At 38.9% G+C, this 144,179-nt stretch overlaps 2 protein-coding genes across 2 annotated transcripts; one reads left to right on the forward strand and one right to left on the reverse strand.

Moving 5' to 3' along the window:
• The first annotated feature begins 27,500 nt into the window (after positions 1-27,500).
• mrps30 (mitochondrial ribosomal protein S30) lies at positions 27,501-38,597 on the forward strand. The gene is made up of 5 exons (XM_028802489.2): positions 27,501-28,224; positions 32,889-33,034; positions 34,740-34,845; positions 36,078-36,254; positions 38,100-38,597. Exons 1-5 carry the CDS (start codon positions 27,516-27,518, stop codon positions 38,366-38,368), a joined length of 1,407 nt encoding a protein of 468 aa, XP_028658322.2. The 5' UTR covers positions 27,501-27,515; the 3' UTR covers positions 38,369-38,597.
• Positions 38,598-50,406: 11,809 nt separating this feature from the next.
• Positions 50,407-103,639, reverse strand: LOC114652877 (meckelin-like). Its single transcript, XM_051928275.1, has 15 exons — positions 103,504-103,639; positions 100,308-100,364; positions 92,095-92,193; positions 91,827-91,925; positions 89,929-90,015; positions 89,740-89,839; positions 89,135-89,274; positions 88,110-88,241; positions 86,421-86,501; positions 84,795-84,911; positions 67,180-67,296; positions 66,998-67,102; positions 64,734-64,836; positions 59,114-59,256; positions 50,407-50,657 (listed from the first exon to the last, which is right to left on the reverse strand). The coding sequence occupies exons 2-15, from the start codon at positions 100,338-100,340 to the stop codon at positions 50,577-50,579; spliced, it is 1,437 nt and encodes a 478-aa protein (XP_051784235.1). The 5' UTR covers positions 100,341-100,364; positions 103,504-103,639; the 3' UTR covers positions 50,407-50,576.
• Positions 103,640-144,179: the final 40,540 nt, after the last annotated feature.

Raw genomic sequence — 144,179 nt, forward strand, 5'->3', positions numbered from 1 at the left:
CTGACACCACAAATCTTTTGAAATTCTGTTAGTTCTGTTAGGACTGCATGCACAGTATTTTGTAGATCTGATTTATACAGTACCATATCATCTGTATATAGTGATATGTTCTGTTCAAGTCCCTCTCTGATAATCCCCTTTATCTCAGAAGCATTTCGAAAGTGAACAGCCAATGCCTCAATAGTGATTGCAAGTAGCAGTGATGAAAGAGGGCATCCTTGTCTAGTACCGCATTCTAGTTTGAAGTAGTCTGAAATAATGTTGTTAAAACAAACTGAATCTTCTGGACTGGTATACAGTAGTTTGATCCATGCACATATGTTCGGGCCAAACCCAAATTTGTCCAAAGTAGTGAAAAGGTAGTCCCATTCAACCAAGTCAAATGCATTTTTTTTTTATTTTGGATAGTACAGAGTTATCATTCAGGCTTTGTTCACAAAATGGAGAAAGCTCAAAAAGGGACAGTGTGGCAGACGGCCAGCATCTTATCCCAGCTGGGACACCCCTGAAGTGGAAGGATGGGGGAAGGCAGCTTTTTCAGGACACTGCTTCCCCCAAAACACTAGATGGCAGCTCCCCTGGAGTGCTGTGGTGCCCTGGATTCCGGCAGGGCATCCTGGGACTTGGGGTCCGGTTTCTCAGCCCTGTTGGGTACCGTGGGTGTCGCCAGGGGGAGCTATGAAAGGACCTGGGGAGTCATGCTTCCCTTGCAGCCCGGAAGTGCTTGGAAGTCATGAGGACGGAAGCCCCACAGTACTTCCAGGCTGATTAAAGACTTGAGATTCTCCATCTGACCCTGAAGTGCTGGCAAGTCACGTGGAAAGAAGAGCAGGAGCACTTCCGGGTCAAGAACTATATAAAGGACTAGTGGAGACCCAGCAAGCGAGCCGGAGTTGGGAGGTAGTTGGACAGAGCTTGCTGGGAGGAGTAGAGGAGTGATTTATGTGATTTATAGTATTGTTATATTTGTTACTTGCCTGTTTATGGTGGCGGAGGTGCTTTTGGGCACTATTACAAGAAGAAAAAATAATTAAAGACCTTCTTTTTGATTTTACCCTGTGTCTGCGTATTTGTCTTTTGGGTTTAATGGGGCAACAGTGAACCCAGGTGTTCATATCTGGCATAGTTGGCAGGATTCTGGCCATTAGTTTGGTCAGAAAACCTTTAAAATGAACATGAATGCCAACCCAACAGACAGCACTGTGACTCATCATCCGGGAGGGACAGAAGGACAAGTCGGCCATTTTGTCTCTCCGGTACTGACGTTTACTTCTCGTCTTTGTTTCTGCAGGAAAAGAGAGAGAGGTTAATACCCTTTTGTAGCTCTTCATCTCGCGATCTTTTACTCGCCCGAGAGTTTGTTGACTACCTCCGAAGCACGTGTGCGTAACAACAGAAATAGGTTAAAGCTAGAAGACACCACAAGATGGAGTGTGCACTTACAGTTTTAGGATGAAGTTGTAAATACTGCAGCCTAAACAAAAATAAAACAAAGTCAAAAAACCTGTTTGATCTCTATGCCTACGTGAACAAGCAAGCTTGTGTCCACCTAATAAAAGTTGGATTGCAGGTATTAGTGACTCCATTCCTGCCCTTCACTTTTATACTGAATCAAGAGACAGGTTCTGTATTATGTTACATTCATTCACCATCCATCACCTACCACTTAGTCCATATTAGGGTTGCAGAGGATGGAGCCCATCTTAGGAGCATCAGTACAATATTAGAACATTAGAAACATTTTGACAAGAATATGCCAATTAGCCCAACAAAGCTTGTTAATCCTAGCAAAATAATTTTACCAAAATTTTATCTAGTCAAGTTTTCAAGGTCCATAAAGTCCCGCCCCCTGCTTGCTACTGGGAAGAAATCCTCAGAGACAGTGTCAGACTTTATGCTGGTGCAATAGGCCCTAGGTTCTTCCTTATACAGGACAATGCCTGGCCTCATGCGGCCAGAGTGTGTATGCAGTTCCTGGATGATGAAGTCCCTGATGCCATTGATTGGTCCATACATTCCCCAAACTGAATCTGACTGAGAATCTCTGGGACGTTATGTATTGGTGCATCCAAGTCAACTAAGAAGTGCCTCAGGCTGTCCTGGAGCTCACTGAATCCCTGATCAACGGGCCTCATGTGTAAACTGTGCATACGCACAAAAATGTTGCATATGCCCGTCTCCATGCTCATATCGAGATTTAAAAAACTAAACTTGGCATAAAGACATGTACATTCTCATGGCAGCACAAGACATTGTATACGCATGTTTTGTACTCGGTTTTGCAAACTGGCGGCACCCAGCGTCAAAGCAGTGCTACTGTTCCACTGTGGTTTCCCTTTCTTTTTTAGATTCACATCCCTGAAGCAACTGTATCAAATACGCTGAAATTAACTGCATATCGTTTATACATTTAAGGCATCTGATTCTAATCAACCTGTAAGAATATAATGGTCCATGGAATGGCCAAACTATTCCAAATACCATAGCTGCTTTAGCATTGTTACTCTCAGTGCATCACTCAGAGTATTTTAACCCACTGTATCTGAGTGTGGAATCCCAGCTGTACAGCAGCTGATCGGAAAGCTCTGTGGCAAATTGTGTCGAGAGCATAGAGGATTGTCAGGATGCAACCTCTAACCCTGGAGAACATTTATTGCACATGTTGCCTCAGCCATGTACACAGTCTATTGGAACTCATCCCATTTGGAAAATGCTTCAGACCCTTTCCTGTAGAGAACTCTTAAGTTCAGAAATAGTTCCCAAGTGCTTTAAACACACTCAATCAGTACATCAAGTGCTCATGGTAGAACTGTTTGTACTTATAAGTACAATTACCTCACTGTAAACTTGCGCTACAGTTGTAATAATGCACAACCTGAGCCACTGAATGAACCATTTGGAGTATCTGTACTATATGTACATGTATATTGAACTTATGCTTTCATATTGCTTATTCTTCATTGTTTTTTCTCATATTATTATTATTATTATTATTATTTTATCATTTTATAGGAAAATAAGATTATGGAGGATTAGCATATTGAATCTTATTGTACCATACAATAACAGTAAAGGAATTTGATTCAATTCAATAGAAGAGAGCTCATATTTACAGATGATGACGACTGGCTTCTAAGTTGATTTAGATTTCCAAGAACTATCTTTTTGGAGCTCCTAATATCATTTTTAAGATGAAATGCATTAAAGTATATGTATTACATTATACAGATAAATTTTAACTTCATTTAATGTATACTGTTAATAATTAAACATTGGGCCCTGTCCAGGGATTGTTCCTGCCTCCTGCTGTATGCTTAATGGGACTGGCATGACCCTGGATGAATAGATGGATGGAATAATTAAACATGTACTATGAAGATATTTCACTGCTTCTTAAAAGTTTTGAAGAATTGGAGTTCTAAGCTTACAGGTTGTTTGACATTTATTACAGAGCTTATTGTGTGGTGATTGGTTATGTGGAGAAAGAAAAGGAAGGACAGGAATTGTGAATTGGTACATTTGAAACAGATAGTACTGCTGCAATAAATTATTTCATCGAGGGTCACGCACGTCCATGCAAGCATCTAGCAGGAGGCAAGAACAATCTCTGGATGGGGCGTCAGCTCATCGCTGCCACTGCAGAACTGTGCCCCCATGTTTAATACATGCTTTAATTAATTTCATTATGAAAATTAAATCAAGTATACATCTTAATATTTAAATTGTTCAGAGAGCTGAAATATCATGAATGTAATGTATTCTGTGTCCTGTTGCGTAAGAGAATGAATGCCCTTTTAAGAAGCATGTAGTGATTCACACACATAGCGCACATAGAAGAACACATAGAATATAAAGCATTTAATGTGCTACTTTAATTATGATGAGATCTGAGAAACTATAGTAAATTAAATACTGTTTTTAAGATCAAGTTTAAGACGTTCTACTTTAATGACAAAATAAACTACAAGATTAAACTGGACTTCAACCTTTTTTTTCACTGTGCCCTATTTTTTTTTTCTTTTCCCTGTACCCTAATACGCTTCTGTATGACACTCAGATGGTGGGCTTTGACTCACCTTTTCACTGTAACTTTGATAACTTTTTTATTTCAGGCACTGTGCGACTTTCTGAATTTGAACTTTCAAGTTTCTCCGCCACTCTGTATAACTTGATCAACTTCCTTTTGTTGTTTATACCACTGCTTAAACCAATAAATAGTATGTTTTTCCTTGCCTTCACTTTGCATTCGCTAAAGTTTTTTTTTTCACTTTTTTTCAATTTTGCTAAATTATGGGAGGACTCAGGGCGGGGCAGAATTTAGTTTTCATGCTGACCAGGATTTATGGAGTGGATAGGTGTGGAATTTAGCTTATGCACAGTTATGCATCTGAGTTTTTTTGTGTGTACGCACATTTCCACTTTTGTCTATACTGCATGTTTTAGTGTGAATTCTACACACACATTATGCATGAGGTCCCATGTCTGGGAGGAGAATGACCAGGGGCCTCATGCATAACGGCAGTGCGTAGAATTCACACTAAAACATGTGTAAGGACAAAAGTGTAAATGTGGATACGCACAAAAAAATCCAGATGCATAAATCTGTGCGTTCGCCAACTTCCACGTTCTTCCACTCCATAAATCCCGGTCAGCTTGAAAAGTAATGCATGTGCACGTGCCTGTGCCCCACCCAAACTCCTCCCAGAATTACACCTCTTTGAATATGCAAATCAATATAAATAGCCCTTAAGCTCAGTGTACTGTGAAATGGCAAAAGCATGGAGGAAAATAGAAGAATTTCAGCGAATACCAAGTGGAGGCAAGGAAAAACTTTCTATTTTTTGGTTTAAACAGTGGTATAAACAACAAAAGGAAGTTGATTAAGTGGCATAGAGTGTCGGAGAAACTTGAAAGCTCAAGTTCACAAAGTCGCACAGTGCCCAAAATAAAAAAGAAGTTGTCAGATATCAAAGTTGCCGTGAAAAGGTGAGCTGTAGCCCACCATCTGAGTGTCATATAAAAGCTTATTAGGGTACAGAGAAAAGAAAAAAAAAATAGGGACACAGTGAGAAAAAAACTTGAAATGTCAACTTTAATCTCGAAATTTCCACTTTAATCACGTACTTTATTTTGTCATTAAAGTAGAACATCATATACTGCATCTTTAAGTCGTTTAATTTACTAGTTTCTCAAATACCATCGTAACTATAGTAGCACATTAAATGCTTTGTTTTGTATGTGTTCTTCTATGTGGTCTATATGTGTGAATCACTAGATGCTTCTTAAATGGGCTTTCTCTTCCTCCGACTGGACACAGAATCCATTACATAATAATAATTAAAATACTGACATGTATACTTGATATCATTTTCATGATGATAGGAGTTAAAGCATGTTATTAAACATGGGAACACAGTGGGGCAGTGATAGTGACGAGCTGGCTTCCTGTTAACAGACTGCCTCACACAAGGTGCTTGCTGCGCGACCTTCAATGAAATAATTCATTGCAGCAGTACTGTCTCTTTCAAACGTATAAACTCCTAATTCCTGTCCTTCCTTTCCTTTCTCCAAGTAACCAAACCAATCGCCATACAATCAGCTTTGTAATAGATGTTAAGCCATCTGTAAGCTTAGAACGCCGATTCTTCAAAACTTTTAAGGAACATTGAAATATCTTTGTAGTACATGTTTAATTATTCTATCCATCTACCCTTCCAGTGTTTTGCCAGCCCCAGCAAGAATACAGCGTGAAGCAGGAACAATCCCTGAACAAGGCACCAGATCGTCGCTAGCGCTGCGCCACCATGTCCTCACATGTTTAATTATTAACAATATAGATTATTTAAATGATGTTAACATTTTATCTATATAATGTAATAAACATATTTTGCTGCATTTCATCTTAAAAATGATATCATCATCATATGTAAATACGTGCTTTATAAAGTGTCTCAGGTTGTGCAATATTATAACTGTATCACAAGTTTACAGTGAGGTAATTGTACTAATAAGTACAAACATTTCTACAAGGAGCACTTGATGGACTGATTGAGTGCGTTTATAGTTCTTTGAATGAAACTGTTTCTGAACCGCAATATCCCTACCGGAAAGGCTCTGAAGTGTTTGCCATTTGAGAGCAGTTCAATAGACAGCATGGCTGAGGCAGCATGTGCTTGATGCTGTATACGGATAATTCTCTTTCCAATCAGATTGCACACTCAGATACAGTGGGATAAATAGTCTGAGTGGTGCATTGAGAAGAACAATGCTAAAGCAGCTATGGTATTTGGAATAGTTTGGCCAATCCATAGACCATTATATTATTACAGGATAATTACAATCAGATGCCTTAAACTAATAAACAGTATGCGGTGTGAGACTTGCCCGGACACCACCAGTCGGAAACCACATCTTTATAAAAGTCACACATTTATTAAACATAAATAAACACAGTCCCAAACACACACAGTGTACTCAGCACTAATCATTCCTGTTTCGGGCTTCTCTCAATGTCCTTGGCCGCCTTTCTTGTCCTCCTGGGAGCTTTGTCCTACTCCCGCTCCTGACTCAAGCTCCCCGACTGTAGAAAGGCAGGCCCTTTTATTCCCGCCCAGATGTGCTCCAGGTGGCTGCTGACGTCCTTCCGGCAGCACTTCCTGGTGTGGCAGAAGTAAAGGTCTCCCAGGTTCTAGGAGGTTTAAGGCGCCCCCTGGTGGTAGCCACGGGTCCCAACGAGTTGGAAAGTCTCTCCTCCTTTCCCATGGTCCTCTCCTGCTCCAGGGTGGTTGCCCTCTCATGACCCGGAAGACATAACAGTCACCTTCCGGTCCTTCTAGGCGTCCCGGCTGGGTCAAAACCCCAGCCATCTGTGACAGTGGTTAATTTCAGTGTACAGTAATCCCTCGCTATATCGCGCTTCGCCTTTTGCAGCTTCACTCCATCGCGGATTTTATATGTAAGCATATTTAAATATATATCGCGGATTTTTTTGCTGGTTCGCGGATTTCTGCGCCAATGGGTCTTTTAATTTCTGGTACATGCTTCCTCAGTTGGTTTGCCCAGTTGATTTCATACAAGGGACGCTATTGGCAGATGGCTGAGAAGCTACCCGGCTTACTTTTCTGTCTCTCTTGCGCTGACTTTCTCTGATCCTGACGTAGGGGGATTGAGCAGGGGGGCTGTTCGCACACCTAGACGATAAGGACGCTCGTCTAAAAATGCTGAAAGATTATCTTCACGTTGTTATCTTTTGTGCAGCTGCTTCCTGAAACGACATGCTGCACGGTGCTTTGCATACTTAAAAGCTCGAAGGGCACGTATTGATTTTTGATTGAAAAACAAACTCTGTCTCTCTCTCTCTCTCTCTCTCTCTCTGCTCCTGACGGAGGGGGTGTGAGCTGCCGCCTTCAACAGCTTTGTGCCGCGGTGCTTCGCATACTTAAAAGCAAACAGCCCTATTGATTTGTTTGCTTTCCTCTGTCTTTCTGACAGACTCTGCTCCTGACACGCACTCCTTTGAAGAGGAAGATATGTTTGCATTCTTTTAATTGTGAGACAGAACTGTCATCTCTGTCTTGTCATGGAGCACAGTTTAAACTTTTGAAAAAGAGACAAATGTTTGTTTGCAGTGTTTGAATAACGTTCCTGTCTCTCTACAACCTCCTGTGTTTCTGCGCAAATCTGTGACCCAAGCATGACAATATAAAAATAACCATATAAACATATGGTTTCTACTTCGCGGATTTTCTTATTTCGCGGGTGGCTCTGGAACGCAACCCCCGCGATGGAGGAGGGATTACTGTATTTGATAAAGCTGCATCAGGGATGTGGATCTAAAAAAAAAAGGGAAACCACAGTGGAACAAAAGCACTGCTTTGACGCTGGGTGCTGCCAGTTTGCAAAACCGAGCGGAGAACTTGCGTATGTCAAGCATTTAGCTAGCGTGAAAATGTGTGTGGCTTTACGCCAAATTTAGGTTTTATACATTGTGATTTTAGCATGGAAATGGGAGTACGCAGCATTTTTGTGCATATGCACCATTTATACATGAGGCCCCAGGAACCATCTTGGTGGCGACACCATCTCATCATGAGCATGCCCTGACATTGTCTGGAGTGCACACAGGCCCATGGTAGCCATACACAATACTGAGTCACATATTGAGTTGCCGTGCTGAAATTCACACAAGTTGGATCAGCCTGTGAATTTTTGAATCCAGCCCTCAAGGGGTTGGTGATTTTGGTTTCCATTGCCCAATTGTTGATTGTTATATCATTTTATTCTCAAAAAATTACACAGTATTACTCAGTAAAGATTTTTCACTTGAATATTTTGTTCATCGAGATCCAGTGTGTGATTTAAGTGTTCCCTTAATTTTTTTGAACAGTAGTATATTAAAAATAGCAATGGCCCTAACACTGATTCTTGAGGAACAACACTTTTAACATTAAACATTATAGGGCATACACCTGCTGTCCCACACATGGGGTCAATTTGTCACCAATTAACCCTGGCAGTATTGAAATGAATGCTCATGCACGGCATGAGGTGAACACACAGACTCAGCATAGACAGTGATGAGGCAAATTTTCAAGTCAAGACTTTGGAGCCATGAGGCAGTGAGGGCCTTAGACCATTGAAGAGCTAATTACTATGTATTATATCTAGAAATAAATTATATCTAAAATAACTGCAAAGACTTAGAAGCAAAAGCTGCTTAGAAATGTCTGGAACTGTTCAGGTTATTGTATATCTCATATTTGCAAACTCCATTTTAGTAACTCAACCTTTGTTGCTTCAGCCTTATAGCTGGGTGACATAAAATAATATGCAGAACTGAAAAAGAAATCAGCTGCACAGATGTTTTATTTTATGCATATGCGTCTCTCTTTACGAATATAATGTGTGGGGCAATACTTTTACAACCAGATGATTGCTAATAATTGTTAGTATAGCTTGGAACATGAGAGTGCAAGCAAAATAGCCAGAGGCACAATATGTGCTGAACATATTAGAGTAGACAACTTTCCAAGCAAGGGCGCTTCTTTTCAATATGAGAAGAATATTGCAGAAATCTGAGACTTGTTAAAAAACTAAAATTTGATTGGAAAACATTAATCTAGAAACCTAAAATATTCCATATATTATTTAAGGCAATATTTAAGAAATGTAAGACAAAATGTAAAAACAAAGTGCATAAAGTGTAACTGCTTGTTGTGTATCCATCATTTTTGGCATAACATGTTCAAAAAGAAATTTTTAACATAAAAAATAAATACGTAGCAAAATAAAGAATCATGGGGCCCTAAAACGAAATTATAATCTTAATAATAAGGCCAATATTTCACAGTAGTTTATTTTGTTATACTAAAATGAGGGTGGCACAGTAGAACATGGATTTAAATTGCTGTTTCTATTGTTTAAATTTTTGGCCCAACACTATCTTTGTCAAAATTCCATTTTCTTCATATGTTTGTTTGGACTTTTTTAATGTGCAGATCTTTGAGATGAGCACATATAAGTTGAATCGAAACAGTGGGCCCATATATGTAGTAAATAGTTGTGCTGTCATGTGCACAGATTACAGTGAAATTCTTACTTGTATGTTCAACATACAACATGTCATCAGTAGAAGATAGAGTTTTGCTTGCTGTTTAGAAAGGAAAAACAAGTGTTTGGCATCTGCTGCCCAAAGGTCATGAACACACACATATTGGTTTAATAGAATATTCTCTCTTTTCAAGAAAGATTGCATCACTTTTGAATTGTTCCCATGTCCTTCAAACCTAATCACAAAAGGCTTTTGTAAGACACTTGAAATATATTTGTTGCAAGCAGTGTAAATTAATGCTGCCTCTTCTTTTAATTTTAGATATTCAAACAAACATTTATGTCTTGATTTAGATTAGTTGAATGAAGCAATATCCATCAATTCCCACAATCTCAGGCTTTTTAATAAATGTTACATTATCTTAAACCATTCTGCTCTTGGTGGAGAGCCTCATGCTGTGACCATGCAGAAATGCAGACCACATTTCCCACAACTGCTAGTTTGGAAACTACATGTAACATCATTTTTTTAATATTGTGGTTTTGGACAATGATAGTGGTCTCCTGAAGAAGAAGTGACATCATTATTAAAAGGGCGCAAAAATAAATATAAGATGAAAATGTTGCTTACTTGTAAATGTGCACTTACACCAAAAAGCCTGTGTAATTAGACAGGAATTTTCTTCAGAAATCACAACATGCTCAAGGAAGTCAGTTATTGAACAGAGGTGTATTCCACATTAAGAATAATAATAATAGATTTAATTTATACAGCACCTTTCCCATGCTCAAGACGCTAAAAGAAAAGCCTATCAAATAACATGTGATATAACACACACAAAAATGAGATGAAGGCTGAAAGAGGGGCAGAATGTCAGGTTAAGTTAAAAGCCTTCCAGAACAGATGAGTTTTAAGTTGGTTTTTTAAAAGAATGAATGGAGTAAGATGATCTAATTAATTTAGGGTGGTCATTCCAAAGTCTGGGTGGTATACAGCTAAATGCTCTGTCGCCCATAGAGTGCAGATTAGTATGGGGCACAAGATTACCAGAATCAGAGGACCTTAGTGGGCGAACAGAAGCATAGCGATGGAGAAGGTCACTGATGTAGTCCAGTGCAAGGCCATTTAAAGCTTTGTAGGTTAATAATATAATTTTATATTCAATCCTGTAAGACACAGGGAGCCAGTGAAGGTGAAGCAGGGTGGCTGTTAAGACTCTTGCAGCAGAGTTTTGGATCAACTAGAGCTGTGATATAAGATTAGAAGCGGCACCTGCCAGTAGGGAATTATAATAATCTATGCAGGATGTGATAAAAGCATGGACAAGTTTCTCAGCATTAGAAAAGGAGAGGAATGAGTGAACACAGGATATGTTATAGAAGTGAAAGTAGGAAAGTTTCTTAATGTGGTTTATGTAGGCAGAACAACAAAGAGAAGAATCAAAAATGACACCATGATTCCTTGCATCAGAAGAAGATCTTATGAGATCACCATCAAGAGTGACTGAGAAGGAGCTTTACTGCTAATTTGCAGAAGTTCAGTTTCATTGCAATTTAATTTTAAAGATTTTAGTTTCACTGAGGCAAGTTGTGAACTGAGAAAGCCCTGATGAAGTTTCACTTTTAACACTGAAATAGTGTTCAGTATCATCTCTTGAGCTGCCCAGGCATCCCCTGTCAGTGGCCACGGGCCCCAGCAGGGTTGAACTTCCAAGCTCCAAGTGGCCCCAATACCATCCATTGGGGCTACCCTCTCGTGTTCTGGGGGAGGTACTGCTGTGGACATGTCATCTCCCCTGGTCCTTCCACCAGAAAGGGGTTCCCGAATGAGCAAGGCCCCCAGCCATCCGTCACAATGTGTAGGACAAATCAAAATGAAAGCAGAAAGGTGTCCAGGCTCATCATATTAGAAGTCCAAGGCTTAGATAGCACTGTTCTAGCTAAGAACAACAAAACAGTACAAATTGACGAAGAGTGCCTTTTTCAAAATGCTGAAAGAATGAGGGTGCTCATCAGCCACATTGGGTCAATCAGGTGACTAAATAAATCACTGCACCAGCTGCACTAGAAGTTGCTTACGAGAGTCAGTTCAGCAATCCATGACACTCCAATCAGACACCCGAAAACGGTGCTGTAGCATGGGCAAAACCAGAACCTTGTCAAAGGTACCTTCATCATTTAAAAACTCAAGAAATGTACATGTTGTTTAGTTATGTTTTTGACAAACATTTTAAAGGGGTATCTGCTAGTAACATACAGTATACAGTATAAACACATTAACCCCAGTTTACGGTTAAAGATTTGCACGCAGACTCAGTAGTACACTTGTTCATTTAAAAACTATAAATACATGACATTTTCATTTTATGTCTGCGTAAAAAAATATTTGGCACAAAACTATTAAGTAGGGCTAATTCATCCATTCCTGATTAACATTACTATCTGCGTCTTCATTTATTTTGCAAATGCAAACATGCCTCATGTTATCCTGGGGGTATTTTAATTGTGCTTGCAAACTGTCTGCTTTTTACCTTTTTAAATTTCACATTATGTTTTATTTGAAAGTTGTCTGGCACCATCTGTTGGTCATAATCATTCAACTAATCTGTGTTCCTCAGTTGCCTGTAATTTTGCTTTTAAAAGGCAGTAAGATATATTTTATCTCTAATTTAGATTTCTTTTCTTTTGCAGTCAAAATATACACACATTTAAGATTATTGCACAGATCCATTATGCTTGATAGAAAGTCATGTAAAGCAAGAAAATAAATGAGACAAACTGCAATAATCTTAATCCCAGAACTACTATTTCTGTTCATAATTGGTTACTTTATGGTTAATTCATATTGGTTACTTTCAGCACGCTGCATCCCTACCCCTATCACTTTGTCATTTGGATTCATCAGCACTGCAAATTAATACATTTGCTAAATCTATTGCTATCATCATGGCCATCTTAACAGCATTATAGGCCCCTGGTCAAAGTAGTGCACTGGGACCCTTACCTACACAACCACTTACAAGAATAAAAATGTAATTGGTCAATAAAATTAAACATATACTTATTGTATTGATACTTCCAACAAAATTAGTGTTTAAACATTAAAAAACATGCTGTACAGCAAAGATTAATCAAAAGTCACAACATACGTAGATTAGCATGGAGCCCTATATACTCGTAGGCAACCACCCAGCGTGCCCATGCGTTAAGACAGCCTTGACTATCATGTCTTGACAATCTGAATGTTCAGATGGCAACACCTGAAAATGTGAATTGAAATGAGGAACAGTGGTCATTTTTATAGTCCTGCCTGAACTACACATTAGTGAGAAAACTACTGCTGACTAATAATTTTAAATAGAAAGATAGATCCGTATGTGTACCCAGGGGGAAATTTGGCTTTTTACAAAGGCTATTTAAATAAATAAATAAATGTGTACATAAATAAAAATATACACATATATGTACACACATAATATATGGTCTGAACACACCCATCATGAATGGCTACAAAATAAGAAAATTAAAAAGAAAGAACAGTTCCAGTAAGGCATTATGTAGGCGTATTGCTGTTGGTATAAAGGAGCCCAAGCTGCGTTTCTTGGCTGAAAGTGCTCGGTGACGGTGTGATAGAGAGAGGATGTGTAGTATTATTCATAATGGCCATCAGTTTTGTCTTTATCCTCTCCTCCTCTACTGCCTTCACTGGGTCAAGGAAGTGCCCCATAACTGAGTCTATCTTTTTAATTAGTTTGTTGTTTCCGTGGGCAACTCTTGAAATGATGTTACCAGCTCAACACACCACAGCATAGAAAATCACACTGGCCATTACAGAGTTGCAGAAAATGATTAATATCTTTCTCAGTGTTTTGAAGAAGTTTTTTTTTTTTGCTTAATACTATGCTAATTAATTTAAGATACAAAAACATGTTGCACAGATTCAGTAAATGATATTATAAAAAGGATATACATATTAAATAATGTCATTAAAGTTTCGTCTGTTTTAAAAGAAGTTGATATGCTTAGGAAGAAAAGAAAATGATATTAAATGTAATTATTATATTTTTTTCCACTTCTTACTGATTTTTATCTACTGTATATTATGTTTATAAAAGCAGCCTTTTGTAGTGGATCCTAAATATTAATTACTAGATAGATAGATAGATAGATAGATAGATAGATAGATAGATAGATAGATAGATAGATAGATAGATAGATAGATAGATAGATACTTTATTAATCCCAATGGGAAATTCACAATTATTCACAAATACTATTATTCATGTCCACTTTTTGCCCTGTTTGTTTTTTTGATGCGAGAGAGAGACTATCAAAACCTCTAAGCATATCCTTTACTTGTATAGAAATATAAATGTTCACATTAAGAATTTCACTGTACTCTGTACATATGACAGTATTACTACTACTGCTACAACTACAACCACTACTTGGAAAAATCATCAAATATACAACTGTGAACATCCTGCTTATATTAACAGAACATAGCAAAATGTTCTTAAATCTGATTAATTCACCCGAGGGTGCTGAAGGCCAGAGTGTATCCCAGCAGCAATGGACATAAGGCAAGAAATCATCTTGCATAAGGAATGAACATACTGCAGGGATCTCTTATTCACACACTCACACCCACATTCACATTAACACAGGTTGTTTGCCAAGACACATAACACACATGTCTTTGGGATGTGAGAAGAAAGCCAGAATATCTGGAGAAAAAGTCATGCACACCCTGGGAGAATGTGCAAGATCCACAAGACCTGGCATAGGAGACACATCACAGCCCTATGGTGATCCATTGGAAGACAAGGCAATCAGTCCAGCAGCCATCTAGTCTATTTATTTTCAAAAAATGCAAAAAAAAAGTCAATTAAAATGAAGGCAAAAGAAATATGTTCCATTAGCAGCAGTAACATGCTCCTAACTGAGAAAGCAGGTGGAATAAAACTGGCAATGACTGTGACAATCCAGAATTTCAGTTGAACACCCCTGTGTTAGAAGTATAGACACTAAGTGATGATCAAACCTGCCATGTTTAAACAAGACAATATCAATCAGTTCCTCAGATAGCCGAATGAAGTCTGTTTTGCAAACATCCATTTCTCATAGCATATAAGCAGATGTGTTGCCATAATATTGTCAATTTTCATTATCTGTGTGTGTGTGCAGATTGCTAAATCCAGATCAGCACTTGTTTGTGTAGCAGCTACTTTTCAAAAGTATCTTGAAAGGACTTCATGAAAAGAGAAGTGAAGGTAACAGTGGTTAAATGATTTAGAGCTTTTTATTGTGAAGATTTGGCAAATGGGATAACAACACCTGTGTCCTGAGTTTGGGAACCTGTTGTATATTAAACAACTTTTAAAGGTGTTTGCCTTAATTTTCCTATTAATTCAATTTCTATGCTATTTCCATGTTGTCAGTATAAAGTTTACTGTGAAACTTGTTAATAAAATTTAATAATAATACATTTTATTTATAGATCACATTTCCCATGCTTCAAGTGCTTGATGGTTTGCATAAATAATTTCACATTTAACCTTCATTTAAGTTTCTTAATTAATGTATAGTTTCATGCTGAAATCCCCTGTACTTCCTTTGTTGTTTGGATACATCCTGTTCTGGTCGATATTCTTGTAGAGTAGGAAATAAATGTTAATATATGTTTTGTTAAACATGTTCAATTCTTTGTAAATAAAATAATCCTAAAACCCCCGTCAACGAACTTCAGATCAAACATTTTTTTTAATTATCTGTTTTGCATAGTAAAAAATACTGTCACATAAAACAATGAGATATGTAAAGTTAAGGTGAATATAAAACGTATATACAAACATCTGATTTCCATTGAACTAATTCTGTGACTTCTTATACCAATTGGCTACACCAGTGATGACATAGGTGTTGTGGAAGTTAACCCCGACACAGACAGGCAGACCACACAAGACACATGGTTTTATTTCTCTTCCTTTTCCTGTACACAGCACACAGTGCACAAATCAGCCACAAATTAATTCTCAGTCCTTACTTTCTCTTTCTTTCTGCCTTTCCTTTCTGCTGCTGCATCCACTCCTTTCCTCTCCTTGCAAGCTTTGTCCTCCTCCTCCCGACTCAGGCTCCTCAAATGAAGTGATGTGGCCTCCTTTATACTACACCTGGAAGTTCTCCAGGTGCTCTTGGATTAATTTCCGACAGCAATCTCGGTGGTGGTGGAAGTGCTGCATGGGCACCTGGAAGTACTCCGGGTGCCCCCGGATCTTCTTCTGGCAACACTTCCGAGTGTGGCGAAAGTGCTGCTGTCCAGTGCTCCGCAAGTGTCCAGGTGTCCCCTGGCAGTGACCACAGGTCCCCATACAATTGAGCTTCCAAACTCCAAACCCGTGGCCCTGACATAGCCTGGGGGGGTTGCCCTCTCGTGTCTCGGGGGAGGTATTGTCGGAAATATGTCCTCTACCCCGGTCTTTCTGTCACAGGGGTGTCATGGCCGGGGAAGGTCCCTGGATGCCTGCCACAATGTGTTATATTAAAGGGGTGTTTTGTATTTGGAATTAATTTACACCCCTTTTCAGAGATATGTTTTTACTTTTTTTGTTCATCTGTGTCAAACAAAGCCAAAATAAGTCCAGTGTGATTATATATAGTATAACAATCAAAACTGTGAAAACTTTCAAGGGAGTGAATACTCTTTATAGGCTCTGAATTGTCAGTAAAACCTTGTGGTGGTTTAGTTTAAATTTATACCTGAGGTGGTTTGTCATGTGGTAAGTGTGACAATACGCTGTATCAGTGCATGCTCTCTCTGTCTCTTTAATATTCCCAGACAAACAAACAGCAGTTTGATATCTTTAGTGCACATTCTTTTTTCAACCATCACCTACTGACACCACTGTTCATATGAAGATAGACAACCCCAGCATATGATGTTTTTATGATGAAGGAGTATCAGTTGTAGTAGGGCAAGTGAGAAGGTAGAGTGTGTCCCAAAATAGTTGATGTGCCAACCCTGGCACACCCAATTTAATTTCAAACAAAACAAAAAAGAATGTAGCAGGTGCATGATGGCACAAGCAAACAGAACAAGCAAAAGTTCCTTATTGCCCTCTAGTGGCCAATTCAGGTAATTATGGGTCTGCAGTCTTCACTGACAGTCGATCTCTGAGGCCCAAGTGACACACTATCTTCTGGGGATGTTTCCCTTTAATATTGGCTGGACTGAAAGGGGTGGGGCTTCCCTGACTCCATTGCCCTCAAGAGGTGGTTTCTCTGCACTATGAGGGAAAAGGGAGACAAGATAGTTAGCGACATGATGCCCGCTTATCTCTGGGTGGTACCATACACCTTAGGTAAGCCTGGAAGGTGACCCTCTGACAAGCATATATATATTGTATAAACACTGTTTAAATGAAAAGAAACGCCAAATACATGTATAACCAACACATCCAAAGAACCAATGTCATTCATCCTAAGTTTTATTAAATGCAAATAAGCATGCATCTCTGTACTCTTAATGAAAGTGCATACTAAATACTTTCTATAGTAATAGTTACGAAAGGAAGTCACGATATTCACTATTTTTCCAGTCTTCATAAAAAAAACTTTATCTTTCCCGGTCTTATCTAGCTCTGCAGAGTTTCTAACCATTTAAAACAATTCCTTCCATCCATTTCTCAAACCTTATGTCAATATGGGCTTTTGATTTGAATCCAAGTGTATAAACTTGTGAGACATTAGCACTAACCCCACCCTACAGGAACAAATCCATACTCAGAATGTTTATTCAGTGTAAACTGCAGAGAGTTGCAAGTTGAGACAATAGCAGAGTTAACTCTTGAGAATTCAGAGCAGTATTACAACAATCCAGATGCTTCCGGGTGCCAAAAAGAGTAGGGTAGGTTGATCTGTGTTGTGTTGATCTATGGACTAGCTAAACAAAAGTGAATCTAAAGTGACAATGGATCATTTTAACTTCACTGTTTCCAATTTTTAAAACAGGTATAGAGCACCATCTACTGTCAATGATAAACATACTACTTTCAATATTTGGGAAACTGAAGCATTGCTAAAGAATTTGTATCTTGAGTTGCCTGGTTTACTTTCTCAGATTAATGTTTTAGGTAGTGTTGCAGGATTTTGGACAATAAAAATATCTTTTCTTTTTTTTTTAATTTACATGTGTAAAGAATTTTTAGTTTCTCCTAGGTTCTGAGGTTTAATTTAAAGCTACGTATATGTATGCACACACACATATATATTATTTCTGTTTCTTTACTATTGTTAGTATTATTTTGTACTATACCTTTAACATTCTTTTTCTTTCAGGCTTTTTAATTTATGAGTTTCTGTTTTCCCTTAATAATTTTTCCTGTTCCTTCAGAATGACTTCTGTTATTAAATAAATATTAGTTAAATTCAAGGGACGAAGCCATCCTCAGAAACATATGTAGAGGGAAGGTGTGTGTTTCAGAGTGAGAAGGATGACTGAGCACTTAAAGAGCAACAGCTTCAAGACCCACTCCATTGCTTAAGTGTATTGGCCTGAAATTGCATCTGCTCACAGATAGTTTTCGGAACACCACGTTAAAAGTAACATGCGTACATTGTCAGATTACTTTTAAAAGTAATGAGTGAGGTAGCACAATACTTATTTTCTTTAAGTAAAAAATCTGGCATTACTTAAAAAAAATCACATATATGCATTACTTGAGAAAAAAAAATTGCATTATTTTACAGAAGTACTGCCTTTTTTCACAAAGACGTTGTCCACTGCTGTCAGAGAAAACCCTGTTTCACACTTACTGTGTAAAGCTTGCATGAGATCAGCGACCAAAACAAATTTATACTTGAAGCGGCCCATTCAATCTGCATGTTGAAATTCTCCAAGTCATTAGGTGACAGTGCTTGGTCAGTGTCACATACCTAGCAATTTCACAGCAGAAGAAGTGAGACTGAGCTGATGGAAGAAGAGTTGTGTCTGCCATTACTGCCTTTAAGAGGAAAAAAAGGAGAATGTGGAGTGTCCGAACCATTAACCAAAATCTGTGAAGGGAAGGGCCTGGGCCAGATTAAGACCTTTAGAGGAACTAAGCACTTAAAAGATTCTGGTGTCCCAATGTCATATATGAGCTGCACTCACTCTCAGTGGATGGATAAATGGGACAGCTGACATGAACCCAAGACAAGAACGATCACGTGAACCTCGGTGGACTGTGTGGCAGTTACCAGATTCTAATTTTGTTGTATTCCCAAAATTAATATATATCATTAACCTCTATTATTAACTATTTTATTATATACAGTATATATATATATATATATATATATATATATATATATATATATATATATATATATATATATATTGTGGACGCTAGAGGTCACTGTTGCCTCTTTCAACCCAACAGACAGACACAATGCACACAGGGTAAAATCACCAAGAAGATCTTTAATGGTTTTTCTTCTTAATGCAGTGCCCAAAAGCACCTCCACCACCATACATAAACAAAGTAACAACCACTGTTCAGAAATCTATCCTCCACTCCTCCCACCAAGCTCTGTCCTGCTCCCACCCAACTCCGGCTCATCCTAGTGAGTCTCCACCAGCCCTTTAAATAGTCTTTGACTCGTAAGTACTTCTGTCCTTCCAACCACGTGATTTGTCTGCACTTCCGGGTCCGATGGAGACTTGTGGATTTCTTCAGCCCAGAAGTACTCCTGTGGTTCCATCCCCATGACTCATGAGTGTTTCAGGGCTATCCGGGAAATATAAATTCTCAAGCCTCCATGTAGCATGTCCTGGTGGCTCCCGCAGCACCAGCAGGGTTGTGAAGCCAGACTCCAACTACCATGGTGCCCTGCAGGAATCTGGGGTGCTGCTATGCTGCAGGGGCATCTCCATCTGGCATTCTGGGGGAGGCATTGTCCCTCTGTAACTGCTTTCCCCTATTTTTCTCCTTTCTGGGCGTCCATCACAATATATATAGCGAAAAGGTGCTATATAGACGCCCGACCCAACACAGACTGGACACGGAGGCCACTATTTATTTTTCTTCTCTTGTGGGGCACGTCTTTCCCGTAATCCTCAAAGGCACAACACAGTCCCAAGCACAAATATACCAAAAAAAACACACAACAAAGCACTCTTTTCTTTCTCCACCACTCCTCCCAAGCAACCTCATCTTCCTCCTCCCGATTCTGGCTCCTGGAGTGGTGACTGCTGGCCCCTTTTATAGTTCACCTGGAAGTGCTCCAGGTGCTTGATTGCCGAGTTCCAGCTGCACTTCCGGGTGTGGTGAAAACACTGCCCATAAGGGCTCAGGAGTTCCAGCTGCAGCACCCCCTGGCAGCACCTGCAGGACCCAACAGTTTGCACCCAACTCCAATTCCCATGGAACCCAGCGGGAAACTGAGGCACCTCTCCAACCCAGGGGGGCAGCCATCTAGCATCCAGGGGGATGTATTGCACCATCCAGGGCTGCTCCCCCTGAATATAGAGTGAAGGACCCCGGCCGTCTGCCACAATATATATATATATATATATATATATATATATATATATATATATATATATATATATATATATATATATATATAGGGTGGTCCAGATCTAACTATGCAACTTTTAATGCAATAATTGTATAATTAGATCTGGACCACCCTGTGTATATGTATATATATATATATATATATATATATATATATATATATATATATATATATACATATATATATATATATAAACACACACATGCTTTATTTACACTATTTACACAATATTTACACACTTTGCTCAGTCCTTGTTCCTTTGGCCGCCTCCATTCCTCTCTCGCAAGCTCCGTACTCTTCCACCCGACTTCGGCTCTCACTCGGAAGCACTCTGGGCGTATACCTGGTGTGGCGGAAGCACTGGCCTCCAGGGCTCTAGGACCGTTCAGACTCCCAGGGAAGAGTAGTGCCGCTCTCCCGGTCCGTCCTTCCTCCAGGCGACCAGGCGGGGGTGGATCCCTGGTTGTCTGCCACAATATATATATATATATATATATATATATATATATATATATATATATATATACTAGGGGGCATTGCACCCTGCTCGCTTTGCTCACCAACTCCCTAGCCCCCACCCCCTCCCCTCCCAGGCCTGTGCTGGATCCACCCCACGTAGATGAAGTCACACCCCCGAAATCCCCTCTTAAATGGTGATAAAATGGGAAACAAATAGTTTTTTTTTACTTCCTCTTTGCTCGATCAGCTGCTGGCTTGCTGCTGCTGCCGTGCCACATGATCTGCATCTCATGCAGTGCTTTGAACATGTAAAAGCCTGTACAGCAGCTGTCCTTTTGTATCACTGCCTTGTCTCTCTTCTCCCCCAGACACCCTGTGCTCCTGTTGGGGATCCTGCTCCCGAGGTGTGCCCCTATGAAGAGGAAGATTTTCTGTTATTTTAATTGAGAGTCGGAACAGTCCAAGCTGAACAATATATTTGATCTCTTTTCGCTGTTAAGTTATTTCACCGAGTAATAATTTCCATATGTTTACGCTAATTCAACCTTTACTATAATTTTTTTGAGACTTTTGAATTTTCGTACTTCCATTATCTTTAACCTGCTCTGCATGTGTATCGCGCCAATGTTTTTGAATTCTTTACGACATTCTACTTTGTCATCTACTCTTTGTCTTTTATTTCTGGTCCGGTTAAATCTCTTGGCACAAAGTCTCGTCTCACGGGATGTGAAAGTGTCTCTCTGAGAAAGGCATGTCTCTTCTTTCTTTCCAAGATTTATTTTATTATAATATATAATATAATATATATATATATGGGAGCCCCTTTTTGTGGAAACCAGTTCAGCTGCACCATTTGCAGTTTTGCACCATATGGTCCATGGTAAATCCAGTAATGGAAAATTTCTGTGGTGCCCCCTTCCCTTGATGCTCTAAGCACGTCCTTATTTTGCTTAATGATTAATCCAGCCCTGGGAAGGTGGGTGACCTTTATGATGAACACATACACATCAAATACATTTGCCTATCTATCTTGTGCTTTGATTACCTGTTCCGTCACATTCAGACCTTCGTTTAATATTCTTTCACCACTGTACCTAGCCTCTCTTTGAAATGCACCACTTGGATACATGGTGCTCCATCAAAATAACCATTACAAAAAAATCTTTAGGCAGCATTTGGTGAAAATCCATCCCGTGTGAACGATGGCGTGTTACTTCAAGAGTCATTTTTGCCATGCAGCTCTTGAGACCGGTGCGGACACATTAAGTGAAAAAGTATTGAACAAAAGTTATAAGTATACATATTATCCTGCATATGCTGAGGGCTACATTTATTCTGCCCAGTTTAGCGTTATAGGGAGCCAGTGATCATTGCAGCAGCACTGGATGTAACTTAAGAAGCTGGGAGCTTTACTAGCCAGGAGACACGATTGTAGGGCTCTCTGTGTTGAGGAAAGTTACTTTTAAAAGTAACTTAGTTACTTCACTCTTTACTTACAAAATACAGTGGAACCTCGAGATACGATCACCTCTGTATACGAGAAATTCAAAATACGAGGAAAGTATGAGCGAAAAATTCAGATCTAAATACGAGCATTGGTTCACGTAACGAGCCACGAGCCAGGCTGTGGGTATAGCTCGCGGCTTAGCGAGGGGGCGTGGTAGCAGTTGCGAGCCGCAGGGCGATCTGCGGTGTCTGCGTTTCTCACCTAAGTGCACAGGTGGGAAACTGCCCACATCCATGATTTGTCCTGTGGCTGATGGGCTGGGCAGAGTTGCCACCCGTCCTTTAAAATACGGAATCGTCCAGTATTTGAGAATGAAATTGCGCGTCCCGTTTTGAATCAATACGTATGCGTCCCTTATTTTTTTGTATTAAAAGTGGTAACCCTAGCAGCTGCCATGTCTTACCCGCATATATAGAGAAGCGCGAGCCGGTTAAGGGGGAGAAGAAGTCAAAGAAAAGAGAGGAGAGGAGAGGAGAGAGAACGGAGGTTGCAGGAGGAGGCAGGAATCCGCAGCAGTAGGAAGTCGGTGCGAGAGAGCGAGCGAGTACAGGCTCGCGTGTAGCTGAACAGGCGAGCCAAACAGCTGAAGCAGGACGGTGTAGAGAAGGTCAGCTGCATTAAGTGTCTCGCCTGTTGCAGAGCCCGCATGGGAGAAGCAGGTGAGACGCTAACAGAGAAGAAGCACCGGGGATTGTCATCTGTTTTTTGAAGACTGCTTCCTGTTGACGTTTTAACCTCGTGTTAAAGGATTGTTATTCTTATGTACTTTAAACCTCCACTTCACAACTGTTTTAAGGATTAAAGATTTATTGAATGCTCTACTGCACTTTGGACACCTGTTTTGATTCTTTTAATAATCAGTTATATTATTTACCAGTGTTATTTATTAAAGGTAGACTACAGTATATATAATTTATCAGTGTTATTTGTTAGGAAAATTGATTTTTATGTTAATATATTTGGGATGCGGAACGGATTAACTGGATTTCCATTATTTTCAATGGGGACGTTTGTTCTAGATACGAGAAATTCGCTATACAAGCTCAGTGCTGGAACGAATTAAACTCGTATCTAGAGGTTCCACTGTAATAACTAACTACAATTCTTAATTACTTATTATATATAATACATTGCAAACATTGAGTTACTTTTGCTTTTATTTTTCTTCTTTTGTATGAAAACTGCACATTTTACTGGTCATTATTTGTTATTAAATCCTAAGCCCAGGAACCTTCAAGAAACTGACCAGCAACACAGCCACATTTGATCATTTTCTTGTGTTTAATAAATATTGTAGCTCCCATGGGTCTGCACCTGAGACGGACACGCTCCTCAGGTGACTGAGAGATGTCAGAGGGGGACATCAATAACCAGAGAAACAGGCACTGGACACACAGTTAGAAACATTTAGTGCAGGTGTTGTCTCTGACTCGTAGTGAGCACTGAGAGGTGGAAGACTAAAGACTGTTGGAGTAGTGGAAGATCAGAACTACAACCGTGGCATCAGAGGACAGGCAAGAAAGAAAGCCTAGTATAAGGGAGCGAATAACTGACACAGCCTTAAGCCACCAACACAAGGGGTGAGAAACATGGTATGACAAATCACAAAAATTGAAGATAATTCAAATATTATTTTATCGTATACTACAAATACTAAATAATAATATTAACAGATATCTCAACCGTGACACCAAATGCTCAAGAACAAATGCAGAAACACAAATTCGTATTCATAAATTTGTAATTTTTGCTCAATGGGCAAAGAGCTAAACCGTATTGTACCTAACTAATCGATGTAATTCCTAATAATGATAATGACTCCAATATAACAAGATGTGCAAGTTCATATACCCTTTAAATTGCATCACAAATAATCAAATAATGGATCACTTAAATGACTCTAGCATTCAAGCCCCAAGACACTCTTGCCATTACTGGGCCTTTTAACCAATGCAGCGATCATATTCACAAAATTAGTGCAATCCTACTAGAAGCTGTTACACTAACTACTCTGTCAAGGTTTATGATTACACACTAGCTGAGAACTATCTTTTTGGTTATACTCTCACTGGTTACAAAGTCTGCTCTTTTAATTTGTCTATGTTTTCTGCTTCTGGTCCTTTCCAACGTAGCAGAATGCTATGGCATCTAAATCCACACCTTTCGCCTTAACAGTTGGTAAAACTAAATAGTAGCTTCAAGCAGACTCTGAACAGGCTACATTGTTCGTCCAGCAACCAAACCAATACCCAGGTCTGTCTTCACAACAAGTCGTTACTCTTCTTACATGTAGGATTTTCTTTGCTCTCGTTTTCAAAATCATAAGACTGAATGGTTACATCAGTTTTTCATATAGCTGCTTCTGAGTGACAAGTTTAGTAAGAGTAACACTACTAGGAGCACAAGTATCCTGAAAAAGTATTTATAAGGAAAATTAAGGCATATAAACACTTTCCTCACTAACTGATGCAAATCTACCAGGGCCACGCACTTTTAAAAATTTTATATTTTACAAATGGTAAAGAAAGGAACCTCTAGATTGGAGGAATCCCCAGGGATAACACTCACCAATTTAATCAGCCAAACACCAATTGTTCATTAACCTTAATGTTGTTGTAGAAATGTGTGAAATAATTGATACTATCTCAACATATTACTATGTTACATTATTACCTCTGACAGTTTAATGAAAATTTTTTCTAGTGCTTTTCAGAAAGTTCATTTTATATTCTCTTTTAAAGCACTGCTGCCATAAAGTGAGTGGCGATTATTATGTAATTTCCTTTCTCACTTTATATCTTTCATTCATTATCCAAACCTTCCCATCCTAATGCAGGGTTGTGAGGAATCTACACTGCATTAGGCTAAAGGAAGACATACATGTACTGTAGATATAAAACAACTATTAAAGTTTATGTAGAAAGACAAAATAATGGCTTCATTATATGGTCACTATTTTACTATTGCCATTGTCATGTTTGTCTCTCTGTCTGCCTGAAAGAGCTCAACTTCCAATGCACTGCTTTTGCTAAAACAGGGCACACTTAAACCTAAAGAAAATTTGACAAGAAAAGTCCACTTTAATCGAGGTACAGAGTAAGCTGAGTTTTGATATTTCAGTTTGTATTGGTAAACTGGTAAACTAATCTATCTTCTGCAGTGGGCTGGCGCCCTGACCGGGGTTTGCTTCCTGCCTTGCGCCCTGTGTTGGCTGGGATTGGCTCCAGCATACCCCCCCCGTGACCCTGTAGTTAGGATATAGCGGGTTAGATAATGGATGGATGGATGGTCTATCTTAAAACACAAAAACATTATGTGCAACTTCATGTTTTTATGGATCAGTTCACTGTTTCAAATCTACATTAAGAGAGGTTAAGCTTGTATATTTTGTCAAATCAGTTCATGTCTACTGTTGCTTGAATGAATCTCTGTGGCCATAAAAGTAAAAGATGCAATCGACTTAACTGATGAATGGAAGAAGAAATGTACTGCCTAAGCATGGCTCGTGACACTTTATGCTTAAGGTGAATAAACATGTACTCAGTATTTACATTACATTAAAATGACTTCACAGTTGTATTCTCTGCATATAATGATGATGTAATATTTCTCTGGTATTATAGTTTATCAGCAAAGTGCCATAATCACCTGATACCCATATTGGTCAACATAGAATCTGCATATCCATTGGGTACTTCTTTCAAACATTTTAGGTTTAACAAGTTTGAACTACAATTAGCCATAGCCCCTCCACAAGAAATAACAATCAATATGACATTATTCAATATAATTTTACATCAAAATTATTTAAAAAGCAAAAATGTGAAAAATGACTTCATAGAAATCCATAAAACACTCTGACAGTGTTTTACCACAGCAGTGTATTTATGAATGTATTGAGAAGTTTAGAAATGGCCACACAAGTATTAAGCACAAATGAGTTGGACACCCATCCACGTCCACTATTGACAACAACAATGAGCATGCCCGTACAATGATTCTGATGAACCGAGGAGGAATTCAGCCCCTGGGATACCATCAACCCTTAAAAAGCATGTTACTGCTTGCTAATTTTCTTTGGTGCAAACAGAGAGCTGAGCAGTCATGTTTGCTAATTGAAATCAACAAGAAATCATTGACCAAAGGTGAAACTATACTACTGTGACTATGGACACACCTTTTTTCCACATGTGTGCAGGGAAAGCTATACAGCCAACCCAAACAAAATTATATAAGTGTGGATAATTATTGACTTACAGTCATACAATCAAAGACATTATTTCCACGAGAGAATTAAGATACATTAAATCATAATGAAAACTTAAAAACCATTGATACCCAGTTTGGAGAACTACTGTACAAAAGGTATATTTGAAAATAGGTCCTCAATTATTAAACAAATAATTAAAATAGAATAAAGATGGGGTCTAGTGGGCATTTTTTTTCTCAAAAATTCATAAAGTCTTGCCAAACTAGGGAAATATTTTGGAGCATTCCTCATGAAAAACAACACATTTTCTAGTTTTAGGTAAAATTCAGCTTAATATGGCAGCCGATTTTAACTTAATCTTTTAGAGTGCCCATTAAATATCACTGATTATCCAGTGCTGTAAAAGACCTAATCAAAAACTCAAAATATAATTTTTCTTTTATTGGAAACTCAAATAAAGCAGATGGGAAAATGAGATGAGAGATCAGAGTGGCAGTTACACACTTTCATAAATAAAGATACGACATGTCCCTATACCTTCAGGGTGTTTGACAACCGTACCACTGGCAAGACTATCTGTGCCATTTAAAAAGCATGTACCTTTTCTAAAAGTACAAATTTTGTGCCTATAACGGATTACATTTGTCTCACCCTCTGAATGAAAGCAGTAAAGCGCACATAACTGTATCAGAACTGCAAAATAAAATACCTGTACTAATACTTACGTCCAAACAATAAATAATTAATCTTTAATTAATATGTTGGTATAAATACATTTACACAAATTAAAATATCAATGTATTGCTGTTTTTTTAAAACTACAAATTGTGTGCCTATAACGGATTACATTTGTCTCACCTCCTGAATGAAAGCAGTAAAGCGCACATAACTGTATCAGGACTGCAAAATAAAATACCTGTATTAATACTTACGTCCAAACAATAAACAAATTAATCTTTAATGAATATGTTGGTATAAATACATTTACACAAATTAAAATATCAATGTATTGTTTTTCTGTTGTTTTAGCCTGATAGACTGGTAACAGAAAATACAAACTAGTAATAAAATTAAAACATATATAAAAAAGGTTTCGGGTTGAACAGTCATCTTTCCTCGTCTGTATGTTTCTCCTCAGCGTGCAGTTACATGTTACGCAGTGTTGAGGCAATCTCTCAACGTTTTAGGTGAATTTATGCGCCTCTTAAATTAGAAATCGACCGCTCCTAAATGGTGGGGATATTAACGTGCCCCGCTGAAGTGAATGCGTCATCGATTCCTGCCGCAAGGAGTAAACGCTATAGCCATTTTGATTGGTTGCTGACTGTGGCTCTCGTTGAACTGGAATACCGCGAGAAGCTTTCTAGTCACCGCTCACTAAACAACATGGCTGCGCCCATGAGGTTACCTTTGCTGCCTTTAAGTAAAAATTGGCTGAAACTGAGTGGACTCCAGCGTGCGATACACAGTGAAGCAGTAACTCAAGAAGCGGCATACCCTCCTGTGATCCCATCCTACACTGCCAAAAGTAAATCGGCAAAGAAGCTCAGGGAGACGGTCTACCACGATCGCGTGCGCAATGCAACGTCCGTTTCCGAAAAGCTGGAATTGTTAACTAAAGTTCAACGAAAAAAATACGTTGTGTATCCTCAGACGTCTGCTCTGAACGCTGACCGCTGGTACCAGCACTTCACCAAGACGGTGTTCTTGAAAGGACTTCCTGAAAAGTTCAGCTCACCCTGTGATCAGAGTGTATTAAGCAAGATCAAATCAATTGTTGTTAATGGGATTTTGCAAGAAAGGTTTTATGTAAAGAAAAAATCGCCTTTCCTGCAAAGAGAGCAGGAGCATTTTGTGCGCCCGTTTATGACCAACTTAGTTTTGGGTGCGACCAGCGCGTTAGGTGCAGAAAACCCACAGCTGTCATTGTCAAGAGTGGGTAAGTCCTTAGTCCATCATATATTGCTCGCGCACACTGTTGGATTTGTACTACATGATGTCAGTGGTGTTTGTTTTACACTTTATAGTGTGATCGTGCACATGCTACATGAATGCCATTCATTGCAGTGCTCAAAATTAAAGTCGCGGTCGAGTCCGGAGGTCTGCCTTGGTCGTCATTGGTTGCTCCAACGAATTTAAAATTAGAATTTTATTTACTGATGTCAACGAAAGATACTTCTTTAATTCCTATTTATTAGATATGGGGTTGTGCCAACTTTGCCCGTCCATTAGACCCAGGTACCTGCATTGGGGTGGGCAGAACTCAACTGAAATTTAACCAAGACGTTTCAGAACTGTGAAAATTAGGGTGAACCAACTGCCAGCCAACCTTCATAGTGACAATTAAACATCACAGTAATTCTCATTCATTATATATGACAGTGTGCCAACTTTGCCAGTCCATTTGACCCAGGTACCTGCATTGGGCTGGGCAGAACTCAGCTGTTATTTATCAGAGACATCTGCCTTTCTGTTAATGCTGAGTAAGTGACAGGTTTGCACAAGATGTAGATGGCTGGAAGTGAATAAGGTCTGCGAATAAGTTGCCAACTTAAGCCTTGTGTCAAATTGTTCATGTCTTAGTGCTGTCTTTCTGCTTTGTTGGATATTTTTACTACTATAGATTTTGCCTTTCTTGAAGAATCTTTGGAAGTGCTTTGAGCACCAAATACAATGGTTCATCTTTGTGTTACCTTTTTATTCCTTTCCAAATTTTGAATCCCAGTCACGCCCTTCTAGGTCTCGCTGTCATTGCCCACGTGAGCATTGAAGTCTCCCAGCAGAACGAGGGAGTCCCCAGAAGGTATGCCCTCTAGCACCCCCTCCAGGGACTCCAAAAAGGGTGGGTACTCCGAACTGCTATTCGGTGCATACGCATAAACATCAGTTAGGACCCGTCCCCCCACCCAAAGGCGAAGGGAGGCTACCCTCTCGTCCACCGGGGTAAACCCCAATGTACAGGCTCCAAGTTGGGGGGCAATAAGTATACCCACACCCGCTCGGCGATGCCGGTCAGGCGTGGTAGGCCCAAACATGTTGTGAGGGTCTGCTGGGAACGTCTGGCAGAGCCCCCTGTCAGAAGTAGCTTCAACTCCCACCTCCGGCAGAACTTCGACCACATCCCGAGGGAGGTGGGGGACATTGAGTTCGAATGGGCCATGTTCCGTGCCTCTATTGTTGAGGCAGCTGACCGGAGCTGTGGCCGTAAGGTGGTCGGTGCCTGTCGTGGCGGCAATCCCCGAACCCGTTGGTGGACACTGGCGGTGAAGGATGCCGTCAAGCTGAAGGAGTCCTACAGGACCCTTTTGTCCTGTGGGACCCTGGAGGCAGCTGATAGGTACCGGCAGGCCAAGCGGAATGCGGCTTTGGTGGTTGCTGAGGCAAAAACTCGGGCGTGGGAGGAGTTTGGGGAGGCCATGGAGAATGACTTTCGGACGGCTTCGAGGAGATTCTGGTCCACCATCCGGCGTCTCAGGAAGGGGAAGCAGTGCAGTGTCAACACTGTATATGGTGGGGATGGTGCGCTGCTGACCTCGACTCGGGACGTTGTGGGTCGATGGGGGGAGTACTTCGAAGACCTCCTCAATCCCATTAACATGCCTTCCAATGAGGAAGCAGAGCCTGGGGACTCAGAGGTGGGCTCCCCCATCTCTGGGACTGAGGTCACCGAGGTGGTCAAAAAACTCCTTGGTGGCATCGGTCTGTCGTGGTGAAAAAGGAGCTGAGCCGCAAGGCGAAGCTCTCAATTTACCAGTCGATCTATGTTCCTACCCTCACCTATGGTCATGAGCTATGGGTAGTGACCGAAAGAACGAGACCGCGAATACAAGTGGCTGAAATGAGTTTCCTCCGCAGGGTGTCTGGGCTTTCCCTTAAAGATAGGGTGAGAAGCTCAGTCATCCGGGAGGGGCTCAGAGTAGAGCCGCTGCTGCTCCGCATCGAGAGGAGTCAGATGAGGTGGCTCGGGCATCTGATCAGGATGCCTCCTGGACGCCTCCCTGGTGAGGTGTTCCGGGCACGTCTAATCGGGAGGAGGCCCCGGGGAAGACCCAGGACACGTTGGAGGGACTATGTCTCTCGACTGGCCTGGGAACGCCTTGCGATTCTCCCGGAAGAGCTAGAAGAAGTGGCCGGGGAGAGGGAAGTCTGGGCATCTCTGCTCAAGCTGCTGCCCCCGCGACCCGACCTCGGATAAGCGGGAGACAATGGATGGATGGATGGATGAAATTTTGAATCTAGCAGTTTCTGACAAGTATAAACAAATTAAGTAGGGACCTCTGTATTTCATTTCAACAGAATCACAGAGAAAATTATGGAATTTGCACATGAAAGCGGTATTTCCATATAAAAGTGGAATTATAAGTTTTATCATATTTTACTGTATTAAATAATCAAACCATTTACCGCACATAAAGTAAGTAGTCTGGTTTATTGCAATGCAGTTTTGTTTCAATACCTTCAGAAACGTCACTTATCAAAATATCCGATAACTGATACATCTAAACCATTAAAAAATGAGCAATTTGACACAAAGTTACAACTGAGCAGTACCCCAGCGAATGGTTGATCCAGAAGGAGGAGGTTAGGAGCATGCGCTGATGCAGCACATTGCTGCTCCCACCACATGACAAAAAAACTCAGGATCCAGATTAGGACCTGATGACAGTCATGCAATGGGTGACACCTCAGCACCACACTAGTTCAGATGGAACGGAATGGAACAGTGTGAGTTTTTTTTTATGGTGGCTGGAGTGCCAATTCTGCCACCAACCCCCAGGTTTTATACAGATTAATGTCATACCTAGGACGGAGCAGTTGCAGGTTAAGGAACTTGCTCAAGGGCCCAACGAAGTAGAGCAGAACATTAGCCTCAGGCCACCAACTCTGCCCAGTATGAACCAGATGGTTAGTTATTCTGCAGGGCCTGAGAAAAAAAAAAGCCTCATTGATTGGACTCTCAAGGATACAGTGCATCCGGAAAGTATTCACAGCGCATCACTTTTTCCACATTTTGTTATCCATCCATCCATTTTCCAACCCGCTGAATCCGAACAAAGGGTCACTGGGGGGTCTGCTGGAGCCACCCCAGCCAACACAGGGCACAAGGCAGGAACCAATCCTGGGCAGGGTGCCAACACACCGCAGAACACACACAAACACACCCAGACACCAAGCACACACTAGGGCCAATTTAGAATCGCCAATCCACCTAACCTGCATGTCTTTGGACTGTGGGAGGAAACTGGAGCGCCCAGAGGAAACTCACGCAGACACGGGGAGAACATGCAAACTCCATGCAGGGAGGACCCGGGAAGCGAACCCAGGTCCCCAGGTCTCCCAACTGCGAGGCAGCAGCGCTACCCACTGCGCCACCGTGCCGCCCCACATTTTGTTATGTTACAGCCTTATTCCAAAATGGATTAAATTCATTTTTTTCCTCAGAATTCTACACACAACACCCCATAATGACAACGTGAAAAAAGTTTACTTAAGGTTTTTGCAAATTTATTAAAAATAAAAAAACTGAGAAATCACATGTACATAAAGTATTCACAGCCTTTGCTCAATACTTTGTCTACTTCAGCATTTTTTTTTCCACTAGGGCTGCATGTTTGTAAGTGAAGCAGTTTAAAAAATAAACTAAAAATATAATAATGCAGTTTTTTTTTCTTTGAACCTTTTATTAAGCTGTAAATCTTATGCAACACACAATAATGTAAAAATCTGAATCACAGAAACATTAAAACCAAAAATCTGAAAGTGGAAAAAATTACAGTGGTATTTGGGAAAAAGTAAGATGGAATCCATAAGGCCCTAAATTAGCTGTTGCTTTGCTTGTTAATGCATGTCACTACATATTAGGAGCTAGGAGGAGTATTAGGAAACTTTAGCATTAGCTGTTTATGGGTTGAAACCATACAGTTTGTAAAACTTAATTTGAAATATAATTAAACCAAAACACTTGCTTCAGTTCATACCCACTATTCTCTGTTTGTTTGTTTCTGTTATATTTGGTGGGAGCCAAAACCACTCCTAGCAGCTGTGGGCACAAGTTGAGAACCATTGCCAGATTAGGTGACAATATGGAAACACACCTACTGTCACCAAAATTAAGTTATTACTTACAGTATATTACATTGATTTATGTTTTTGAAGTCTCAGATAAACTGCCTTGAACATAGAAGAAACATATAAAGTTCAGGCAAGAAAGCACTTCAAGGCTGTTTCCATCAAATCTTTAATATTGTGTTGGCACGCTAAATTTAAAGCAATATGAACACATTGGCAGTTTCAGGACTTGAAGGCAAAAGTACCACAGTGTTCTGGGCACTGCTTTGATATAGATGTTTTAGAAATGTGATTCTGGCACTTTGGGGTTTTGAATTGGATTAAAAGAGTAAGAAAGATGAATCTGAGGATGGAAAGTGTGATTTCCAACTTGATCGTTACTTTAGTTTTGTATAAAGACACATAACATTAAGGAGTGTTTGTTGCCTTGTGCTAACTCCCTGTGATACTGTAAAGGGGTAGAGAAAAATTAATAGTTTTCTTTTTCATAAGCATTACATTTTTATGTGTTTGTGTGTGAATTTTTTTTAATAGATTTTGATCCACAAGTTAACTTCTATTGGATGCGTGGTGAGACAACTGTTCCACGTGGGCACCGCAGAGGTCGCATTGATCCAATTAGATTTCAAATAGATGATCAACCTCACAGTCAGATAAGGATTCCACAGCAGCTGGAGGAGGTAGTTGTCTATTCTTGAATTCTGCTGCTCAATTGTATTAGCACAATTTAATGTTTTTTGGCACATGCATGAATTACTAATACAATGTTTTTGCATAACATAAAATGCAAATCTTTTTCTAAAAGTGCATGTTTTGAATTTACAAGAGTGTGGTTTGTTGTGCCATATACTGTATGGGTATCTCTCGAATGTAGTACTTTAGTCATTATTAAGGAATACTTCGCCCAAAAATTATATTTTTTGAACGTTACTTAACCCATGTAGTTTGTAGTGATGGCTGATATAAAAATTTAATCCCATGTTTTCAGGCAGAATGGAGATAAAAAATGTATTATATAATACAAGACAATGGTGACCAATACTGCACAGGGTCAACCGATGTGAAAAATGTTCCTTTAAAAAAAGGAAAAAATTGTTACTCATGTCGCATAATCCACATGTCAGTCATTCAGTCATATGCCCAAAAAGTGCAAAACACAGGCATTTTTTTACTTAAGTAAATAGAGACTGGAAAAATCTGCATATATTGTAAACAGGAAATGCAAGTCACATGGCACAGAGCTTTTAAACTGAAGATATGACTGTTAACCAGTGAATGAGGAGGAGAGACAGAACTTCAGTTCAAAAAGTTAATCCCATGTGATTTGGCTCACCATATAATCAGAAGAAAGTTAGCTTGCATATAAATGTAAAGTGAGTCATGTGCAAAATTTTGTGAAATTGAAGATTCATTAAGTTTATTTAAACGGGTAAATTACACACAGATTCCAAAATAATTGAATGTCAGGTTCACCAACCAAAGATCTAGTGTCCAGGACAAAGTCTGATAGTGTTCAACAATAGACAAGTAAGAAAGCAATTCAGTTTGGTCTTACCCATGCGAGTTTCTGTAGGAGTTTTAGTATATCCAGTTGTGTGCAAAACTTAGGGCACCCTGGGTTGCAAACATTTTTTAGGTGAACAATGCAAGGATTTTTAATACTGCACAGAAGTGATTCAGCATATATTACTTAATAGATGGTTTATCTGTGCATTTCAAATCTTTATCTTGCTGAAATGCCAGAGCTCTTTTCTGCTTTAATTTTCTTACTTAACTTCATATTTCTTAAATTGAAGATGTTTGGAACAACGATGACTCTTTGTAGAGCTGGCCACTTTTTCACAGATGTGAAGGGATTTGAATACTTTCTGAACCCACTGTGCATACATTCCTTAGGGTTAATTATTAGAAATAAGTAAAAACCTTTTTTAGATATCTGAAGGAGTGTTAGCCAGCTTGTGAAAGATTGCAACAGTTGTCCTAATCAAGTTTGTTTCTCTCAAAAGTTAATAGTGTATAATACTTAACCAAATATTTTTTATTATGGGTGCTTTCATGTTAGTGGGGAAGAGTTAGGTTATTGAATAGTGTTCTTATGTAGTCCTTAGGCATTCTGGCCTTACTGGTTTTGCTGTAAACCTTACCTCTTTATGTCTGTTAATAATGTGTTTTACTAAGTAAGTATTCACATATCCATTTAATTAATATTCAATTGTGCTGATGTGGTAAAGTGTTGAAAATGTATCTTCTTAGAAGTGAGAGCTGTTAAAAGCAAAACAGTCTCTATTAAAAGAAGTTATATACATGGCAAGTAAAAGCTTATAAAAGTTGAAATGTTTAAAGAAACTTAAAGATAAATGTTTAAATCTGTTGATTTCTTTTAAGTTTTGTCCTCTAGAGAGTCATGCTTCTGATAATGTTCCAGTCATCACTCTTGGACCTGACAGGCTTCCTCTTTTTACGAGACAATATGATAACAGAATTTTCACAGGTAATATTTATTTGTAAAAGCTAATATTTTCAATGAATACATGTTTTTGATTTACTTCTTGCTCATATTTTCTTTGCCTCATATCTAATGGGAAAACTATTCAGGTCTGACATTTTTGGATGAAACTGCTTTGTGTCAATTTTTGTCAGGAAAGAAGCAACATATTGAAAGAAAAATATAATCTGCAAAGCCACATTATGTTTTTTATGACAGTTACATGTTCTTTTTTGTAATTTTGGTTTGCTAAGAAATACATTCATGAAAAAGACAGTTCTGCTAAAGAACTGTAAAAGGAAGATGAAATGCTGGATGTTATAGTAAGCTGGATTGATAAATTAATACAAACAAATTTGGAGAGAAACATGGAATTAAATATCTTTTAAAAATGTGCCAACATTACTGGTGAGGATAGTTTACAAATTCAAATTAACAGTTTGTGGATGTTCTTCTTCTAGAGTATCATAGGCAGTTTTGGCCAAGAATATTGGAACTGCTGCAGTTTTTTTCAGATAATACACCAGTCATCCTACAAAATGTGTGACATTACAAAATGATTGGTGTTAATATATGTATTTAATTTATTTTCATTTGAAGAGCAAAAAAAAACCTGGAGAAAAAGCCAAATCTAATCTTATTTCACACAAAATCCCATGACCTTCATCTGATACAAGGCTTTATGGAACTGGGTCAAGCATTGCGCTATAAAATTCCTTGGTAATCTTCGGATTTCATGATACCATGCACCCAGTGCCAGTGGGAGCAAACTCAGTGAAATATTTGTCCATAGAGATAATGTGGATCTTGTCATTTTGGGTACTGTACATAGAAGCTAGATTATGAATTGGTAGAAATACAGTATTCAGAAGTTTAACGTTGACTATCTTACAATGAGTTATTGACTATGAAATTTCACAATTCATGTGTTCTGGTTAGAAGGCATTTTTTCCCCAAAATTGTTAGATGGGAAAGGTGCTATATAAATAAATGCATTATTATTATTATTATTATTGTAATAACTTTATTTTGGTTAAATCTTGAAAAAAATAAACATTTTCCAAGGCTGCTTTAATCTCTTGCAGGTTTCTAAAGTGATTTGTTACTTTTAATATGTGAACTGTTTATTTAGAGAAAATTACAAATGATTTAAAATTAAAAAAAAAACACTGCTTCAGAATTTCATTTAATTGTTCAAGTACAAAACAAGATATAAACAGATTATATTTTTTTGACAGGCTCAAAGGTGATGGATCCTTGCTGTTATGGTCATACACAGTTTCACATAACTGGTGGCAGGTTTAAAAGATCTGAGTTTAAACAGGCTAATGCTGAAGACCAGATAGAAGTCCACTTGAGAGCAAATGCTATTTCAAGTCTTTTTGCCTGGACAGGGGCACAGGCAATGTTCCAGGGTAGGTATTTTCCTTTTTATTCTCTGAATTTCTGTACTTTTTTTGTAGAAGATTGATTAAAGAAATTTATCTAGAATGTTCCTAGCCAAATTAAATCAAGTAAAGTTATCTTAGCTGTACAAATAAATAGAGAAGTTTACAGTTATTTATATTTTTAAAAAGCAATTCAAAAAATGTGTGTACTTGCCTTCAAGTTACAACTACTGATAAATTCAATTTTTAACAGGAGGTGCTATTTACTGTATACAGTTATGTTAAGAATGAATATTAAAAAAAAACCTATATCAATTATAGTGGTAGTTAACTTTCTAGGTACAATAATAGAAATATTAAAGCTATGTTTTAGAAGTATAGTGCTAAGTGTGTGGAAAAAATATGTGAATTAAGATATGAAGTTCTGTCAGTGCAGTGTGTAATATGGTGGAATAAGGAACTTGATCCGTTTTAGGTATTTTATTCATTGGGAATTCAGCATACATCTCTGTTGTTTTAATGTAATGCAAGTACTGAGTAAAAATTTACTCAGTGTGTAGTGGCTTACATGCTACAGGGTACTTCATTCATATCTAGATAACTTTGTGTTTTCCTTGCTTACATTTTTATACTTATCCTGTTAGGGAGATTGTTTGTCTTACCTGTTACAAATTAAAGCTTCAGAAGGAGTGAGATGCTAATGTAGTGCTCTACTTCCACTTGTGCTTAGGTTGTTGTGAAGATGTCATAAAGCAGAACCAATCTGCTTATCAGATGTTTCTGTATGCAGCCAGCTCGACGTGCCGATAGGGGATTGACTGCCTGCAAGCAGCTCATGATAGCGACTTCCTAAACTCGTATGTAGCCAGCTGCTGTTTCATTAACTTGTATTGGGGATCTGTTTCCCATCAGTAGTGGCCATAGGAGGTTAAAAAGAGGAAAATATTCAAATGTACAAGTTAGTGTAACCACTGTTGAGGTAAAATTGAAACAGCAATGTAATTTATAGTTGAGGTTGAACATAATGTCGCTCTGTTTGCAGGTTCACATACAGTATGCTTTTCAATGAGAAATTTTGAAATTTCAAAGCTTTGTACAGTGTGACATGTTTGAGATATGTTAATGAAAACCACAGGATTGTTTGGTTGTTTCATGTGGAATGACAAACCGCAATCACAGTAGGTGGTTCTCGCATTATATGTGAACAAGCCTAAAAAGAAGGGAACGAATGAGGTGTACTTACTTTTTCACATGACTATATGTGTGTTTAGTTAGGCAGGTTTTTGGAGCCAGTGGTTGGGTTCCTGAAAGTCATTGTGTAGGCTGTTTCAAGTTTTTTGAACATGCACTCTTGAGGTGGACCTTCTGTAAAGGCTAGCTTGGATGCAGAAAAAGATTAAGTTACTATTGGACCAAATGTTTTTCCATGTTGAGTTGTAAAGAAACCATGTAACTAAAGTGAGTTTTCATTTTTTTCTTAAAATTATTTGGTTAGGGATAAGGGTAGCCTGTCTAATCATACATTGTCTGTGAAAGTACATCCCAGTGCCCCATGCAGGTGCTGGTTTTAAATTCAATATGTTACTTACGTAGTGTTGTTTCTCGATAAAGTGGTAGGTTTAACTGCTATACATTTAATAGTGACTAAGATAGAGCTGACCAACAAAAGACACAGATTAATTAGTAGAATAATGCAAAAAGGTTCATTCACTTTGCAAGTTTACATATTTTTATGGAATTTGTGTAAATAGAAAGTGCACACCTTAGGAGATTTCTAATATAATCTCCCCACCATATCTCCATGTGAAAAATAATCATGTAATTTCTCAAAATTTATAATATTTTATTTTTTAATTTTTTTTTTGTTTTAAGGGTTCTGGAGCAAGGAAGATGTGACACGACCATTTGTATCTCAAGCGGTCATAACAGATGGACAACATTTTTCTTTTTTTTGTTACCAGTTAAACACTCTTGCATTAACTGTTGAAACAGACAAGAATAATCCTAGAAAAAACATTTGTTGGGGGACAGAAAGCATGTGCTTATATGAAGAGCTGAGAGATGGAGAACTTGTTGGGGTAAATGAAAATGTTCTAACATTGCTAATTAATTTCCTTTTGAACAGATCAAATACACAGTAGTGTTATACACTGTCCATCTCCTGTTATTCAAGGTTTTGTAAAATTAAGGGACCCTAAAGTAGTAAGTTATGAAAAGATGAGCATTATTGTGAATGTTTAAGATTTTGTATTTGAAACATATCTGTAATTACTTAGTGGCCATTTCTCAAAATAGGATCTGTAAAAACATATTGCTCCTTGTATGAATTCAAATTTATTTAAATAAATAGCTTTTTTTATTTGTGCTTGACTTAGTAGAGATTTGTTGTTTCCTTCAGATAACTTTTAGGAATGTACCTATTTACAGTGCTGTGAAAAATATTTGTTCTGTCTGGTTATTTGCAGCTTTTAAATGTTTAGCATCATAATGTATTCAATAGTCAACCAAAACGTAATTTTTAGATAAAATGGACCTTAAATGAAAAAAGTAACACCAATACATAAAATTGAGCATGGTGCTAGACTTAAAGTGAGCTAAGCAACAGTAATTTACCATGTGGAAAAATAAATTATTCACTTAAATTCAATATCCGTTTAGTCCAACATTTCCAGCAATAACTATACCAGACCTTTTCTATAGTAATTGCTTGTTCTTTCACAGCCCTGTAGAGAAACGTTGGCTCCTCATTGGAAAACTGCTTCAGCTAGTGACACCGGAGGTTTTGTGTATGAATTACTTCCTTTTGAGTCCTGAAAATACATCTCAAAGGCATTTGGGACTGGAGTTTGGCTAGACCCTTTCAATACTAAATTGCCCCTTTCTGCAACTATTCATATGTAAACATCTTTTTATGCTTGAAACCACTGTCATACCTTTTGAACAAGTTGCACTTCTGCACAGTAGGTCATCCATCTGTCAGCAGAAGAATCCTGTTGAATGTTCAAAGGTCTCGTCACTATGTTTGGACACTTTGAAAGCATACTCAGGAATGCAATGTTAACTGCTGTCCGAATGTTACGGGATACACATTGACCAGCAAGTTGAAATTAAAACCAATCTGGCCATAGAATATTGTTTAGAAAGTCTTGAATGATCTAGATGTAAAATAGATGCCATTCTTCCTGCATGCCATTTTTACTCAGAGTTTTTCTTGTGGAATTATGAGCACTGACTGAACCAAAGTAGGAGATGCTAGGAGAATTCTAACTGATGTTTTTGTCACTTAAAGGAAATTTCATGATTTGCTAACTTCAGCCCTTTTGTAATATATGGTGTGCTTGTAATTTGGTTGAAACCTAGATCCATATAAATGGCATCGAAACCTCTGGTGAGTCACAGATACCAACAGAATAAGTTTTCAGGAATTTCATGTAATCATGGTATTTTCAGCCCTTGAAGCCTTTGGGCTGAATTTATATTGGGCAAAGGCTGGTGTGAAGAGGGTTTAAGGAGGCACTTAAGTATTCCTTTAATTGGTTAGAGTTGTTTTTTTTTTTTTTACATGAATAGGTTACCTGTGTGCCAAACCTTGCACTGAACAAATATTTTTAAACTTTGTTTTTCTCTTAAACTCACTAAAATACATTATGAAATTTACATTGAAAATATCAGACATTTCCAGAAATAAGGAAAGGACAGATACATTTTCACCATACTTAGTTTTTTAACTAATTGTACTATTCGGTATTCGGTACTAGTTGTACAAATTGTGCTTTAAACACGTACGATAATGACAGAGTAGAACATAAATAGCATTAGGTTTTAATGGTAGTTTATTCAATCTGGAATTTTAATAAGGAAATTCCTGCATTATTGGTGAACAATAAAGATTATACAGATTTGATTGTAATAAATGTGAGACTTGTGCCAAAGATTTCCTGGATTAAATATAAACGTTTCCACTTCATACTCTGTACAGAGAGGAGATGGATGAACCAATTAGGATAACTGAAGCTCCAGATGCTGCAAATTCCTTACTTAGTGGGATTCAGATAATTATTTCAGTGACATTTTATAATAAGTTATTAAATAAACCCCATTAGTGTTTAAGGAAGCATATTACCAAAAACAATGAAAGAAGTACATTTTTAAAGAAGAATTTAGAAAATAAATCTTACAGACCAATTACTCTACTGAACAACAATATAAAGATCCTGGTGAAAGTGTTAGCCAAAATAAAAGTGTTTCCACCTATATAATATCACAAAGCCAAACTGGATTTGTTAAAGAAAGGCATTTATCACCAAACACCCAATAACTGCTCAATGTAACATATATCTCTACAGTTTCTGAGCTTCCAGAGGTCTTGCCATCTCTGGATGAAGAAAGAGTTGGATGGACACATCTGTTCATTTTGCTATGCAAAGCTGAATTTGGACGCAACATAATGTATGTGCATGGATTAAGTCATTACACTTCAGCCCAGAACTGTTTGGTGAAGTTGAAAGAATATGCAAAAAATGTTAATTTCTTGAACATCAAAATAAATTATCGACTAAATCATAACAGATGTTGTAGAAATCAGTCACTTAGCCAGCGTTGTTTTCCTCTGGCATCAGCATTTTCAAGTAGGAGAATCTGTTGAGGACAATAACTTAACTGATCATTAAGTAGGGATACAGACTGAAGAGAACATCCAGAAGGTGCAACCAGTTGTGCGTGAAAGCTGCTCACAAACCCTTGATAACACTGTTAAGCAACTGAATATTTCTCATGGAAAGTGTCATTCAGTTGTCACGCCATATATATTAGATTAGTGTTTTGAACTACCGTGGAAATGGCTTTCAATTATAGCAGCACAGCATTGTTGTCAGTCATGCAGCTTATTGACTATTCCTAGTATGTTCCTGAAAAACCTAAACATTCAGTTTAAAACGTTTTCATTAAGAGTGGAAATGAGGAAGGAATAAAATACACAGCACTGTACTTTACCGTAAAAAGTGAATTTGTCTACTTAGAGAGAACATTGTTCAACTCCAGAATGTCCACGTAGATTCTAAGTTTTTCTAAGAATGTTATGTGAACATAAAACTGCTTTAAAAAACTAAACAAAATTGGGCCATTCCAAAAATGTGTTGTCTTCTTGCATTTTTCCCTTTTGGCATACACATTCTTATTTAGAGGTGACAGCTGCTCTATTCTGTTCCAGCTGACCTGATTCCTTCAAGCTGAAAAGTAAAACATTTTCATGACATAGATAAGGGGATGAATAGAACAGCATCAAACCCCCCAACCCATTCCACCCTTAACCGCTCTCCTAGAGAGGACTGTTAAGAATTTAAAGTTAAAGATGGCAGTACAGATTGAGGAGAGAGAGAGATATGACAGACACTTCAAACTCTGAAGATGAGAGAAAAAACAGGTGAATCAAGGACTAAGATTAGAAACACAACATGGACAACCAATCAACCAGGCTCTCAGCGTAACACTTCTCTAACCTACAGCCAAATGATCCACACTGCTGACTAGATCAAAGAAAGATTTACAGAGAGAATCAAGAGATTTCCAAGAAAAAAGTTAAGATTAGTTTCATTGTGACTGTATTTCAGAAACAGCATTGATCAGTGAAAGAAATTCAACAAAGCATTTCTCCCAGCGAATATTCTGTGCTTGGTGGTGACCTTGTAGTTTCCTGGAAATTCACTGTGCGGCCAATTTAGAACTGCACTTTACCAGCATAATGCGTTGTGAGGCCCACGTGACATCACAGATGTGTAACAACCATGCACAAAAATTTCACACATTCGTACTCTATAAGTGTACTCCACCTCACATTATACAGTACAATACAATTTATTTTTGTATAGCTCAAAATCACACAAAAAGTGCCGCAATGGGCTTTAACAGGCCCCCAGCCTTGACTCTCTAAGAAGACAAGGAAAAACTCCCAAAAGAACCCTTAGTAGGGAAAAAAATGGAAGAAACCTTGGGAAAGGCAGTTCAAAAAGAGTTCAAAATTATTATACAGTGGGTACGGAAAGTATTCAGACCCCCTTCAATTTTTCACTCTTTGTTATATTGCAGCCATTTGCTAAAATCATTTAAATTAATTTTTTTCCTCATTAATGTACACACAGCACCCCATATTGACAGACAAAAAAAAGAATTTTTGAAATTGTTGCAGATTTATTAAAAAAGAAAAACTGAAATATCACATGGTCCTTAGTATTCAGACCCTTTGGTTTGACACTCATATATTTAACTCAGGTGCTTTCCATTTCTTCTGATCATCCTTGAGATCACCTTCATTTGAGTCCAGCTGTGTTTGATTATACTGATTGGACTTGATTAGGAAAGCCACACACCTGTCTATATAAGACCTTACAGCTCACAATGCATGTCAGAGTAAATGAGAATCATGAGGTCAAAGGAACTGCCTGAAGAGCTCAGAGACAGAATTGTGGCAAGGCACAGATCTGGCCAAGGTTACAAAAAAATTTCTGCTGCACTTAAGGTTCCCAAGAGCACAGTGGCCTCCATAATCCGTAAATGGAATACGTTTGGGACGACCAGAACCCTTCCTAGAGCTGGCCGTCCGGCCAAGCTGAGCTACCGGGGGAGAAGAGCCTTAGTGAGAGAGGTAAAGAAGAACCCAAAGATCACTTTGGCTGAGCTCCAGAGATGCAGTCAGGAGATGGGAAAAAGTTGTAGAAAGTCAACCATCACTGCAGCCCTCCACCAGTCAGGGCTTTATGGCAGAGTGGCCTGTCGGAAGCCTCTCCTCAGTGCAAGACACATGACGGCCCGCATGGAGTTTGGTAAAAGACACCTGAAGGATTCTGAGATGGTGAGAAATAAGATTCTCTGGTCTGATGAGACCAAGATAGAACTTTTTGGCCTTGATTCTAAGCGGTATGTGTGGAGACAACCAGGCACTGCTCATCACTTGTCCAATACAGTCCCCACAGTGAAGCATGGCGGTGGCAGCATCATGCTGTGGGGGTGTTTTTCAGCTGCAGGGACAGGACGATTGGTTGCAATCGAGGGAAAGATGAATGCGGCCAAGTACAGGGATAAACCTGAAAAAGACCTCCGACTGGGCCGAAGGTTTACCTTCCAACAAGACAATGACCCTAAGCACACAGCTAAAATAACGAAGGAGTGGCTTCACAACAACTCTGTGACTGTTTTTGAATGGTCCAGCCAGAGCCCTGACTTAAACCCAATTGAGCATCTCTGGAGAGACCTAAAAATGGCTGTCCACCAACGTTTACCATCCAACCTGACAGAACTGGAGAGGATCTGCAAGGAGGAATGGCAGAGGATCCCCAAATCCAGGTGTGAAAAACTTGTTGCATCTTTCCCAAGAAGACTCATGGCTGTATTAGCTCAAAAAGGTGCTTTTACTAAATACTGAGCAAAGGGTCTGAATACTTAGGACCATGTGATATTTCAGTTTTTCTTTTTTAATAAATCTGCAACAATTTCAAAAATTCTTTTTTTTGTCTGTCAATATGGGGTGCTGTGTGTACATTAATTTAAATGATTTTAGCAAATGGCTGCAATATAACAAAGAGTGAAAAACTGAAGGGGGTCTGAATACTTTCCGTACCCACTGTATGTCGCTGCCCAGTCCATTTCGCGCATAGGTGATGTCACTACTCCAGCCTAGAAATTTTTTGGGTGTGGTGGGACTTCAGGGAGGAGGATTATTGTTACAGTTTGTGTTATGCCAGTTAATGATAATGAAAAATGTCCTAAAACATCTTTAGCTTTTCCCTAAACTTGCCTCTCTGAGTTGACTACTGGCACTGTGTGTTAAAAAACACAGCTAGGATATTACAACAGTGAACCAAGAAATGTGCTTTCTTTCAGTTAAAACAGAAACTTTCTTCCTTGAGAATAAGGAACAAAACTGAAAACCAGAAGTAAATTATTTTGAGGACTATCTGTTTTTCTAAACCAAAGGGCTTAACCTTAATTGTAGCCTGGAAAGCATTGTAAGGAGTTGTTCATGAAAACTCTACAACAACCACAGCCAAAACGTTGAGATGAAAACCAAATCAAAACAAACAAGCAAAAGTCAACACCAGAATACTGAATACGAGAATTTCAAAGAGCACCGATTGAAACCGTATATCAGACCTGAAAGCAAAATGCTTCCTGACAAAACTCGAAAATGCACTGCAATTATGAGGTGAGCTTGAAAGAACTCTGATGTTTATGTACTCAGCCATCACAAAAAACAAAAATTCTCTGTGACTAGAAAATAGGCTTTCACCACTCAAAAAACCACTGAGGCAGAGGACGAGATTTTGTCCAAAAAAAATAAAAAATTGGACATTTTCTGTGACTGGAAGGGAAGTTTTCTCAAAGCAGTGTGACTGGAAGGAGAGCTTGTCACCACTAAATCCAAATTTGAAAATGTACTTTACTATGAAGGCCTGCCTCCTCAAAACTGAAGACCCAAACATTTTTTTCTCTCAAAACATTTTGCCACAAATTATCAAGAATCAAAAATGTTTTTTCATCTAAAGGCATTCACTCTCAAAGCTCACGTTGAACAATCTAAAATCTCCAACAAAAGGGTTTCTGCTGCTGTGCTGGCATTTATTACTGAGCCTTGTTGGCATGAGTCATTGCAATTGGCACATACAGCCTAGCGACACGTGAACAGAATACTCACAATGAAAAATGAAATTGTGATGCACTTAAAAGTTAAACAAAAAATATTGAAATCTTTGAACAAAAACAAAAATGAAGCACACGTTCAACAATCCTGCATTCAAAATATTAAAATCTGATTAACTAGCACTTTCTAAATCAGAAAAAATCACAATGGTTTGTTGTTATCATTGTTTCGTTTTATTTTATTGAAAACATGTTGCTTTTTTAGTTGGTAATTATTACTATTAAAACTCCAATAAACACCAATGAATAGCTGCAAATAAGGCTTATAATTAAGTCTGGAATTTTTGTTTTATTCATTACACTATATCAGGAATATCCAGCTTTTCACTTGATACTGTACTTTTGTTTTGATTGAAGGTATTATGTATATAAATATATTTGATTTTGATTTTCCTTTTCTAATATTGCACAATGGATTTTAATCTCTTCCTTCTTACAGATACAGCTCACAATTTTTCATCAGGAATAAAATTAGCAGACTGTGTTTTTAGCGGGATGATTTAGCTGATAGTCAGTGGGGATTTACTTATGCTTATTACAGTATGTTCAAAATGTAACTAATGGATAATGGCTTTATTTTACTATCCTTCATTCCCTTATCAGCGGGATAAGTTAATGACCAATTTACGAGGCCAAAACAGTTTTTACTAAGGGGAATAACATTCACAGTCTATTTCAGAGGTGTAATCAGAATGAATAAATAGAATAAAAACACAGGATTTTAACCGATTTTTATACTGTAAACGGGTTCTCTTGCTGAGTTTATTACCTAATCAATGTCTGATATTAATTTTCATATTAGACAAGCCCTGGAAGTCCATATGCTGCAAGTAGAGCCCATCCAGAACAATAAGCAAGTACTCCAGGGTCCAGTGACCCAACTGGAGTCCTGGAGGGTGCATGGGAGTTCGCCCAACCAGTCTACATGTGTTTTGTGGACTTGGAAAAGACATTCGACCGTGTCCCTCGGGGAATCCTGTGGGGGGTGCTCCGGGAGTATGGGGTACCGGACCCCCTGATAAGGGCTGTTCGGTCCCTGTACAACCGGTGTCAGAGCTTGGTCTGCATTGCCGGCAGTAAGTCGAACCCGTTTCCAGTGAGAGTTGGACTCCGCCAGGGCTGCCCTTTGTCACCGATTCTGTTCATAACTTTTATGGACAGAATTTCTAGGTGCAGCCAGGGTGTTGAGGGGGTCCGGTTTGGTGGACTCAGGATTGTGTCACTGCTTTTTGCAGATGATGTTGTCCTGTTTGCTTCATCAGGCTGTGATCTTCAGCTCACTATGGATTGGTTTGCAGCTGAGTGTGAAGCGGCTGGGATGGGAATCAGCATCTCCAAATCTGAGACCATGGTCCTCAGCCGGAAAACAATGGAGTGCCCTCTCAGGGTGGGAGGCAAGATCCTGCCCCAAGTGGAGGAGTTCAAGTATCTCGGGGTCTTGTTCACGAGTGAGGGAAGAATGGAGCATGAGATCGACAGGCGGATCGGTGCGGCGTCTGCAGTGATGCGGGCTCTGCATCGGTCTGTCGTAGTGAAAAAGGAGCTGAGCCGTAAGGCAAAGTTCTCAATTTACCAGTCGATCTATGTTCCTACCCTCACTTATGGTCATGAGCTATGGGTAGTGACTGAAAGAACGAGATCGCGAATACAAGCAGCTGAAATGAGTTTCCTCCGAAGGGTGTCTGGGCTCTCTCTTAAAGATAGGGTGAGAAGCTCAGTCATCCGGGAGGGGCTCAGAGTAGAGCCGCTGCTCCTCCGCATTGAGAGGAGTCAGATGAGGTGGCTCGGGCATCTGATCAGGATGCCTCCTGGACGCCTCCCTGGTGAGGTGTTCCGGGCACGTCCAACCGGGAGGAGGCCCCGGGGAAGACCCAGGACACGCTGGAGGGACTATGTCTCTCGACTGGCCTGGGAACGCCTTGGGATTCTCCCGGAAGAGCTAGAAGAAGTGGCCAGGGAGAGGGAAGTCTGGGCATCTCTGCTCAAGCTGCTGTCCCTGCGACCCGACCTCGGATAAGCGGAAGAGGATGGATGGATGGAAGTTGTGAAAGAAGTGGATCTTTTTTGAAAATGTTTTATGATGGATACATTCAATGTACTGTCAGCAGTCCAATAAATCGATGAGATTTTCAAATAATTTTATGTCACATTTATTACATATACACATTTATTAAAATGCAGAACTTCTTCTTCTTCTTGTTCTTTTCCCATTTTTATGTGGGATCTTATTCTTATTCTTCTTTTGTAGGAATTCCTATTTTCATATGGCATCTTTTTCCTTGGGTGGCACGGTGGTGCAGTGGTAGCGCTGCTGCCTCGCAGTAAGGAGACCCGGGTTTGCTTCCCGGTTCCTCCCTGTGTGGAGTTTGCATGTTCTCCCGGTGTCTGTGTGGGTTTCTTCCAGGGGGCTCCGGTTTCCTCCCGCAGTCCAAAGACATGCAGGTTAGGTCGATTGGCGATTCTAAATTGGCCCTAGTGTGTGCTTGGTGTGTGTGTGTGTGTCCTGCGGTGGGTTGGCGCCCTGTGTTGGCTGGGATTTGCTCCAGCAGACCCCCGTGACCCTGTGTTTGGATTCAGCGGGTTGGAAAATGGATAGATGGATGGATCTTTTTCCTCTGTAGCTATTCATATGTTTATATGGGGTCACAAAATTCTTGACTAGACTTCTCATGTAGACGTTTCACTGTGATGTCCTCTTCATTCCTGTTTTTTATGCTCATATTGCCTGAAACTTTAAAAGCAAAGAAAAAAAAAACAAAAATCTATTCCTAGTTACATACTAAAAATTACCCGGATAAAAATATAAATATTAAGCTGACTACATTTGCAGATACTACTAAACTAGATGAAATAATGTAGATTATAGATGTACAGTATCTTTATTTCTTAAAATGTTTAGATTTAATATTGCTGAGGACTTCAGCAAAACTTCATTAGCAAATCACCTGTAAAATCATGGGTGCAAACACACTGGATCACTTTTGCACCACTTTCAAAAATGCACACTCCCTGCAACATCATCCTCACCTGTTCATAAGTAAAGAGAGTGAAGGCATGAGGAACCAGTAACAAATGTAGTGTAATATGGAACTAAATGACCAGGGTGAAGGTATCTATAGATTGGAAAATGTTTCCTCTTAAGATCTGGGTGCACAGGTAAAAACCATTACAAAATCCATAAAAATGCATTGATGGCTGTGTGAATACAGTAATCCCTCACTATATCGCGCTTCGCCTTTCGCGGCTTCACTCCATCGCGGATTTTATATGTAAGCATATTTAAATATATATTGCGGATTTTTCGCTGCTTCGCAGGTTTCTGCGGACAATGGGTCTTTTAATTTCTGGTACATGCTTCCTCAGTTGGTTTGCGCAGTTGATTTCATACAAGGGACGCTATTGGCAGATGGCTGAGAAGCTACCCAGCTTACTTTCTCTCTCTCTCTCTTGCGCTGACATAGGGGGGTGTGAGCAGGGGGGCTGTTCGCACACCTAGACGATATGGACGCTCGTCTAAAAATGCTGAAAGATTATCTTCACGTTGCTATCTTTTGTGCAGCTGCAGCTGCTTCCTGAAACGACATGCTGCAAGGAAGCATGAAGGGCACGTATTGATTTTTTTCTCTGTCTCTCTCTATCTCTCTCTCTCTCTGCTCCTGACGGAGGGGGTGTGAGCTGCCGCCTTCAACAGCTTTGTGCCGCGGTGCTTCGCATACTTAAAAGCCAATTAAAAGCCAAACAGCCCTATTGATTTGTTTGCTCCTTTGAAGAGGAAGATATGTTTGCATTCTTTTAATTGTGAGACTGAACTGTCATCTCTGTCTTGTCATGGAGCACAGTTTAAACTTTTGAAAAAGAGACAGATGTTTGTTTGCAGTGTTTGAATGATGTTCCTGTCTCTCTACAACCTCCTGTGTTTCTGCGCAAATCTGTGACCCAAGCATGACAATATAAAAATAACCATATAAACATATGGTTTCTACTTCGCGGATTTTCTTATTTCGCGGGTGGCTCTGGAACGCAACCCCCGCGACGGAGGAGGGATTACTGTATTAAAATAATTCACTCATGTCTGACACACTCGATCATCAGTAACCTCCATAATTTACTGAATGCTCGCACATATTCATTTGACATAAGAAATATGGAAACATAAAAGAAATTAAGGCATTAGCTGAGGAAAACAAAGTTGCGAAAAGTTAATCTTAGAATAGCTGTAAACTGAAAAGAGCAGCACATGTAACATTTATAAAATGTGACAAATTGTATAGACGCTTGCAAATTACAAAATCTCATCCACATTTTCAGCACTTTGTTTCTTCTTGTGTTTTCTGTGTTAAATGACTTTGTGAAGAAGCTTCAACTTCTCTGTGTATGGACTCCTCTCCGGTAAAGTCCGAGCTTTAAGTTCATTGCATTGGATCCATCACTCCCAACCTCCAAATATACAGTAGTTTAATTGTTGACAGGAAACAGCTAAACTCAGATGATCGACGACATTCCGGCGTACAACTAATTGTATCAAATTGTTCCTTTAGGTGCAACAAAAAACACACCTAAAGGTGAATTGTGAATTGTTGTACGGCAGGCATAGCAAACCACAAAGCCAAACCTGTATGTTCCATAATGCACTTTATTGTTTCATTGTTCCACATATTCTACACACATTAATAAATCACAGCTATGTCAGTTGCATAAACTGGAGAAACATCGACAATGGAAAATAAATAAACATATTATTACATATATAAAAAATACAAATTCACATTTAACACTGAATGTGAAAATACTATAATAATTTATATAAATGTAATCCAAAGAACCCAATAAGCTCTCCAAATCTTTGTATACCTCCAGCTTTTTAAAGCCTTATAAGGTACAGCTGTACTAACTAAAATTTAAACATTTATATGTATATTTCAAAATTATGAATATTTTTACATAGCTTAAAATCAATGAACTGCAGTGGGTTGGCGCCCTGCCCAGGATTGGTTCTTGCCTTGCGCCCTGTGTTGGCTGGGATTGGCTCCAGCAGACCTCCGTGACCCTGTGTTCGGATTCAGCGGGTTGGAAAATGGATGGCTGGATGAAAATCAATGAAGTGACACTGTTCCAAAGAACAATTACTTTCCATCCTTCCATACTTTCTAATCAGATCACAGTTTCAGCATGGATATTAACAGTTAGAGGAAATTCTCAGTATATTTAAAAATTTAAGTTGAGCTTGTCATTGTTTTCTCCTCCAATTCATTTTTGTTTCTCATTGTTATTTCATTCAAGGTCTCACAATAACACATTGTTTTTAAATGTCATACACAGTGGTGTAGTTTTTTCAATATTTAACTTTTAGCTGGTCATTACAGTAACAAACCATTACTGTTATTCTATTGATCAGTTTTATTTGTGTTTCATGCAGTTTAGTACAGTAAGATGGCTGAGCCAATGCCACTAGCAGCCCAGCTGGAATAAACACTGGGCTGCTAACACCAGCTTATTATTATTTATTCTTCTATGTAATTTAACCCCATCTGTTTAATAGTTTACTATTCTTTTAATATAGTTTAAAATATTAAGACAATGTTCCCCTCAAAAACAAGCCCAACTAAATAACAGCAGAAGCAAATGCTGTTGCAGCTGTATGTAGAATTTTTAGAAGAGTTATAGCAGGAATCTATCATCCACCATGGTTTTTGCAACCAAGTTTTTTCTTCCAGTGACGCTGCGAATCATCTCAAAGAGCTGTCAAAACAAAAAAAAAGTACAGTATATTATTAAAAGGTTACAACTTCCAATAATTACTTGAATAGTGTTTATAGTATAATCAAAGTATATATTTGAACAGTGTATATAGTATAGTCAATAATCAGGATGGAAACAGAAGCCAGGAGCAGTCTCAAACATGAGTGGACTAAGTATTTAGCCGCAGCAGCAGAGGAGATTCTCTGGTGATTTACCAAGAATGGAAAACTAATGTCAACTAAGCAAAATAGAATCCAAAAGTCGGCAAAGTCAAGCCTGATATCCAGTCCATGAGTGTCTAGCAGCCAACCTGCCGAGCTGAACTCCGCAGCAACAGCAGCATTTCTGGAGTTACATAGAACACAAACAGGTAATGATGTGAGTTTCATCTTTTCTCTGCCTTTAGAGGACACACTTATAAGTTGCATTTTCTGTATAATATATACTATTGGTCAAAAGGTTTGGAACACCTCAGTTTTCCAAGTGTGATCATTTGAAATGCAACAAATGACCTAAAATTGTGAAAAGGTAAGCAGTAAACTGACAGAGGTTTAAATTTAAGATTTAGGTTAGGAAAAACTGAAAAGAAGGAAATATCCAATTATTACAAATAGGCCTTCTTCAGGGAACAACTAATAGGTATAAAGGCCAAAATCAGAGGCACCAATTTAGGCCCAGGATGGTTTCCAATGAGACATGGGTCTAAAAGCATCAAAATTTAGCCCCTTGGAAGCAAGGTCACCAGTTTGGACCCAGAAACAGTACTAAACACTCAACAGCAAGTCTATGTAACTGAGTACAAAAGAAAAGTGCTACAATCCCACACTAAATCAACCCACCTGTTAAAAAAGGTAAATTCAATTTCTATTCTAAGCATATCATTTTGCAGAAATCTGAGGTATATATATATATTTATTTATTTATATATATATATATATATATTATATATATATACATATATATATATATATATATTATATATATATATATATATATATATATATATAATCTATACTAATTAATAAAAGGCAAAGCCCTCACTTACTCACTGACTGACTGACTGACTGACTGGCTGACTCACTCACTCATCACTAATTGTCCAACTTCCCATGTAGGTGGAAGGCTAAAATTTGGCAGGCTGATTCCTTACAGCTTACTTACAAAAGTTAGGTAGGTTTCATTTCGAAATTCAACGCGTAATGGTCATAACTGGAACCTCTTTTTTGACAATATACTGTAATGGACGGCAGCTCGATGGCCGAGGGAGGCGGAGTTGAGTGTCACGTCATCACGCCTCCCACGTAATCACGTGAAAAGACTGTGAACGCAGTAGGGAGAAATGAAGGAAGAGCCGCAAACAGCGAAGAACAAAAAATTCATTAAACAATTGAGAAGGGAGCGAAACAATAAGAAGCAAGCGAGTGAAGCATACAAGCATCTTCATAAGGGAAACGAAGCACGGTGTAAAACGTAAGTTTAAATTAAGTTTATTGAAACGCTCCCGTTGCGGATTGCAATAACATATTCGCGAGATAAAAGTTTAATGAGAAGACACGAGGTATAAACGAACCACACGCCGTAGCGCAACGTTAGGGGCAACAGTTTCAACCATTCTATGATCTGCTTCTCGCAACTGAAAGACGGCACATGGCGGATGTTAGCCGACTTGCTGACCGCAACGTTAGGGGCTTCAACTCTGGCGCTGACGATAGAGATTCGATTCCCAAGAGGGGATGCAGTGAGTGTGTATGCCTGATGAGCCCAGAATTAGGGAGAAACACATGTCGCATACTCTTTGCATTATTTGAAAGTAAACTATTAAAACCATTCTATGATCAGCTTCTGGGAACAGAAAGAGGGCACGTGGCGGATGTAAGGCGACTTCCTGACCAACCACAAGCGTAAGCTGGCAGGTAACCACCCATACAGTCAGATTGTGATTCAGAAAACGAATGCCATGAATGTAATTACCACAATCTACATACTGTCAAATAAACGAAACACACGCCGTAGCGCAACAGCTATGAAAAGCGAGGTTCACAAAAAAACAGATCCTTAACAAATTGTTATTGGTATATTTTCGATCCGTTTAAAAAGGTTTTCTTTTCTTCTTAAAAAATTAAAAGCAGTACTTCGCCGCAACGAAGCGCGAGAATTTGGCTATATATATCTGCTTCTCGCAATTAAAAGAGGGCACGTGGCGGATTTTAGACGACTTCATGACCAAACATAAGTGTTACCTGCCAGGTAGGGTTACCACTTTTAATACAAAAAAATAAGGGACGCATACTGCAGCGGGGGCCACATCCCAGTGCCAACACTTTGCAGACTCTACTTAAAAGACCCGCCCTCCTCACTGGACAGTTAAAAAGACAAATCAAACTAACGATGACATCAGGTATTACCCAGTCAAAAGTAGGAAAGGAGGCATCTTCATAAAATGCGTGTGGGATGATTTGCATAAGACGCTGCTTTAAAAAAAATACGGGACAAATCCCGTCCCGTATTTATTCAAAACGGGACGCGCAATTTCATTCTCAAATACGGGACGATTCCGTATTTTAAAGGACGGGTGGCAACCCTACAGTGCCAGGTAACCACCCATACAATCAGATTGTGATTCAGACTAGGAATGCAATGAATGTAATTTCCCCGATCTACATACAAGGCGAAAGTCTTGCAACATTCAAAGATGATGGTTTGGAATAAGTACACCATAGAACATAAAAGAGCTTATGAAGCCTTGAACCGAAAAAAGCAAGATCTCAGAGATCGTAAAAAAAAAAAAAATAGGAGGTAATGTCGTTTTACTCGCTGTAGATTTTAGTCAAACATTACCAGTTATTCCACGAGGGAGACCAGCAGATGAACTCGACGCGTGTTTAAAATCCATGCTTCTCCCATGCTCGGTTATATGTCGCGTGTTCTCGGGTAGGTACACCAAAAAATGTATACATTTAAGCATGTAATGGGCAAACAAGAAATGAGGTATACCCGAAGGCACTGCAGTAGTACTTAATGTAACTTTACTTCTTAAATGTTAATGTTTTACTGTTTAATAATTTATACGCTTCTTATATGTTGTTCAAATTCTTTTATCAAAATACCAGTGACAGCTCAATGCACGATAACGTGGAGTGAATACACCATACGCATCCGCCCACGGCCGCCCTGGTGTGCGCAGATAGGAGTTGATTCTACAATAAAATAAAATAAAGATAAAAAGAGTAATACAATCATCACCCATAAAGCGGATAGTAGACGTGACGTACTATATGTGTACCAGATTTCAAGTCAATAGGTGAAACGGTTTGCAAGCTACAGGTGATTTAAAATCCTGGACAGACAAACGAATAGCCACGGTAGCAAATTACAGAAGAAGATTTTACTGTTTAATAATTTATATTTATATGAAATGTGCTTCTTATATATTACTTCATATTCTCATATGATAATGATGTTAATGTTGTTTGTATTGATTTCTATGTTATTGTAAGTGCATGTATGTGTGTATATGTATGTATATACTAGCAAAATAAAATGAAAAAATGAAAAAGTAAAGGAAACATTTTAAAAATAGCGTAACATGATTGTCAATGTAATTGTGTTGTCATTGTTATGAGTGTTGCTGTCATATATATATATATGTGTATATGTGTATGTATATATATATACTAGCAAAATACCCGTGCTTCGCAGCGGAGAAGTAGTGTATTAAAGAGGTTATGAAAAAGTAAAGGAAACATTTTAAAAATAACGTAACATGATTGTCAATGTAATTGTGTTGTCATTGTTATGAGTGTTGCTGGCATATATATATACATATACACATATACACACACATATACACACATATACAGATATATTATATATACATATACACATATATTTTTTATATATATATATATATATATATATATATATATATATATATATATATATATATATATATATATATATATATATATATATATATACACATACATACATACATACATATACACACATAGATGCACTTACAATAACATAGAAATCAATATAAACAACATTAACATCATTATCATATGATAATATGAAGTAATATATAAGAAGCACATTTCATATAAATATAAATTATTAAACAGTAAAATCTTCTTCTATAATTTGCTAGCGTGGCTTTTCGTTGGTCTGTCCAGGATTTTAAATCACCTGTAGCTTGCAAACCGTTTCACCTATTGACTTGAAATCTGGTACACATATAATACGTCACGTCTGCTATCCGCTTTATGGGTGATGATTGTATTACTGTTTTTATGTTTATTTTATTTTAGAATCAACTCCTATCTGCGCACACCAGGGCGGCCGTGGGCAGATGCGTATGGTGTATTCACTCCATGTTATCGTGCATTGCGCTGTCACTGGTATTTTGATAAAAGAATTTGAACAATATATAAGAAGCGTATAAATTATTAAACAGTAAAACATTAACATTTAAGAAGTAAAGTTACATTGAGTACTACTGCAGTGCCTTCGGGTATACCTCATTTTTTGTTTGCCCATTACATGCTTAAATGTATACATTTTTGGTGTACCTACCCAAGAACACGCGACATATAACCGAGCGTGGGAGAAGCATGGATTTTAAACACGCGTTGAGTTCATCTGCTGGTCTCCCTCGTGGAATAACTGGTAATGTTTGACTAAAATGTACAGCGAGTAAAACGACATTACCTCCTTTTTTTTTTTTACGATCTCTGAGATCTTGCTTTTTTCGGTTCAAGGCTTCATAAGCTGTTTTATGTGCCATGGTGTACTTAATAAGTACTAATTATCCCAAACCATCATCTTTGAATGTTGCAAGACTTTCGCCTTGTATGTAGATCGGGGTAATTACATTCATTGCATTCCTAGTCTGAATCACAATCTGATTGTATGGGTGGTTACCTGGCACTGTAGGGTTGCCACCCGTCCTTTAAAATACGGAATCGTGCCGCGTTTGAGAATGAAATTGCGCGTCCCGTTTTGAATCAATACTGGACGGGATTTATCCCGTATTTTTTTTATAATTTTTTTTTTAAAGCAGCGTCTCATGCAAATCATCCCACACGCATTTTATGAAGATGCCTCCTTTCCTACTTTTGATTGGGTAATACTTGATGTCATCGTTAGTTTGATTGGTGTTTTGAACTGTCCAGTGAGGAGGGCGTGTCTTTTAAGTACAGTCTGCAAAGTGTTGGCACTGAGATGTGGCGTCAGCGCCATAGTTGAAGCCCCTAACGTTGCGGTCAGCAAGTCGGCTAACATCCGCCATGTGCCGTCTTTCAGTTGCGAGAAGCAGATCATAGAATGGTTGAAACTGTTGCCCCTAACGTTGCGCCACGGCGTGTGGTTCGTTTATACCTCGTGTCTTCTCATTAAACTTTTATCTCGCGAATATGTTATTGCAATCCGCAGCGGGAGCGTTTCTATAAACTTAATTTAAACTTACGTTTTACACCGTGCTTTGTTTCCCTTATGAACATGCTTGTATGCTTAACTCGCTCCGTTCTCAATTGTTTAATTAATTTTTTGCTCTTCGCTGTTTGCGGCTGTTCCTCCATTTCCCCCTACTTCGTTCTTTTATCTCGCGAATATGTTATTGCAATCCTTAACGGGAACATTTCAATAAACTGATTGAAAATAGTTTTGCATTTACCTTTTTAGTAAAAGGCGAGCTTTTAAGCCTGAGAAATCACCCCGTAAATGCACACGTTTAATTGGACATGTGTTAATATGTATGGTTACACAGTATTAAAAGACAGTGAACAACGTCAGTTACCTTTCTTCCCGCGTTTGATAAAAGGTGAGCTTTTAAGCCTGAGAAATCTCCCCGTAAATGCACATGTTTAATTGCACATGTGTTAATATGTATGCTTACACAGTATTAAAAGACAGTCAAAAATTAACGTCATTTACCTTCGTTCCCGCGTGTGACTCGTGCTGTAAATGTCTTCCTTGTTTTTAGTTCACGTGATTACGTAGGAGGCGTGATGACGCGATACGTGACTCCGCCTCCTCCATTACAGTGTATGGACAAAAAATATGTTCCAGTTATGACCATTACGCTTTGAATTTCGAAATGAAACCTGCCTAACTTTTGTAAGTAAGCTGTAAGGAATGAGCCTGCCAAATTTCAGCCTTCCACCTACACGGGAAGTTGGAGAATTAGTGATGAGTGAGTCAGTGAGTGAGTCAGTCAGTCAGTCAGTGAGGGCTTTGCCTTTTATTATTATAGATAATATATGTGTATGTATATATATATATATATATATATATATATATATATATATATATATATATATATATGACAGCAACACTCATAACAATGACAACACAATTACATTGACAATCATGTTACGTTATTTTTAAAATGTTTCCTTTACTTTTTCATAACCTCTTTAACACACTACTTCTCCGCTGCGAAGCGCGGGTATTTTGCTAGTATATATATATATATATAGTGGAACCTTGGTTCATGAACGTCTCAGTACACGTACAAATCGGTTTACGACCAAAAAGTTTGCCAAACTTTTGCCTTGGTTCACGACCACACACTCGGTATATGAACAAGCCAGTTTCCCTTTAGGTTTGTACATGTTCAGTCTCTCCCTGTGCATTTCCTGTGCAGCGAGCAAGAGAGAGAGCGAGAGAGTGCAACACACACACACACACACACACACACAGGCAGCGCAAGAGAGAGACAGACGCACACACACAGGCAGCTTGAGAGAGAGAGAGAGAGAGAGACAAACACAGGCGCGCAAGAGAGAGATAGACGCGCACACACACAGGCAGCGCGAGAAAGAGGGGGCTGGATGCATAAGGTAGGAAGGCAGTTAAAGAATGCACTGGGCTTGATTTTGTTTTCAATTCTGTTTGCAGCGATCGGTTCGTAGCGTGCATTGTTGCAATGTTACTTTTCTTCGTGGTTTATTAAATTGCGGATTTTTTCAAATGTTCATTTTTTTCCCTGTGCTTAAAACTCATTAAAAAAAAAGTGTTTTTAGCCAGCGGTTGGTAGCGTTATAGCGCAAACTATTGCAGTGTTAGTTTCATTTGTTGTTCAAGGTTTTCTGTGTTATTCAATGTTTTTACATTTAGTTTACTATTATGCTGTGCATTCTATGGTTTAATTAACTATATTTGTGCTTAAAAACTTAAAAAAGATATATATTTACATACAGTTCGTATGGTCTGGAACGGATTAATTGTATTTACATACAATCCTATGGGGGAAATTGCTTCCGTTCACGACCAAAACGGTTTACGACCAGAGTTTTGGGAGGAATTATGGTCGTGAACCGAGGTTCCACTGTACATTATATATATATATATATATATATATATATATATATATATATATATATATATATATGTTTGTACTAAAAGAAAATGTGTTTAATTTTGTCTGGCTCCTTACCAAGATTACAAACAGGATGCGGTCTATAGCAGATTGCATTCCCTTCACTGCTGGTTGGACGCCTGGTGTGCAAATAAACGTATAGCATTTGCTAATAAAAGGGACATGCAGTATATTGAGAAAGGCCTGGATTTTTCAAGAGACACGATCTTCAGCCAAATAAAATATGGCAAAATATGGTTTATTTTCTCCAAGGATTCTGCTGACTGGAGTTTTTTTTTTAAATTTTCCTCAACTCCACTCCCATCTAACCATAGTTCAGCAATAATGTTAATGTACATACAGTAAATTGTTAGGTTCAGTTTACGTTATGTGTTTCAAATGGCTTTGCTTTACTGTGTGTTTGAACAAATCATAATCTTCATGTGTATGAATTATGTTATTAGCAATTTGTAAAGATTGTAATTGTGAACTCAATATAGCAAACTGAGCCTGCCTGCTTTGCAAAAATAAAGTGAACTGAATTGAATCAAGTGATTATAACACTGGTAGGATAGTTTGTGTGCCATTATTCCCCTCACACAGACAATACTTCATAAGAGGACTTAGCCGTCTATGGATAATGCTTTGCCATTTTAATTCATAATTTAAACAAGTTAGGAGTTTAGACTAAGTCTCAATCTATTTTGAGGCAAGACTGGCAAATAAACAGTTCTGAAGCAGAGATTATTTAGTTAGAAGAAGTGTTTACAAAAAACACACACTGCCGTGATTTAAGGAAGTTGGTAAAATGGTGTTAAAAGTAATGAGCTGTTGTTGATTATAATATTTTGTATTCCCTTCCTTTACTTTTAAGATATCTGGAACTAGTCAAATATATGTAATAGTAAAATTACAGTATAAACATACAGTATAAACATACAGTATAAAGCTTGAACACATATCAGTGCTTATGGCTTGCACATTTTAAGGCACACTCACTTTATCCTAACAAGAATGCATTGTGAAGTCTTCATAGTAAAAGATTAAACCTCCACAGTATAATGAAAAGTGTTTTGTTTCAATTAAGAGCACATACCCTTTGCTGGAAGTAGGTTAGAACTGCAGCCAAAACATAACTTTCACTGGCAATATCCACAATGCAGAAAAACAGTGTGTCAAATATAAGTAGCGAAGCTTCATTGCCATAGTACAGCACGTCAGTAAAGGAGTAAGAATCATCTAGGGAAATACAAAATAAAGCTATTAATAAGTTATTTACAATATATAAATTGTAATTATCTTTTCTCTGTCTAGAGTTTAACTCTGTTTTCCTTTCAATGCCAGTAAGCTGTCACTATTCATTTGGCCCCTTTAATTTTCACTACAGAATCACATGAAAAACCACAAATGTGTTGTCATTTCTGACATTCTTATTTTGTCAGTCAGTCATTTTCAAACCCACTTAATCGTGAACAGGGTTATGGGGGGTGCTGGAGCCTGTCCCAGCTAGTACAGGGCCCAAGGCAGTAACAAACACTGAACATGGGCCAGTACATCACAGAGTGAACAACACACACACACACACACACACGGACACACACATACACACACGCACACACACAAGCCAGTTTTAGGATCGCCAATCCACCTAACCTGCATGTCTTTGGACTGTGGAAGAAAACCGGAGCACCCAGAGGAAGCCCACACAAACAAAAGGAGAACATGCAAACTCCACACAGAGAGGACCTGGGACACAAACCCCAGTCTCCTTACTGGGAGGCAGCAGCACTACCACTCTGCCTCCATCTTATTTTGTTTTCATATTTATATTTTTATCATTCTCTAGGTAATGTAAATTTAGCATCATTTTGTGATTGTCTTTTGTTCTTTTAATCAATAGATTAAAATGGGGGAATTTTGTTGTACAGGATGTGGCACATTACTGAGCAACCCAATGCATGTACAACATGTGATGTTGGGACACCTGCACTATAAAAGATGACAACATGCATTTAAAAAAAGAATCCAAAAATATTAAGGAAATGCCTTGATGACAGACTTAGTGATTGAACAACATAGAAAAATGAAAGTCAGATAGGGAAAGAATTGGACTCAGGTTTCGTTTTGAATATGGTGTAGTTTTAATAACATGTCAAAGATTAGTAACAACTTTTCTGTACTAAATGTAGCCATCTGTTCTCTTTTAAAAAAGAACATAAAAGTTTCTAGAAAGCTAAAACATTTGTTCCCTGTTACCACCGGTTAATTTATTACAACACTCGTTACTTGTAACTTGAAAGCAATGCGCAATAGCTGGACTATGGTGACTACACGTTTTTACTCCAGTCAGTTTTAAATGGAGTTAAGCGGAATCTCAACATGCCCAACCAGCATGCATTGATGATGAGCAAAGGACTAAAGGTGCACGCCATGCTTGTTCTTCATGGGCACTACTAGTCTGAGAAGTTAATCGGAATAATCATTTCAGGTAAAGTTGCAGAGGTAGTTAATTATAGCAGAGCAAACAACTTCTCTATATGTACTGGAACTGAAAAAAAAATTCTAAATTATTATTAGCAAACTTATTTTGGAGATGGAAAAATTAATACAAGCCAAATTACAAAGTGTCACTTTTTATTTCTGAGCACCTCCAAAAGGTCATGCGAAAAGATAACACCCCTCGGGGATTAATAAAGTATGTCAAATTAAATCAAAATTGTCCTGTTATGTCCTTCCATTTCAGACAAGCAAAATTATTGGAACAAAATAGCTTAGATAATAGCTTGGCCCCCCTGCAGTATGCCTACCGGCCCAACATGTCCACCTCAGATGCCGTTGCGGCCACACTACATTATTCCCTCTCCCATCTGGAGAACAAAGACTTCTACAGCAGGATTCTCTTTGTTGACTACAGCTCCGCCTTTAACATGGTTATCCCCCATAAACTCACCCATTAACTGTCTGCACTTGGCCTGCACCCCACCCTCTGTGACTGGCTCCTAGATTTTCTGACTGGCAGGCCCCAGTCTGTCAGGATTGGTAATAGGACTTCAGCCACCATTATCACAAACACAGGCACTCCACAGGGATGCATCTTCAGCCCCATCCTCTACACCCTGTTCACCCACGATTATGTCACCTCCCACAAAGATAACATCATCCTAAAGTTTGCAGATGACACTGCAGTGATAGGATGCATCACTGGTGGGGATGAGCTGGCCTACAGGAGGGAGGTGGACAGTCTGGTGTCATGGTGTGAGGACAACAACCTCACCCTCAACACACACAAGATGAAGGAGATGATAGTGGACATGAGGAAGGGGAGGAGAGCTCACTGGCCACAGTTCATCCGAGGGCTTGAAGTGGAGAGGGTGAGCAGCATTAAATACCTTTGCGTCTACATCAGTGAGGACCTCACTTGGACACTTAACACCACACAGCTGGTCAAGAGGGCCCAGCAACGGCTGTACTTTCTGAGGAGGCTGAGGAAGTTTGGTATGTCGACTAAGATACTTGGCAACTTTTACAGCTGCATTGTTGAGAGCATCTTGACCAGCTGCATCACCGTGTGGTATGGCAACAGTACTGCTATGGACCCTCACTAGAAACAGGAGTTTCAGAAGATGAGATGGAACAAGATATCTCTCTTATTATAAAAAAAAAAAACTTGTAAGGAGATGAGAAGTGATTGTTTCAGAGACATTTTCATGTCCCGCAAGATGAGTCTTCGTGCCAAGTGATGTAATCCTGTCCAGGGACAGAAGCCCAGTGAGACAAGAGCTTATGCAAAGAGATTTGGAAAAGTCCTGGGTGGTTATGTCAGACACATTTCTTGTAGAGAGAAAAAAACGAGCGATCGCTTCTCCTTGGGGTGTGTTCAGCCCCCCTCTTCACAACGCAAGTGGCAGAGATGCGAAGTGGTTGGCGCATAGCACAGGCGGGTGAAGGGGGTGGGCGAGCGAAGCCCCCTAGTATGTATATATATATATATATATATATATATATATATATATATATATATACGTATATATACTAACTGTGTAAGCCTGTGCTGTGCTGTGCTGTAAAATGCAGGGGGTCCTAGAAAGTTTTGATTGTAAGAAAAAACATTGAAATATAGAGATTTAAAGGAACAACTCTGGGCGTCTCTCTCCTAGGAGGTTTCGTTTTGGCGATGTGCTTCCATCGCTTGTGCATTAGCAGTTAAGTGACTTTGTCTTTCTTTAGAGTTTTAGTTTTGCCAGCTTGCTCGCCTTATGTTTGTATTAGCAGCGGGAGGAAAAGTAAAAGGGATACCATTTTGCTGATTTGCTTGCTTCGCTTCTGTATTAGTGGCTAAGCGAGTGTCTCTTTCTTTTGGAGGTTTCTGTTTTGCCGACGTGCTAGCCTCGCTTAAATATTAACAGCTAAGCAAGTTTCTGTTTCCTTGGAGGTGGAGCCCTCACCCCCACTCCACCTCTCACTTCCGGGCCGGACAGACAGACACCCGCACTTCCACGCATAGAAATTTATATATAAGATATATATAATGGTATGTGTTTATATGATGTGTACAATATGATTTGAGAAGACTTGCATTGATAATTTCTTTGTGCTATGCACATATGACAATAAACTCTGACTTTGTCGCTTTATGGTCTGAATGGCATAGAAAAAAATGTATTTTAATGTATATTAAGGTTTTATAGTAAACCAGCCAGGTGACTAGCTCAAAATAAGGTATAGAATAATTTAAAAATGTTTGCTCTCTCTTGCTCTATGTGTACCTCCAGTGCCATTCCTCTATATCTTCAAGTGTCTGAACCCCTCTTGCCCAGCACTCCCTTTTTCTTTCCAAACGTTCAGGAACATTTGGGTGACAGACAACTCAGTGAAAAGACAACTTGGCGAAAGACAATTCAGCGAAAAGACAACTCTGTGACATCCTTTACCAGTTAGGTAATAGTTAGGTTCAAAGAGATTTTTTAATGATATTTAAATGACAACGTAGGGTGCCGGAAAATCCACAGAATCACCTGCCTTATGAGGGTCCCAATACATTGAGAGTAAAGATATTCCTTAAGCCGTTGTGGTGCCCGGCGGGCGTCCATGCCCGGCTGGGATGCCCAGGAGGAGTGGAGGAGGGCTTGTGCCTCCTCCAGGACACGAGGGGGCATCCTCCCTGGTGGCTTTGGGGACCACGGGTATGGAGCTTGGAAGCTCAACCCTGTAGGGGCCCGTGGTCACCGCCAGGGGGCGCCCCAATGCCTTGGGAGTGTTGGCCCTCAGTACTTCCGCCACACCGGGAAGTACTGGGGGGAAGAGACTTGAAGACACCCGGTGGAGTTCCAGATTCACCATGGGAGCTTCCTCCACACAGGGGTGTGGCTATGAGCCCTCATGATCCACTTGGAGTCCTTCCAGGAGGAATAAAAGGGGCCGCCTCCCTCCAGTCAGGAGCGAGAGTCGTGTGGAAGAGGATGAAGCTTGGTGAAGAGGAGTGGAGGCGGACCAGAGACTGATAAGGCATTGTGTGGTGGCCAGGACTCAAAGGGGTGATTGGTGCCGAGGCACTGGGTATGTGCACTGTATATACTGTGAATAAACACGTGTGTGGTAAAACCATCATGTCTGCCTGTCTGTGTCCGGGCTGTTCCCCACACCGTACTCACAGGTCACCTTTTGTATTCTAAATAACGTTATCATAAGATTACAATCAATACAATTTATATAAAGGATTAGCAATTTTGGTTGCAGAACATAATGTAAGATAGAGTTTGTTCCATCTCCAGAATAAAGTCCATTTGTCACTTACATAAATTTATTTTCAACATTTTAAATCACATTGTAATTTAAATATAATTAAAAAATCTCTTTGAACCTAACTATTACCTAACTGGTAAAGGATGTCGATAAGTTGTATTTTGCCAAGTTGTTTCTTCACCGAATTGTCTTTCACCAAGTTGTCTTTCGCCGAGTTGTCTTTTCGCCAAGTTGACTGTCGCCCAATTGCCACCAAACCCTTTCCAATAAAGCTTGCTTTTTAGAGTTTTTCACTTCGGGGCACCTTGCTTGCCTCCTATCTTTTTCTTTGAAGGCGACTCTCAGTGTGCCTCTTATGTCATTACTCCTCCTCTGATTGTCTCGCACTTATACTTCCTCTTTCAATCATCTCACCAAAGCCAAACTGACCAATCAGATTGCTCTGAGGGAATGGACGCACAGACTTTAGCATTTTATTATATAGTAGATAGAATTACATTATGACTGATTTTTCAAGTTAAATACTGTACTTGACAATATTCCCATCTGGTTATATTCAAAAGGTTTACTTTGACACTGGTAGAAAGTAAAGGCTTAAAAGTATATCAGTCGATGAATAGTTCTTCCAGCATGTTAAAAACCTCTCTAAAGATTTTTACTTGTTAATTAGGTGTAAAATAATTTCTGAAAATGTAAAGGGTCTGATAAACAGCTTGGCATTTACAGTATAAAATCAGTTTACTTCCATAATTGCTCTTTGTGTAAAATCCATTCTCTTTTCTGGGCAAAAAGCATTTTTAAACATTACCATTCTAGAAAGAGAGGCCCTACTTTGACCCTGAATTGGATTAAGTGGGTTTGAGAATGGTATTCTCTTTTATCATTCTAGTACCTACATTACCTAATCCTGTAATTAACACATACTGGTAAGAAAAAGACTGAAGCTTATGGAATTCAATTAAAAAATACAGTACCATTATAAAAGATGCTTTTTTCCATTGGCTCCAGAAACTCCATGCTAATGATTTTTTCCACCAACAGTTTGTCCTTTATAATGTAATCTGTTTCTCGATTAGCCTGTTGACAATCATTGGTAATACTGTATATAATTATATTAAAACAAAATGATCAAAAATGCAGAAACATGGTGAAACATACTGAAAGCTGATCTCGCCAGCTGAGATCATCTGAAGTTACCCATCAGAATACACTACACATGGCTGTGTTTTGTATTTGTATGACTCCTCTCCATCACTCCACATTCCAAATATTTTTAATAAGACTGTTTTAATCTCTATTTTAAAATGGAGCCTCAACACTCACTTGTCACTATTATACTATAAATTAAGATTGAAAAATTATTTTACAGCAATATGTAGTATACTTCTTTACTGTGTATATTTGCTTTATTAATTAATGTTATTAATATTTATGGGTTTGCTGAGTTATGGGATAAAGGAATGATTCTCCTGGTTCAGGCTTTTTGCTGATGACATTATATTGTGTAGCACCGGAAAAGAAGAAATGGGGAGGAAGATGGAAGAATGGAGAAGGGCTTTGAAAGATAGAGGGTTGAAGATAAACAGGATGACGACAGAATATATGAGGTTTCATGATGATTAGGATTCAGAAATTAGCCTACTATTGAAAAGAGTGGATACATTTAAATATCTAGGATTGGTAGTAACCCAAGATGGAAAACTAGATAGAGATAGAGTGCAGTGTGGATGGAACAATTGGAAGAAGGTATCAGGAGTATTGTGTGAATGAAGAATTAAAGCAAAGATTAAAGGTAAGGGTTTTTAAGACAGTTGTAAAACCAGCAATAATGTATGGAGCCGAGACGTGGGTAGAAAGAGCAGGAGAAAAAGTTGGATGTGGCAGAAATGAGATGGAGTTACAATGTATGGAGTTACAAAAAAGGACAGAATAAGAAATGAGAGGTACAACAAAAGTGAGAGAGAGATCTAAGAAAGCATGGGAAAGAAGGTTGAAGTGGTATGGATATATAATGAGGAGAGGCAATGAATATGTGGGAAAAAGAGTGATGAGAATGGAAGTAAAGGGAAAGAGAAAGTGAGGGAGGCCAAAGCGAAGGTGGATGGATAAAGTAAAAGAAGATTTGAAGGAAAAGGGCTTGACTGGTGAGAAGGTGCAGGACCAGGCTGTTTGGAGAAGGCTGATCAAAAACATCATCCCATCATAGAAGTGGGAAAAGATGAAGTGGAAGAGGAAGAAGAAGAAGAAGAATTGCTTTATTCATCACAATTATTTTGTCATGTTTATGAAGTGTTTTTTTTTGCATTTTTTGTAACAGTGATTGCTGAAATATAATCTTGATGTAGACAATATTTTTATCAATATTCTTATCTAGACATTTATGCTTTTAGTTGTTATATATAACTATACATTAAGTTAATTTGGATATGCATAATGTAATATGTACAAGGTGCAAATGTCTTCCAAAGTGTTAGGTGACAAGGAAATTTATGTTGGAACCAACAAGGTCCATGTACAGTACACCAAGAAACCCACTCTGGCAGCTTGAGAGCACTTATGCCTCTGCAAGAAGACAGGAACTTCAAAATAGTATCACATATTCTCAAGCAAAAGGAATGGTAGGAAGCCTGCCTTGGACTGGGAAGACCTCACTACTAATCATACCAAGACGTTGGTAAGGGAGATGGCACCTTTATGGCAAGTCAGTGTTCAAGGGTGCAATAGACAGTGGGATTGCAACGGGGTACTGGGTTCTGGTGATCTAGAAAATGTGTAGATATGACCTTGAAATTTGGAAATGTCTCTTGGAAATATCATGTAGTCAACAGTTAATGGGCTTTAGTAGCTGTGCTGTGCCAGTGAGACAATGAGTCTAGAGGAGAGGTGTGACATGAAGTATAGATTCACTAGAAAGCAAGGAGAAGGCTTGAAGAACAGAAGTGAGTGAGAGAGAGAAAACGGTAAGGGGAGACGGTGCTTCGTTGTGGTTTCTTTAAGATGGGAAAATCAAAAAGCCTGCCTATCAGACTTAGAGCAAAACAAGTGAAAGACAGAATACTGTAGAATTTTTAGTATTTCATTCCAGATTGGAATAATTCCTTGGGATGTCCCTTTTAAATTTGGGCAAAGTAATGGAAAATACATTAACATCTCAGAGGACCAATGAAGTGTAGTAAATTGAAAAATCCTTGATAAATAGAACAAGTCAAATGACTTTGTGTGCTCTGGTAACACTTACATGGTCAATGAAGGCACTCAGAAACTTGTTCATAGTGTGATAGGCGTTGATGCTTTGCTCAACTGGATTGACTGATGAATCCAGTAAGTGAGATGGTACTTTCTTCTAAAAAATGAATACATAAAGAAAAATGATTAAAACAAATCATCCATATACACAACAACAGAAAATGTAAAACATACTTTAATCAGTGGTTCATGTATTCTATCATATTGCTGCCTCATTTTATTTGTTATCAAAATCTGGAAAGTCTGAATATCAGTGTTTGGTAGCAGTCCTCTCTGGCCACAAAGATTTTCCTGAAAGTAAGAAAAGACAAACAGTGGATTGAGATACAACACACATCATATATAATATTTGATTTATATTAGCAAAACTTTTTTTAATTAGTTCTGTAATCATCATCACTACAGTTAAGTAAATAAAAAAACAGCCAAAAATATTCAAAACTTCTGTTTTAATGTTTGTGAGCAAAGATGAAATGTGAAGCCGTACAAGCAACACTTTGTTCCTTCTCTGTGTAACCAAACACGAAGATTTGGATGGATAGATACACCATTCACCAATCAGAACAATAGTCATTATTTTTACAATTAGAAATGCTTGTGTAAAACAGTCAGCATCCACACCGTCACCTGTATAAAGACTGGAGGCATCTTATTTCACAGTAACCATAATTATCCACCTATGTGCTGGTAGTTGAAGGACATTTCTAAAGCCCAAAATAAATCTTTTCCTGTAAAACAATCCTCATAAAACCGACTCATGGGCTGAGAAGATTCTCCTGTCTACTGTGACACCCACTAAATTAAAATAATACAAGTGCTTTAACAATTTCTTTCTGGTGTCGGTAGGTTTGTTGTATGTCCCCAGTGTGGTTACTATGTATAACTTGGAGCAATGAGTGTCAAAAATAAATCCCTTACCAAAAATAACTGATTTGTTCCATGAGTTGGTAATGAGGGCTAGATAATCGGAAACATGAAATAAATAAAACCCTTGTGAGATGCATGAGATTGGCCTGTACTTCTGTCCAATGGGAAATGCTCACTTACACCTTCAGTCAAGAAGACACTGACCAATTGGAAGGCCTGTGACAATCCCTTTCCCACCTGTTCCAGTGCATCTGCCACTGGAATCACTTCAACCAAGCGCAGGAAATAGACACAGACATGCTGATCCTGCCGGGGCTATAACTTTGTAGGACTACAATTTTTAATGTTAACAATAAACAAGAGTAGCCCATGCCACCACCTCAGTGTTCTTTGCAAACTGCTCCATATACTGTAAATGTGAGTCCCTTTCCTTCAACTGAATTGAATTCCTTTATTTTTTTATTGTCATTTTATACAGCACAATGAGATTCCTCCATAAAATAATTTTCCTATAAAATGATAAAAATAATATAATGAAACAATAAAAATATACAATAACAGTCATCCCCCGTGGCTCCACCCACGTAGTAGTGAAACAGGACAGTGCGGACGGCCCTGCCCGGCTCCCTACTCCTGATGTCACACTTCCTCCTCCCCTCGGCCAGCAGCCTCTGTCTCGATTAGCGCGAATATATCGCTCCTGCAAGCGAACTATGATTCTTAGTGCGATGAGAGAAGTTGCAAAATCAACTGGAATGTTCAATCAAATTATAGGAAAAAACCAGATCTAAATCCGTTAAGTAGTTTTCTCGTTCGCTAGCTAAACAGAAGTAAGGTACACCCCGAGACGGGCGCATGAGTGAGGAGGGCCCTGCCCCCTCCCATCGGCCCACTGCATGTGTCTCAGATTCGCACAAATAAATCGGTACTGCAAGTGAACTATCACACTTAGCGCAATGAGAGAAGTCGCAAAATCAACCGGAATGTTCAAGCAAATTATAAAAAAAACCCGATCTAAATCCATTAAGTAGTTCTCTCGTGAAAAGCAGACAGACGTTGGATTTTATATATATAGAGAGATGAAAACATTAAGTACAATGCACATATACATACTGTATACTGCAAATAGTGTGAATGGTTCATGAAGTGGCTCATGTTGTGCAAGTGACTCATTTATTTTATTTCCACAAGCATACTACATCTCTCTTAGTTTAAAGACTTGCCCTATTAAACTCCTAACTCTAAGCTCAAATAACCTGAGGCTTTATATTCCAACCTGGAAAACACTTTTTGTGCCAAAGTCTTGTGGCCTTCCTCCTTCTAACTCTTCACCCATGAGCCCGAGTACATTGTTCCACATAACAAGGCATAGGTCCCACAAAGGAGCCATGTGCTACCACCTGGTAATCAGGGAAAACTCTTCTGGTCTTTTTGGACATCCCCCATGACCATTCATAAAAGTAGTAATTATGGGGTAATTACTTCCAGAGTAAACTTCTGGGGCCCACAGTCAGTTATTGGCTGTCTACCCGCATTTTAAATTCCTGCACTTGAGTACTTAAGAGTGAGGTAGCCCTCCAGCCACTGCAGACAGATGCACATTACATAAATATATGTACTGTATGCACAAACTCAAAACAATTTCTTTGGTGTTTTAAGTTTTATTGAGGATTATATTATGTGTAACTTTAACTATATCCTGTAGTGGTATGAAGAAGGGTTTATTCACCTTTCAACTGGCATAAGCATTGAATAAGCTGTATTTCCTGCATCATCAAAAGCTGACTTCAGATTTGAAACATCATTGATTATTGACAGCTGTCTACAGACTTGAAACACAAGACTGTGCCTGTAGATGTTTCTCTAGATGTATGTATATATTCATTTATCCTTCTTTGATGGTCAAATCTGGTTTTATTTATATACACTTCCCTCATTCTCTCATTGTTTATTCCAAAAAAATGAACTGGAGTTGTAGTGTAGGAATGTGAAATGAGGTTCAGCCATGCTGCAAGAAACATCTTCACAAAATTTTTAAACTTACTTTTTTTGCTAGCCTAAGGGGAGTCTTCCACAACTTGTACAACAGTATTCTTTAGAATAGAGAAACATCTTTAGTTAAAGCTGATAGGACTACCTCTGTGAAAGAGAGCTGTATCATCTCCACACCACTGCACATTATTTAAAAAATTCTGCAGGAAAAAAAAAACCATGGAGCTGTATTGCATATTAGCTGCTCAGATGTACTAGGAAAGCTAAAGTCACTGCCACTGTCAGAAGTGTGTTCTTGCCATCCCTCTTAAAGTTCATGCCCTATTTTTATGCGCTTGGAGATCCATGATGGCATGATTTTGGCCAGTGAGATGAACAGTTTCTGAGATGAACAAGCTTGTTTGATGGTGGATATCTGGCATGCCAATTCTTTTACATCTAGCATTGATTTCCTCCTATACCTGTGGTGTGAGGTTTTCAATGAAACAGTAAAGTATCAGTGTGATCTGACAGATGTAGTGGGACATATTTGCTGATGTTTCAGCACTCAATATGGTTCCCATAGTGTGAAGTGTCATAGGGAACTTTTGGCATGGGTTCAGATGGTTGACTAATCTATGTAGCACCAGTCATAGAAACATTGCAGAATGAACCTCCATTATACAGACTGATATTTGTAGAATGTCAGGCTCTGACAGGAAGCAATTGATGGTCATTTACATCGGTGTGCCACATTTTTCTTCAGGGACCAATTTCTTCTGTTAATTGACTTCTGTTTCCTTCATTTTAATTGCTGTGTTTTTAAAGACTCCATCCTCTAAATTGATTTTTTTTCCCTTAAATGGTAACCAAACAAAAATGAGATGTGAAATGAGCCAACAGATTACCAGCTAACTCCAATCTATTTCTCTCGAAATAGTTTCTTAATTAGAAGAACATTCTTGTTGTTAACTAAACCCGTTATTTACCTCTATGGCTCGCTGGTGCTCTCATTCTGTCACAGCAGACATTTCCAAAACAGATGATTTTCTCTTTTCTATGAGAGCTATCAGAATGTTTTATGGATCTGAGCAGATCAAAATGACTGAGACCTTCACTGTTCTTTTATTTCAGGTATTGTATAATGGACACAGATTAGCTGGTCATGTGTTGACTCACTTTATGTGTCATTATTATTTTACTGATAATTAAGGAAAGAAGAAACAATTAAGTAGTTTGAGTCTTAAATAGCAAGTGAATTATAAAAAAGCTAAACAAATTAATTAGCAACAGAAACTGATCAACAATTAAGAAAATGGTTAAAATGAAAGCCTGCAACCTCTGTGGCCCTGAAGGATCAGAGTGGGACACCCCTGTGCTACAGGTATGACAACTGGTGAACTGGTTTTTCAGCTGGCAGTTACAGATAATTTGCTGAGTACAGCTTTCTAAAATGTGTACTTTGTATTCTGTTTCATTTTTATGTAGAAAGTTCCCAGAAGCTCAGATATCGTCTAGGGCTGTATATATGTATCAATTTCTTACAACATTGTTACTGTTGAACAGCCATGTTGTCACGTTGACGTACAGTATGTATTTGGAGAAAGTATTTCCTGCACATACGCATTGTGTTTTATGTTATCGAGGAGGAAACAGGTACTTTTGAATTTTTTGGTGTATGTTGTACTCCTGACTTATTACTTTTGGTGAGTTTTAATTTTGTATCCATGTTATTGTGAAAATGCCTTCTCTCAGAACGTTTGCAAGTTGGTTTTGCATTGTTGTTTTGCTACCCGACAATGCCCATACAACGTGAGATGTCAGAGAGCCCTAAGTTTTGCTTCTTCTAGCTATCACATTACTGTGGTGTTGCCCATTTGTATTTACACTCTTTTGCAATGTAACTTGCTAAAATGATGTGACATTCTACAATTTCATTAATGCCTGTCAAGTACAGAAACCAGCGATATGAGGTTTCACAGCTGGAAAAATGCGTTATTTTTATAATGCTAGTGAACTAGCAAAACATACTTATGATAGTAATTTGGAGAAGAGACTTTGTCAGAACCAGAAGAAAGTCCTTGTGAGCTTTTAATAGTCATTGCTGCATCTTGTTTGACACCCGTACAATTCTGAATATATCTGCAGTTTGCACTGTATCAGAATCCATGTCTTTACTATAACTTAGAAAGGCACATCATTCGTATCACAGATCTCTGATAGACATCACTGATGACCTCACCCCATGTGAAACTTTCTTTTATCTGTACTCCTCATCTGTACTTATTAACCAGCTTAAAAAGCAATCCTTTTAAATACTTCTAATGTCAAAGGTGTCTGTTTTTTTTTTTTATAAATTATCTTTAGAGTGTTTCTTCTACTACGATGCCATATGCCTATTTTGATTCGACTTTCTTTTTCTTCCAGGATTATTATGCAGTCTTTTTTCTTTATTATGGAGGTTATAACATATGCAGAACCCACTCCCACCCCTTAAATTTTTGTTTGAAATTATTATCTTGTCTTGCCGACGCCATCTTTGCTTAGCATTGGGTGTCACCATTTTGTGCAAGTTTCTACAATGTCGATAGGTTTGGATGATTTGAGAAGAGTGGCATTTGACGTCATCTGCACAACTATATGTATAAAGTTCAGCCTCAGACACTTCCTGGTCATTCAAAATTATGGATAAAAAGGAAAACAATTCTGCTCATTAGTGCATGCTTTCTTCATGCAATTGTCCTGATATTTCAGCTGTGATTTCTCATTATGGTTATAGGCTCTGAGGGCAGATAAAGAGGCGTTTGTTAGAGGAATCTGTGAGCAAGTGACACACCATCTGTGATCTAGCGACCCACGTCCTGCTTACAGAGGAATCGAAGCATTACACACATCTGAATCTGTCCCTCGGAGAGTTGCAGTCAGGGCAGCTGATTGAACGGTCCTTACAGATGACACTGCAGTTGTGACCCGCTGGGCTGGCTACTTGAGCAGTTGTTCAAAGCTGATCCTCCGGCTAGGACGTTGGATATCTCTGGGTCCACGGTTCTTGAGGCTGATCCTCCAATTAACTGTGAACCACCCAATCTCACTGAGATTGCACAGGTGGTGAACCAGCTGAGGGGGTGGGGGGGAAGGCTGCAGGGATCTGTGGTATCTGGGGTGAACTTCTCCAGGCTGGTGGTAAGGCTGTCCTCCTGGCATTGCAAGCAATCTTTGCTTCCATTTGGGAGACTGGCATCATCCCAACTGACTGGAAAACGGGACTTGTCGTCCCTATCTGGAAAGGGAAGGGTGATCGCCTGGATTGCAACAACTACAGGGGGATAACACTGCTCTCGGTGCCAGGTAAGGTCCTTGCTAGGGTCGTCCTCAATAGGATCCGTGATCACTTGCTCACCTACCAGCGACTGGAACAGTCTGGTTTTATGTCTAAGAAGTGTACCATCGACCGCATCCTGGCACTGAGGGTTCTCATAGAGCGCAAATGCGAATATCGGCAGAGTTTCTTTGCAGCCTTTGTCAATTTTCACAAAGCGTTTGACTCAGTTGATCGCGCTGCCCTATGGGACATCCTGAGGGTTCGCGGGATCCCCTCGAGGTTGCTGGATATCATGACTGGCCTATACAATCGTACTGTGAGTGCTGTGCAGAGTGGAGGCAGGACCTCTGTGTTTTTCCCAGTTGATTCTGGGGTTCGTCAGGGGTGTGTTCTTGCTCCTACTCTGTTCAATGCTTGTATGGACTGGGTGTTGGGCAAGGTCGTGGGATCCAGTGGCTGTGGGGCATCTGTTGATGAAGAAAGATTCATGGATCTTGACTTTGCTGACGATGCTGTGATCTTTGCGGAGTCAATGGAGACTCTGATCGGGGCACTTGAGAGACTGAGTGTGGAGTCTGAGTGTCTGGGCTTGTGAGTGTCCTGGATAAAAACCAAGATCCAGGCCTTTAATGACTTCTTGGGCACAGCCATCAGCAGTGTGTCTGTTTGCGGAGAGAGTGTTGACCTTGTTGAGAGGTTTACTTACCTTGGCAGTGACAGTCATGTGTCTGGTGACTCTTCCTGAGAAGTCAGTAATTGGACTGGGAGAGCATGGGGGTCATGAGGTTGCTGGAAAGGGGTGTATGGCGCTCCTGATATCTATGCAAAAGGACAAAGGTCCAAGTCTTTAGAGTCCTGGTGCTTCCTGTCTTACTATATGGTTGTGAGACATGGACGCTATTCAGTGACCTGAGATGAAGACTGGACTCCTTTGGTACTGTGTCTCTCCGGAAAATCCTTGGGTACTGTTGGTTTGACTTTGTGTCAAATGAGCGGTTGCTCCTGGAGTCCCGAATGAGGCACATTACCTGCATTGTGAGGGAGTGTCAGTTACGGCACTACGGCCATGTGGCGAGTTTCCCAGAGGGTGATCCGGCTCATAAGATCCTAATTGTTGGGGACCCAAGTGGCTGGACCAGGCTAAGGGCTCGTCCACGTAACACCTGGCTGCGGCAGATAGAGGGTCATTTCCAGAGGGTAGGACTGGACCGCGTGTCTGCCTGGGGGGTTGCCAACCGGGATCCCGAGCTGTTTTGATGTGTAGTGGGTGTGGCAATGCACTATACCAGTGCATGCTTACCAACTTGACTTGACTTGACTTGTTATAGGCTTTGACAAAAGATGGGACTGGCTTTGGTTACAGATTCTGGCTTGGTTTTAAACATGGTTTCATCTTCTGGTCACTTTTATCTCAAGTGTCTTTCTTTTCAGACATTGCAATGCTTACCACACACCAGAATGGGGAGAAATCTGACCTCAGTAATTTTAACCATGAATGATTTCTGGTGCTGGATGTGTGGTTTCTGTAAGTGCTGATCTCCTTTGATTTACTTAGAATGGTGTAGTACATCTTGCCTGAAGAAGGGACCTGAGTTGCCTCGAATGCTTGCATATTGTAATCTTTTTAGTTAGTCAATAAAAGGTGTCATTTTGCTTGACTTTTCACTTAGAATGGAATGGAAAAGCAAAAAAAAAACATCCAGTGAGTGGCAGTTCTGAGTATAGAAATTCCTTGTTGATGAGAAAGGTTAAAGGACAATCGCCAAGCTGGTTCAAGTTGACAGAAAGGTTACAGTAACTCTGATAATCACTCTGTATAACTTTGGTGAACAGAAAGGGGTCTTAGCATATCAAACCGTGAGGTGGATGGGCTACAATAGCAGAAGACCATGTGAGGTTCCATTCCTATCAGCCAAGAACAGAAAGCTGAGGCTGTAGTGGGCAGAGGCTCACCAAAATTAAACAGTTAAAGACTAGAGAAACATAGCCTGATCTGATGAATCTTGAATTCTTCTGAGGAACAGAGAGGGTATGGTCAGAATTTGGTGCCAACAGCTTGAATCCATTGCACCCAACCTGCCTCGTGTCAACAGTCCAGGGATGTGGTGGTGTAATGAGGTGTGGAATGTTTTCCTGGCACACTTTGGGTCTGTTAATACCAATCAATCATGGCCTGAATGCCACAGTCTATTTGAGTATAGTTGCTGACCATGTGTATCCCTTCTTGGCCACAATTTGCCCATCTTCAATAGCCTTTTCAGTCACTGGATTTGAATCCAAGAGAACATTTCTGGGATTTGGTAACGTGCAGCTGACAAATCTGTATTCTTATGTAATCATGTAAACATGGTCCAGAATCTCAAAGGAATGTTTAAATGTGGAATCTATGCTGTAAAGGATTGAGGCTGTTTTGAGAGCAAAAAGAGGCCCTACCCAGGACTAATGGATTTGTTCAGTGAACATATGTCCTTTATTATTGTGTATACCCAGTTTTAACCTTTTCTTGCCCTTGACTCCAAGTTCTGGCTTCTTCCTCTGAATCATAATTGCCAATTTTCTTGACTTTGTTTAAAAAATGTGTGTCCCATTGCTTATAAAAAAATAAATAACCGTCCAGTGAGCATAAAAAAGTATGTCTATGTTCTGTTTTGATTTTTTCTGAGATGTGGCTGGATCCCACCATACCGGACACAGCAGTTGAACTTGCAGGTTGCACGCTCCATCGAGCAGATCGAATGCCCGATTCCAGTAAGAAAACAGGTGGAGGACAATGTGTCTATACTAATAATGCTTGGTGCACTAATATAACTACAATCAACAAGTTGAGGTGGAATATCTGATGCTAAGATGCCAACTGTTTTACCTACCGAGAGAACATACTGTCGTTATTGTTACAGCAATATACATACCTCCTCAGGCTAATGTTAAGTCAGCGCTTTAAAAATTATTTTGCATGATCAGTAAACAACAGAACTCGCACCCTGATGCAGTTTTTATCATTGCTGGGGATTTTAATCAAGCAAATCTTAAAGATGTATTCCCCAGATTTTATCAGCACGTACATTGTAAAACCGGAGGGGAAAACACCTTAGACCACATCTATACAAACATAATAGACGCCTATAATGTCATTCCACGCCTCCACCTTGGCCAGTCTGATCATCTCTCTTTGTTTTTTGTTCTAGCGCACAAAGCCCTTATCAACAGTACTAATTGAATTAGCAAGACCGTTAAAGTTTGGCCTGAAGCTGCCATTTGCCAACTCCAGGACTGCTTTGAACAAACAGACTGGAATATATTTTTTCATCAGACAGACTTAGAGACATATACTTCATCTGTGCTGTCATATATTAATTACTGTGTGGACAATGTCACTGTCAACAAAAGGATTAAGGTCTACCCAAATGAGAAACCATGGATGAATAGTGAAGTCAAAGAGCTGCTCAGGGAAAGGGGCAAAGCCTTTAAATTAGGAGACACCTCAGCCTATAGAGCTGCCAGAGCTAACCTCAAGAAGGGCATCAAGTCTGCTAAACAAATGTACAAACAATGGATTGAGGAGGACTTTGACAATAACTCAAACTCACAGCGGATGTGGCAAGGCATCCGATTAATCACAGATTACAAAAAGAAAAATGACTTACAATACACACTGGCCGATAACAATGCCAACCTAGCAGAGGAACTTAACAGTTTCTTTGCACGGTTTGACAAGGACAGTAACCAGCCTCCAGTCAGCTTCGAGCTGACCAGAGACTCACAGCCTTTGGTCTGTAGTAGATATGGTCTTTGTCCACCTCTCGGACCCTCAGGTACCACTCCAAACATGAAGTAAAAGAATAACAACTATTTATTTTTCTGTTATCACGTGCACAAAGCACCCTCCACTCCACACTATTCATAAACAACAATTCTCTCTCTCTCTAACAATCCTCCTCGCCCAGACACTTCACCCTCCTACCTCCCAGCTCAGCTCTGTGTCTGGGCTTTCCCACAGTCCTTTTATACACCATGACCCGGAGGTGTTCCTGTTCAACAGTCCACAGTTCTGTATTCCTTCCGGGTCAGGGTAAACAGTTCTGTTCTTCAACCCGGGAGCACGTCGTTTCTTCCTGTCACGTGACGATGATGTACTCCCGGGTTATAGGGCACATACGAGCCTCCAAGTCCCCCTATAACGATTCCTGGTGGCCCCCAAGGTATCCAGCAGGGCTGCGTATAAAAACTACATAGTCCATGAGGCCCTGCTGGAACTCGGGGGACGTTCACGCTGTTAGAAGAGCTCCTCCTGGCGGCCTGGGGGTGAGAGCCGGAATAGAAAGCCGGCAATCCACCACAGGTCGTACACATACATGATGTACGGCGGGCACTCTAACACATCAATACAAGGAAGGCAGCAGGTCCTGATAATGTGCAAGGACATGTGCTCCAGGCCTGTGCATCAAAGCCGCTATCCCAGCTGATCTAGACCAACACCAGTTTGCCTATCGGTCAAACAGATCGAGGACGCCATCTGTGTGGCTCTACATGCTGCCCTCTTGCACCTGGAAAAGCCCAATACCTATGTTAGGATGCTCTTCATTGACATCAGCTCTGCATTTAATACCATCATACCTAACCAGCTGATCAAAAAACTCTATGCACTAGGACTTGCTCCATCCATGTGCAACTGGTTACTGGATTCTCTCACCAACCGCCCCCAGTCTGTCAGGATGGGCAAACACGCATCCTCCAGCCTTACCCTGAGCACTGGTGTGCCACAAGGATGTGTACTAAGTCCCCTTCTCTATGCACTCTTCACCCATGACTGTCAACCCATCCACCAATTAAACATTATTGTTAAATTTGTGGATGATACGACTGTCATTGGGCTTGTAACAGACAACAATGAAGCTGCATATAGGGAAGAGGTTCAGACTCTGACAGCATGGTGCAACACCAACAACCTGGTCTTAAATACCAAAAAGACCAAAGAAGTTATTCTGGACTTTAGGACCACTAAAAAGACCAATCACAGTCTGATAACAATCAATGCAGATGCTGTGGAGAGAGTTTCCAGATTTGAGTTTCTAGGAGTCACCATCTCAGAGGACCTGTCCTAGGCTGACAACAACTTGGCTATAATAGGCAAAGCAGAACAGAATCAGAATTCAAAGCACAACAACGACTCTATTTTCTCAAGAAGCTAAGGAGAGCTGACCTCCCCCAGAAGCTGCTGGTTAATTTCTATAGATGCACTATAGAGAGCATCTTAACTAACTGCATGGTGGCCTGGTACAACAGCTGCACCAAGGCTGCTAAAGAGGCCCTGCAGTGGGTCGTAAAAACAGCAGAGGCCATTATTGGGACTGAACTGCCATCACTCGACCTCTTGTATAAGGCTTGCTGTGTGAGAAGGGCCAAAAACATTCTCAAGGACAAAACTCACCCTGGAAATTCTTTGTTTGAGCTCCTCCCGTCAGGCAGACACTTTAGGTCAATCCGTGGACGCACAAACAGACTAAAAAATAGCTTTTTCCCATCTGCCATAAACTTTCTGACCTCTGAATCTCCTCAGTCTGAAACCATTTTTAATTGAACATGTGCAATAAACAATATTGGTAATGTGCAATATACTAATGTAATACAATATATAATATGTAATTTACTATTCATTAACAGGTGCAATAACAATTTATGCTGCTGTACTTTGAACAATAATACTTTGCTCTGGTTACTTGATCACTTAACACTGTATATGACATATTTGGAATTATTTTACTTTTCTTTAAATGCACCTTGGGGCTGTCACAAAAAGTAATTTTGTTGTGTTACACAATGACAATAAAGTGCTTGAACTTGAACTACCTTACTGGAGCACAGCAGTGTATATTTATTGACTATTTTAAATGTGATCAAGTGTCTGTGAATAACACGATTTTTAAATAAATGAAAGGTACTTCTTTTGATAATTCAAGTATTGCTGCGGTGTGTGCAGTGTTTTCATTTTTCAGCAGTAGTGCTGTGGAAGTAACATGCCCCAGGATGTAACAGGATTGCTTTTGCCCATAACAAGGTATTTTATTGAAGCTGATTGAGTTGTGCTGATATTACCGACCCTTTGAGTACTGCATTTTGTTACTAGTGTTATTCCAGACTGAAGGGGATGTGATACATTGTCAGAGGATGATCTGGGACTTTTCCAAACCTATATTTAGTCATAGTGATTTTAAATTCTTCATCATCATTTTCATTTGCTTTCAAATGTCTTCTTGCAGCTAGTCATCTACACATGGGAATAAACGTAGCTCCCTTATTTGTTAAGTGTGCAGTAGCTGTCAACAGTTCCATCCATCCATCCATTTTCCAACCCGCTGAATCCGAACACAGGGTCACGGGGGTCTGCTGGAGCCAATCCCAGCCAACACAGGGCACAAGGCAGGAAACAATCCTGGGTTGCCAGACTTAAATGAAAGCACTTTTAAGTAAAACTGTATTTCCATACATTACTAATTTGAGTAACCATCGGCTTCCCTGACACATTGGCATATGGAAATGTGCATCTTTCAAGCCTAAAAGTATGAACAAGTCTCATCTTTTCAAACAGTTCTTATAATGTCTTTCAGAGATGCCATTTTGATGCTCGAGTGCTGAGATGATTGATTTTAATATTTCAGCTCTGCTTTTGCTCTCAGTTTTGATTTTTTCAGCAACTTAAAGTATAAGCAGAATATGCTTTTGTTTTACTGTTATGCTGAAATGATTCTGTGGTGTCAAATCTTCAGTGTTTACCTCATTTAGAGCAGTAGCTCCTTGTGCTAAAATTAAGTTTTTCCTGCATTTTAGTGAGCTTGTGTATGGGGTTCCCATTTGATACTGTAGATACCTGCTTAGTAGCTAATATAAAATGTATAGTCAGTTATCCACTTTGCACATCCAGGTTTGGAGACATTTTCTGTGCAAATCTGGGAAGGACTACAAGAGCATTTTAAGTAGGAGCTGGGACAAGACAGGCATCACTGATGTCTTCCTTCCATTCCATCATGTATGTGATCCAGATACAACCCGTTAACAGTTTTATTTGTAATATGTAAAGAACATAAGAATGAAAGATGTTTAATAAATGCAAGCTCAAGTGGTAGCTAAATTGTCCCCATATCTTATCGAGATGATTGTAAAAGTTTCTATTTCAGTTCTTCAGTCTTGAATGTGTTATGGGTAGCCAGGGTTGTTGCCCTGGCTCAAGTTTATTGCTTATTTATTTACTGGTCTTGTTATTTTTCAAATATGATTTACATAAAATTTTATCTGGTGTGAGTAACACTGTTTAATAATTTTGCCCCTAATAGGTTCTCATATCATGTGATTCTGCTGTTTCACTGCAAGCTTCTCCTAGTTGAACGAAGAAGCCACTTATCTGCCATTTTGATGGTAGATTGAGGCCTTTCTAATGGAATGTTATGGAATTTTTAATTAATATATTATCAAATTCATGGTTCTGCTGTTTCATAGCAAGCTTCTCCAAGATGAACGAAGAGGCCCTTTCTTATGGAATATTATGGAATTTTTTATTAATATATTATCATCTTTTACAATTTATTACATGAATACACACACACGCACACACACACACACACACACACACACACACACATATATATATATATATATATATATATATATATATATATATATATATATATAAAATCTGGTCTGTTTTTGTTGGTTTTCTATGAGTCAGAGATGTTGAATGCATCTAGCTTTAACACTATTCTTGGTTTCACCAATATAGATGAGGCCACAGTTTTTACATCGAATGGCATAGATGCAGTTAATCGTGGTCAAAGATAATGTCTGAAAAATAATATAAATTATGCCTGTTATGTATATATACAGTATCTCTCAAAAGTGAGTACACCCCTCACATTTTTGTAAATATTTTATTATATTTTTTCATGGGACAACACTGAAGATATGACAGTTTGATACAATGTAAAGTAGTCAGTGTACAGCTTGTATAACAGTGTAAATTTGCTGTCCCCTCAAAATAACTCAACACACAGCCATTAATGTCTAAACCGCTGGCAACAAAAGTCAGTACACCCCTAAGTGAAAAATGTCCAAAGTGTGCCCAATTAGCCATTTTCACTCCCCGGTGTCATGTGTCTCGTTAGTGTTACAAGGTCTCAGGTGTGAATGGGGAGCAGGTGTGTTAAATTTGGTGTTATTGCTCTCACACTCTCTCATACTGGTCACTGGAAGTTCAACATGACACCTCACGGCAAATAACTCTCTGATGATCTGAAAAAAAAATTGTCGCTCTACATAAAGATGGTCTAGGCTATAAGAAGATTGCCAACACCCTGAAACTGAGCTGCAGCATGGTGGCCAAGACCATGCAGCGGTTTAACAGGACAGGTTCCACTCAGAACTGGCCTCACCATGGTCGACCAAAGAACTTGAGTGCACATGCTCAGTGTCATATCCAGAGGTTGTCTTTTGAAAATAGACGTATGAGTGCTGCCAGCATTGCTGCAGAGGTTGAAGGGGTGGGGGGTCAGCCTGTCAGTGCTCAGACCATACGCCGCACACTGCATCAAATTGGTCTGCATGGCTGTTGTCCCAGAAGGAAGCCTCTTCTAAAGATGATGCACAAGAAAGCCCGCAAACAGTTTGCTGAAGACAAGCAGACTAAGGACATGGATTACTGGAACCATGTCCTGTGGTCTGATGAGACCAAGATAAACTTATTTGGTTCAGATGGTGTCAAGCATGTGTGGCGGCAACCAAAGTGTTTCTTGCCTGCAGTCAAGCATGGTGGTGGGAGAGTCATGGTTTGGGGCTGCATGAGTGCTGCCAGCACTGGGGAGCTACAGTTCATTGAGGGAATCATGAATGCCAACATGTACTGTGATATACTGAAGCAGAGCATTATCCCGTCCCTTCAGAAACTGGGCCGCAGGGCAGTATTCCAACATGATAACGACCCCAAACACACCTCCAAGACGACCACTGCCTTGCTAAAGAAACTGAGGGTAAAGGTGCTGGACTGGCCAAGCATGTCTCCAGACCTAAACCCTATTGAGCATCTGTGGGGCATCCTCAAATGAAAGGTGGAGGAGCGCAAGGTCTCTAACATCCACCAGCTCTGTGATTTCGTCATGGAGGAGTGGAAGAGGATTCCAGTGGCAACCTGTGAAGCTCTAGTGAACTCCATGCCCAAGAGAGTTAAGGCAATGCTAGAAAATAATGGTGGCCACACAAAATATTGACACTTTGGGCACAATTTGGCCAATTTTTCACTTAGAGGTGTACTGACTTTTGTTGTCAGCGGTTTAGACATTAATAGCTGTGTGTTGAGTTATTTTGAGGGGACAGCACATTTACACTGTTATTCAAGCTGTACACTGAGTACTTTACATTGTATCAAAGTGCCATATCTTCAGTGTTGTCCCATGAAAAGATATAATAAAATATTTACAAAAATGTGAGGGGTGTACTCACTTTTGTGAGATACTATATATATATATATATATATATATATATATATGAAGCCTAAACAGAATGATTGGCGATTCTAAATTGGCCCTAGTGTGTGCTTGGTGTGTGGGTGTGTTTGTGTGTGTCCTGCGGTGGGTTGGCACCCTGCCTGGGATTGGTTCCTGCCTTGTGCTCTGTGTTGGCTGGGATTGGTTCCAGCAGACCCCCGTGACCCTGTGTTCGGATTCAGCGGGATGGAAAATGGATGGATGGATGGAAACAGAATGAATTATTAAACATAAGGAAAAGGATTGAATGTAACTCAAGGTTGAAAGCGTCGTTCTCTGCCTCATCTTAGAAAAGCTACCAACATAATTTTACGATGTTAGAATGAGTTAAATGAGTAACAAACACCCCTCCAGAAAGCAGGAATAACTGATGGGAAAGCCTATACACCCTTCCTATGAAGCGGTGCTAAGATCAATAGGACAATCCGCAAAACACCCCTCTTAACAAAGTGGTGTTCAGAATAATGAGAGAATTGATACGAGTCAGAAATTATTGGTAGCGTTAGTTGATTGGAGAAGGTAATAAAGTTCTGCATATTAAGAGTCGTATGACATAATGTATTAGATGAGGTAATTAGCAACATGTATAAAAGTACATCATTTGATTAATTGGGGGTTCACTCCATTTGTGCATACCTCTGTGAAAATAAAGAAATGTTCTGCATTTTTATATGAGCTCACTGACTGCCTTCTTTGAAGATGAAGGAAACATTTTTCCATGACACATTATCCAAAAAACAAGGCATGACCCCAGCACAAGAACAAGGACATACAGTGTTTGCAATAGTGTGGAACAATTAGCAAAGGTCACCTGCCAAGATGTAAAAGATTTTTTGATGTAAGAGATTTTTTTGGAACATGCAATGACAGAATGAAACAAGCAAATTAGAGGTGGATAGTGAGAATACAATGCACGTCCTATTTTAAGTATCTGTCCAATAACATATAAACAGGATTTTGATCTGGATTTTCATTTTACCATTAGAGTACTGACATTTTTTTCTCTTTGAACTGTTCTGTTATGGTATTTGGTTTTAAAGTTTCTGCAAGGTCTGTTTTCTTTTTGGCATGAAAATAGATTAAATAAACCTGCATAGATTTATTTAATCCATTTTGAAAGGATCACCATGTTACAGTACTGAGGTTTAAATAACTGAATATGCTTTATTCCCTTGTCAGTGCAATGAACTGACTCCACATTCATCATTTAAAAACATTGTGCTTTTTGCAGTACTTATATAAACTCTACATCTATCTATTGTGGGCTGCATCAGGAGTGGGCAGGAGGAGGAGTATAGGGACCTAATCAAGGACTTTGTTAAATGGTGCGACTCAAACCACCTACACCTGAACACCAGCAAAACAAAGGAGCTGGGTGGATTTTAGGAGGCCCAGACCCCTCATGGACTCCGTGATCATCAGAGGTGACTGTGTGTAGATGGTGCAGACCTATAAATACCTGGGAGTGCAGCTGGATGATAAATTAGACTGGACTGCCAATATTGATGCTCTGTGTAAGAAAGGACAGAGACGGTTATACTTCCTTAGAAGGCTTGCATCCTTTAACATCTGCAATAAGATGCTGCAGATGTTCTATCAGACGGTTGTGGCGAGCGCCCTCTTCTACACGGTGGTGTGCTGGGGAGGCAGCATTAAGAAGAAGGACGCCTCATGCCTGGACAAACTGGTGAGGAAGGCAGGCTCTATTGTTGGCATGGAGCTGGACAGTTTGACATCTGTGGCAGAGCGACGGGCGCTCAGCAGGCTCCTATCAATTATGGAGAATCCACTGCATCCACTAAACAGTGTCATCTCCAGACAGAAGAGCAACTTCAGTGACAGACTGCTGTCACTGTCCTGCTCCACTGACAGACTGAGAAGATCGTTCCTCCCCCAAACTATGCGACTTTTCAATTCCACCCGGGTGGGTAAACATTAACATTATACAAAGTTATTGTCTGTTTTTACCAGCATTGTTATCAATCTTTAATTTAATATTGTTTTTTGTATCAGTATGGTGCTGCTGGAGTATGTGAATTTCCCCTTGGGATTAATAAAGTATCTATCTGTATCTGTATCTGTATAAGAATAAATAAACCTACCGCCTCTCTTTTCAGGTTTAAGCTCATTTCTTCCATGTTGGTGTCTGCATAGCCATGTACTGATCGCCCATGAATATAATATCCAAAGCATCGGCTGGATAAAATTAACACGGATATCTGTAAATGAATATAGAATAGTTAGAATGCTGTATGCATATTTTTTGATTACACTTTACATTGAAAAAACATTTAGTAGCAAGAGCCTGGATGTACAAGAATTAGCTCTTATAGTGAATGTCTATTTAACCTCTAAATGATATCCTAGACAGAAACACACATAACTGCCACTCTTCAAGTCTATCACGATATGTCTGAAAAAATAACCAATGTGAAACTGTAAGCTGCCTTTCACAGTTAGTTACTAATGAAAAGAGCACGGCTATTGATATAAAGTAGGTTTATTTTAATAATAAGCCTTATACGGAGTTCTTAATGCTTCATCAGAAGACAGTTTTAAAAGTGTATTTTCTTTAAAGGATTGTTAACATTTTTCATCTTAACTCAGGTTTAATCTTATTTTCTTGTGCATTCAGTGCAAAACCATTCTATACAACACAGACAATGAATATCCCACAATACATTAAATGGTACTCTATTTTATGTGTGTCAACTGCTCTGAGGAGACATGCAAGTAAGAATTTTATTGTGCTATGTACATGACAATAAACCTGTAAAAGTGCAGGTTTACTCAAATACTATTATGTAACAAGATATGTTAAAGGCTTTTTTGGTGTTAATCACACTTACAAAGTAACGGTGAAGTGTTTATTCGTCGGTTTAAATTGGCCTAAGTAACATCAATTTGGAATGGTCACGAGTGGCTTAAAGTGTGACATATTTCTTTTGATATTGCGTACTTCAGTACAAGACCTGTAAATCCTTCTTAATTTTACCAGATTACCTTAATATGTCATGTTGCACAGAGATGATTAACCACTTTACTGATGCTTCAATAATTAACACCAAAATAAGACAGTGTTAAGGTCTTGTTATATAAGAGTAAAGGAGTAATAGATGCATTTTTGCAGTCCCTAAACTAAAGTGTTACTAACCTGACATAAGCATACATAAGAACCATATATTAGCTCTGCTCGTGCAGTTGTCAGTATGAGCGCCTGATCAATAGCCTTATGACTTCATGGTAAAAGCTGTCCCTGGACCCAATAGTGTGAGTGCTAATGGTCTCATATTTTTTTGCGAAATGTGACTAGAAGATGTCTTTAGCAACTCTGCTTAGCAAGTGCTCCTTGAATACAGTATATAATAACTTTAAACAGACTATGTGTAATTGTAATATTCTGTTTGCAATCAAAGACAGTAGTATACTCACAAATTATGGCAATAGAGAGCGTCGATGTGTTTCATGTTGATTACCTCATGCAGGTTAAGGGTTTCACTGTACTCTGTACATGTGACAATAATGGCACTATAAACCTATGCACCTATATGTCCTGAACGGAAGGACACAATGTACTAGTGGTGTTCTTAACTGACTTGGACCAGTCTTTTACAGTTGTCTGTGGTCCTGAATTGAGCGAGTTCAGTACTAGGATGGTATGGAGCCAATTGGGATAAAACCTGTCTGTTCAGTGTAATGTTTTAGTCTCTAAAAATAACCACACTTACATTGCTCACAGAGCACAGGTCCACAAACTGTTTTATTTTATCCTCAACAAATCTTTCATAGAGTGAGGCAAAAAAGAATATCTGTAATTAAAAAAAAACACTTGTGAATTAAAACTCAAATTCTGCTTTACTGTGTACACAATTACAAGACAACACTCTTTCATGCCTGTTTGAAATCTGTATTACACATCCATAGTTAATTTATCCAGTGGCAAAATATACTCATCTTTGTTCTTACATTTCATATAATCCTTTCTGCTTCATTTTTGATGTGGAACACTATTACTTTGACCAACTGTAAAGTGTCAACTTTTGGGTCTGAGTATTTACAACAACATAATCAAGTATGCTGATCACACACAAAGGTAATGGGGACAATGTACTGAATGGAAGTGGAGCAGCTGTTAGACTGGTGCAAGAGCAACAACCTGTCTCGTCAAAGTTGATAAAAATAATTAAGAGTTATAATGACTGTGTATTTCAGGAAGACCCACACTTCCCACACTCCACTTTATATCAAGAGACAGAGACAGCGAAAAGCACCAAAATCCCTGGTGTGCACTTGATTGAGGACCTGGCATGGTCTATCAATACCTCCTCTTTGACAGAGAACGCACAGCAGTGACTCCACTTTTTGAGAGACACTTTAACATCACACAAGGCAAGGCAGTGAGACAACATTTAAAACAAGTTCACGGATATCTAACCTAGAAGTTGTTGGAATGCTTTTGGCAGACATGCTTCATGTGCTTCCAGCTCTTAAAACAACGACAAGCAACAAGTAGAACGCGCAGCCTGCCAGCAGCAGCAAGCCAGCAGCAGCAAGCCAGCAGATGATCTAACTGATACTCCTTAGCATGCGTTCAGCCAAAACCTTCACAATGCGAGCGGCAGAGATGCGAAGTGGCAAAAGGACAGCTGCTGTACAGGCTTTTAAATGATCAACGCGCAGCGCGACAAGCAGAATACGCAACTCGCCAGCAGCAGCAGCAACAACAAGCCAGCAGATGATCCAACCACTTCTCCTTAGCATGCATTTAGCTGCCCCCCCCCCCCCCTTCACAACACAAGTAGCGTTATAAGTCCTGCAAGAAAGAGATTATTGTTTTTACAAAAGTTTTAAAGTAAAAGTGAAAATAATGCATATGTAACAATTGCCTGAGAACACAGCAGATTGTGGACTGTTTTAAAAAACAGCTAAAGACTTTTCTATTCAGAAAAACATATTAACAAGAATGCTATAATTATTGTTGTTTTATCTGTGTTTTTATCTTGCCTTGCCTTTGTTTAATCTTTTTATGTTGCACTTTGAGATATACTGCTAATGTAAAGTGCCCCTATAAATAAAATGCATTATTATTATTATTATTATTATTATTATTATTATTATTATTATGTATTTAAATTGTTATATTGCTATAACCCAGGACCAGGAGTTCACATTACAATATCACAATATGTCAACTGAATCCTTTCAGGGTGAGGTTTTAAACTTTTCTCTTTTCTTTTTAAGATCATCTTTTGTAAATTGCAAATTTGGCTGGAAACGTTTTAGACACAAAGCCTAGTGGTGGATTTTAAAACTTTTACAAATATTTTTCAGATTTCATGCCTTTAATGAACCACATAATGTATTTTCTCATAAATCTTTTTTAAATAAAGAATATTGATGGAAAAAATAGATCCTACCTGTAAACAACCAATAGTTAGCCATGTCGTGCAGGCAATACTGTATCGGAGAATCTGATGCCATGGAATTTCTCGTTTCACAATAGGAACATGAGATGCATTAACTGTGGCCAAATCTTCAAAATGAACCACCTGAAACAGAAGATTTATGGGTATGTTTGCACAAGGAAGTATATCTTATGTAAGTATATCTTAAGTAATATACAAAATATAGTTCAAAAGTTTAAGTTCTGACCAAATTTAACAGTACTTTTGAGAAAAATATTTTGGTAGAAACTTGAAGACTTTAGGAACTTTATGTCAAGATTGTGTAAGTGTTTAATACCTGGAACATTTGCAGAGTAGTTCGAATTTTAACAGGGTGAAATATTGTATTGTGAGGAGAAGGTTCTTTCCTAGTTTCTTTGAGTTCCTTTCTTGCAAAGAGGTGTGTATCAGAAGCAAATGTTACCACTTTTAACCTGCACCTACATCTAATTATGTGGGAAACACCAATAATAGTAGACTTCCAATAAAAAGATTTAATAGAGTTCTGGCTGGATTTCTTTACAGTAAGCATAAAACATCTTGATAAAGCAGATGGCAACACCAGGCACCCCAAAGTTTACTTTTGAAATACTGTATTAGGTTTAACCAAACATGACGAGGTATTCAGACAGAATGATTATTTACATTTTTCAATAATATTGAGTATTCATTGTCTCTTCTTTTGTTGAACCAAAAAATGAGATATTTCAAAGAATGGACTAGATTGTGTCTAGCTAGGAATGGTGGTTCATTTGTTCACTGCCAAAGAGCTTTTCCCTAAAATGCTCCCTTTCCTTTATTCATGTGATAGATGGACTAAGTATGCATCTATGGATTGGATAAAGGTTATTACTTGCCAAATGTTTTTTGTTTTCACAAATTAACACAATTTTTTCACAGATAATATTCTTCATATAGCAAACTTGGAATATGAAGAATGAAGCATAAAAAAATGTTTTCCTGTTACCTGTGGCGTATTGTACATTAGTTATACTTACTTCTAGAAAAAAAAGCACTGCCATGATCTGAAACGCTGGACATGTCTTCCGTAAGGTCTGGATTTCATTCCACTCATTTGCAACAAAGTAGGTTCTCCAAATGCTTACAGGGGACATTGTACTTTTAGGTTCAGTTCCACCTGCAAAAGTCACAAATCAGTATAGGAGTAATTAAAGAGTGCTAGTTTATTTACTTTTGTAAAGCCAGGAATACACAATGCTATACAGTACATCAGTCATAAATTAAGGTTATAGCAGAAGAAACAGAAGCTCATAATTATGAACATTCTTTGCCTTGAACAAACTTTAAAGCATGTTTAGTTTATTCAGATGACAAACCCAAAAGTTAAGAGACATCTCCTGTAGATTAGATGACAGGAGCTCATTCTGAAGGGGACATCTGTAAATGACACCCACATTCATTCACAGCAGATCTAATTAGCTTACCAGGTAACTTACTGCACCATGCATGTGTTTAGGAATGGGCAGAATGCACACAGAATGGCTAGAGAACAGGCAGAAAATATAACTAAGGTCCACGGAGCCCTGAGAAAGTCAGACATCCATCTCCCAAATGGGAAAATATACAATTCAAGCTGTCTTACCTTGTAAAGATCTATAGCCTCTTCCTCTGGGCCTTTCCCAGTCAATAAAAAAAATATCTATGGATAACTGTGATGCAAGTTTGTGCAGAAAATGGATTACCTAAAAAAGAAGGAACAGTGGAAACAAATCTAAGCTTCTAAACAAAACTGAAATAATCTTAACATCTAGTACTTTAAGAAGTACAATACCTTTAGTGCAAAGGCACATGAAACATATGTAATAAAATTATATTCTTTCTCAGGAGTAGGTAAACGAATGGTAATAGTTGATGGGGCCTGAAACAAACGCAAGACAGTAATGAAACAAAATAAACTATATACAGTTATATTATATAAATTATATAAGCAAGGATAAGAGGAAACAAAACAAAAATAGACTTTTAGGCTATTTATTTATTTCTTTTTCTTTTATTTAATAGGCTTATTTATTTATTTAATAGGCTGAAAATCCTATGTTAGGGATGACTTCTATGGATCTAATGGCTCAGTTGTTGCCTCTTTCTTTGATCAAATTAGAAAACACAAGAATCCAAGCAATAATATACTGTATAGGAAACAAGAGTCAAAATACAGACAAAATCAAAAAAGAAAAAGAAGCAGACGCATGAAATCTTAGCTGCAGGACTACAGGACTTGACATCTAGGTGGAGAGCAGATCAAATTAAAGGACTGTTACTGAATCTCTTGGCCTCCGAGGGTCAGATTATACAAGTAGGAATCACAGAGGGTGATTTTGATTAAACAACCTTTCATCACAGTTCCAAAACTTGTATTGCACAATTATATGAGCACTTTATCTTCCAACTTACTGCTCCTGTGCCCATTAAATGTCCAGTTCTTAAATGGCCATGCTCCTTGGTTCCTGCTCTTCATCCTCTCATCATCTGATTGGTCTAGCACTGTATGGGCTACTTCTACAACAAAGTGTTTTCATTTCTCTCCAAAGTACCCACCCATCTATCCCTTGGGAAATCCCACACTTATTCTACTCCTTACTTGTATACTCTCCAACTCCTTCTCTCTTTTCACCAATCATAGAGTCCTTCTTAAACCTCACATTTTCACATCTTCCTAGGTTTTCTTCCATTCTTGTTCATGACCAGAAAGCTGGTGCTGTCTCACAAGGTCTCCCTTGATATTACTATACAATTCCCTACAAACTTTCTGTCAGTTCTTTCTACCAGAATGTGGCCTGTCTTTGAACACCACCACTCTCAAGAGCTTATCAGATGCAGCATCACTTTCTGGAAGTAGATGTTTATGCACACCAGTCTAAAACTGACATACACCAGCCCAAAGCTGCATTTCCAAAATAAATTCTCTTTCTTTGTTTCATCTTCTAGATCCATATCCATAATGCCCATATTCATATTCTTCAGTTTCTTCTCCTTACTCTTGGGGGTAAATGCTGGTGAACAGTTCTAGATATGATTACCACACCAATAATAAGATCCCATCAAAACCTAGAAGATGCCCACTGAATTTTCCAAAAGGCATTCTTGTTCATCGAGTCAATTATGCTAGTAAATCTACTTCCACATCCTCATTTGTGAGCCCCCTAGCATGTCCAAATTATACAGGATGAAAGGCAAGTCTTTGGTACCTTAAATATGTTTGCTCATGTAATCCAAGTATGGTATAAAAAGAGTCTTGAAGAGAACCTGCTGCCTCGTAACTTGGACTCTTTATTCAAAGACAAGACTCACGGCTGAAAGTTGCTGGCTTGTAGTTAAACTGTCTAGTCATATGGTGGACCCACTAATGAAACCTGGGGTTGATATCAGCAATTGCATGCAGTTGTAAACCATGTCTGCGAAATCTCAATCAGTGCACATCTGCAAGAATACTCTTGCTGTCCGATTCATTTATATCTAAGAGCAAGTAAATAATAATTCTGTTTAGACACGAAAACCTAAACTCACATTTAACATACTTGTTGAAACAGTGCTGACATTCAACATACTTGGCGCAAATTGTTTTGATGAAATAAAAAAAAAAAATTTGAAAGAACCACAAAAAATTTAATAAAATAAGATGTTTTCATTTCCGTATGTATATAGTGAATAGATTAATGAAATGGTACTCACTTTGAAAAAAATAAGCCAATAAACTCCAATTCCAACAGTCACAGCAAAAAGAACATTTGCTAAATCTCCAGCATAGAAGAGCAAAAATTTTACAATAGTCTGGAGGAATAAACAGAAAAATTTATTGTAAAAAACAGATTTTCTTTTTGCCATTGCTGTCTAATGCAGCTTTGTTTTCAAATGTATTTTTGTTTATTTCCATCACCTTCAGGTTAAATTATTTTCTTTCATTCTATTAGAATACTTGAATTTGACCCTCAGTACAAACCTGCAGGTCAATCCCAGGAGATCCTTCTCGTCTTTTCCATCCGGCAGTCTTAACCAGGGAGTACAAAGCAGCGAGGCTTCCCAGAACTCCCAGGGCAATCTACAAAAGGGCAAAGAGCTTTGTAGAAGAACCAACATTACAGTATTTTTGTGTGCCTGTCTTTAAAAGTTTTTCCATTCTATGCAATCTTTCACATACTTTGGAGGGAGATTATTACCTTCATTACATTTTGTCTTCATTAAAAACATGGCTAGATTTCATTTTTCGGGAACAGAGATACCAAATATAATTCATGGCTGACTGAAATTATTTGCACATCCTTTACATATTTTAAGAGAATGCAACACAGCATGTGAGAACTGTACACATCCAGCATCCGGAATCGATCTTGTAAAGAGTTCAGAGTTAGTGAAGCACAAACCCAACCAATGTCATGCATGTCCACACAATATGAAAACATTTATGCATTACATGTTTCAAAAATATGCTTGGATGCACAAGTGGATGTTAGTGTGGAAAAATTTTCTGTGGACAAAACTGAATGAAGAGAAAAGCAATTTTCTTGTAGTTGTGATAACCAATTCTGTTCCCTTTTGTATAGCACTCTTCACTCAGTGTAGGCAGAGAGCAATGTGACAAGTTCTCAGGTAATATCAAAAGCATTTCCATTTTTCTCTGTGTAGCTATAGTTTGTCTGATTCAGAAGGTTCATCATCTAATAGAAGTTGCAAGAAAATTTCAACTTGATATTTGCTTTAACTATGCAAGATATCTCATTGTCTCAGGGTGTTTAAGCATTATTTTGCTGTATTTTAACATTCTTTGAGTCTAGTTGCGTCATCTTGATTTGACAACATAATCCATGATTGGGGATTAACGAAATCACTTAGCACCACACAGCCTACATGAGGCTAAAATGCAGATATGGATTCTTCATTCATGCACATGCAAATAAACATCCGATATTACTAAGGTCATTATGCATAAAAGCAAATAGAATACACGTCTTGTAATTAGGTTTTTGTTTAATGCAAGAGCTGACACTTCCTGTCTGTGACAGAAACAACATAGGGACAGAGAAAGAAAGCAAGACAAATGTAAGGCAAATGTAAAACAAAAATGTCAAAAAAGAATTCTTGTCTGCTGGGATGGTTAGCTTGGAACTTTTGTTTTTGGATTTTGACCTTAAGCTTGGTTCTGTTTCTGTCGATATGCCTTGTTTTGGTTAAGACAGATATATTTGTGATTATGACTTTCTTTTGAGATTCTTCAGTTAAGAGTCTGATTTTGCAGACTATAAATGTGATTCTAAAAGAAAAATATGTTTTCTGATCTACAGTACTATATTGCAACACAAATTATTGTCTAACCAGTAATGGTGCACTGCACGTTATACACCTGACTTGAGCATTCCTAGTTTTCATAATCTTTCTCTTGTGAAGGATCGCCGACTTTCTACTCTGGCCCTCACCCCCAGGCCGCCAGGAGGAGCTCTCCCAGCAGCGTGGACGTGCCCCGAATTCCAGCAGGGCATCATGGACTCTGTAGTTTATATGCACAGCCCTGCTGGATACCATGGGGGCCACCAGGAGTCGCTGTAGGGATGCTGTCGGACTCTTACGTGCCCTATAACCCGGAGGTGCGTCATGATCACATGACAGGAAACGACGTGCCTCCGGGGTGAAGAAGAGTTTTTATATGACCCGGAAGTGTTCCTAGTCACGTGGACAGAGAGGGCGAAACACTTCCGGATCAAGGACTATAAAAGGACTATGGGAAATCCCAGACGTCGAGCTGAGCTGGGTGGAAGGGTGGCAACGCGTCTGGGAGTGTGGAGGATATTTGTTATTGATTATTATTATTATTATTGAGTATTGTGGAGAGGAGGGTGCTTTGTGCACATAATTGTCTAAATAAATATTATATTTGGACTTTTACCTGGTGTCTGACGTCTAGTCTGAGGGTTCAAGGGGTCAAGGAGACCTCAATCTATCACAGTTGGCATAGTCGGCAGGATTCTCTGGTTGTCAGTTGGCAGAGGACCTGAATTTAAATAAATTTTACTGTGGGCAGAATACCCCAAGAAGGCAGCGTCAAGACACGCAGAAAAATCGCCACTAACCCTATTTTCAAGTCCGTCATGGGGAAGAAGAAGGCAAAGCAGGGCAACAACGCTAGCAGAGATTCCATGTTCGTCATGGCCGACACTCGGGATGAGTTACAGGGCGGCTACACGGATCGGGAGAGGCCTCCGAACGAAGAAAACTACAACGAGGTATGTGCCGGAGATATAATAGATAACTTATTTAAAATTACTCATTTTGTACCGTGCACATACCTCGGAAAAGATCATCCGGAGGTTCTGCGGGATGCAGGAGAATCTCCCGAAGACGGTGTGGCGCTTTTGTGCGGGCAGACGGACAAAACAACGAACTTCCGCATGTCGGGTGCTGGCAAGGGACACGTAATCGACCCCGGTGTGTTCTGGGAAGGTGGAGGGCCGCGTCCCGCTGTTTGCGCCTTCGTCTCTGAAGAGACAGACTTGGACTTTCCAAAGGGAATGGGGGAGGCGAGCAAAGCACCGCTCACCCTGCCAGAAGGTAAGGAGGGCCGGGTAATGGCTGATCGGTCTGCCGACAAATTAAAAAAAGACAGGCCACAGTCCGCCGAAGAAGGCAACCCGGTCCTCAAACAATAAGATCTCCAATTCCCAGAAGCCTGTGCGCAACCCAATCGATTCATGTGCCAAAAGAGGGCGTGCTCATTGGCTCCCAGCCGGGAGGTTTTGGCTAGTGATGGCTTATGCCTGCCTCCGGCTGAATTAAATAACTTTTTTGATGTGCGCGAGCTGGAGAAGTTGCTTCAGCCCGTGCACAGTTTCTTGCAGATTGTGGCATCTATAAAGAAGATTGTTGGAGAGCTGGGAGCAGCAGCTGAAGCGCCGTTAAGAAAGGTAGACGAGTACCTGCGGGCGGTTGGGTCGAGAGCCTCCCGTATTATTTGATTTGGCGGTACAGGTGGGTAAAACCGGTACCGTATATAATGAAATAGGGACGCAGTGTGAAACGGGCCCGCATTTAATAAGTAGCGGGTGCCAAGTCACTGCGTGCCCTACAAAAGATTGTGGTATAATGACGGAAGAAGTGGTGGAAGCGCCGGTCGAACTGGGGCAGCTGAAAAGTGCTGGCTCTTGGAACGATGCGGGGCTGAAGACGCCGCCTCGGGTTAATTTAAAATCAACGGACGTTCAGACAGAAAAGGGGCTCTCTTTTACTAATAGAGAGACCCAAACTGTGGAAAAGCCCCAGATTAAAAAGGAGATCCTAAAAGAGAAACGGGAGTCTCCTGATAAAGTGATAAGGGAGTTGTCATTAGAAACTTAAGGGGCGGGGGAAGCGGCAATCAACCCGGAGCAGTTGGAAGGTACTGTCTTTTGGGGCGATGGGGTGCTAAAGACGCCGCCTCCAGCTAAAAACAGGACAACGGGCGTGCAAACAGCAAAGAGGCTCTCTCTTCTCCATAGAGAACCTCACGCTGTGCACAAGCCCCAGAGAAAGCAGGACATCCCCGAAATAAAACGCGGGTCTCCTGACAAGGTAAAGAAAAGGGCGGAGAGCAGTAAAGCAGCCGTAAAACCTCCCTTGGCGGAGGAAAGGGTGGAGCTAACAGAATTCCCGAGATGTTTCAGGTCTCGGGAAGAGAGGCAACCAGGAGGACGACGGTGATGCTACAACTGTCGGCAACCGGGCCACGTTTGGCAAAGTTGTCCCCGGAGGACAGGGGAATGGAGGAATAACCGCTACACCGTTCCCCCTAGGTTCTCCGGGGGACCTAGACAACATGGCAGAGGCCCGGCTGACGTGTCCTCCTGGAGGAGTACGTCCCTCGCGGGGCTGGTCGCTTCGCCCCAGTTGGCTTCGCTAAGGGGGGGGTATTGTGAAGGATTGCCGGCTTTCTACTCTGGCCCTCACCCCCAGGCCGCCAGGAGGAGCTCTCCCAGCAGCGTGGACGTGCCCCGAATTCCAGTAGGGCATCATGGACTCTGTAGTTTATATGCACAGCCCTGCTGGATACCATGGGGGCCACCAGGAGTCGCTGTAGGGAGGCTGTCGGACTCTTACGTGCCCTATAACCCGGAGGTGCGTCATGATCACATGACAGGAAACGACGTGCCTCCGGGGTGAAGAAGAGTTTTTATATGACCCGGAAGTGTTCCTAGTCACATGGACAGAGAGGGCGAAACACTTCCGGATCAAGGACTATAAAAGGACTATGGGAAATCCTAGACGTCGAGCTGAGCTGGGTGGAAGGGTGGCAACGCATCTGGGGGTGGATGATTGATTATTGTGTATTGTTTATTGATTAGTTATATGAGTATTGGGGAGTGGAGGGTGCTTTGTGCACATAATTGTCTAAATAAATATTATATTTGGACTTTTACCTGGTGCCTGACGTCTAGTCTGAGGTTCAAGGGGTCACGGAGACCTCTATCTATTACACTCTGTACATTTAGTATTTGTTTGCTCAGAGGTTGATGCGCTTGCTGCTTCCTGAGCAGCTCTTCTTTTCTCCACCCTAGCGGCCTGCTTCTTCTTGTCTTTCGTCGGCATCTTTTCATGTTAAAACTGATTAACAGATTAAACAGTGTTTTGTGTTGCAATTACTTTGTACATTTTCCTTAATTTTCACTTAAGGTGGCACTTAAGTCTTCAATCGCCTCAAGAATGATTTAAGATATGAAGAGGTAGGAGAAGTGACAGCGAAGGTGGTAGGGATGAGAACGGCACCTGTACGCATGCGCCGCACGGTCACCCTGCTGGCCACTGCCACGAGTTGATTCTACAATAAAATAAAATAAAAATAAAAAGAGTAATAATCTTGGAGGTCAATCATCACTCCGAAAGCTGAGAGTATAAGTGTATCAAATTTCTGGTCAATAGGCCAGGTGATTTACAGGTGATTTAAAATCCTGGAGAGACAAACAGACAGCCACGGTAGCATATTATATAAGAAGATTAATAAAAATAGCACCACTAGCTATAATGTCATTTTTTACAGTATGCTGGGTCTTTAAAGTTACATTGTAGCAGCAGCCATGCCACTAACCTATGTTACCCAACCTGAGAACTGGTTCTTCTTTTGCCTAAAGTTTTTTTTCATGAAAAGAAACAAATTAAGAAATTGTCTTAAATTTAATGTATAAAGTCACACAGATTTTATTCAATGTACATTTTAGATTCTCTGTCTATTTTAACTACAACTTAACTATTCAGATCTCTTTACTTTCTGCACACTTACTTGTATTGTAGATTTTATTTTAAATGGATACATTGGAAACATGCTAGAACAAAGTTCGGCAAATGTATAAAATCAAAAACTGACATCTCTCATTCATGTAAGTATTCAGACCCTTACGCTCAAGCACCCTGTCCAGGGTTTGTTCCTGCCTTGAGCACTGTGATAACTGGGATAGGCTACAGCAGACCCCCGCAGTCCTGTTCAGGACTAAGTGGGTTTGAAAATGACTGACTGACTGACCCTTACCTCAGTACTTTATAGACGCCACTTTGGCAGCAATTACAGCTTTGAGTCTTCTTAGGTAACTCTCCTTGAGCTTTACACACCTGGATTTCAGCAGTTTATCCCATTCTTGGATAGGAAGCATCTGTAATCTGCTTTGCCAGGGCCACTCAAGAACATTAGGAGACTTGTCCTAAAGCCACTCCAAAATTGTCTTGACTATATTCTTTAGGGTCATAGTCATGCTGAAAGTTGAACTGTCAGAGATTTTTAGCTTTTCATTTGTTTTATACATTTGAAAATCTTTCTGAAAGCCTACTTTCAGTTTAGCATTATTAATTATTTAACTGTAGATTGCTGGGCAAAAGTGGTAAAACTATTTAGAAAATGAAGGAGTGTAATTACTGTCATAATACACTGTATATAGCAATTTCAGGAGCTTCTACTCATAAAAATTTGTTTAGTACTGTTTTGAGCTAATAAAGAAACAAATGATTAAGCAAAAGTTATGTTGATTGGAGGATCAAAATGAAAATGGGAAAAACAGAAAATGTCTTTCCTTGTTATCATATACTAGCTGTCCCCTGTAGCTCTGCCTGTGTAGTAGTGAAACAGGACAAACTTTAAAAATCAATAAACAAAAAGGTATCGCTAGCTAAGCGGAGGCAAGGTACGCAGAGGTAGATCGACTCTCCACTGCTGATGTCATGCTTCCCCCTCACCTCGGCCCGCTGCATCTCTCTCAGATTTGCACAATTAAATTGGTACCACAAGTGAACTATGATACTTAGCGCAATGAGAAAAGTTGCAAAATCAACCAGAATGTTCAAGCAAATACTAGAGAAAAACTCGATCTAAATCTGTTAAGTAGTTCTCTCGTGAGAAGCGGACAAACATACAGACAGATGTTGGATTTTATATATACAGGGGGTCCTCGGGTTACAACATCTCGACATACAACGTTTCGAGTTTACAACGCTCACTCCCATATAAAAACTTAAAAAAAATTGAGACGTGAGTGTTTCGGCTTACACTGTTAGCGTCGTACTTACAAACTACGTGGCCGAATTAGTTTGGTTGCGCAGGGCGGAAGTACGCGTTGTTTGAGCAAGGGAGTTGGCCAACTAGTTTGGTTGGTGTTTGTGTTGCTTTGTTTGGCGACTTTTTGGCCCTTATCATGGCTCCTAAACGAAAGTCAGAGTCTTCAGATGGTAGTGCTTCGAAGAAGAGGAAAGCCATCACGATGGAAGTGAAATTAGACATTGTAAAGAGATGAGAAGGAATAATGGTAAGGAAATTTTTTTTACACTAATTTTTTGTCATTTTTTATGTTATTACAGTACAGTGTACAGTACAGTATATTTATGTTCTTTTCCTTTTTCTGTGACTTAGTTGTGTTTTTATGTTCTGGATTATGATATTCCAAATGTGTTAGGATAGGTAAGTGACTTGGGCTAGGGTGTGTTTCGACTTACACCAAAATTCGGGTTACATCACTGTTGTAGGAACGGAACTATGTTGTAACCCGAGGACCCCCTGTAGAGAGATATTATGATATGTGGGAATTGCATAACATACCCTTCACAAAAAACCCTTGCCTAAATTTCAAGATGTCATAATCCCTTTTTTTCAATATAGTAGATTATAAAGTGAAATTTACTGCACTTTTAGAGCTGAGTGTGCAATGGAGTATGCTTAAATGTAGAGACAGCTAAGGGCAACTAACTCAGATTACTTATCTTGAAATTAATATTGTTTAGTGGAATTCAGTAGAATTCACTTTCTGAACTGTCAGCTGAAGAGCAAAGATGAGTAAATTGACAAAGCTGGTTTTGAAGTTGGAGGACAAAGGCTTGTAGACAACCATGTATTTGTCCTTTGCATTATTGTAGCCCAATGAAAAGTACATGGTACATGACTTTAGGTTTAAGTGGAGTAGGGTTTTATTTTTGTATATATTGATTTTGCACTTGGAAAAAGAGAGCATAATATACTCTATATCCTTAGCACTATGCACTGCCATTTTATATGTGTTCTTTCTAAACTGTAACTTTATTGATTCATATTCTTAGAGGAAGTCAAACATTGAAATGAAGAGCTAATGTATCTGACTGATAATAAGGCTGTGTAAGTGTAAATCCTTCATTTTACAAATGCTCATGTATTTTTACCAAATGTGCATTATTACCTCCACCACCCAATCATTGAAGAACCAAGAATTCAGTTTAAGATTTTTTGATATATTTGTTCAGTTATGTTATTTTATTAAACAAAAAAACATTTGTGTGACATTACTGGTTACAGTGTGAAAAGGTTGAAACCATAGTTAAGGAAAGATGTTATTGCTGTGTGGAACATGAGCAACACTTTATTGCTATATGAACTCTCACACAAACTAATACACCAAAAAGCTTAAGGACAGCAGAATTCATACCACCCTCAGCCATTCAATAAACTTTGTAATAGAAAGACATCCTTCTTCATTGTGGGTTATTGGCTAACAGAACCATTAATTTTCCTTGATGTTTGTTAAATAAAAGTGGTAAGACTGAGCCATAGGTAAAATTAAAAAGTTGTACCTCATAACCCTGTATGTATCTTTCAAAATGTTCCCCCATGGCCTATAACCTGCCTTTTGTCTCAATACTGAAATCACATTTTATGAAAATACCCATGTACCTATGTTAACTTACATCACTTTTGGCTTCATTTTCTCTCTGTTTCATTTTATATTTGAAATGGAGTGATACCTAAGAAATAGAAAATGGAAGGAAGACAAACAAGTCTAAGTTTATACAAATAGATGAATTACCATAGCATAAATAATCAATTTTAAAACAAAAACATTGTTCCTTCATTGATATTTGCTATTTGCTGAAAATAATTATAAGCAGTTTTAAACAGTATGCAAACATTTAAGATAAACTAGCATCTTTTTGCCAGAAATATATTCAAGCATTCCATATTCCAAAAGATAATGTGTAATCTTATGCTTGTGCTAATCTTCACATTTTGTATCAATGCCAAAAAGGCAGAATTTGGCATACAATCTTTGTCAGCTTGGTCTGTGAGTCTCCTACATGCTTTCTGGAAGAGTACAGCAAATTTTACATGTGCCTTTGAACTACGCCCGTTTACTACTCTTGTAGGATACAAAGCTTTGTCACATGTATAGCTTATTTGGTCTAAATCCTGTAGACTGACCATAATCCTATTGATTGCTTAAATAGATAGTGTAAGTGCACACAGGCTGGATGGGCATCCCTGCCAGGAGAGGGAGCACACCTGGAAGGAAGGACCGGAAAGGGTGGATGGACAGCCCATTAAAAAGAGAAGAAGTTGCTGGAGGGTTTATATTCCCCCAACATGCTAGATGGCAGCAGCCCTGGAGGTCGGTGCACAGTATGAAGCAAGCATGGCATGCCGTGATATGTAGTCCATGAGTGGGTGCCATGAGAGGGTGCTGTAGGGAGACAAACTCCCTATTATGGACTTCCATGTGACCTGGAAGTACTTTTATCGGGCAGTTGCCCTGGCACTGGAAGTACTCCTGGGTCTGTAATAAAAGAGACCACACTCCCTTATTCAAGCGAGTCAGAGCTGGGAGGTGGTGGAGCAACGCTTGAGTGGAGGAGGGTAGTGCAGCAGGGAGAAAGGAGATATTGTGAGAGGAAGACCTGTATTTGCTTGTGCTTGTGTCACTTTTAGAGGTATTTAAAATAAAAACCTTCAATTATTTGAACCTGGAACTGTACAAGTGTGTTCGTGTTGTGGTTTGGGGCTCGCTGATGCCCTGGGTTTATCACAATAGATAGATAGATAGATAGATAGATAGATAGATAGATAGATAGATAGATAGATAGATAGATAGATAGATAGATAGATAGAACTTTATTTGTCCCTACAGGGAAATTAGGTTTTTTACAGGAGCTCTTTAAATAAATATACACACTTTGGTCTGAACACACAGCAAGAAATTTCAAAACAAAGAAAAGTTCTGACTTGGCTGTCATAGTCACCGTGAGACATTAATGCAGATATATTGCTGCTGGTATAAAGGAGCACCCGTTGTGTTTCTTGAACAGCTGTTTAAGACTAAAACAACCAATTAAGGGTTTAAAACCTTAACAAGTGGGAAAACTAAAATGAAGCAGAAAAATGTTACTTGAGCAATTAGTGCTTCATCATCAATGAATGATTTCTCATGAAGTAATTGGGTTAGAACAAAAGCCTGAAGCCACTGTGGCCGTCCAGGACCAACGTTGCTCAAAGGGTCTAAGTCTTAAATAGCAAATAAATTAAAGTTAATTAGGATTAGAAATGAGTACATTAGAGGATCAGCTCAAGCTGGACAGTTGGATAAAGTCAGAGAGGTGAGATTGCATTGGTTTGGACATGTACAGAGGAGAGATGCTGAGTCTATTAAGAGAAGGATGCTAAGGATAGAGATGCCAGGTAAGAGGAACAGAGGAAGGCCTAAGAGAAGGTTTATGGATGTGGTGAGAGAGGACATGCAGGTGATGGGTGTCACAGAACAAGATACAGAGGACAGAAAGATATGGAAGAAGGAGCAACCAAAAGAAGAAGAAGAAGAAGAAGTAGCAAAACTAGTCACTAATTACGAAAATGATTAGAATAATAAATTGTAGCCAATGCTCTCCAGTATTGGAGTTGGCTACCCCAGATATATACAGTATGATCTAGAAATTCATAGAAGACATTATGGAATCCACACTTTCTTTGGGTGAAGAGAAAAGTTCAATGTCCTCTTTGGTGGCACTCATGTGCTGCCTGGACTGTATTGAGTCTTCTCCTACAGGAATGTGCTTGGGATAACTCTAGATGGAATCACAGATGAGGACATCCTTATCAAGAACTCAAGACTGTAAATCTTTTAAAAGCAAAGGGTTTACTGCCTCAGTGTTTTATCCATCTCTCTTTTAACCCAATTATCTGGCTCTGGGTCACAAACAGTGCGTGGCTAACCCTGCAGCCCTCAGGGTGGGCTAGGAACCAAACCAACCCTCTTAATTCTAGGAATTTATTATGATTTGATGAACATTTCATGATGATTGCTAATCAGTAGACATGTACTATATTGTGTAGTCTTAAATAAAAAGCAATCTAAAGATTTTCTAACAACTAAAGATAAAACTAAAATGAGAAATTTTCATACATAACATTTTATAACAAATGGATTTTAAAAAACAATGGATTTTATGAAAAATGTCTCTCCAGTCAGTCCCCATTAGTTTTCTCATTTTTCAATAAGGAGCCAGCTGCATTAACACATACTTGAGATGTGACAGAAAAGAAATTTACCAGGAGAACACCCATGCAGTTATTAAGAGTACATACAAATCTACAGACAATGGCTAAGCTGAGGACAGAGGCCTACAGGTGATAGGACAGATGCCATCACCTTGTCACTCTCTTACTCTATATAGTAAGCTTTAGAAATTAACAGTATTTCAAACTTACTTCAGAAAAGTAAAAATAAAATTCATGCACTTTAATAGGGGATAATGCTGAAATGTTTTTGATATATTTCATTTCCTGACTGAATAAACACATTTTTAACACTTAAAATAAGAAATGTAATTGAACATTTAAGACATAACTGTTAAATCTGGATTTGTAGTATGGTGGTGCTCAAGCAGGTTAAACTGTAGAATAATCTATTTGTCAAACCTGGATTGCATTGTAGGCCATGTTTTACCCTCTGAAGAGTACACACCCTGACATGTGATCATCTGTTAGCTGATTTCCAGGATCCCGGAACTACTGAACAGGCAGGTACAGATATTTAAAAATGATCAGCTATATTGACTGGCAAATACCTTGGATTGAACATCTCATGTATGGCTGACCAGGTCAAAGAAGCCTTACCTCACCCCAGCCTGAAAGGTCTGGAAAAAAGTTCTGGGTATAGAGGATCTTTTTAGAAATATCTTGGGACAAATCCAAATTTTTAAGTGTTTGTTATTAATATATAAGCAGTTGAGTCAGTGTGATTAAAGTAGCGTTAAGGGACAGGGGTTTACTTAATGTCTTGTGGTTGTGTCTTTCAGCTGCAGCCCAGATTATTCATTAGGCACAGAACTCTCACATCCCCCTGTTCTGTGTAATGGTAAAACCTGAACATGAAGTAAGGTTGTACAATTTGTTTATGGCCACATAATATTTATTACAGGGATAGCCTTGACAGGGCCAACCATTTTTTGATGCTAGGTATTGTTATTTATCACATAGCAATTTTGAAATGGAAGGTTGGGAGCATGAACTGAGGAAGTACAATAAAAATGATTGATAAGCAAGGGGTTTTAGTGTATTTCAATAGTCAGTTTTCCAAATAAAACATATTTTTTGCCTTAGGTTTTCCTTAATGTCTTAAGGGCTAGTTTCTGCAACATGCATTGTTATAATTGCATACAATACCGTAATTTAGGCTCATCAGGTGTATGTACCTTTACTTCCCCTTGCTGGAACTCAAAAATATAGATGTATAGCTGGACACTTATATAAGGGATAAATGCAATGAACCTATAAAAAGTGAACCTACTATATTCTGAATATTTCACTCCACTTTTCTACAGAGATTTCTAAAACCATGTATAAAATGCATACATATTTTTTCGTGGCTCCATAGATAGATAGATAGATAGATAGATAGATAGATAGATAGAATGCTTCTTTTCTGAATAACTAATATGAACTGTAGCTACAAACTCCACACTGCCATTAATTGAGCTTGTCTAAGGAAGGCTGTAGTAAAATGTCCAAGCAGAAAAATTTATGTCTCTAAAGGCTATGCAAGAAATGATCTTTAGTCAACATACATTTTAGTTCAAATAAACATTACTCGTTTATCATTTTTTTAAATTTTACAACACATTATTAAAGTAAAGATAGTATAATAGGATAAGTAAAATGTTCTCTTTTCCGCCTACCTTCAATTCAGAAATCAAATAATAATAGTTCATATTTTAATTATTGTCCACTAACATGTAATTTCTACATGAACTAAGTCACTGAATATTGGAAATTAAAGTTTTATAAATGCTATACTGTTAAAATGTTTGATATTCTTTTTATTATCCCAATATTAAAGTAGATAATTAATTATGAATAAGGCTGTTGTTAATATTTACAGTATAATGCCTTAAAACATTTTTCTGCTCCCCCAAAAGTATTTTCACATGTTATTATTTCAGACACTAATCTTAACGATGTGTTAAAGAAAAAATTGGAGCAAATCTGGAAACATTTTACATCACGTCAACTCAAAAAAATGGAAACTTTCATCAATTTGCTAAAAAGGACAAATCAAACTTTTGAGATTTAAGAAGTATTCCTAAGGCTAACTTTGCATATTACTTTACCAACATACCACACCCAGTTGGTTGATGGTCTTTACTTTTTCACTAAACGGGTGGATCACTTGATCTCAATATATATATATATATATATATATATACAGTGGTGTGAAAAACTATTTGCCCCCTTCCTGATTTCTTATTCTTTTGCATGTTTGTCACACAAAATGTTTCTGATCATCAAACACATTTAACCATTAGTCAAATATAACACAAGTAAACACAAAATGCAGTTTTTAAATGATGGTTTTTATTATTTAGGGAGAAAAAAAATCCAAACCTACATGGCCCTGTGTGAAAAAGTAATTGCCCCCCTTGTTAAAAAATAATCTAACTGTGGTGTATCACACCTGAGTTCAATTTCCGTAGCCACCCCCCAGGCCTGATTACTGCCACACCTGTTTCAATCAAGAAATCACTTAAATAGGAGCTGCCTGACACAGAGAAGTAGACCAAAAGCACCTCAAAAGCTAGACATCATGCCAAGATCCAAAGAAATTCAGGAACAAATGAGAACAGAAGTAATTGAGATCTATCAGTCTGGTAAAGGTTATAAAGCCATTTCTAAAGCTTTGGGACTCCAGCGAACCACAGTGAGAGCCATTATCCACAAATGGCAAAAACATGAAACAGTGGTGAACCTTCCCAGGAGTGGCCGGCCAACCAAAATTACCCCAAGAGCGCAGAGACGACTCATCCGAGAGGTCACAAAAGACCCCAGGACAACGTTTAAAGAACTGCAGGCCTCACTTGCCTCAATTAAGGTCAGTGTTCACGACTCCACCATAAGAAAGAGACTGGGCAAAAAACGGCCTGCATGGCAGATTTCCAAGACGCAAACCACTGTTAAGCAAAAAGAACATTAGGGCTCGTCTCAATTTTGCTAAGAAACATCTCAATGATTGCCAAGACTTTTGGGAAAATACCTTGTGGACTGATGAGTCAAAAGTTGAACTTTTTGGAAGGCAAATGTCCCGTTACATCTGGCGTAAAAGGAACACAGCATTTCAGAAAAAGAACATCATACCAACAGTAAAATATGGTGGTGGTAGTGTGATGGTCTGGGGTTGTTTTGCTGCTTCAGGACCTGGAAGGCTTGCTGTGATAGATGGAACCATGAATTCTACTGTCTACCAAAAAATCCTGAAGGAGAATGTCCGGCCATCTGTTCGTCAACTCAAGCTGAAGCGATCTTGGGTGCTGCAACAGGACAATGACCCAAAACACACCAGCAAATCCACCTCTGAATGGCTGAAGAAAAACAAAATGAAGACTTTGGAGTGGCCTAGTCAAAGTCCTGACCTGAATCCAATTGAGATGCTATGGCATGACCTTAAAAAGGCGGTTCATGCTAGAAAACCCTCAAATAAAGCTGAATTACAACAATTTTGCAAAGATGAGTGGGCCAGAATTCCTCCAGAGCGCTGTAAAAGACTCATTGCAAGTTATCGCAAACGCTTGATTGCAGTTATTGCTGCTAAGGGTGGCCCAACCAGTTATTAGGTTCAGGGGGCAATTACTTTTTCACACAGGGCCATGTAGGTTTGGATTTTTTTTTCTCCCTAAATAATAAAAACCACCATTTACAAACTGCATTTTGTGTTTACTTGTGTTATATTTGACTAATGGTTAAATGTGTTTGATGATCAGAAACATTTTGTGTGACAAACATGCAAAAGAATAAGAAATCAGGAAGGGGGCAAATAGTTTTTCACACCACTGTATATATAATACAAAGTTCACTCACTCACTTACTTATCAACAAAAACTCTGATTCCCATTTAGCTAAAAAGCTGAAATTTGGCAGGATGTGGCACATCTGAGTCAGTAGGTATCCATGAACAGAGGATATTTCAATATATCAATATTTAGGGATAAAAACGTGCCTACAATAGAAAACTAAAAAACAAAAATTTCAAAAATACTTTGATAGGTTTGATTGAAGTTTGGAAATGTTACAGAAAAAAGAAAATTAGCTGACACATTTTTTTTTACTTTGTTCATATTTGTCCATAATACTAGTGGTCTGACTACAGTATTCTAAGGTGTGGTGCAGTGGTTAAGGCTTTTGACCTAAATCTCTAAGGTTGTGAGTTCAAATCCCATAATTGTTACTGTGTGACCATAAGCCAGTCTCTTCACCTGCCTGTGCTCAAATCTGTAAAATCTAAAGAAATGGAGCCAATTTTATCTTTCAATAATCGTACATCGTCTTGAATAAAGACATCAGCCAAATGATAAGTAATAATAATAATATCTTTCAATCATCATAAATCACCTTGAATAAAGGAATCAGCCAAATAATAAGTAATAATAATAATGTGCCACAAACCAAAATTCAAAAAGAAAGAGTAGGAGCCGCTCCATGGCCTCTCTACGTTTTGCCAATGTATGCAATTGAAGGCCTCCAACTAATGTGTGGTGTAGAAAAATAGGGTACACTGATGAGAGAAGAACGGGAGGCGTCTAAAGCCCTGTTTATACTTGACATGTTGGTGTCGCCACAATTGTGCTTAAGAGCCCTTTTACTGAAAAGTGACTTCCATCTAGACCAGGGGTGTGCAAAGTAATTCCTGAAGGACTACAGAGGCTGCAGGTTTTTGTTTCACCCCAATTGTTTAATAAGAAGCATTTAATTGGTCGAGTAACATTTCTGCTTCATTTTAGTTGTCTCGCTTGTTAAGATTTTGAACCTTTATTTTTTATTTTAGTTTTAAACAGCTGTATTCTCATTATTTAATTGCTTCTTATTAGCAATAAGATGCAAATGACTAGAGAAACTAGCCTTTCTCCATTTATCTTGTTTCCATTTACACCTGTTTGTATTTATTGTTCACTATTTGGTTTAATTAAATACTTAGCAGGAGAGTGAAGAGAAAAAAGTGAAGGACTGAGAATTAAACATCTATTTTAGACTTCACATCATTTGCGTGATATCCTTAGAAAGGAAAAAAAATGTAGGATATAACAATAACCTGACATGGCAGAGTTAAAGCACTAACAAGCCATGAAATTAAATTATTGACAAGGATTGTTTTCTAATTAAGCAACTGGGTTAGAACAAAAACCTGCAGCCACTGTGGTCCTCCAGGACTGACTTTTCCCACCCCTGATCTAGACAGAGTAGTGCTGCGATAGTTGTCCTTTTCTCATCTCAGCATAGAACTTCTGTAATAGGGACCATTGGGTTCTTGGTCACTTTCCTGACCAAAGCTTTTCTTGTCTAGTTACTCATTTTGGACATACAGCCAACTCTAGCAGGACTCCTGGTGGTTCTAAACTTCTTACATTTCACAATTATTAAGGCCACTATGTTCCTGGGAACTCTCAAAGCTTTGAAAATTATTTTATACCCTTGTTCTGGTCTATGCCTCACCACAATTTGATCATGAAGGTCTGCAGAGAGTTTCTTGGATTTATTGGCTTGGTTTTTGTCCTGTCAGTGTGAACAGTCGAATCTTACATACACAAGTACATGTGTGCCTTTCTAAAGGATGTCCAATCAATTCAATTGGCCACAGATGAACTCTAACCAAGTTCTGGACACATCTCAAGGATAATTAAAGCAATCGGGATGCACCTGACCACAATTTGGAGTCTAAATACTTATATAAATTAGATATTTCAGTTTTTAATTTTTAATACATTTTTAAACCTTTCTGAAAACAGTATGTCAGTATGGGCAGTTCAGTATAAATTTATCAATTTAAAATGAAATCTACAACCCAATAAAGTGTACAAAAACTGAAGGGGTCCGAATACTTTCTGAATCCACTGTACAATCTGCAACTTATGATCACAGTCCTGGAGTGTGAATGAATGACACACTAAACTGTCAAATACATAATTATTCCAATATTTCAGGATAAAATATATAATCCCCTGTACTTGAAGAACATTTTCATTAAACACTCTTGGTCACTTCAAAAAAAAATGGTTTTACATGAAATTCAGTTATCATTTGCAGATTGTGTCTATAGTAAGAACCCAAGCATAATTCAGTTCTGGCATTTTGTTTTTAGCTTGTTTACACATAAAAATGAAGTGCTACTTTAATACCTCTGAATGCTGAAAGCAAACGTCATTGTTACTGAAATGCACCATCATGGTGGCAAAGTTATTTTCCCTCAGATTGCATCAATTTAGCTTTAACGATGGACCCCTGGCACTTTGAAAACATTTTCCTTGCACTGCTGGGTTTTCACAATTATGAAAACTGACATTCTGAAAAATGGAAACAATCATGCACATGTTACTCCTCGAATGAAGTGCTACTGAGTGCTGAATACTTTTCAAGGTCCCTTGGCCACTCAGTAAATCGCAGAAATGGCAGAGATGCTGATTGCAGGGCTAGCAGGAGGGCCTGAAGTCAAATCAGAAAAAGCCAAATGATTTAAACAAAGGAACCCGTCTAGGTTTAAGGTTATTCTAAAGTTCTCCCGAAATTTTCATATCTTTCCTACAAAATGTAAATTAAAGAAATACTTCTTAAATATCATGTAGCCAGAGATCATTATTTTCAATGCAAAATATCTACAAAATAAAAGAAACAGTTTTATTGCTGAAAATTCAAAAGTAAGCACATTTTGTTTCTCAACAGAAAAAACTATAAAGAAATAAAAAGAAAGCTAAATTGAAGATTTGGTCAAATGTGAATTGTGAAAACCAGTTTCTTTATATAAATTGTTAAGTGATCAAGCAACACACTGAAGAAGAGCTGGGGCACAGCCTGGTGCTCTCTGTATATTGTGAGGATTCTGAGACTCTGAAACTCCCTTAGCTGAGCAGTGTGCTGAAACTCTGTCAACGTAGGTAGAGCTTGCTTGCTTGTCACAAAGGCAACTGCAGGTTCACAGCCTCGTCGCATAATACTCCAGTCAGCTGATGGTTGATGCAGGGAACAGTCTAAACCAACCACTAATCTGGCCCCGTTACTGCTTGTTTGCTGTGTCTGTATTAAAGTGGTAGCTCCCATTTGAATAAAGACCTTGACTAGTGACTGATTTGATTGGAATAAAGTTGGTGTTCCTGAAGCCTGTAGACTCTGTGTCTTCTCTCAGGTGGAAGACAGTGACTCATGTGTCACATGGTGCAGGAGTGGAGATTTCCCCGATGGATCCTCAACAGGTTTATGATGAGGCTAATGCAGGTGCTCCCACTATTGCCCTTCCCCAGGCAAGATAGCTCCCTTAGACGACACTCAGTATTTCCTACTCTGTTTTGAGCGCACGGCAACACTGATGCGCTGGGACAAGAGAGGCTGGGCAGTTATTTTTTTCCCCTTTTTGACCGTGGAGGCCCTGTATGTCATGCAGAATCTTCCTCCCGAATCGCTTGATGATTATGCCTTCCAGAAGTAACAGATCCTCCTTGCACGGCTATGAATTCCTTGGCCAAGGGATGTAGGTTTCATGGAGACACCTTTGGGCGCATTGTGGAAAAGCTTGCTGTTGATGCAGTCTTGTCAGGGATAAAAGAAGACCTTTGTAATGAGATGCTTCAGAGTGCTGGACCTGACCTGCAGACTGGAGGGTGCCTAAGCTGCCTGGAAACAGAGGAGCTATTCTAACTTGGCATTGACTTCAACCCAACCATCATTTCCCCAGTCGCGAGCCAATCACCAAAGCTATGGGTTACAGCCTCTGCCTCTACCTCATCCTTGCCTTTCCTCAGAGCAACGTCTGCTGCCACCCCCTGCCTCAGTTTCATCTACTCAAGACTAGGCTGCTAGAGTCGCTAACCCCACTGCTGGGGGCATATTGGGGGGAATGGCTATTGTAGTAAGGAACTAAGATTGAGTGCAGGTGCTTTCGCTGTGATCAACGGGGGCATCTGGCTTAGGAGTACCACCTCTTGCCTGCACAATCCTTGGACAATGGTCTGGCCCAGGTATGTGGTTCTCAGGCTTTCACCAAGGTGTTGAAGAAAGACAATTTCAAGGTCTCTATTAAATTGGCCAGATGCAAAATCCAGGCCCCGTTGGACTCTGGTAGTGACCTCTGTGTAGTCTGCCATGACTTGCTTCAACAGATTACCTACACAAATACAGACTGGGTTAACATTTGTTGTGTTCACGGAGATGATAAAGAATATGAGACCATCTTACTCCCTTTGAAATTTAAGGGGAGGAACTGTAAAGTTTGGACCACTGTATCAGACACTTCACCCTGCCCTCTTTTAACAGGAAAGAGCAACGACCTCTTCCCACGTGTCCTAGACACCTAAAGGGCTCTTCTCTCTGCAGTCGAGAGGGTGGGGCTACACAGCACTGATTCAGCTGTGGAATAGCCGGGGTGGGGTCCATGGGGGAGGCAGCTTGCTGGCTGAGGTCTCCAGGACTCTGAACAAATCTGTATCCTTACATGTGACAGTTCTGTATTTAGTGAGTGATATCATCTATACAGTACTTGCATTTTGCTTTGTATACTATTCATATTGAACTAATGTACAGTACCATTGTATTGTATTCCTGGGGTGGCAATGATAGATTGGCCATCTAGCTCTTTGAAGAGGATTACTTATATTCTGTTTTGTGTATTTTGTTTACCCCATTTTTTGACACCCATTTAGGATTACTTATATTCTGTTTTGTGTATTTTGTTTACCTCATTTTTTGACACCCATTGCACACCCAACCTACCTGGAAAGTGGTTTCTCTCTCTCTGAAATACCTTTCCCAAGATTTCTCCCATTTTGTTCCCTACAAGGGTATTTTTTTGGGAGTTTTTTCTTATCTTCTTAGGGAGTCTAGGCTGGGGGGGCTGTCACAAAACAGGGCCTGTTAAGGCCCATTGCAGCACTCCTTGTGTGACACAAGACATAAATTCATGTTTTTGTTGCTGTTGTTTCCAGAGGAAGTAGGCAGGTCTTCATCTACCATCAAGCCTTGGAACCTCTGGTCTGTGGATAAAAGAGGACAAGATGACCCGGTGTGGTACTGCAATCTGAACACAACCCTGAGAAAGCCTCCTACTCGTACATGTGATTTATTTGGCCATTTCAAAATGCAGTTCAGGAAGTTAAAAATAAAATAATTTCTAGCTGAGTGCATCATTTTACCTTCTTAATTGCTGCTTCATTAAGATTTGTCATCAAATGATTTTATTTCTAATAATTTAAAGAACAATGAATGATTCCTGAAATCACTATGTTTTATCAGCAGGGAAATATATTAAAATGGATAAAATTCTGTTGTGTAGCTTTAACTGAAAAAAGCATCCCCAAAATATTTTGGTTAGGTTTTCTTTAGCAAGTGAGAGGAAGGGAGAAAATGACATTGTTTTGAAACATGACGTTGGCTTTTCATTTCCTTTGTCTCTGTTGCAAAACATGTTTTAAGTGACTTTGGTAGAAAAATAATGTCAGCAAAGTTTCACCTAAAAAATGAAACCTAATCTGCCTAGAAGAATAAGAAATTGCAAATACGGTTGTTCTGATTTTACAAAGGGCAGAATACAACATTTACTCCTTTTATTATAACCTAACTATTTTTCGAGACTTTATTTGAAATATATTTGCCAGAAACATAATCATAAATCAGTGGTAACATGGTGGCACAGTGATTAGCCTGCCCCCTCACAGTTCTAGAATCCCAGTGCCTATGTGGTATTGGCATTTCAACCAGTCGCTCTGCTCTTTCGTTCTGAGGTTTGGTCAGCCAGAGCAAGCACACTTTCAAACAGCAGGCAAATACATTAAAAACACTTTCAGACATTTTAAAATTTTCCCATGCTGGCTAATCTGCAGATAGACAGAGTGACAACATGTAACCTGCATATCTCACAGTGTTATCAGGCTTTAAAGTCAGCCATCTTACACTGTATTTTGTTCTCTTATCTGTCCAGAAGACACACTCCTGCCTTCCAGGAAATAATCTTTTACAAGGACGGTGCCTTTAAATTCTCTTAATCCGTAGAATCCTCCTGTGGAGCAGAACAACTAAAGAAGTTGTCCAATATACTGTGTGTTTAAATTAAAACTCCAATACTGCTTCTTCAAGTTCAATAATACAAGTCGGGTTGCAAGAACCATTCCAGCTGTCTTTTTGTGCAACTCAGAAGGAGTTTTCCTCCTCTTCTTTGTTTTATCTACCACAATTACAGAATTAAAATTGGCCCACTGTGAATAAGTGTAGGGCAGCTTCTTCCCTCTGATTCTAAGCTGGATAGGTATGTCAGAAGATTAAAGATAACTCTTCACTAGGATTTGAAGTGGAATGCAACCTTTATGTTTCTGCCAGAGTGTGTTTATGTTTGCTTTCCATTTTTGTGTCTTCCTAAAATATTGTTTTATATGTGTTTATTGTAGATATGTAAATTTTGTTAATATTGTTCTGTTTATTTATTATTTAGTATCTGTGTATGATGTGTTTACTTAAATTTCATTTTTTAGTGGGTGAAACCCCAAGAGGCGGGGCCACCCTGATGTCACCGCTGAAGTGAAGGACTGCCCTCAGCATATATATGTGAGGCAGTGGTTCATTGTTATTGTTGTGCATTTTAAGGAGTATCTCTTCCTCTGCTATTAGGCCAGGGAATCTGGAGGGTACTTCTCAGACATAAAAAGATCAGTGTGATCACAGACAACTCTTCTTGCCTGGGACTGAACAACCATAGACTGAAGAGCAAAGTCCTTAAGTTCAACTCTGTTACTACATCCCCCATCAAGTTGGAAGGCAAAGTGCTAGAACAGTTGGAAAGTTTCACCTACCTTGTCAGCATCATTCACAAAAAGGGGGGAATGGACACTGATAGTAGAGCTAGAATCGGCAAGATAAGTGCAGCTTTAATCCAACTGAAGAAAATCTAGGGATCCAGGGACCTGTCCATCACTACCAAGATCAGGCTGTTCAATTCAAAACTGAAGTCAGTCCTATCCTATGGAGCCAGACATTTATTAACACGATTTTTAGATTACATATTTGGATTCTATAACTGCAGTTTCCTTGTTAGACAAAGCTTAAATTGGTTTGAATCCTACCTGGCAGGGAGAAAATTCTTTGTTAGTTGTGGTAATTACAACTCAAAGACCCATGATATCCTATATGGTGTTCCACAAAGCTCTATCCTGGGTCCGCTGCTCTTCTCAATCCACATGCTTCTGTTAGGTCAGATTATCTCAGGGCACAACGTGAGCTACCACAGCTATGCTGATGACACACAGCTGTACTTATCAATAGCACCTGATGACCCCGATTCTCTTGATTTACTAACACAATGTCTTACTTGTATTTCTGAATGGATGAATAGTAATTTTCTAAAGCTAAATAAAGAGAAAACTGAAATTTTAGTGATTGGCAATAATGGATACAATGAGGCTATTAGAAATAAACTGGATGCATTAGGATTAAAAGTCAAGACAGAGGTAAAAAGCTTAGGGGTAACTGTTGACTGTAATCTGAATTTTAAATCGCATATTCATCAGACCACTAGGACAGCATTTTTTTCACTTAAGAAACATAGAAAAAGTTAGACCTCTTATATCATTGAAAGATGCTGAGAAATAGTTCACGCGTTTGTTTTCAGTCGACTAGATTACTGTAACGCACTCCTCTCAGGACTTCCCAAAAAAGACATAAATTGTTTGCAACTAGTGCAGAATGCAGCTGCTAGAATCCTAACTAGGAAAAGAAAATCCGAGAACATTTTTCCAGTTTTGATGTCACTACACTGGTTACCTGTGTCATTCAGGATTGACTTTAAAATTCTGCTTATGGTTTATAAAGCCTTAAATAATCTTGCCCCATCTTATATATCGGAATGTCTGACATCTTATATTCCAAATCGTAACCTTAGATCCTCAAATGAGCAAAACTTAAAAGAAGTGGTGAGGCGGCCTTCTGCTGTTATGCACCTAAGATCTAGAATAGCCTGCCAATAGGAATTCGCCAGGCTAATACAGTGGAGCACTTTAAAAAACTGCTGAAAACACATTATTTTAACATGGCTTTCTCATAACTTTACTTTAATTTAATCCTGATACTCTGTATATCCAATAATATTCATATTCATATTCATTATAATAACTATTCATGGTGGCTCTAAAATCTGTACTAACCCCTACTCTCTCTTCTGTTTCTTTTTCCGGTTTCTTGTGGTGGCGGCTTGCGCCACCACCATCTACTCAAAGCACTGTGATGTTCCAACATTGATGGATTAAAAGCCAGAAGTCTGCATGACCATCATCATTAAGTCCTTCCGTGAGAACCTTAAATACAAAGAAGACTATTTCTTTTTTGTTAGGTAGAATACCCAGAGGGGACTGGGCGGTCTCGTGGCCTGGAAACCCTGCAGATTTTATTGCTTTCTCCAGCCGTCTGGGTTTTTTTTTTGTTTTTTCTGTCCTCCCTGGCCATCGGACCTTACTCTTATTCTATGTTAACTAATGTTGTCTTATTTTAATTTCTTACTTTGTCTTTTATTTTTCTTTTCTTCATTATGTAAAGCACTTTGAGCTACTTTTTTTGTATGAAAATGTGCTATATAAATAAATGTTGTTGTTGTTGTTGTTGTTTTGCCTCATTTCTTTTATTTTCAAATAAGTTCTTTCTTTTATAAAGATTCCTTGTTGGATTTGACCCTCGAACCAGAGGTCAGACAGCTTACGTTACCTTTTTGTTGATATATTTTTTGGGACATTAGAATATTTTTGAACTTTTAAAGCCTATTCCCCATTTGTGGACTTGTGCAGGACGAAGCCTGACTTTGAAGTTTGGGATCAGGCTGAATGGAGTGAGGCCTATCTTGAAGCAAGATAGTGAAGTTCATGGCCTTGTGTGTTGGTTTTCTGGTATTCTTGCACCTTTTTTGATATTTTGTGTGCTGTTCATCCCAAGAGGAATATTCCCCCCCATTTACTTCTACAACAACTTCAATACCCAGACATTTTTAACCATTAGTAGTTTCGGGTCTTCATTCTAATGGGCTGTTCATCGTGGGAGCAGAGAATGGCAATGTTTTGTATGGCCAGATATCCAAGACGGAATTTGTTAATAGTACTACCACAACTGCTACTACCAAAGATTATTGCATACCTAGTATAGAAGTTTCTTTTTTTTTAAAACCAGACCTCTGAGAGAAAATAAATATTTTTTTTGGTCTCATCCAATGTAAGAGAGCTCCATTAGCAGCAGTGTTATTTTACCTTTTTCTTTATTATCATTCCAAGGCATCCCCTATTTACTCTTCCCAAGAGGATTTAATTATATTAAATGCAACTACAAATAAGCATGAGCAGCAAACAAAGGGCTCAGAAGGAGAGGGAAAAGGACAAGGCAATAAAAGTTCCATCAAAGTCTAAACCAGTCTCAAGTTCACAGTATGGCCTCGCGCAGACTAATCCGGAACAGGTACAGACCTGCCAGGACCTGACTCTGGAGCGTTGGCTCCAGCCAAGAGTGTTAGTGGGAATGAAACTGTGAGTAAGGAAGGCAAGCAGTATTTGTCGATTCCAGGAGGACTATTGGAGCCAAGCATGGCCTTTTCATCCCCACTGTCAACTACAGCTAATACCCCCACTGGACTCACAACTCCGCCGATGGAAGATCAAAATGCAATGTCTGAGCTGAAGATAATGATCGCTGCCCTCGGGGGGACATAAATGATATTAAACAAGATATAAAGAAGGACAATAGCGATATAAGGGACAAAAAGAAAGAAATAAGAGTCGTTAAAAAAGACCAGGAGATATATACTAAGTGTACTAAGTTTGCTATAACCTTTACAGAAATGCTACAAGAAATTGAGGAAAAAATACAGGAAAATATGAGTAAATTAGAGAGTAAAATTAGAGTACTTTCTGCTCATCTTAAAGATGTTAAGCAAAAGTTTAGGACTCATATTGAAATAGTTTAACAATTGGCTTCCGCCACAGATGAAAAAGAAACGGCTGCAAAATCAGAGTGTAAAATGCTCGCTGACAAATTGGAAGATAGATATTTAAAGAACAACATCAGAACCGAAGGTCTTCCTGAAAAACGGGAAAGTCCAAACCCAGTTAAATTCATAGCTGAGCTATTCTCTAAAATAACTGGAGAGGACTTTAAATCGGATATCGAGATCTTAGCAGCCTACTGTATACGTGGATTAAATGCCTCCAAACTGAAAAGCCTGGTTGTCCGTTTCGACAAACTATAGGCCAAAGAAAACTTGATGTCTCTTCTCAGATTGAAAGAGGAGATTATATTTGAAAATAATGACATTCGTGTTTTCCCATGTTACTCCTTTGCAACAGCTGCTAAACACTCCACATTCTACAGCATTAAACAGCGCCTATGTTGAGCTGAAATCAGATATAGCCTCTTGCCAAACTGAAAGTAGTTATTGAAGATTAGTTTCACATTTTTAGACAAAGCAGATATAGAGCTAAGAAGACTGATCTGACATTCTTTTGAAATACACAATCATGAGTTACACCGTGTTCTGGCAAGGCAAAGAAGATTCTACTGGAAGCTTCCAACCTGTAATGTTCGTAATGCAACATTTGGTGTTAACTATATATTTTATTTCCATTTTGGCCATCCCTTTCCATTTTTTTAGCATCAATTATTATATTGGTATCTCTTTCATTAATTATACTTAACTAGGGGGCTGTGCCCCCTGCTCGCTTTGCTCACCAACCCACCTGCCTGCTTCACGCGCCATTGTGAATAGGGGGGCTTAATGCACCCCAAAGAGATGGGCTCGCTCCTCCAAAACCCCCTCTTAAACGGTGATACAATGGGAAACAAATACAGTTTTTTTACCTCCTTTTTGCTCGATCAGCTGCTTGCTTGCTGCTGCTGCCGTGCCGCATGATGTGCATCTCGTGTGGTGCTTCCAATATTTAAAAGCCTGTACAGCAGCTGTCCTTTTGTCTCACTGCCTTGTCTCTCTTCTTCCCCAGACATCCTCAAACACTATGTGATCTCTTTTCGCTGTTCCATTATTTCACCGAGTAACATTTTCCGTTTGTTTGAGCTAATGCGATCTTTACTATCATTTTTTTGAGACTTTTGAATTTTCCTACTTCCATTATCTCTAACCCGCTGCATGTGTATCACACCAACATTTTTGAATTCTTTATGACATTCTACTTTTTCTTATTTATTTATTAATTTTTATTGTAATCATCCATCCATCCATCCATCCATTTTCCAACCCACTGAATCCAAACACAGGGTCATGGGGGTCTGCTGGAGCCAATCCCAGCCAACACAGGGCACAAGGCAGGAACCAATCCCGGGCAGGGTGCCAACCCACCGCAGTATTGTAATCATTCCATACAAATAGATCAATTTATAACCAAACAAAACTGAAGACAAATCAAACCCCACCCCTGAGAAGGAGAGCTTAGCCAAAGGAGAATTGCTTAGGGTTTTTTAATGAGGCAGCAATAAACAAAAGAAAGGGAGAAATAAATATATAGGTAAATAAGAAATGGAGAAGGGAATTAAATGCAATAATAGTTATTTCTTTTATTCTAAAATAATATTGATTAAATCCTGCCAGATTTTGAAAAAATTTTGTACAGATCCTCTAACTGAGAATTTGATTTTTTCCAATTTCAAATAATATAAAACATCGGTTTCCCACTGACTTATCAGAGGAGAATTAGGATTCTTCCAATTTAACAGAATAAGTCTGCGTGCCAAAAGTGTAGTGAAGCAATCACCGTTTGCTTGTCCTTCTCCACTTCAAGTCCGTCTGGAAGAACACCGAACACAGCTGCTAATGGGTTAGGAGGAATTGTGACCCCAAGGCTGTCTGAAAGGCACTGAAAAATTTTGGTCCAAAATGATGTTAATTTGGTGCAGACCCAGAACATGTGACCCAGTGAGGCAGGAGCTTGGTTGCAGCATTCGCAGGTTGGATCTTGCCCTGGAAACATTTTGGACAGTTTTAAGTGAGACAGATGAGCTCGATATATAATTTTTAGTTGAATAATTCTATGCTTTGCGCATATGGCGCTCGAGTGAATTCTCTGCTTTGCTACCTTCCACTCCTTTTCTGATATATTGATTAAGAGATCTTCTTCCCAATGTCCTCTTGGACCTTTGAAAGGTAGGGACTCTAATAGGATTTTATATAGTGCGGAAATGGTGTTTAATTCCTCGAAACTGAGCAGTATTTTTTCCAGCATTATGGAGGGTGCGAGGTGGGGAAAATCGGGCAATTTCTGTTTAACAAAATTTCTAATTTGAAGATAGTGAAAGAAATGTGTAGCTGGGAGGTTGAATTTTGAATGTTATTGTTCAAAAGATGCAAATATATTGTCTATATAAAGATCTCTGAGCATTTTAATCCCAAAACTTTTCCAGGTACTAAAAACTGGATATGTTTATGAGGGTTGAAAATGGTGGTTCTCTTGCAGAGGTGCCACAGATAAAAGATTTTCCATCTTAAAATGCTTTCTAAGTTGGTTCCATATTCTGAGTGAGTAAAGCACAATTGGGTTATTAGTATATTTGCGATAACTTGCATTTATTGGAGAGCAGAGCAGGGAGTATAAAGAAGTACTACAGGATTTTACTTCTATTGCGGACCAAGCCTGTGTATGTTCATATATTTGTGTCCAGGTTTTTATGGCTTGTATGTTTGCTGCCCAGTAATAAAACTGAAAATTAGGTAAAGCCATGCCACCTTCTGCCTGAGGTCTTTGTAGGGTTGCTCTTCGGATTCGTGGGTGTTTTGAGTTCCAAATAAATGAGGTTATTGTTGAATCTAACTGTTTAAAAAATGATTTATTGATATATATTGGAATGTTTTGAAATAAAAAAAGAAGTTTAGTAAGGATATTCATCTTAACAACGTTAATTCTTCCGGCTAGAGTGAGATGAAGGGTTGACCATCTATGCAAGTCTTGCTTAATTTTTTCCATACAGACGGTAAAATTTTGTTGATAAAGAGCTTTATGTTTACTTGTGATATTTACCCCTAGGTATTTAAACTGATCTGCTATGGTAAAAGGTAGGGTGTCCAATCTAATATTATATGCTTGTGAATTCACTGGAAAGAGTATACTTTTATTCAGATTAATTTTAAGACCAGATATCTTTTGAAATTCTGTTATTGCTGTTAAAACTGCAGGGACAGTGTTTTCTGGGTTTGATATATATAAAACCATATAATCTGCATATAGAGAAATTTTCTGTTCCAGTCCTTCTCTGACAATCCCCTTTATCTGAAAAGAATTTTGGCAGTGAACCGCCAGTGGTTCAATGGCAATTGCAAACAGCAGTGGCGACAAGGGACATCCTTGTCTGGTACCACGTTCTAGTTTAAAGTGGTCTGAGCAAATGTTATTAATACAAACTGAAGCTTCTGGATACAGTAGTTTGATCCATGCACAAATATTCGGGCCAAACTCAAATTTCTCCAATGCAGTGAAAAGGTAGTTCCATTCAATCATATCAAATGCTTTTTCTGCGTCTAATGATAGTAATATCTCTGGGGTGTTTGATTTTGCTGGTGAATATATAACATTAAACAAGCGTTGGAGATTGGAAGATAGGTGTCGGCCTTTAATAAATCCAGTTTGATCCTGTGATATTACTGAGGGTAACACTTTCTCCATCCTTCTAGCTAGAATTTTTGAGAGTATCTTAACATCATTGTTCAGGAGTGAAATTGGTCTGTATGATGCACATTGTAACAAGTCCTTATTTTGTTTATGAAAGATAGTGATTAATGCTTGAAGAAATGTTTGAGGTAGTATTTGGTTGTCTCCAGCTTCTGTAAATGTTGCCAATAAGAGGGGAGCTAGCTAAGTGGAGAATTTCTTATAAAATTCTATGGGGTAACCATCAGGGCCTGCTGATTACCCGCATTGAAGTGACTTTATAGCATCTAGTAATTCTGTTAGCGTCAGAGGTTTATCCAGTTTCTCAGCACTTAAAGCATCTATTTGTGGTGTCTGTAATGTATCCAGAAATGCATTAGATTGTATGTTCTCCTCTTTGAGCTCAGCAGAATATAAGGATTTATATTAATCTCTAAATGCAAACATTATATTTTTATGGTCAATAATTTCTTCTCCATTCGTGTTGGTGATTACTGGTATTGCATTGCGAACTTCTTGTTGATGTGCATCTCGTGTGGTGCTTCCAACATTTAAAAGCCTGTACAGCAGCTGTCCTTTTGTCTCACTGCCTTGTCTCTCTTCTTCCCCAGACATCCTCAAACACTATGTGATCTCTTTTCACTGTTCCATTATTTCACCCAGTAATATTTTCCATTTGTTTGAGCTAATGCGATCTTTACTATCATTTTTTTGAGACTTTTGAATTTTCCTACTTCCATTATCTTTAACCTGCTCTGCATGTGTATCACACCAACATTTTTGAATTCTTTATGACATTCTACTTTGTCTTTTTCCGGCCCCCCAGGCTTTCTTTTTTTGCATTCTTTTCTCTCCAACGCTTTTGGGTCTCTTTTCGATGTGCTGCTCTTTCTTCTTAGTCATTGACATGTCATCTAGAACGTATAAAATTTTTAAGAGCTGAGAGCACAGGAAGTGTGTCTGCCAAAAGCATTCCAACAACTGAGAGGTTAGATGACCATGGTCTTGTCTGAAAATGGTTGTAAGTAGGGTATGACTTGCAAAAGTCACCGTCTCACGGGACTTGCTTCCAAAGGTTGTAAGTATGACGTGACTTGACCGTCTCATGAGACGTGAAAGTGTCTCTCTGTCTCTCTTCAAAAGATCTCTCTTCAAAACATCATGTCTTGTTGCCAGAAAAAAAGTCTTGTCTCGCCCCAACATTTTTTTTTATAATAGAGAGATATACGTATTGGCTACTTATGGCTACATTTTGGCTAATTGGCAACCAAAAAAAAGAAAATAAATGTTATGATTCACGTAGAGTGTTGCATCCTCACAAAGGATTTGGGATGAATGATGGAAGGCAGTTAGCAGTCTGCAGAGTGTTTCTTGTTTAGAGGTGAAATTAAGGAATTGTGAAAGACATGACAAGGTAGGTAACAGAGAATGATGTTCTGCTCTATTTTTTGGACAGTTTGAGTGAGTACTTACATCTTGCTATAGCCAGATAAAAAATGTATTTAAATGACTGTATAAAGTTGTTTATATCTACCCTGTGCAAGTCTGGTTGCTTCAGTGCTATTAAGGACGCCAAATGTCCCAATGTGAGCAAGTATTGTCTATCCCATGATGCATTGGTATCTTGTTCAGAGCAGGTTTGTGCTTTGTGTCCACACACTTATTCTAATTAAAGCAGCATGGCCTACTCTACACACTACTTTGTGTGTCTTTATGTTGTTATTGTATCACTGCAGCTATTCTTAAGAGACATGTCAGTATAAGAATTTCACTGTACTATATACACATGACAATAAACTTGAAAATCAGAGTATCTGTTAAAGCAGAAACACCCGTGCTGACACATGGGGAATGCACAATAGTTGGCACAGACAGTGTTACTTTGCATATCAGCAGATTGCACTGCTTCTTAAGAATGGAAAATATTTGTCTTATAACTAGCGCTGAACACATTGAAATTATTTTCTGTTTCAACTAAACAATAGTAGTTACATTCATACAGCACTTTTCTAACCTACTCAAAGTGCTTTACAGAGATAGCGGGGAAACACTTGAACCATCCCAGACATTTTTTGCTCCAGTACACTCAATACTCTTTAGCTATTAGGTGTAGATAGGAGTGAAAGAGATTGATAGCTTATAAGAGACAGGGGATGATGAGGAGTCCAGAATAACCAGACCATGGTAGGCAATTTAACCAAGACATTGGAGTACATTCTACTTCTTTTCAAAGGGTGCCCAGGGATCTTTTATGACCAGAGAGTCAGGACATCTGTTCTGAAGGATGGAGCCATTTTTTACAGCACAGGGATCCACATACAAAACACAGAGTAAGTGCCCCCTGATGGCGTCACCAACAGCTCAGTTCAGCAGCAACTCCTAGATGACCTCCCAAACATGCTTAGCCTGGAATACCTGCTTTGAATTGCAGGTGGTATGGACACAATTTGACTGGATGCAAAGCATAAAGCCAACAAATAGTAGAGAACAAAATTGATAGTTAAGCACAGCATTTTTAGCACTACAGTAAATTTGTATGTTCAATGAAAAACTAGAATCCAAACAATACAGTATCAAAATTGCTTGTAGATTAAATAATACAGCAACATATCCAGAAGGAGGGCACAGGGGCAGAAAGTCTAAGAAGTCCCAAGATGCATTGTAGAGAGGTGTGTCTTTGCGAGGTACCTAAATATTAGTTGATTGGCTGCAGATTAGATAGGTGTGGCTGAAGATTAGATAGTCTTTGGGCTCAACCTACAGTTTAGGAGTGAGACCTGACAGGAATCATTAAGCTTTAGCTCATCTGTTGACAGGAAGTACAGTCAGTAAACATTTCAAAGTAGAACAAAGACTTCTTGTAGGGGTGTATGGAGAGACCACAGACTGAAGGCAAAAATAAATCAACAATTAAATTATTTCTAAATCCAAAATCATTGAAATTACCATAAAAATGCATATCTCTGTCATAAACATTTACAAAATCATGTATGGAAGCCTTGACGAGAAGAATGCAGTTTCAAAACACATGCTTCATCCCCAAAAACTGATGTTCTGTATAAAAAAAAATATATTCCATAAAGGGGCACATGCATTTCGGTAGATGTGTTATTCACAAAGGCTGTTTCTAAATGCAGAAGTCAACGATATTTAGAGTGAAAAATTCTATTTAAAGGGCTTTCCATGTGACAGTACCTTAATTTCTTTAGGCTAAATCGTTTATTTTGTCACTGCTTGAGTGATTCAGACTTTTCAGGCAGACTATTTTGAAAGTCTGTTTAGTTGTAAATGCCCTCATGTTTTGTGAATTCAGAATAAAAATCTACATAAACAGATGAAAAGACATCTATCTTTTTATTTTACATCACAATAAAAATATGAATGTTAACACATATAGTAATAGCAATACTGTTGCTGTTCAGATAAAAGAGTTGAAAATGTGCTTCCAAACAGAGATTTACTGGCATGGTGAATACAGCTTAGCTGGGGAGGGAGGTCAGACACTGAAAAAAATGCTAAAAAATGCTATCCATCATCTATTTCCAAACCCGCTTTATCCTGTGCAGGGAAGTTCAGGATACAAGACAGGAACTATCCCTGGACAGGGTGCCAGTCCATCGCAGGGTGAATTCACATACATACAGACACACTAGTGCCAATTTAGCATCACCAATCCGCCTAACCTGCATATCTTTAAACTATGAGAGGAAACTGGAGCACCCGGAGCACACCCATATGAACACAGGGAGAACATGCAAACTCAATGTATGGAGAACTTGGGATGTGAACTCCAGCCTCCTAGAAGACCTACCACTGCACCACTGTACTGACCAAAAAATACTGTTGTAACCAAATGTATTTATGAGGCTTTTTCAGGAATAGGAAGCAGTGAAGTAGGGAGATGATTGGTAAAAAATGGCTAAAGACTTGTGGCTGTGTGATTCTTTGGCTCTTTATTTTTACTAATTATTTTGTAAAATGTTTAGAAGGAAAAGAGAGTATACATTTTCAGATGTGTATAATAGTGTTGCACATAAACTGATATCCCATGAGGCAGCTCATCTTCTTTACCCAACTTTTTTCAAAGTTCATTACAAATTCCCACTCAAAAAATGTATTAAAAATACCTTAACTTTTATTTTAAAGTCTTCTTAACTCCTCCACCGCCGGATAATATTCACCAACCACATTTAGAATCAATATGATCATCTGAAATTCTGAGGTAATTTGAGTTTCACTTCCAATGCTTCCATGTTCTTGTGGATGGTTGGAATGTCATTAAATCTCCTTCCTCTCAGCTTAATTTTTATTATGGGGGGCAGAAGAAAAGGAAATAGGCAAATGTCAGATGAACACAGAGGTGCAAGTGGATTGTTTCGTAACCTAAAGATTCTTGAAAGATGCACATTATTAATCTTTTTAAACAAGTATTATCACAGTACATAGGAAGAATTACATTTTTATCACCAGTAACTTTGGATTGTCCTAGGAATACTGTTTTATCTGTCTGTAGTTGACAGTTCAGGGTAATGAATTGACTCTATAGGGGCACCTTAAAGGGCTTAGGAACTTTTAACCACGACTCTATGTGCTTTAACTTCGCTCGGGAAAGTTGAGCAGCAGGATCCATATTACTAACCGAGAATGCTAAACCGGATGATGGACGCAGGCACATCCGGCAATGGGCCGTAGCTGCAAAAAGACGTACTGCGCAGGCGCAAAAACAGTCCGCATCCGGCAATGGGCCGTAGCTGCAAAAAGACGTACTGCGCAGGCGCAAAAAGAGTCCGCGAGGGTCGGCTGAGGAGCCGAGAAAGGCAGATAGAAGAGGGCGAGAGAGGCGGACAAGACCACAGAAAAAAGGAGTGAGCACAGGAAAAATTGAGAAATGAGGCGCAAAGAGCACCGAAAAAAGGAAACGGCTTCAACAAGACACAGGAACACAAAAAGAAAGAAGACGCTCGCGCGACAACAATCCTCAACCCCCCCCCCCCCCACACACACACACACACATCCATAACAAGTGACACCCAAAGCCACATATTCTAAAGTGAACATCAACACCTTCACACTAGACAGCATAGGTGTCAGCATTGGTGGATCTCCTTACAATAAAGCACTATTAACCGTTCAACTGCAGAAAAAGAAACATATTAACAGTGACTGCGATCCTTCTTATTACTTATCCATATTTTGCATGCTGAGAAAGAAACAAGTCATGAATACACGGTCACGGGTACAAAACGAAAAGGAAAGGATAACAGGAACAAACACACGAAAACGAAAGAAACAACAAAATAGACGGCTATGCAGCATAGGTGGATCTCATTACAATAAGGCACTATTAACCGTTCAACTGCAGAAAAGGCTCCATATTAACAGTGAGTGCAATTCTCCTTATTACTTATCCATATTTCTAAAAGAAAAAATGTCTCGACTCCAAAAACGCAAAGCTCAACTAAAGCTTCTAACTAACGATGTACCTAAAAGTAAAAACTTTATGAACTGCATTAGATCCTACAATAGTTCATTTGCTTTTGCATATACCGGAGTAAATATCAGGCCACCAAAAGGCAATGGCCCATACTACTTTCGCATATGTGCACAAATACTGCATCGCATTGGAACAGTGCACCCTGAAACAAATCAACAACGCAAATATGCACAAATCTACATCCTAGATCCACATGACGCAAACTATCAATCAAAGTGCTGCATCGCAACAGGCACGGATTCAAAACGAAACACCTCCCGTCTCAGACATACGTTAATGGCAGCGAAGGCTACAACGGGCTTCTCACACAGCACAGGCAAATCGATTACAGCTCCAAAACAACACGTCCCAAATACTACACATGCAACAACGCGCCTCTCAAACGGCGCAAGAAAAACATACACCAGTAAAATTCATTCGGATTAATGAATGTCATTTGCAATCATTGTCATTCAGTTCACTTCCCTGAAGAAACAACTGGAAATACAAGTTATACATTTACACGTTGTTGTCAAAAGGGTCAAATTAAACTGCCTTCTTTACATTCATATACTGAATATCTACAGAGGCTTATAACTGACGATGTACCTGAAAGTGAAATCTTTATCAACTACATTAGATCCTACAAATCGGTATCCACTATGAACATTAACGGTGGCACTGCACGTGACATCCGTCTTGAAAAAATGTTGTTTATTGATGAATGTTCAATGGCATGAAGTCACTTACTCAACACCATTCATAAACTTCTACAAACGTTTATGAATAATAATATTCGATTTGAAGGAAAGGTACTTTTATGAGGAGGAGATTTTAGACAGTGATTAGCTATTCTTCCAGATGCCATGCACTCAGCTATTGTTCAGTGCACCTTAAAATACGCAGACAATTGGCATTGCTTTCAAAAGATACAGTTAGTAAAAAAGATACGATGTCCAAAACCAGATCATAACAATTGCTTATTACAACTGAGAGATGGTACACTCACCAATACAGCTGGACTTCAGGCACATATTATTACAATTCCTCAAGCCTTTATCTGCGACAACTTAGTTACAGAGACATTTCGAACAGCAATCTCATTAGACCAAATGCCCCTTTTAACACAACGCACTATATTATGTCCAAAAAATATTAATATGGAAAACATTAATACCCAAGTCATTCCATTACTTCCTGGAGAGACACAACTCTTTCTAAGCTCTGACAAACTTGACTCTGATCACAACAATAACCATCTTAAATGACCTTACAAGTTCTGAGCTGGAATTACCTTTTACACTTAAACGGCGTGTACAAAGAAATTTTCAAATAAACCTTTACACTGTGCCACACACTTTATTGTTTGCTTTCTATTTGCATCATCTACACCGTCACACTATTCTATATCTCATTCATACATCACGCTCTTTGTCATTCCCAACACCAGGGGTTGGCGAGCGAAGCGAGCAGGGGGCGGAGCCCCCTAGTAGGGTGATAAAGGATAATGAAGGAAACATACTCACAAATGAGGAGGGTGTGTTGAGCAGATGGAAGGAGTAATTTGAGAGGTTGATGAATTAAGAGAACGAGAGAGAGCGAAGGTTGAATGATGTGGAGATAGTGAACCAGGAAGTGCAAGGGATTAGCAATGAGGATGGACAACTATAAAGAGGATAAAGAATTGGAAGACTGTCGGTCCAGGTGACATACCTGTGGAAGCATGGAGGTGTTTAGGAGAGATGGCTTTGGAGTTTTTAACCAGATTGTTTAATGCAATCTTGGAAAAATGAGAGTCTTCTTGAGGAGTGAAGAAGAAGTGTACTGGTACCAATTTTTAAGAATTAGGTTGTGCAGAACTGTAGTAACTACAAAGGGATAAAATTGATCAGCCACAACATGAAGTTATGGGAAAGAGTAGTGGAAGCTTGGGTAAGAAGGGAGGTAATGATTAGTGAACAGCAATATAGTTTCATGCTGGGAAAGAGCACAACAGATGCAATGTTTGCACTGAGGGTGTTGATGGAGTAGTATAGAGAAGGCCAAAAGGATTTGCATTGTGTTTTTATGGACCTCGAGAAAGCATATGACAGGGTGCCTCAAGAGGAGTTATGGTATTGTATTTGGAAGTCAGAAGTGGCAGAGAAGTATGTAAGAGTGGTAGAGGATATGTACGAGGGAAGTGTGACAGTGGTAAGGTCTGCAGTAGGAGTGATGGATGCATTTAAGGTTCAGGTGGGATTACATCAGGGATTGGCTCTTATTTGCAATGGTGATGGACAGGTTGACAGACGAGATTAGACAGGAGTACCTGTGGACTATGATGTTTGACTATGATGGCATTGTGATCTGTAACTAGAGTAGGGAGCAGGTTGAGGAGACCCTGGAGAGGTAGAGATATGATCTAGAGAGGAGAGGAATGAATTTCAGTAGGAACAAGACAGAATACATGTGTGTGAATGAGAGGGAGGTCAGAGGAATGGTGAGGATGCAGGGAGTTGAGTTGGCGAAGGTGGATGAGTTTAAATACTTGGGATCAACAGTACAGAGTAATGGGGAGATAAGAAAAGAGTTGAAGAAGAGAGTACAGGAAGGGTGGAGAAGAGTAATTTGTGATAGATGGGTTCCAACAAGAGTGAAAGGGAAGGTCTACAAGATGGTATTTAGACCAGCTATGTTATATGGGTTGGAGATGGCGGCACTGATGAAAAGACATGAGACAAAGTTGGAGGTGGCAGAAGTAAAGATACTAAGATCTGCAATGGGTGTAATGACGATGGACAGGATTAGAAACGAGTACATCAGGGTCAGCTCATTTGGATGGTTTGGAGACATATTAAGAGTGGTGAGATTGCGTTGGTTTGGACGTATGCTGAGGAGAGATGCTGGATACATTGGGAGAAGGATGCTAGGGATGGAGGAAGTGGAAGGCCTAAGAGGAGGTTTATGAATGTGGTGTGAGAGAACATGTAGGTGGTGGGTGTGACAGATCAAGATGCAGAGGACATTAAGATATGGAAACAGATGATCCACTGTGGCAACCCCTAACAGGAGTAGCGGAAAGAAGAAAAAGAAAATACTATACTGTATATGATTCAGGTCTATTCCAAGCTTACAAAAATGAATCATGAGAATTCTGTCTCATTTCCCACTTTAGGCTTAGTATATTTATCATGGAAATGACAGTGTAAAATGGCATTTCTGACGCATTTAATGTATTTTTTAAAAGTATTGTAGCTTTCTAAGTCATTCTGTCTGGTACTTACTGACATGTTGCAAAAGTACAGAAAACAACCTCCAACACTTTCATGTATACATTTTAAGACATTGAAAAAAGTTCCATCTTCATTCTTTTTTTAACTAGGTGCTCAATGCTTGAGCTGTGCCAACTCAGAGAGACACCTAATTAAAATACTTCTATGGTTCTATTTATAGATTACCTGGGCAGAGCAGAGTTGGCACGCCACACTGCCAAACTGTATACTTTATTGATTAATTCTAAATATATATGTAAGTTGCTGTGACACCTACTAAAATTCAAGTATCCATGCATCTGTAATCATATAGATACCATCATTTTTCATGTTTTCATAAGATTGTTGACTGCCAAGTCCTATTGTAGACACACTGCAATGTACCACAACATAGGAAAACATTGAAACTTCTCTCAGTATACACAAGAGTTCTAAGCAACATGTAAAATATGGGGAGTCCCAGGGTCTGGGATCCCCTAATAAATCTAATAGACCCCCAAAAGCCTAAAAAATTAAATTGAAGGGGTCCACAAGGTTTATTAGTGGGTCTCAGATCAGGTGGCACTTAAGTAAGACATTAAAACATGTTTTAGTGTTCTAAACTGCTGATTTCCCATTACTGACAGAAAACATTACAGCAGAATGCAGGATGCTCTTCACATGCAAACTGGAAGGTGGTTGTCTGCAAGGATTTCACAGGCTGGGAGAGACAAGGTAGCAATAATAATAATAATTCTTTGCATTTATACAGCGCTTTTCTCACTACTCAAAGCGCTCAGCAATTGTAGGTTAAGGGCCTTGCTGAAGGGCCCAACAGAGCAGAGTCCCTATTGGCATTTACGGGATTCAAACCGGCAACCTTCTGATTACTAGTGCAGATCCCTAGCCTCAGAGCCACCACTCTGCCTTTATAGTAGAATAGGTGGTGTGTGTGGGGTAGATGTCTGTGGGGCAGCAGCTCACCAGCAAGCAAGGAGAGCTCATGCTTTAAATCTGGACGGTTCAAGGAGGACACAGACATTTTTAGGAAAGTAATAAATCAGAACCCCATGCAAGCATTAGCACTTATCTACAGTATATGGGATATCATCTCAGTGATGATGAAGAGTATAATGATGATTGCAACTATCTAGTTAGTGATAGTATTCAGGTTGGGAACAGCGTAAGATGCTTGAATCTTGTTTCCAATATCAGTTTTGGCATTTCTTGTGTCTTGTTAGGCCCTTAGATCGCCATGTTGCTGCAAATTTTTGTTCAATAAACAAGCCAGTTATTAAGATGAACCTTTAGCTTTACTACTAACAAAATAATTCCTAGCAGCCAGCAGGAGTACCCAGGGGCTATCGGTAGGAGACCTTGATTTATTTATTTATTTATTTATTTACTTATAAAGCACTTTAAAAACAACCTCAAGGCTGACCAAAGTGCTGTACAAAGAAAAACAACACATACTGTAAACACATAAGAGCTGAAGACATTCTTAATAGAAAGTATAAAAAGTATACAAATAGCCAACATATTATACAGGGTTAACAGCCAGAGAGTAAAAATGTGTTTTTAAAAAGGATTTAAAGGCAGCTAGCGAAGGAGCCTGCCTAACATGCAATGGCAAATCGTTCCAGAGTTTTGGGGCTGCAACTGAAAAAGCTCGCTCACCTCAGAGTTTGCATCGTGCCCTGGGAATTGCGTAAAAGCATCTGGTCTGCTGACCTGAGGGAGCGAGATGGTACGTAAGGGTGCAGTAGTTCCGACAAATAAAGAGGGGCACACCCATTAAGAGATTTAAAAACAAATACAAGGATCTTAAAATGGATTCGAAAATGAATTGGAAGCCAGTGGAGGGAAGCCAAAATTGGGGTAACATGCTCATGCTTTTTTGTGCCAGTTAGAAATCGAGCAGCAGCGTTTTGCACCAGCTGTAGGCGAGCCATGGAGGCCTGGCTAATTCCAAAAAGAAGCACATTACAGTAATCTAGACGAGATGTTATAAAAGCATGTATCACTGTTTCAAGGTTGCGCTTAGACAACACAGGCTTGATTTTTGACAGCTGCCTCAACTGGAAAAAGCAAGATTTTACCACTGCATTCACATGGCTATCAAGTTTAAAAGTGGAGTCCATTTTTACACCTAAATTTGTGATCATGGATTTCTCAAATTGAGCCACAGTGGAAAGGTCGATGCAAGGGGTCCCGCTGGTGCTATTGGGCCTAAATAGCATGACTTCTGTTTTGTTCTCATTAAAATTTAGAAAATTTAGTGCCATCCAACTCCTTATGTCAGTAAGGCAATCAAGCAGGGGCTGGACAGAACATGGACCTTGGCGCTTCAGTGGGACATACACCTGACAGTCATCTGCATAAAGATGAAAGGAAATACCGATTGGCATTCACTATAAAGAGAGTTGGCATTAAGAGGGAATTGTAGTGCTTTTGTCTGCAGTGTCTTTTCCATGGGATGCTGGCATGGTTTTGTGTGCAGACAGAGTATCTATGTATAATGCAGATTGTCTACTTAAGAAATACATAACCTGATAACATTTTCCATATCTGATTTACTGCATATTTTCCAGTACTAGAGTAAGATTTCAGCATTTATCCACCACTGCAATAATTCATCTTTCTCTTCATCCATTTTCTTAACATGATTATCTACGGCAGGATTGTGGGGCAGGTGGAGCTTATCCCAGAAATCATTGGGCATAGGGCAGGAACAATCCCTGGACAAGATGCCAGTCCATCGCCCAGTACAATAATAAATTCAGTAATGTAGGTGGAGACATTTACTTTATATGTCAGCTATTTTAAAACAAGCTCTAAAATTAACAGGAAGCCAATATAATAATTTAAGAATTGCTGACACTGTATACAGTCATACATCTTAGTCCCAATTATGGCCTTTGCTGCTATGTAATCAATTAAAAGTGAAGCAGCAGTAGTGATCAATTTGAACAGCCTAAAATAAAGCATTGTAATAGTCAGTTCTACTTGATAAAATTAATGAACTAACCTTTCAAGATTGTCCAAAACTGTGTTAATTCTGCAATACTTCTACACAGGAGAGGGCAGGTTTTAGATTTTGCAGAAATGTGATGACTGAAAGTTAAATCTTTGTCAAAGGTAACACCTACATTTGGTGTGTATTCAGGCAAACTGAAGTTCAAGCCCTTCATATAAAGAGTTGTCAGCATTGTTTTGCTATTTGCAGAATTACCACTACTACTTGTCAGCTGGATTTTGTCATTGGGAAACAGAAAATGACTATTTGGCAGAGATATCTATTTGGGGGAGATAGTTGGAGACAACCAAGTGGCAGTTTTGTGACCCTTGAAAGGCAATCAGGGCAGTTGTCTCTTATAACATGTATGGACCGTGAGACCTCTTTAGTCATGCAGGAAATGTTTATTATTCATTTTGCATTTTTGTATTATTTGTCTCATGTGTCCTTCAAACATTGCATTAAATAATCTTTACATGCTATAGTCTTTAGTGTTTCTTTGTCCTTTCCAGAGTTCCATGAAAGTTGTAGATCTGCTTCATGGCAAGGATTTTAAAAGATGAAAATCACATTTACCTTGCCTGGGGCCCTGTCCACAGCTGAGTCAGAATAGGATCTGCTTGACTCAGTATTAGAAAGTAAGGTGGAATCAGATTTGGAAAATGCAGACAAGGATGGATAGATACATCTGCTATTCAATTTTTACACACAATCTCTGTATGAGTTTGAGTGTAGCATTGATGTATAAGCAGTATATAATGGGAGATATCCAATGATGTATATCAAAGGGGAGTTCTGCAAACCCCTTGCCTTGCTTCAATCATAGTTCCATTTTCCCCTGACCTTTTCCCTTTTCCCACTCTTATTTTTCTGCAAGACAAGATATACATTCACTCTTTAGAAAGATGATTGTGAAGTAGATGACTGACCCTGACAGTGTGTCATCTGAAACTCCGAAATTCAATGCAGTAAATACAGGCTTGTGTATTTACTAAAATACTTAATACTTCATTGCAGTTATGCAGGATAAGAATAAGGGACTTAATGATTATAGGCCCATTTCCCTGACTTCAAGTAATAATAATAATAATTCTTTACATTTACATAGTGCTTTTTTCACTACTGAAAACACTTTGCACAGTAAGTAGCAAGCCACTTTAACCACCGCCAATGTGCAACATCCACCTGGATGATATGGACTCGATTTTACGTCTCATCCAAACAACGGCACCATTTTTACAGCACAGTGTCCTAGTCACTGCACTGGGGCATTGGGAGCCACACTCATACCACAGGGTAAGCTCCCCTTTCTGGCCTTGTCAACACCTCATCCAGCATAGACCCAGTCTTTTTCTGGCTGGACTTCTATCCAAGTACTGGCTGGGCCTAAACATGCTAAGCTACAGGTGTACTACCTGTTCTAAAGTGCATGTGGTATGGCTGCTGGCTATTAGCTATGAAAAACGTTCAGCATTTCATGCTGGTCCACCTAAAGTCCATTGCTGATCTCATCCTTGATCCCTTGCAGTTTGCTTATAGTGCTAATCATTCAGTTGAAGATACAGTTACCACACATTCATAAACATTTTGATTCTCCTAACACTCAGGTTAGAATCGTGTTTGTGGATTTCAGTTCTAACTTTGACATCATAGTCCCAGAATTGTTTTACATCGAACTAATTAGGCTATCTGTACCCCCCTAGTTCTGTAGTGTGTAAGAGTAAGCTCTGAACTTTGTGATCATAAATGTCTTTTAGCACAAGAACTCCCTAGGGCTGTGGTCTTTGATCCATTTTATTTCACTTTATACTGACTACACTTCTTCCTTTGATATATCCAGTAAAATTGTGAAATATGCTGATGATAGTACACCTGTTCTATATATATGGATATATGTGAGTCTTATCACTAATGATGATGAGATCTACTACTGAACAGAGGTAGACCACTTGGTTAAATTGTAGGCTTGTCATTTTTTAAAACTCAACACCATCAAGACGTGTAAATCATAATTGACTTCCACAGACATCCTGCTGTCTGTCCTAACATGGAGAACTATGGCTAGACTAAGTCCAGGATGGAGTCATTGTGGCTTTTGAGGATCACCATTACCAACATTCTGACATGGAAGAAGAACAACATCTTCTTTATTCAGAAATCACAGAAGAGTCTGTTCTTAAACATTTCTCAATCTTGTTCTAATGAATGTTTTGACTTTTTCTATGATTATTTGGTTCCCTTCTACCTCCCCCCTTTGCAACACCAGGATGCAGTTGATGGTTAAGTTTGCCAAGATTATCATTGCTCACAGCCTGGATTCAGAATAGTCTGGGGAGGATTGGTGCAGATTCTACTCACACCAGCAGCCATTTATTCACCAGAGGCAGCACAGGTTTGTTGTTGCTCGGACTAGATGCTCCATTTCTTTTTTCCTGGATTTATTCAATGTCTAAACAAATAATTGTCCCCTCCTACTACATTCATTGTTACTTCTTGTCCTCTTGTCATAACCATAGTACGGTATTGTTGTTAGCTGTTTTTGTTTTGGATGTTTATAAGGTTCAGTATTTTATGTCATAGCACCAACATCAAGACCATTTCTTGTATGGCTAACATACCAGCAAGGAAGCGTTATGAGTTCTAATCTGAACCAGGCATTTCAATGATTGATAATACCTTGTGCAGTAATTGGAAAAACTGTTCAAAGTTCTCCAAAGCCAAGTGTTCAGTGGTGGATTAAGGTGACTGGGACACCTTCGCTCCAAAGTCTCAGTATGACACATTGGGAACACATGTGTAGGCAGGGAGTCCATGACCATATAACTAATCTGTGATCTGACAACAGAAATCAATTGCATGTTTGCTTTGAAACTGACCATAAGGAATGACAGAAGATCAGTGCAGCAACAGCACTAAACACTCTAGGACAAGGCCAAATTGCACATTTTAACTCTCAATGATAGTGATACCCATTTGACTCTCCTAGTGATCATCCAAAATTTGCTGAGAAAATCACTCCTACCTCATGAAATGGCATATGGTTCAATAACAGCCCCAAAATAACACTCCAGTGTGCTTTGGGACTGTTGTCAAGGATAGGGTGTAAATAAAATAACAGCAACTGTATCTCCTGAAGTGCAGGTATATACTGTATACATACCAATACCTTCTAAGAAGTGCAAAGAGCCTGTAACTCCACAAAATTGTAAAATGACTATAGCAAAGATTTCAGAAGGGATTTTTTCTCAATCTTTCATTGACATACCTTCACAGTCCAGATTGGATCTTCACTTTATACAGCTCCAACTACAAATATGACAGCAGGTCATGTCACTTGCAGAAATGTTCAGATGTTTCTGCACTTATGGGTGTGTTGAGACAGAGAATAGGAGTCAGGTGGAGAACTTTGTTTCTTAGTGCAAAGAGAATTGTATGTAACTTAACATCAGCAAAACCAAGGAACTGGTCATTCACTTTTGCCACACCAAAGAACCTCTATGTCCAGTTACTATTCAAGGAGTGGATGCAGAAGTGGTCCACTACTCCAAGTACTTGGGGGTCCACATTAATGACAGATTGGACTCGTTTTGGAACACAGAGGAACTAAGAAAGGGCAGAGCCGGCTCTTTTTCCTTAGGGGATTGAGTTCCTTTAATGTGGGAAGTGACATCCTTCACAATTTCTATAACTCTGTGAAGGCCAGTGTGATTTTCTACATTGTGGTGTGCTGGGCTGGTAACATCACTTCAAGAGAGGTCCACCAAATCAACAAGCTAATTGAAAGGGCAAGTGCAGTTATAAGATGCAACCTGGACCCCCTGGAGGTTGTAGAGAAGGAAGGAATTAAAACAACATTATGAATAATGCTGCACATCTTCTCTCTGACACACTAACACTGAGGACTTTCAGCCAACAAATTATTCAGCAGAAGTGTGTCAAGAAGCACTAGTGGGGCTCCTTTATACTAACAATAATGCACCTGCATAATGCCTCACTGTGACTGTGACTGCCAAGTCAGAACTTTCCTTTCTTTTGATTTGTCTTGTTTTATAGTCATTCTGGTGTGTTTTCAGACTAAAGTGTGTGTATATTTATTTTCTCACTGACTTACTTATCTACTTATTTATATATTTATTTTTATATATTTATTCATTTAAAGAGCTTCTGTAAAAAAGCCAAATTTCTCCATGGGAACAAATAAAGTTGTATCTAATAGGCCATAGTTTGTTATAATGTATGGTATTAGAAAGAAATGGAAAGAAACCTTGGTACAGCAGTCTGTCTTTATCACCACAGAGAAGGTACCCAAGCACCCATTTCAAAATGCATTATTATGTCCTGCTGACAGTATTTTGAGAATTTACAATAAAGAGTTGCAACAGGTCATGGGAATAATCAAAGTCAAGGGCAGAAAATTCTTTCAAGTATTCTTGCGTTTCACTTACTGAAGGTAAAGAATGATGGTTTTGCTTTTCTGGGCAGAGAATGAATAAGCTGTCTACACTGATAAAAAGTGCACAATATGACCAGGGAAGCTGTTTTACTGGATTTATTCCAGAACATGGTATCAAAACAAAGATTGATGTAAATTACAGGGTAGTCAGAAACAGCCTGGGGCTGATATATGCCACTTTAATCAACTTGGTACTCTACTTTAGGTGGAGTGAAATGCTGATTAGACCCAAGAGGGTCATGCTCAGCTCTAGGACACTTTTACAGCTTTTACAGCTTTCAAATTCTCACACACCCCTTTGATTGCCCAACAGCAGCAGGATGCCACCTGATTAGGAAATCATATGTTGTTGTATTGCAATAAAATCTGTCATTTAGTTTCAACATGAATCTCTTTTGTGACAGTGTTTTTTTTCAAACATGAAATACTAACTCTTGCACCCTCTAACACTCCCAAATTCAGAATTCTAGAGTAGAGATGCTCACTAAGAGTGAGTATGCCATGCACTGGACTGGTGTCCCTTCATGGGTTGGTTCCTGCTTTGAGCCCAATACCTCCATAGTAACTTCTGATTCATGTGACCTTGGATTGGAATAAGTGATGCAAATGGGAAATTATTAAATAAATCATCAGTGTTTTGATTCATTATTCTATATATTATCAATGAATGTGAAACAGAGCAAATCTAATCAATTGTTAAATTCACTACCATCCCCTGAAGAAAAATACAATAAAATATTGTATATGTATCAGAGAATTAATCTGTCTATAGAAAGCTGCTATGGTGTCATTTATAAAATTTGTCGGCACGTCTTTTTGAAATATAATAGAGTCTTGGTCTTGGTCTCAAGGTCACAAATGAGTCAGTGGTGAACAAAAAATAGCTCCTGAATATAAACCATTTTCTGTAGCTGCCAATATTAGAAAATGCAAATTTGCTACATATGATGAGAGCTAACTAGAGATTTAACTAGGAATGTAAATTATTTATCATTCAGTGCTATTAAAATGTCAAACATGAATTCAGAGCTTAATGCATGACAGGAATTACACTACACAGTATGCTTTCCAGTATGAAAAATATTAATCTTTCTTGCTTACATTCTTTCTACCATCCATTTACAATATACCATAACTACAAAATTTCAGGAAATGCTGAAAATCTAAATATGAAATATATTCTCATGGGCTTTCTGTAGGACTGTATATTTAAATAAATACTGTTATTCAAAATCCAGAACTGTTGTTTTTATTTTGAAAAAGCCACATTAACCTCCAAGGTTATTTTTTAATTGGTGGGCAACTTAATCTTGGAAATGTCTAAATTATCAGCTTTGGTCTACATATACACACCCCATAATACTTGCATCCTTAACACACACTCATCACTTGTGGCCTACATGTACACCCTGTAATACTTGCCTCTTTAATATACACTTATCACCCATGTCCTTAGTAATGTCTGGATACCTTCTATCTAAGGAGTTAACATTAATTCTGCAATACTTTAACAATGGCTGAGGCTGGCTACCTGATTTCTCCACTGCAAGGAATGAGTCTTGGAGTACCTTAACAAAGGTCTGGAGCCGCTTCAAGAGCTCTTCTTGAGCTAGGATTCAGAACACAGCCTGTGCCTGGATCACTACCTTTGAAAGGTCTGGACTTAGCAATACCTTAGCAAAGGCCTAGAGCCACTGCAAGAGCTCTACTCTAGTCAGGATTCACGGATATATTCGTCTGCTCCTGGATCACCACCTTTGAGAGTCTTCTTCCTGAATCATGACTGCAGCTCAAATCTGAATAAACATGCAAGAAATATTCTAACAAGAAATAGGAGTAACAGCCTCCTCCCATTTTACCAATATCCTTTGGTTCCAAGATTGCTAAATTTGAAAGAGTTCCCCTGAACAAACACTGCTAGTTAAATTAACATTCATCACATAAAATCAAAATCTTTTGGGGCAGACAATGTCAGTGAAGTAATATCCAAACTTTATTTCAATAATTACTTATGTTTATTTGCAGAGAAAATGGGCATCAAATACTAGAAGTCAAAAACGAAGAAAACACACAGCCTGGTCAATTCAAGTCAATGTTATCAGTAAAACCAAGACAGATGTCTGTGGAAATTGAATAGTCCTTTCTTCTTCAACCAGTTAAGGTATTCCCCTGAAATATGCAGGTTGTGCACCCTGGGTGTTCTCTTAATAATAATAAGAACAATAATATATTTTACTTAACTGAGCCTTTCCAGACACCCAGGAACATATTACAAGATAAAACGATAAAATGGTACAATTCTCCTAATGAATACTACTATAAAAACACGCTTCAAGGCACTGAGAATCGTATCAACAGTGTACAGTATTTCTTCCTCATTTGTTCTCTTTCTTTAAATCCTTTAAATAAATATACAAGAGTATCACAAATCAGGACATTCATCACAAGACTAGTACTTTGTCAAAATAACTTAAATAATCCATCAGGCAATGAACACCTTTATGCAAACTTTGCAGGTGACAAATAAACCTATACATTTAAATGATTATATCCAGGTGTTTCTCATTATCTCATTCTATTTTAAGTCAAGGAAACAAAGAGGGGAAAAAAAAAACCTCATGATGACGATTCCCGCTCTGGTCTTGCTTGCAGGCACACACAGCAGTGCCTTGTACACGTGCCCTAGAGGATAGATAGCTGGAAGAATTCAAGAAGGAATAAATCCTATTTTTGGAGACTAATGATTCACTACCTACTATACTGTATGACTGGGACCTGGGGACTTGTATTCATTTTTCTTTTTCTGTGTTAAGCAGAAGGGTAGCTTGACATCTCTTGTTTGTAGCCTACATACATGAAAAATCTACAGCTATCATGAAAACCTATTGCCATTGTTGCCTCCTGGCTTTAATGCAGATTTCATAAAGAATTAATAATTTTTGGACAAGTAAAATATCGTATTAAACCTTTTTTATATAAAAATCTTTATAAAAAAGTTACATATTCCAAAACATTCCAGCCTTTTTTTAAGCAGCACTGAACAAAAGACAGAAATTAGCCCTGAATGCAGCACCAATCCATCATATAGGACCCTCCTATACACACCCATGCACATTCATGAGGGGCTAATTAGTCTAATTTAACAGGGGGTTCCAGGAAGCCGATTTACCTGAAGAAAACCAAAGGAAAAACTGTCGTAATGTTCAAACTTCATAAACTCAAATGACGGAAGTGGGAATTAAACTCTTAAAATCTGAGGAGTATTGGTCTGAAGTGCATACCAGCTGACAAACTTGGATGACTATTAATGGAAATGATATAATTTTAATTCTTTCATCCCTTGGCATGGATGTTGTGATAATACGCATGTACTGGAGAACCAAAGAATACCAACACATACACAGCAGAAAAATGGGTTAAGTTCTCCTCAGCTATGGTAATGATATGGATTTGGTGTTTCTGAAAGCCCAGCCAGACAGATAAAGGTGAGAACCACTCACTGTTGTCGAAATGGGAGGGCATGCCTGCAGTGCAGGCCAGGGAATGTTGAGCAGTCACGCTACTGTGATTTTGTGCAAACTAAAGCCATTTTTAAAAATTATACATAGCATCCATCTAAGCGTGAGAAGTTGCAAAAATATTTTATAATACTTTGAAGCTGTAATGTTAACTTTGAGTTCCTGCATCAATACATGCTGGTACCTGGTCTGTCTTGATTTACATCAGATCATTGTGTACAGTCTTAAATATTACATGAATTGTGAGCCTTACAGCAACCTGCTGCCCAAGAACATGTTATGAACTACATAATTGAAATAGCAACACACGAACTATACTGCATGATCTGAACATAAAACTCTGAAGCTGGCATGGTAGACACACCAACCACTGTGAAGGCAACTTTTTGCCTGACAGCACAAGGCAAAATTAAATCTGCTTTTCTCTGCTTGCATTTTTCCTTTGTGTACTAGGACTCTCTGCTCTTTTAAGATCCTTAAGCGGTTTTTCTAGGACAGGATGTACCACTGTTGGCATCTTTTCCACAAAGTGGAAGAAGGAAACTGTGGGGAACAGCCCGGACACAGACAGGCGGACACCGTAGGTTTGACACCCAACACATGTTTATTCATATTTACAATTTATAAACATATCACACATCCCAGTTCCCCAGCACCAATCACCCACAAGTCCAGGCCTTTCCAATGCCTCTCTCTCTCTCTTCTGGTCCGCCTCCACTCCTCTCCTCCGAGCTCTGTCCTCTTCCACCCGTCTCCAGCCATCGAATGGAGGGAGGCGGCCCCTTTTATCCCCATCCGGATGTGCTCCAGGTGCCTCCCAATGAGTGCCTGCCGGCACTCCCTGGTGTAGTGGAAGTGCTGAGGGCCAGGGCTCTTCAGGCATCAGGGCGACCCCTGGTGGTGACCATGGGCCCCTATAGGGTTGAGCTTCTAAGCTCTGTTCCCGTGGTCCCTAAAGCCACCAGGGCTGTTGCCCCCTCGTGATCTGGAGGAGGCGTAATCCCTCCTCCGGTCCTTCTGGGCGTCCCGGCTGGGTACCACCTCCAGCCGTTTGCCACAAAACATATGGCTTCTCCGGTGGCTTTTCAAATTGAGTACCTTCAGCCATGATGACTGGACTCTTAATGTTTTGGCCATGAGTGTAGTGTAGAGTTCTACACTACATTTTTATTGTCATAATCTCTTTTGTAACAAACGTTCCTGATTGAAGATGAATCCTTTAACACATTTCATAAATGTATTTTGGTTTATTTTATTGATTTTTGACAACTTAGAATCTGTTTTTTAGGTTGTTTGATCATTTCGGTGTGATTTGAAAATGTTTTATTTATTCCAATTCTGGGTCTTTGTTTATGCAATGTGGAAAGATGTGTCACTTGACCCTGATAGTCACATCATTTATGTCACGGGATGTGACACCCTAAATATGAAGGTGATCACATTTCACATTATCCCTCAGTGGACAAGACTTCTTGAAATGTAAATCTAGTGCTGTTAGCTTCTTTAAGGTTTTTAATCTCTTTTTTGACTTTGACTTTTGCATTTGTGTTTTGGTTACATTATTATTTGTTTTTTTTTGGCTGTGACCTGGTTTTTCTTTTGACTATAATTCTAGTTTCACACAACCATCTTCTTACTCATAATAATTCTTTGACAACAGGGTGTCACCAATGTTGGAGTTGATTATTTTGGACCCTTTCAAGTTAAAAGAGGATGAAGTCTAGTCAAGAGGTATGTAATTTTCACCTGTCTAACAATAAGAGCTGTACACATCGAGATTGCACACATTGTATCAATGCCATACGTCGATTCATTTGCAGAAGAAGACAAGTTAAAATTATGCGCTCAAATAATGGAACAAACTTTATTCGAGCAAAAAAAGAGCTACAAGAAGCAATTAAAAAGTTTGACCAAGAAAAAATAAGCAAAACTATGATGATGAAAGAAATCAAATGGATTTTCAATCCATCAAGGTCTCTTATGATTTTTTAAAATTATTGTGGCAACCCCTAATAGAGTAAAAAGTGTTGGAATATTTGTCTCTCATCACTGTCTACATTGTTTACCCTTGAATGGGAAAAGCTCAAACTGGAAGCATGTATATTTTCAGAGACAGATGATCAATGTAGGGACTGTACAGTGCATTATTCAGATGGTGGTGGTGCAGATCGGCACCACAGAAAACCGAAAAAAGAACAGCAGAGAAAGTAGGGGTTAGTGCGGATTTCAGAGCCCTGAAAAAAAATAATTAAACGCATATACAGAATATCAGGGATACACTAAAGTGAAGCTATAAGAAAGCCATGTTAAAATAATGGGTGTTTAGCCATTTTTTAAAGTGCTCCACCGTATTAGCGTGGCAAATTTCTATCGGTAAGCTATTCCAGATTTTAGGTGCATAACAGCAGAAGGTTGCCTCACCACTTCATTTAAGTTTAGCTCTTGGAATTATAAGCAGACACTCATTTGAAGATCTAAGGTTACGATTTGGAGTGTAAGGTGAGAGGCATTCTGAAATATAGGATTTAGCGAGATTATTTATATTATTTATATTATTATTTGCTTTGTAAACCATAAGCAGTATTTTAAAGTCAATTCTAAATGGCACAGGTAACCAGTGTAGTGACATCAAAACTGGAGAGATGTGCTCAGATTTTCTTTTCCTAGTTAAGATTCTAGAAGCTGCATTCTGCACTCGTTGTAATCGATTAATGTCTTTTTTGGGTAGTCCTGAGAGGAGTGCGTTACAGTAATCTAGTCGACTAAAAACAAAAGTGTGAAACCATTTTTCAGCATCTTGCAAAGTTATAAGGGATCTAACTTTTGTTATATTCCTTAAATGAAAAAAATGCTGTCCTAGTAATCTGATTAATATGTAATTTAAAATTTAGGTCAGAGTCAAAAACAAATTATGCATTTTCAGGACTGACATAAAGCTGTTCAGCTCAAATGTCTGCCATTAACACACAAGTGTAGTTGAAAGGACAGTTGTATGAAATTGATCGAGAGATGTAGAGGAATAGTAGAGAGCTGCATGATTGGCTCTTCTTGCTTTAAGATCAAATAATAAGATTACCAGATTAAAAACAAGGAAATAGAAGGTTGAATAGTGTGCAATACTATCCTTAAAGTATTATCAGTATGGTGTTGCATAGTTTATAATGTTTTTATTAGTTATAGAATAGGTTGATAATTGCTGAAGATGTCTAAACAGAAGTAAGAGAGATAAAAGTGTTAATGTTGGTAAGTTGTAGCCTGAAATCAAAGGTGAAGTATTCACTTTTTCTGTCATTTGTCTAAGACAATGAGCATCAGGCTCCAGTACAGAGTCAAGATTTGTCAAATTGCTGACTTTGGAAGTACACCTGCCTGTGTCAGCATGTACAGTAGTATTGTACAGTATATTATCCAGTAATCAGGCTGACAGAATATTGAAGCAGGAAATGGAGCACAGCAGTGATTGGAATAATCACATATGTATTCAGTGCAGGAGGAACATTTCTTGCAACTCAAACTAAACGAAAAATCTCTGGCTGATAGATTATAGTGCTCAAGTCATTAATTAAGTTACAATTAAAGCAGATGTTAAAGACAGGACTGGTAGTAGGGAGCAGAACAGAAGAAAAATTGGGAAGAATAATAAAGGATGGTACTAATTACTTAATTAGCACTTATGCCTACAAAATTGGAAGAGGTCTTTTTTTCTGAATTGTAGGTTGAAAATGTGCAGAAACAGACAAAGACACATGTCAGTACTGTTTCTTTTGCATTATGTAAGGAGGATGGAACAAGACAAGGAACAATAAAGTAAGAGAATATAGAGAAGGTACAATACTACAAGAGAAAGTCTCGTTCACTTGCTTCTTTTTTAGTAATCTATACAGTATATAGACCCCATGTTTCTTTCTGGGACAATTAAAATAAATTAAATTCATGTATGAATTCGTGGATTATTCTTG

This window comes from Erpetoichthys calabaricus, chromosome 5 (assembly GCF_900747795.2).
Source record: "Erpetoichthys calabaricus chromosome 5, fErpCal1.3, whole genome shotgun sequence".
Lineage (NCBI taxonomy): Eukaryota > Metazoa > Chordata > Cladistia > Polypteriformes > Polypteridae > Erpetoichthys > Erpetoichthys calabaricus.

What these genes read in the sequence shown, in the direction of transcription:
- LOC114652877 (XM_051928275.1), bottom strand. Translation starts at nt 100,340, where the DNA reads ATGAAACAGAGAGAAAATGAAGCCAAAAGTGAT. An exon ending in CAGTGCTTTTTTTTCTAGAA is followed by an intron (nt 88,242 to 89,134) that starts GTAAGTATAACT and finishes CTTCTGTTTCAG; the next exon opens with GTGGTTCATTTTGAAGATTT. An exon ending in AAAAAGCATCTTTTATAATG is followed by an intron (nt 59,257 to 64,733) that starts GTACTGTATTTT and finishes GTATTTCCCTAG; the next exon opens with ATGATTCTTACTCCTTTACT.
- mrps30 (XM_028802489.2), top strand. Translation starts at nt 27,516, where the DNA reads ATGGTGGGGATATTAACGTGCCCCGCTGAAGTGAATGCGTCATCGATT. An exon ending in TTCCACAGCAGCTGGAGGAG is followed by an intron (nt 33,035 to 34,739) that starts GTAGTTGTCTAT and finishes ATTTCTTTTAAG; the next exon opens with TTTTGTCCTCTAGAGAGTCA. An exon ending in TGATAACAGAATTTTCACAG is followed by an intron (nt 34,846 to 36,077) that starts GTAATATTTATT and finishes TTTTTTTGACAG; the next exon opens with GCTCAAAGGTGATGGATCCT.